This window comes from Rhinopithecus bieti, unplaced genomic scaffold, assembly GCF_001698545.2.
Source record: "Rhinopithecus bieti isolate Rb0 unplaced genomic scaffold, ASM169854v2 scaffold_33374, whole genome shotgun sequence".
Taxonomy (NCBI): Eukaryota; Metazoa; Chordata; class Mammalia; order Primates; family Cercopithecidae; genus Rhinopithecus; species Rhinopithecus bieti.
In genome coordinates this window covers 776227-920405 of record NW_016814428.1, presented here as the reverse complement: position 1 = coordinate 920405, position 144179 = coordinate 776227, and the positions used below count along the sequence as shown (strand labels likewise).

Below are 144179 nucleotides of genomic sequence, written 5' to 3'. Positions count from 1 at the left end.
ACCAAAAGGCGAAGCAAGAGTCCCATTAAACTTTAAGCTACTGGGCTGTACGAAGGCATTTCAGGTTTCTCATGCCAAGAGACAAGAAAGCAAAGCGGGTTGTCCCCATCCTGGGAGGAGTGCTGGATTCTGATCCTCAAGAGGCAGTAAGGCTGCACAGTGGGAAGAAGGAAGAGTATGTTCAGCACCCAGGTGACCCACTAGAGTGTCTCTTCACACTTCCTTGCTCGATTTTGACAGCAAATGGATACATGCAGCAGCCACAGCCTGAGAAGGGCATATTGAGCAGTGTTCAGACCCCTCGGGGTTGAGAGTCTGGATCATTTACTAAGCGAACCACCTAAACCAGCAGAAGAGACAGCTGAGGGTGAGATACACCTAGCATGGGCAGATCAGGTGCTGCTTCAAGACCACCTATAGTGATGAAGCCTGTCATTCATCCCATTCACCTTTTTCTTGTAAGTTTTCTCAGAGAAAAAGATCAACCAGAATTCTGAGGGAGTTGTTCCCACAACTTGTTATATGAAAAAAATCGGATCCCAGCAGCATAGGGGGTGGACTGGAGAGCATGTTTTAATGAAGCACCCAGTTCCTCCCTCTCAGGGTAGCCACCCATTCACTAATTGGAGTGGTGGAAGCTGAAGACTTTCAGTTCAGTTGCCCTCCAGAAATTATCCTATGTTAAGTAGAGCAACCCCACACCAGGGAATGCTGTCTTCTCACTTGCAGTGCATGTCCAATGACTACTTCATCCTAGGAGGGTATAAAGAACCAGTTCCTCTAAGCTGGGCGAGGTTGCTCATGCCTGTAATCCTAGCACTTTAGAAGGCCAAGGCAGGCAGATAACTAAGGCCAGGAGTTTGAAACTAGTCTGGCCAACGTGGTGAAACCCCGTATCTACTAAAAGTGCAAAAATTACCTGGGTGTGATGGTGATTGCCTGTAATCCCAGCCACTCCGGAGGCTGAGGCATGAGAATCACTTGAACTCAGGAGGTAGAGGTTGCAGTGAGCCAAGATTGCACCACTGCACTCCTGCGGGCAGTATCAAAAAGAAACAAAACAACAAGACAAACAGCCCCTTTGCCTCAAGACGTGACAACTCTGAAAGGCCATCCCAGTTTCTGAGCTCCCCATGGAATGGGACAAAGCCTTTGTGACTGTACCACAGTCCAACTCCTCCCTCTGATCAACCCTGCTTTCGTCACTCCCCTGTGAGTATTGATATTGGCCACACTCCCCAAAGAACTTTTTACACACTAATCTCTTAGAGTCTGTTTCCTAGGGAACCTAAGACTGGAGTTTTAATATTGGAAGATGCTACAATATAGTGCTCAGGGGCATTGATTTTGAAGTCTCATAGAGCTAGTTCAAATCCCAGCTTTCTGTTGTTTTAAGCTACCAAGTTTGTGGTAATTTTTATGACACTTTTCCATAAACTACAAATCTGTGAACGCTTAAGCTTAAAGAATGCTTTATTTTCTAAGCTTCTGTTTCTGCATCTATAAAATGACAATAATGTGGGTCTCAAAGGGCTATTGTTAATGAGCAAATTAGATACAATGAATTTCTTAGCACAATGCTTGGCCATAATACTCCAGAAATGGAAGCACATATATTTAAGTGCATCTCCTGTGGCGTTCCCTCTGGAGCATACCCTGTGCCAAGTATTGAGTGCAGGTAGTTTATTGCAGAGGTGATCTCAGGAACCATCCATAGTGGAGAAGGGAAGTGAGATGCAGAAAGAAAGGAAGCCAAGACTGAGTACATTAATGTGAAAGTTACTGCTGTGGGCAGTTAAAGCTCGGTCCCACTAGGGACCTCTGAAAGACTGAATAGAACTTGCTTTTCTCAAGTGGAACCACCAAAGTAAGAATCTAAGGTATTGGCCCCCAACTTCTATTCTACATCTTTTCCCCGTGGCATTAACACTTTGATATTTTTAGTCGAAGTCACCTGCCCCCAGGCCAAACACAATGCAGCAAGCAGAGAAAGCCCTTAAGCAGACAGCGAAAAGTGCATACAGGTAGAAGCCATTGGTGTGCATGAGAGTGGTGAGTGCTGAGGGTATATGGATAGGATGATGACAGCATTTGCTGTGACATGTGTCTGCACATATTATATAATACCAGAAACCTCGTAGCTTTCACTGTATTTATTAACTTTCTTCTTCTCTTGGTTCCTTCACTGTCTTATATTTTGGGGGTGTAGTGAGTTGGATGATGTCTCCCCCAAAAGATATGTTCATGTCCTAACCCCTGGAACCTGTGAATGTGAACTTATTTGGAGAGAGGGTCTTTGCAGATGTCATTAACTTAAGGATCCTGAGATAAAATCATCCAGGTGGACCCTAAATCCAATAACAAATGTCCTTATTAAAAGAGAGAGGCAGTGGGAGTTTTGAGACAGAAGAGGAGACACAGTGTGACCACAGAGGCAGAGTTTGGAGTGATGTGGCCAAAAGCCAAGGAAGTCTTGGAGCTACCGGAAGCTGCAGGGGAGAATATTCTGCTGGAGCCTTCAGAGAGGACCTGCCAAGTCAGACGTCTCACTTCCAGAACTGGGAGAGAATGGATTTCTGTTGTTTTAAGCTACCCAATTTGTGGTAATTTTTATGACAGTCCTGGAAAACTAATACAGGGAGTTTCCGGGAATTTGTTTCTGACCCTTCTTCAGAGTGCCAGCAGCCTTTATAGCAATTGAGCTTTCAGGGAGTGGCTTGCACACAGACTGTCTCTCCAGTCATAACCAAGTTTTTTGCTTGGGGGACCTGCACCAACTGTATTTCCCAGAAGTACTTTAGGAATTGAGATCCAGGAGGTTCTAGACTCTGGGCCCCGGGCTCCGGGCTATAGGCGTAGCCCTTCTGTGAAGTTCACTGGACATTTCAGAGAAGCCAGAGGACACAAGGTATCTTCTATACTAAGAAAGCTTGAAAAAAATGAGTTAAATTAAAGCTAATCAATGAAGCTGATTATTCAAAAACACTCAAAATTTTCTTCAAAATGATGCACAAATTGGATACTTATTCTACAAACACTTATCCGCTTCTGCAGAATGCCAAGACTTCTGCTGGGTGCTAATATCTCACAGGCAGGAATCCCCAAGGAAAAGTAATCATGAGTTTATTAAATACACAGGTACTGAGGCTCATATTTCTACTCCAGGCAAAGGCTATGCCTGTGGTACGTCAGGGTGGAGAAGGTCTACTGTGGCTCTCTTCAGAGCGTTCCAGCTGTCTGGCCCTTTACTTGGTGTTCCTGATGTTCCTGAAATCCATCTGGTTCTGGTTGGGCTGTCTGAGATGTACTGGGAAAGCACTGTCTCCAGGCGACATTGGATGCAGAGGCCACAATGCCCCCAGAGCCCCACTCACATTTTAGAGGATGGCATCTCCATACTTGAAATAGAAGAAAAATATGACCCTTCTCACCTGTCCTTCCTGGACCGTCTAGTACAGCCTCCTCCAAAATGCTTCCCAGACTTTTTGGACCCAGTTAATCCATCCACCTGTGGTACTCTGAGCTGGACTATCAATGCTGAACATTTAGATTGTTGCCTAACTGCTTTGTTAACTGTTATCCGCCCAAGACAGTTGATGAGCACCTGGAAAGCAAGAACATTGTCCTAGCTCACTTGAATACTAATAGTTATCCAATAATTTGTTTGAATGAGTATTGAATGAAATTCACTCAACAGTTGAAAAAAAATGAATGAATCTTGACACTTCTCTGCTCTAAGCCTCCCACTGTTTCCCTTCACACCCACAGGAAAAGCCAAGGTCAAGGTCATTACAGCTGCCCACAGGGCCCGCTGTGACCCAGCCACCCGCTCCCGTCAGGACCTCACCTCCTATCAGTCTTCCCCTTGCTCATTCTCTGGCCTTCTTGCTGTTCCTTGAACACACCAAGCACACCCTTTCCTGAAGACCTGGTGAGGGTTGCTAGATACAGCAAACCAAAATACAGCACTCCTGGTTCAAGCAGAATTTTAGATAAACTGACTTAATGTATATCTTATGCAACATTTGTGATATACTTACACTAAAAAATACTTGCTTTTTATTTGAGATTCAACTTGAACCAGCATCTTGCATTTTATCTGGCAGCCCTATTTTCTGGTTCCTCTGCAGGGAACGCTCTTTTACTAGATGACCACGTGGCTCAGTCCCTAACTTCCTTCTGATACCACCTTAGTGCAGAGACCCACCCTTTGCAGCATGTCTAAAAGGGCACACCACCATCACCAGTTCTATCCCTCTTCATCCCTGTTTCCAGACTTAGTCTTCTTAGCACTATGAAAACTGGACAGTATATTTCTATAGGCTCTTGTCTGTTTTGCTTCACTCTCAAGTCAACCCCATATGAGCAGGGACATGTGTCATTTACTGATGTATTCAGTAAACACCTGGGACAGTCTGGTACAGTGAGCCCTTAGTGACTACCTGTTGAATGGCTTTAAATTTGAATGGCTTTTAATTTTCTTTAAAAAGTTAATTCCTTGGTTATTAAAAAGTCAGATAGTGGCAAGGTGGCAGAGAAAAGAAAACTTATTTCATTTTATTTTACTTTAAGTTCCAAGATACTTGTGCAGGATGTGCAGGTTTGTTACATAGGTAAACATGTGCCATGGTGGTTTGCTGCACCTATCAACCCATCACCTAGGTATTAAGCCCAGCATGCATTAGTTATTTGTCCTGATCCCCTCCCTCCCCACGCCCAACAGGCCCCAGTGTGTGTCATTCCCCTCCCTGTGTCCTTGTGTTCTCATTGTTCAGCTCCCACTTATGAGTGAGAACATGTGGTGTTTGGTTTTCTCTTCCTGCATTAGTTTGGTGAGGATGATGGCTTCCAGTTTCATCCATGTTCCTGCAAAGGACATGATCTCATTTCTTGAGAAAAGGAAATATTTATGCACTGCCAGTGGGAGTGTATATTAGTTTAGTCATTGTGGGAAGCAGTGTGGTGATTCTTCAAAGAACTTAAAACGGAATTACCATTCAACCCAGCAATGCCATTATTGGGTATACACCCAAAGGAATAGAAATCATTCTACCACAAGGACACATGAATGCAATTGTTCACTGAAGCACTGTTCACAATAGCAAAGACATGGAATCAACCTAAATGCCCATCGACAGTTGACTGGATAAAGAAAATGTGGGACATTTACACCATGGAATTTTATGCAGCCATAAAAATGAATGAGATCAGGTCCTTTGAAGCAACATGGATGGAGCTGGAGGCCATTATCCTTAGCAAACTAACACAGGAACAGAAAACCAAATACTTCATATTCTCATTTATAAGTGGGAGCTAAACAACAAGAACACATAGACATTAAGAGGGGAACAGCACACACTGGGTCCTACTTGAGGGTGGAGCAGGGAGGAGAGAGAGGATCAGAGAAAATATCTATTGGGTACTATGCTTATTATTTGAGTGATGAAATAACCTGTACAACGAACCCCTGCGACACACAATTTACCTATATAACAAACCTACGCATGTACCCTCAAACCTAAAATAAAAGTTAAAAACTAAAAAATAAACCAAAAACATGTTAATTCTTATAGAGACTTTTGGCAGGTAAATTTCCAAGTTTAAAATGTTAGTATGATTCCCCCTTTTGGAGAATGGTTCCCTCTCAGTCTCCCCTTCATCCAGCCTGACAGACCTTCTCAATAAGAAAACATCTCAAGTGAAAATGGAATGGGCCTTGCCTCTTGGGCTTCTTCTGTGCAGTCTTTTCCCTCCTTTGTTCTATGCTGAACTCCAGCTTGGAAACATAGATATTGCTTATTTAGAAGTCACAGGAAAACATTTAAGTTCTCATCCTTTAGTTGGCAGAAAAGTCCACCAATACTTAAATCAGAAGACGTGTTGGACCTTGAGTTTTCCCTGCGATGTTGTGTGAGCCAATCTATCTGTAATTGACCATCTGAAGAAGGCAATGATGAACATTAGTGATTGAGGGGATGACCGTGCTATTCCATCCCCCATGTCCCACTTTTCTACTTGGCCCTTGCCCACAGATACGAAGAGAAACTCTTCTCTGTTTCATTATAGAGTTCAGCTTTAAAGGAAATTTTAGCTATTATAACAAGCTGCCAGATGAGGCACACTATTCTCATTTCTGTCTCTTAAACATTTGAAGGATGAGGCATTGCTTGTAAGCATCTAACAGGCAATACTCTGGCTTTGGAGAAGTTGACAATAAGGAGAGGCAATCTCAGCTCACCCTGCCAGTATCCAACAGAGGACCTTTTGCCTTCTGAATCTTTGCCCAAAGCATATGCATGAGCCAGAATTGTGTTGGCTCAATCTGGACAAAATGGGCTTAGAACCTACAGCTCTCTGATACTCTAATAGTAAAGTCTTTGAGATTTTCTTCTGCCCCTACCACCACCACCACCACCACCACCACCACTACCTCCATATTAGGCCAGGTTTCATCACCATATGCTTGACATCCTGCCAATCCACACATGATTCCAGGCTCTGAAACTAATCATGATTGATCTGACTTGTTCAACAATTGTTAGTTTGTGGTACTCTAGGTTTCCGCCCCATCGGGAGTCTTCTGCCTGGCTTTCAAACCCGCCATCATCTACCTTCTACTTACCTGATCAGCCCCTACCCCCATCTCTCTAATTTTTGAGTTTCTTTTCTAGTCTATATTCACCTCCAGGTATCTTTCAGAGTGTTTCTTTTGCCACCTTTATACACTGAAAACCTGTCTAGCTTTCAGGATGTACTTCAGCCTTTACTTATCTCTCCTTGCCCTAAAACTCCACATTTATCATTTGAGTAGATACTTGCTGCATTTTAATGTTTTCTGTTCCTTTTCTCCCCAGCTAAATTGTAAGTGTTTTAAGATCTGGAATAAAGATATGAAAAAATGAAAACTATATCTGATTATTGATTAATTTCCAAATGGCCCCAATGGCACAGTTAGCACCACACCTAAGTTGATAGCTATGCCTTTGGTTCTCTCCTACAAACAATAAGTAAAGGAAATGTCATTGTGGGTTCAATGGCTTCCTGACACGGGACTTTAAACAAGCTTACGTGAACATTTGGAGAATCCGAAGCAACTTGACCCCAGCACAATAAAAGCTGGTCTATAGCCTCTTTTGAGGAGTCTAAACATTTATGTGATCGACACTGATTATACATCATCCTAAATTCTTGTAATAATCTTGAATTGTTAACAAAAGGATTGTTATTTCACTCTAAGGTTAAAAACAAGCTTAGACAGGTCAGAAAATGTGTCCAAGTTCACATAGTTGGTCAAGGGTGAAGTGTGGATTTGAAGACATGGTGGGCTAACTTTCGAGCCCTTAAGCTGTGGCTTCCAAGGCACCTTCCATTCATACCACAGGTATTCTAGATTTCAAGCACCGACATCATCAGGGTAGAAATGAGTAAACAGAAGTGTGGACTCAGAGCAGCTATCTGCCAAATGCTGAAACACACTGGCAGCATTGTACGCCTAAGAGCTAGTCAACAACATTATTTCTTTACATTTCCATGGATGTTTGAAAAATCTAAATTCACAAAGCCTTCAGAGAACACTGGATTTCCTCAAAATTTTGACATGCTGAACTTGACAGTGCTCAGGAAATATTAAACATCTAAATATGATTGATTGTTCTCCTGAGGAAGGAAAAAAATCAATGTTTTACTTTTCCTCTAGTTTGGTAGAGTTTTCTTTTTTCAAGGCCTTCCTTTAGATGTCTAAATGCTTAATACAAATAAGTCCTAGAAACCTATATAACTCTCTCACAGTTGTGTTAAAAAAAATAGGTGGTTCAGGCCAAGTGCGGTAGCTCGTACCTGTAATCCTAGCACTTTGGGAGGCCAAGGCAGGTGGATCACTTGAGGTCAGGAGTTCGAAACTAGCCTGGCCAACAGGGTGAAACTCTGTCTCTACTAAAAATACAAAAAAGTTAGCTGGGTGAGGTGGTGTGTGCCTGTAGTCCCAGCTACTCGGGAGGCTGAGGCAGGAGAACCTGTAGGCAGAGGTTGCAGCGAGCCGAGATCACGCCACTGCACTCCAGCCTGGTCAACAGAGCAAGAATCTGTCTCAAATATATGTGTATATGTGATTCGGTAGTCAAAAAGTAACTTAATGGAAATTCTACTCTTTGCTTGCATGTCTCAGAGAATATCAGCGGGGATCAAATTGCTAAACCACGGCCTCTCATCCCCATTTCTTCTCTATACTGAAGTTGCACCAAAGCCTCTCATTTGCCACATCCCCAAAATTCTTTCTGATGTTCAACCCACAGCAATTCTCTCTGTTCCAGTTCTCTCCTCTCTAGTTGAGTATCCCTCTCCACCCATTCCTCTAGTCTGGCTTCACAAAACAACAACAATCAAAACCAGACTAGCGGAGTTGTTATATTCCCACCTACGGGAAATTAATAATGGCATCCATTTTGCATGCCTCTGTCTATCCACACCATTTGCAATGTGATTTTGTAGTGCCTCCTGACAAGGGGTGGAAATGACTCCGTGCTTGCTCTGAGCTCAGACTTCAGGAGGCCTTGCATACTTCCTCTTCCTTTCTCTCTCTCTTCTGCCCTTCCTCTTTCTCTCCCCTTCTCTTTCTCCGTCTCCCTAATAACCCTGACATCGCTATCGAAGATGAGTAGAGGACAGCCTACTTGTCCCAGCTGAAAACATCCCAGACCAACAACCAACCAACCAACCCAAACACACGAGAGTGTGCCATTTGTCAGCTGGTCCACTAGTTCATCACAGATGCATGACAGGTCCAGCCAAGAACAGAAGCAGCACCAGGCCAATCCACAGTTTCATGAGCTAATTAATGTTTAAGCTGGTTTAAGCCATTCCTTTATGGAGTGGTTTGTTATGCCGCACTAGAAAACTGATATATTTGTAAAAGAGGAGACAAATCAGAGCTAGGAGAGAGGGGAAATAGGGAATACTTGCCTGTGAATAAATTGTGTTTGCATTGAGTGGAAGCTGATATTTATCAGTGAGAGTTTCTAACAGCAACACTAGGGTTCAGTGTTATGTTTTCTTCTTTTAGTGTCACCTACCAAACTAATTCTGGTAGAACTAATGTAAATGTAAAAACTATCCATAGACTTCCTATTGCAAATGTGGAATTTTTTCTAGCCCTTAGTTGACCATAATAATTTAATCTGCAATCTTCTCTATAATCCAAAGCAAAGGTCTTTTTCCACCACTCATGTGGCTTTTGGTCAGACTCCATTGCTTAAGGATTTTGCTGAAAGCAATGCCTACTCTATCAAAGAAGCATTTATCACAATCTGTGAAAGGTTTATGTGTAAGCAACAGCAATGTGTATGTCACTGGGTCCTGACAGAGCTGTAATAAAATCTACATATTGGCTGTGTCCACTTAGGATATAGTTCCCTTCTGAGAATATTTGTTTGCTTTCAGATATTTTGGACATAAATTGTTTTGAAGTTAGGGAATATACTTTTGAGGCATTGCCAAACAAGCTGCTTTCATTACATCCAAATTCTATCCGCATAAAAAAAGTCTATAGCTAAGTTTTTAAAAAGTAGAGCTACAACATAATGATGATGATAAAACATTTTCTCAAGATTTAACAAACACACAAACTTCAAGATAAATTGGATTAGGAAATTCTATGTAATGTCACCATCTGGTTACTCCTGCAAAATGTTACAACTATCTCGATGCCAATGATCAACATTTTATTAATGCCTTAAAGCAAGAAAAGATCATTTTTTTAAAGGACCTAAGAGAATTGTTTTTGCAGTCTTTGATAGTCTCATGAAGGACAACATATTGAAGTATCTTTGGGGATGCTTTGCTTCCAACACAGAAATCAACTGTAACTAAATTAAGAAAAGAAAACTTATTGAAAGGATACAGGCTCTCATAATCAGAAAAGGAAAATTTGAAACACACACACACACACACACACACACACACACACACACACACACACACACAAACAAGCAGATTTCAGAAAGGGTAAGGAACAGAGCAGCTCCAGGTACGAAAGCGTCAGAAACTATTTAATGTGTCACCTCAGATTGCGATTGTCATGATGAACAATCTCCAGCTGTTTTCCATCTTCTTGTGTCATATTGCTTAAGATTCCAATTGCATGACGAGAGTATCTACTTAGCCTAACTTGTGTCAGTTACTCAACCTTGCCCAAGGGAGGGCTGGGTCACCTTGATTGGCAGTCCCCCCAGGACTGCTTCCAATGGAATCAAGTGTCTGGGAGAGAAGGAGGTAGTTCCCTAAGGCAACATCAAGGTTCTGTAACTCGAAGAATGAAAAATGAGCACAGGAAAATGAAGCAATAGAAGCCTACCACAGAAGCCCATGCTCAAAAGACTGGCAAATGGAATAAAACTTGAAGTCAAGACTCCATCTCCCATTCCTCTACCGTCTTCCACTCTATGTGGAGACTTGTAAATAGCCTTCAAAAATACTCCATGGACAGTGCCTGGGGTGGAAGTGGGGGATAAAATATTTTAATGGCAATTTAAAAGAAAAGAGGGTATTAATTTTCGACTTAATTGGACAGTAACTCTCATTATCATCACAGAAGCAGAGTGAAAAAGAAAATAGAGATTATGGTGAAGTGAAAGTGAACACAATGCAAGGCAAAGAAGAAAGAAAGAAAGTCGTTATCAGAAAAAAAAAAAAAAACATGATAATTATAACTTCCCTATGAAACTACACAGAGTAGATAGACTCAGAATGGGTGTTTGCCAGTGTTAATGTCACTGCATTCTATGCCTTAAATGTACTTTCAAGGATCCCTAGGACAATCCCAATTTTTGTTTCTTTTGGGCTGGGTCTATTTGGACTATCTCTATACTCTCTTCTTTGTATCTAACCTGAGTCTTTCCTCTTATAACTTATTTAATTTATTCTTGTGCTGTTATTGGAAATGGTGGAGAATAACATGTCACAAAACTTCCTATAAATATCTTCTCATATGCTTATAGTTCCTAATCCTGTTCTCAATCCTGCTATGAACCAAGCAGCATGATTCAACAACCTTCTGCCATCAGTCCTATGTACTGAGCCTTTAACAAGGTTTTCAGAAAAAAGAGGTGTCCATTTCACTGTGTTCCCAGAAGAGACAGGGGTCTGTTTGCTCTCCATTCAGAGTGGAAATAATAAAAAGAGGAAGAATCTCAGTGAACTGACTTGGGCGTTGATCACCAACCCTCCCTAAAAAATGTGTACATGTGAATGTCCTTTCACACAAATGCAATCACAGAATTTCCCTGGAGCACATTAGACCTGGAGATATGTTAGACTCTCAGCATCCCAGATTGGTGGGAAAAAGGCTAAAGTCATAACAAAAAGGAGCCAGGGCAAGGCCAGGGACAGTTCCTATCCCAGTTAACCAATTATGAAGCATACCAATATGAGAAAATAGTTAGATGTGCTGGACCTTACGCCAAGTGTTATGTATGAATGATCTCATCTAATTCTCTTATCCACTTTTGCTTTAGAGTTATTTTTCTTACCTACAGATGAAGAAACTAGAGCTCATAAGGTGAAGAAATGCATTCAGGGTTACACTTGTAGGAAGTATCAGAGCCAGAATTGCCACCAGGTCATCTGGTTCCAAGGCTTAGGCTGGAAAAAGCACCATATTCTCAAGAGCCATGATACTCAATGCTGGACTGGATGAGGGAGTGCCAGTCTGGTAGGGGATCTGGAGAAGGTGGAGGCCACGTCCCAATGGGCTGGAGTGGGAGGAGGGAGTGCCCAGTTTCCTAGGGGATCTGGAGGAAGGTGGAAGGCCAGTACTCCAGGAGGGGATGGGGGGTTCCAGTTTAGTCTGTCAGGGCTTGGGCCGGCCTCACATCTCAGCAGGAAACTATATGCCAAGCAGTGTCAGAGCCTGACTGCCTTAGGCATGCCCATTGTAAAGACTGGAGACCAGTTACCCACTGGGCCAATTCAGGCAGAGTTTGCCAGCCAATGAGAGGCAAGCCTGGCAACACATCCACAGCTCCCAAACCCTAAGGCCCTGCTCAGTATCTGGCCCAGAGCCTAGATTAAAAAAAAAAAAAAAATTACCAAAGAGTCCCTGAGCCTGCTGTGTACTTCCTACACGAGCTACAGTGCCACTCACAACCAACACTACGTCCCAATCACTACATCCAGCCAGGTTCCTAATGAGTCCTCCATTTCCTGCTGGACCAAAACCCTAAAAATATCCCCAGCATCTTCCTACCCGTTTCCCTCTCCAGTGAGCTGAATCCTGGCCCTCAACCCAGCAGTCATTTGTCAGTAATACTGGTTCATTCCAAATGCACCTTCCCTGGATTCAAAATAGTACTTTCCACTGATGCTGGCTGCCATGACCACTCAGAGATCTTATTACCCTTAGCCATCAAACTGGACCACTTGGTTCCTATTATCAGCCCAGATTAAATCCCATCTCACTCGGTGATTAAGGTGACTGGCTACCTCCCCTGGGCAGGCTCCCTGAAAAAGTCACTCCCAATTCTATCAGTCCCAGTGACCCCAGTCCAATCTGACTCAGTTTACTCCCCCTCTCTACCAGTCCATTGGTTTGGGAGTTTCCAAATGCCTGAAGGCCAAGCTCAAACATGTCATCATAACACAGGAAACAAAGCAGTGTGCAGTTTTATTGACTGGCTCTACATAGGATGGGGCAGGCTATCGTGAGCAGCCACACAGGTTCACAGTAGTTACCTGCATGACTGGTCATTGGCAGACAGGCTGGCATGAGCTGCAAGAGAAGGCCACCTGACTCTTGCTAGCAGAGCTAAGGATCACGAGAACTAACGTGCCTCACTCCCTATTGCACACCCTCCCACTTCTCAGCGTCTATACTGGATGTTTGCTTATGGAGGACCTGCCTCCCCTTGCCTCTGCCCCAGGTGATACGGTTTGACTGTGCCCCCACCCAAGTCTCACCTTGAATTGTAGCTCCCATAATTCCCATGTGTTGTGGGAGGGACCCAGTGGGAGGTAATTGAATCATGGGGGTGGGTCTTTCCCATGCAATTCTTGTGATAGTGAATAAGCCTCACAAGATCTGATGGTTTTATAAAGGGGAGTTTCCCTGCACAAGTTCTCTTCTCTTGTGTGCCGCTATGTGAGACTTGCCTTTCACCTTCCACCATGATTGTGAGACCTCCCCAGCCACGTGGAACTGTGAATCCATTAAACCTCTTTCTTTTGTAAATTGTCCAGTCTCAGATATGTCTTTATCAGCAGCATGAAAATACATGAGGTTTCCCCTGAATATCCACTAGCTTTTCCCATTTTGAAGCTGCATCTCTTCTCTGCTCTTGTTTTTGGAAAATACAGTTATAAAAGCCTTTTTTGTGGCTGTCCCCATGGACCATCTCTGTGTGGGTGGCACTGCTCCATTCAAGCATTCTGGGCAACAGGCTGTTAAAACTAATGGCTTCACTCATTCTGGGCAACACTGGACTACTCCAGGCAACCCTCACAGTCTCAACCTGGCTGCTGCCCAGTAGCTCTCAGAAACGTGAAAGAGAGGTCTATCGTTCATTATTCCAGAGGTCTATGATGATTTCTCTAGAGTCAAGGCTACGAACCTCAGGACTGAAAAAGGGCTTCAGGAGTCTATAGACAAGAGTCACCTGTACTAGTAAAATAATTTTTGGATGTGCATTTTTCTATAAAGAGGCTGCATAGCTATGAGGATATTTTCTCTCTCACCCGCTCTTCCTAAGTCCTAGCAGTATTATTCCCTGGGATATTTTGCCACTGGCATTCCTCCATCATCATTCTTATCCAAACTCTGAGAACTGCTACCACAGCTTCCCAGTGGCCTTCTAACCTATGTTCTTGCCTGCCCCCTACAATCAGACTCAGACACTACAGGCAGAAGGCAAATAAAAACGCAAACTTGATTGGGAAGGCCTGTTAACTTGAGTGTGTTCTTGTCTTCCACATCCATCCATCCACTAAAATATTTTGCTTTTGCTGCCTAATTTCCTCCCCTTTGCTCTGCCCTCTAATGCAGTTCTGCTTTTCCGGCCCAGTTCCTGTGATTGTTGTGATACTGAATCAAGATGAATGTACGGAGAGGTGGTACAGAGAGATGTGAGGAAAAGGGGAGGCAATGGTAGAGCAGTGGCCATTCAGTCTGAAAGCTGGGAAAATACTAAAGGTGAAAGAGGGACAGGGGAATGAAGTGAGAGTCATACAGCTGCCATGGGGTTCTGAGAGGAGAAAAATGGTGTTTTTAAAGCAGCACTGCTATGTGTTATAAATCTGGGGTACCCAACCCTTGGGCTGCAGGCTGGTACTGGTCCGTGGCCTGTTAGGAACTGAGATGCACAGCAGGAAGAGAGTGGTGAGTGAACCAGCATGACCACCTGAGCTCTACCTCCTGTCAGATCAGCAGCGGCATTCAGTTCTCACAGAAGCAAGAACACTATTGTGAAATGTGCATGCGAGGGATCTAGGCTGTGAGCTCTTTATGAGAACCTGAGCTCTAAGATCACCATGCCTGATGACCTGAGGTGGAAATTTCATCCTAAGACCATTCCCCTCCTCCTCCACTCCATGGAAAAATTTATTCCACAAAACAGGTCCCTGATGCCAAAAAGGTTGGGGACTGCTGTTATATCCTGTATTAGTCATTGTAGCAGGTAGAATAGTGTCCCCTCTGGAATGCATGTCCACCTAGAACTTCAGAATGTGATCATTTGGAAATAGAGTCTTTGCAGATCCAATTACTTAAGTGAAAATAAAGTCATACTGGATCAGGGTGGGCCCTTAATCCAATTGCTATGGTTTGGGTATTTGTCCCCTCCAAAACTCATGTTGAAATTTGATCCCCAGTGTTGGAGATGGAGCCTAATGGGAGGTGTTTGGGTCATGGGCATGGATTTTCCTCATGAATAGATTAGTGTCCTCCCTAGGGGATGAGTGAGTTCTCACTCTACTAGTTCCTGAGGGGACTGGTTATTAAAGAATAACTTGGCACCTCACTCCTCTCTCTCTTGCTTCCTCTTTCACCAGATGATCTCTGCACATGTTGGGTCTTTTTCTGCCTTTGGCCATGAGTGGAAACAGCCTGAGGCCCTCACCAGATGTAGATGCCCAATCTTGAACTTTTCAGCCATCAGAATCATGAACCAAATAAACTTTTTTTTCTTTATAAAGTACCCAGCCTCAGGTATTCCTTTATAGCAACACAAAGTGGACTAAGACACCAATACTAGTGTCCTTATAAGGCCATCTGAGCACACAGACATACACAGAGAAGGCTTTGTAAAGATGGATGCAAAATTGAAGTAAACAAGCTACAAGTTAAGGAACACCAAGGATTGCCAATAACTGCTAGAAGCTTGGAAGAAGGAGGGAAGGATTCTTCCTTCCACCCTTCAGAGGGATCATGGCCCCAGTGATACCTTGATTTCAGACTCCTAACCTCCAGAACTGTGAGAGAACACAGTTATGGACAGTATAATGACTTTTAGGTCAAAAACAGACCACACATATGACAGAAATCCTGTAAGATTAAAATGGAACTGAAAAAATCCTATCACCTAGTGATGTCATAGCCATCATACATCATAGCCTAATCATTTTATTTTTAAGTAAATTTTGTGTAGCCTAAGTGTATAGCAGGTCCTCAAATAACATCATTTTGTTCAAAGTCATTTTGTTATAACATTGATGAGAAAAAAATAAAGTCTACTCCCAGTTCAGGCCAGTGTCTGTGCGGAGTTCCCACATTCTCCCCAGGTCTGCATGGGTTTTCTCCGGGTACCCCAGTTTCTTCTCACATCCCAAAGATATGCATGTTTGGTGAAGTGGTGTGTCTAAATGGTTCCAATAAAGCCTACAGTCATGTAGAGTTGTGTCTTAAAAGCCATCGTATTCATTTGCCACTTACTTAGTGACTCACCCAAAGCAACTTCCAGTCCTGCAAGCTCCATTTGTGGTAAGTGCCCTATATAGGTGCGCCATTTTTTAATCTTTTATACCATATGTTAGTGTGCTTTTTCTATGTTTAGATATAGTTAGATACACAAATACTTACAATTGTGTTACAACTGTCTACAGTATTCAGTGCAGTGATATGCTGTACAGGTTCATATCCTAGGAGTAACAGGCTATGCCACATAGCCTAGGTGCATAATAAGCTATACCATCCAGGTTTGTGTAAGTACACTCCATGATGTTTGCACAATGAAATCGCCTAATGATGCGTTTTTCAGAATATATTCTCATTGTTAAGTGATGCATGACTGTAAATTTCTGTTGCCACCCAGTTTGTGGTAAATTGTTACAGCAGCCCTGGGAAGCTAGTATAGTCACGTTACACTGCAGTGACAAACGTGGTGAAAACTCAGGACCTTAAAAGGGGTATTTTCTTGGGCATGTGGGGAATAACCCTTCTCCAGCTTCCAGTGTGAACTGAGAAAGGGAAAGAAACGCTTCCTGTGGAGAAGCTGGGATCTTCCCAGCACCAGAAACTTCCGCAGGCCCCTGACTGACTCACGGCTAACCTTTGGGTGGGACTGGAGTTTCCTGAACAGGGAACAAGGGAGCCTTCCGCAGACCTCTGACAGGCAGGCCTCTGAGGGCCTGTGCTGTGTGCTGTTAGGATAGCTTGGTGTTATCTATACCCCATTATTAAGTTCTGTCTTAGTGTGTCCTCGCTGTTCATTGTCTAATTTGGTAACATTTATTTTGGTCCTGACCCCTTCTGCTGCTGCTGGGTTTGAGCTTCAGTGCAGGTGGAATGACATTCAAATAAAGAAACACTTTCTATCAAAAAGAAAAAAGGGAGGGGATTTTATTTCTGATTCACTGAAGTCTGCTGCACATCACCAGCCATCTTACACCTTGAAGAGATGCCACTTGGAAAGATGGCCTCCAACATCACTGTGGCAGATGAAGCAAGGGCCACAGCATCATACAGAATATTTTTAAGAAAGAGACCTGGAAATGGTTTACATCATTGCCACCAGAACCCAGTCCCATGATCCCAACAAAACTGCAAGGAAGGCTGGAAAACGTAGAGAGGCACGTAGATATTGGGTGAGCTCTGATATGGTTTGGCTGTGTCCCTACCCAAATCTCATCTTGAATTGTAGCTCCCATAATTCCCAAGTGTTGTGGGAGGGACTAGGTGGAACATAACTGAATCATGGGGACGACTTCCCCCATACTGTTCTCATGGCACTGAATAAGCCTCAGAAAATCTGATGATTTCATAAGGGGTTTCCCCTTTCACTTGGCTCTCATTCTCTCTTGTCTGCCGCCATGATTGTGAGGCCTCTTCAGCCACATGGAATTGTGCATCCATTAAACTTCTTTTTCTGTATAAATTACCCAGTCTCGTGTATGTCTTTACCAGCAGTGTGAAAACAGACTAATGCAAGTTTTAATATTCTCTGCCCTTTAAAAGGCACAAATAATAAGAACTACCTTTGATTGCATTTCTCAATCCAATGAGAGTGTTTTGCATTTGAATACAATATTATGGCAAGACTGAGTCTTACGGTACTCAGAGGGTACCTTAGAATATATTAGATCATATAATCCTATCTTTCTCAGATTAGAGCACTTCATTGTATTTCCTTTTTCTTCTAGGACAGAGAGAACAAGCCTTACTATGGTCTCCAAGGTCTATCCTATGTCATCTGAACCTTGCCAACCTCTTCAGTGTTAGATGTGCTACTCCTCTCTCTGTCTTTCTCCTCCTGTCCCATAGATCTTCTTCAGGTTCCTCCAGGGCACCACGCTACTTCCCACATGGAAGCTTTGCACACGCTGCTGCCCCACACTATTGCAAGGACACTTTCCTCCTTCTCCCTTCACTTTCTGATGTCAGTTCATTCATTGCTTACTAAGTGAAGTCTTACCTTAACAGGGCCTCTTCCCAAGCTAAATTCTATCCTTCAGTTGTTCTCATAACGTTTCTTATATTTTTTGTTCTTCTTACCGATCATACTTTGTCATATGTACGTGTGATTATTTGATCAATGTCTCTATCTTTTACTCCCATATTTGAGTAAATATTTGTTTAAAATCAATGAATGAATGAATTCTAGAAAGGGCCTAGGATCTAAAAATATTTGGTGACTGCCTTAAAATATTTTAAAGTAGTGTGTGTTCATTAAGATGCTTTTGGCTGCAAGTAAGGGAAATAATAACTAAAAATTGCCAAGACAACAGGAATATTTATCTTATCTAACAAGGGGGACCTTGGTAGGAGGCCACCTGGGTTGGTTAATTCAGCAGCTCAGTGACACCATCAAAGACCCAGAATCTTTCTATCTTTTGTCTCTTCCACCCTTAGTATGTTGCCTTAATTCCTCTCATGGTCACAAGATGGCTGCTGTGGGTCTGGGCATCAAGTTGAAGAATGGATCTCCTTTTTGCTTGAATTTTTTTTTAAATCCTCAACACAACCTTTCTCAGAAGCTCTCCCACCAATTGACCATCATATACATAATTGGCTAAAATTAGGTCACATTTCCACCCCTAAGCCAAACATTTGGCAAAGAGAATGAAATGATCATGATTGGTCAAGATTAACCAGGATTTTCTTTTAAGGCAATTAGCAGATGGATAGATGGATAAATGCCTCAACAAAATCCAGATTCTGCAAGCAGAAAATGGGATGGTATTTACAGATAAACAACCCTATCTCCTACACACTACTATAATCAGTGTTATGGAATAAAATAAACCTTCCATGAATGTATTGCCAGGTTTTTATCCGAGTATATAATTTATTATGTGGATACCCATCTTGATGTGTTAAAAGGTATCAGCTAGAATGCTATATTGAGCTAATTGTCTTGATGTGGTCTGGCACTTTTTCATGACTAAGAGGCAGGAAGCATAAAATATTACCAAGCTATATGTACTGACACACATAAAAACCTCTTCACATGAGTAAATCAGAGTAAGCATTCAGAACAATGGAGACACAGGGATAAAGAGGGACCAAGTGGATTATTTCATACCTATGCTCATGACGTGTGCACCAAAACCTTGACATTCAGAAGTGTGCCTCAGTGGCAGCAAACACACATAGGACCCAGATCTTGGTTTCTAAATTACTTTTCTCCAATAAAAGTAGCCCGGGCTCCTTGGAGAAATGTCTGATTCTAGGGCTAAGGTAGAGAAAATACAAGCTAAGCCTGGAACATCTTCTAGTTCCAGAAAGCAAAAAGTGGTCAAAACACAAAAGAATATTCTGTAAAAGTTAATGGATTCACAACATTTAACTTAAAAAAAAAAAAAAAAAAGACAAAGAATGAGGGCATATCAAAGGGACACAAGAAGGGCTCCCAGTGGCCAACGCTGGAAAAATTTGAGCAATAAATGAATAGCGTGGTATTCTATTACAGCTCATAACATAGAATAAACATAAATGAGCCCACATTTATATAAAAATATAATTCAATTAAATAAATGAATAGGGGAGAGGATACAAGTCTTTCCTACAAAAGAATTCCATCTAATATAAGTAGACGGTAGCTATTCCCACCTCCAGAAGGCAGAACGAAACCTCCCTGTGTGTGAGCTGGACTTAGTGAAATGCAACCAAAGAACAGAATATGGAAAGGGGCAAAATAGTAACTTTACAGTAGAGAAACATGGCAAACACTACCTCAACCAAATTGATCAAGGTTAACTCCACCGCTGATGAGTCGTATTGATATCATGTGCCCTTGATTTGATGTGATGAGGACACTTCACCTGGCTGGTAGCCTTCCCCAGGACTCATAACCCCAATCAAATCATGAGAAAACATCAAACAAACATGTATTAAGGGATATTGTGCAGAACACTTGACCAGTACACCTCAGAGCTGTCAAGGCCATGAAAAACTAGAATGAGAAACTGTCACAGACCAGAAGAGACTAAGGAGACCTGACGACTAAATGCAATGAGTATTCTTCATGGAATTCTGGAACAGAAGAGGACATTGGGGGAAAAACTGTTGAAGTCCAAATAAAAGCTGGAGTTTACCTAGTGATAAGGTGCCAGTGTTAATTTCCAAGCTGTGAGAAGTATAAGAGAGATTCTCCATATTATCTTTACAACGTTTATGTTCATGTAAAATTACCTCAAAGTAAAAAGATTTACTTTTTTTTAAGATTAGTTTTTTTAAAAAATAGGTTGACAACCACTGCTCTAAAAAATCTGTCCTCGGATTAGGCAACCACATCAATGTGGTTGGTTGCCTAGGTGCATGAAATAAATGATATTGCTACTCTGCCTCCACTCTCTCCATTACAGCATTTTCTGATTGTGCTTTGGTATAATGTAATGCCATCATTAGAGACAAATCTGCAACCCACCTCCAGGAGTTTCAGGACTTCAGACACAAACCTGTGTACCATCCTCATTCCTAGCTTCATGTCACTATCTTCTCTTTGTTCAGATTTCCATATATATCCCTATAGTCAAAGGAGGAATAAAAGATAAATCCATATACAGGAATTGGGTCATTCATCTCTGGGCCCATAGTACACAGCTCAGCTTTAGGCTCACAGTAGCAACAACTCAGACACCACTTATTCTGAGCCAGGCACTCTTCACTCACCAAATATGCATGCCTTTCCACTTTATAACAACATGATAAAGTAGCTACTGTTCTCAACCCAATTTTACAAGGAAGGAAACTAAGGCCCAGGGAGGTTAAGCAACTTGTCCACATAACAGAGAAAGTAAATGACAGAGTGTGGATTTGAACCCAGGAAGTCTGACTCCAAAGTCTGTGTTCTTAACCTTATAATGTCAAATGGTTTGCAAAATGAGAGAGAGGGAGAGAAAAAGGAAAAGAAGGTAGGGAGAGGAATAGATAGAGTGTGGGTCTCTAGAGACCATTTTGATGGAAGATGGTGCTGGCTGCTGCTCGCAGTCACAGGATTTGAGGAGTGCTAAAAGATTCCCATTGTCACTCCACTCAGATACATCTGTACCATGGAATGATACATTACTTACTCTTTGGGGGTCTGAGATAAGAAAAGTTGTCACTGAAATGCAAATATTTTAACCAAGGAGGTGAAAGAGCTCTACAATGAAAACAAATGAAAAAACACTGATGAAGGAAATTGAATAAAGCAGAAAAAAAAAAATGGAAAGACATCTCATGATCATGGATTAGAAGAATTAATATTGTTGAAATGATCAGACTGCCCACAGTGACAGCGATCTACAGATTCAATGCAATTCCTATCTTAATACTAACGACATTCTTTATAGAGATAGAGAAAACAATCCTCAAATGTGCATGGAACCACAAAAAACCACAAAGAGTCAAAGCAACCCTGAGCAGAATGAACAAAACTGAAGACATCACATTACCTGACTTCAAATTATACTAGAAAATTAGTTAGACTATTAACCAAAACAGCATTGTATCAGTATTAGAAACAGACACGTAGACCCGTAGAACAGAATAGAGAACCCAGAAACAAATCCATGTCTTTACAACTAACTGATTTTTTTTTTCACAAAGTCTCCAAGAACATACATTGGGGAAGGATAGTCTCTTCAATAAGTGATGCTGGGAAAACTGGATATCCATATGCAGAAGAATGAAAGTAGTCCCCTATCACTCACCATATGTGTATAAAGATCAATTCAAAATGGATTAAGGACTGACATGTAAGCCCCAAAACTAACTACTAAAAGAAAACAGACAGAAAATGCTTCAGGGCATTGGTCTAGACAAAGATTTTATGGCTAAGACTTCAAAGCCACATGCAACAAAAATAAAAATAGACAAATAGGACTAAATCAAACTAAAAAGCTTCTACATAGCAAAGGAAACAATCAATAAAGTGAAGAGACAATTTGTAGAATGGTAGAAAACATTTGCAAACTATACATCTGACAAGGAACTAATATCCAGAATATACAAAGAACTCAAATAACTCAACAGCAAAATACCAAATCCGATTAGAAAATGGGAAAAGGATCTGATGGATATTTCTTAAAAAAACAAAAACAAAAAAACAAACATCCAATATGAAAAATGCTCAACATCACTAACCATTGGGGAAATGCAAATCAAGATCACAGTGAGATATCATCTCACCCTAGTTAGAATGGCCGTGGTCAAAATGACACAAAAAATAAACACTGGTAACAAGGTGGAGAAAAGAGAACTTTTATACACCGTTGGTGGGAACACAAATTAATACAACCATTATAGAAAATAGTATGGAGATTTCTCAAAAAACTAAAAATACAACTACCATATAATCCAGCAATCCCACTACTGGGTATTTATTTAAAGGGAAGAAAATCAGTATATGGAAGAGATATCTGCATGTTTAAATGTATTGCGGTACTATTTACAATAGCTGAGATAGAATCGTTCTAAATGTCCATCAACAGATGAATGGATAAAGAAAATGTGGTGCACATACACAACGGAATACAACTCGGCCATAAAAAAGAATGAAAGCCTGTCATTAGTGGCAATAAGGATGAGTCTGGAGGACAATTAAGTTATGTGAAATAAGTTAGGCACAGAAAGGTGTGTACATGCAAGTTCTCATTTGTCTATGGGAGCTGAAACATTGAACTCATGGAAGGAGAGAGTAGAATAGTTGTTACTAGAGGCAGGGAGGGGGAGGAGAGGGTGGCTAGGGAGAGGTTGGTTAATGGATACAAAATTACAGCCAGACAGGAGAAATGAGTTCTAGTGCTCTACAGTGCTGTAAGATGAACATAGTTAATGATAATTTATTGCATATTTTCAGTAAGGGGCAAGAGAGGATTTTGAATGTTCCAAACACAAAGAAATAATCAATCTTTGAGATGATGGATGTGCTAATTACCTTGATTTCATTATTACACATTAATACATGTATCAAAATATCACATTGCACCCCATAAATAAGTACAATTATTACAAGTCACCTACGAATAAAAGAAAAAAAATACTCTGTCACAGAAAAATGCAAATATTATTCGAAAGGAAGTAAAGCCAGTGTTAAAATTAATTAACTAGCCAGTCCTGTAAAATGAGGCAAGGGGCAGGTAACTTTTTTTTTTTTTTTGAGACAGGATCTCACTCTGTTGCACAGGCTCAGTGGCACAAACACAGCTCACTATAGCCTTCACCTCCTCAGTGCAAGTGATCCTCCTGCCTCAGCCTCCACCTGTGTTGCTGGGACCGCAGGTGCATGCCAGCACACCTGGCTAATTTTTTGTTTTTTTGAAAAGATAGGAGTCTCACTATATTGCCAAGGCTGGTCTCAAACTCCTGGGCTCAAACTATCCTCCTGTGCTGGCCTCCCAAAGTGCTGAGATTACGAGTGTGAGGCACAGGTGACTCTTGATATGTGGAAGAAAGGCCCAGAATTTGTGGGGCTTCCCAGGAGACAGGAAGAGGTAGAGTCCCACTTTGGAAGGCTGTGAGAAGCCTGCATGAGAACACTGAGGGGGCAAAGGGAGGCAAGCACTCAGAGGTGAGAGGAAAGAGGGTGGGGAGAAGCCCCAGAAAGCTGTGGCGGAAAGTGTGGGCAAAAGCCTCACCCACCTGGACATTCCTCCCGTGGTTGGTTGGTTCTGCAGGTCTTCATGGACAAACCAAGCGAGAAAGAGTCAGGCAAGCAAATATCTGCAATCTCACAGCCGTACAGTTTTCTGTTCACTTTCCTCTGGAAGCCCCTCTTCCTTGTCCTCATTCTTACAAACCATAAAATCTAAATTAGATATAACACTAGTCTCAGAAAGACCAAATGTATCTAAGTACACTATTTCCCATTTCTTCTATGCTACATGGGATGCTTATGAAGCAGCACAGAATGTGGACATCTAAGTTAGAATAATGATTCTAACCGCTGATTATTGAGAGTTCTCTAGGTGCTTTCTACCTACTTTTCATTTTAACTTCTCAATGAGCCTCTGAAGCAGCATTGCTACTCCTTTAATAGAAAGTAACTTGAGCCCTAGAGGTATTCAGGGAATTACCAAGATTTTAGGCTGGCAAAGATGACAGCCTGGATTCTTGAACTGGCCTGTATAATTCTAAGCACAGGCTCTTACCCAGTGTTTCACGGGCTCCTCATTTACCTATGCAACCTTGGGCAAGTCATTCGGGTTCTTAGACCCCAGCTGCCTTGTACATTAGATAAGCAAGTTAACGCAGTTTTTAAAACTTTCACGTTCATATGACTTCACTGGGGATCTTATTAAAAGCTGCCAGGCTGGGCATGGTGGCTCACACCTGTAATCCCAATACTTTGAGAGACTGAGGCAGGAAGATCGCTTGATCCCAGGAGTTCAAGACCAACCTGGGCAACATATAATGAGCCAAACACTATAGGAAGTGTCTCAGTTTGCTTGGGCTGCTATAACAAAATACCTTAGATGAAGTGGCTTACAAATAACACAAATGTATTTCTCACAGTTCTGGAAGCTGGGAAGTTCAACATCCAGGCACCAGCAGATCCAGTGTCTGGTGAGGGTCTGTTTCCTACTTTCAAGAGATCAATCTTCTTGCTGTGTCCTCACATGGCAGGGGGGTAAGGATCATTCTTGGGTGTCTTTTATAAGGGCCTTAATCCCAATTATGAGGACCCTGTCCTCATGACTTAATCATCCCCCAATGCCACCCATGGATGATTAAGTTTCAACACAGGAATGTTGAGGGGACACAAACATTTAGACCACAGCAGTTTGCATAAGGCAGAACCAGCAAGGAACTAAATTGGACCAATGAAGATCAAATGTGTGCTTCAGAATTAATAATAGCAGTAATCTGTGAAGGTTTTTAGACTTTACAAAGTACTTCACCTATCTTATATTCTCTCAATAGCCCTATAGTAGATATTCAATTATCTCTTTATTTATTTATTTATTTGACAGACATGAGGAAACTGAGCCTCAGAGAACTCAAATGACTTGCCCAAGATCACAATTAAGAGGCGGTAGAAACTGGATAAAAACCCGGGTTTTCCAGCTCCCAGTGTTCCGTTTTCTGAGTTCTTCCCATCATGCAATGCTCTAAGAGTTGGAAGAGGTAGGGAATGTGGGACGCATAAGGAGGAACAGAAGCTTGCAAACTGCCCAGGCACCAATTAGAATCGTAAAATTAATTGCATTTTTTGTTCATTCCACAAATATTTATTATGGACTTCTCTGTGCAAGGCACTGTATGAAAACATGAAAATATACAAGACATGGCCCATTGCCCTGAGGTTGGAACCTAAACCAAATGCTTACATCCAAGGCCGGATGTGGTTTTGTGGAATATTTAGCCCACACTCAGAACCACAAGAGCATGGAGTAAGGGGAAATCGACAGTGGCTAGGCTGAGAGGGGAAAACCGTGAAGAATGAAAATGATTTCAGTGGCAAAGAGTGGTGGCAGATTATGTCCAAAAATGGCCAAAGTAATCCCACTCCTCTCGCATGCCTTTTTGAAATGTGATTTCACCGCTCCTCTTATTATGAACTAAATTGTGCCCCACCAAATTCATATGTTGACGCCCCAAACCCCTAATGTGACTGTATTTGAAGGTAGGGTCTTTAAGGAAGTAATTAAGGTTAAATGAGATCATAAGGGTGGGGTCCTAATCCAATAAGACTGGTGTCCTTTTAAGAAGGGAAAGAGACAGCAGAGGCTGAGCTCCATGGTTCACACCTGGAATCCCAGCACTTTAGGAGGGCAAGGTGGGTGGATCACGAGGTCAGGAGTTCGAGACCAGCCTGGCCAACATGGTGAAACCCCATTTCTACTAAAAATAAAAAAATTAGCTGGGTGTGGTGGCATAAGCCTATAGTCCCAGCTACTCAGGAGGCTGAGGCAGGAGAATCACTTGAGCCCGGGTGGTGGAGGTTGCAGTGAGCCGAGATCGCGCCACTGCACTCCAGCCTGGAGTGAGTGAGAAGAGTGAGACTCCATTTCAAAAAAAAAAAAAGAAAGAGAGACAGCAGCAGAGATCTCTCTATATATATGAAAAAAAAAAAAAAAAGTGAAGCCACAGTGAGAAGGTAGCCATCTGCAAGCCAGGAAGAGAGGCCTCACCGGAAACCAACTCTTCTGGCACTTTGATCTCCAGCCTACAAAACTGTGAGAAAATAAACATCTATTGTTTAAGTTACCCAGCCTGCAGTATCTACTTACGACAGCCCGAGCTGTCTAATACACCTCTCATCAAGAGGTAGAGTCTACTTCTTGAATCTGAGATAGCCCTGTGACCTGCTCTGAATTGTGACAGCAGAGTGATATTGTACCAAATCCAAGGCTAGTCCTTAATAGAACTTGAGGTTTCTGTTTTCCCCACCTTGGAGTCCTGAGCCATCCTATAAAGCCTGACTACTGCTGGAAAAACCATGTAGGAAAGCCTTAGAGCTTGAAATCCAACAAGGTGAAAAAGGCCCGTGAAGATGAAAAACTAGAGAGAAGACTGAGGGTTCCAGTCCTTCTCTCTGAGAGTCCACATGTATGAGTGTGGCCATCTTGAGTCCTGCAGCTGCACGAATGAGGTCAGACAACAGGAGGTGGAGCAGAGATGAACCATCCCAGCCAAACCATGCCCATTCAACCCAATCAATCACAAACAAATAAAATGCTTGTTATTTTAAGCCATTAAAATTTGTGATAGTTAGGGCCAGGCACAGTGGCTCCTGTCTATAATCCCAGCACTTTTGGAGGTGGAGGCAGGCAGATCACCTGAGGTCAGGAGTTTCAGACCAGCCTGGCCAACACGGCAAAACCAAGTCTCTACTAAAAATACAAAAATTAGCTGGGTGTGGTGGCATGCGCCTGTAATCCCAGCTACTCAGGAGGCTGAGGCAGGAGAATCACTTGAACCTGGGGTGTGGAGGTTGCAGTGAGCTGAGATTGCGCCATTGCACTCCAGCCTGGGTAACAAGAGTGAAACTCTGTCTCAAAAAAAAAAAAGAAAAAAAGATAGTTTGTAATGCAACACTAGATAACTGATACAGGTGGAGTAAGAAAAGGGTATTCAGGTTGGAGAGAATGGTTTAAACAATGGCATGATGATGGAAAAACACAATCTTGATATAGGTGAGTAATTCTGATTGGGAAAGCCTTTAAAAACAGAGAAAATGAAAAGATAATGCAAGAAAGGTGGGTTGGGGTTAAATTGTAGAGAGCTTTCATTGTAGTAAATTTTTATTAAGCATTTACTGTGTGTCAAATACTCAGTTCTTTTTATGAATTAACTACACAATCCTCACATAGCCCTATGAGTGGGTTATTCTATTATTATTCCCCATTTTACAAAATGGACACTGAGGCTCACAGGTTAAATTATTTGAAAAAAAAATTACATAGTGGTGAAACTGGGATTTGAACACAGGCAATCTAACTTCAGAGCCTATGCTCATAACCTCTACAGAAGACTGACAAAACCAAGGAATCGGAACCTTTGTGATAAACGGTGGAATTATTTTAAGCTGGGGAATGGCATGACCGAAACAGCACTTTAGAAAGACTAAGCTGGCAGTTACAGATACAATCTGGAAGCTGAGAGAATAGTTAGGGTGCTTTTGGAGTGGTAAAAGTTTGAACTGACTTGCCAAAATGGAAAAGGGGTGACTCAGAGGGACTTGGGGGAAAAAATTTAAAAACTACTAACAGCACCCAAGGAATGGCTAGAAATGGGAGGAATAAAAAGAAGAAAAGGGGCTGAGTGTGGTGGCTCACACCTGTAATCCCAGCACTTTGGGAGGCTGAGGCAGGTGGATTGCCTGAGGTCAGGAGTTTGAGACCAGTCTGGCCAACATGGTGAAACCCCCTCTCTACCAAAAATACAAAAAATTAGCCAGGCATGGTGGCGCACGCCTGTAATCCCAGTTACTTGGGAGGGTGAGACAGGAGAATCACTTGAACCCAGGAGGCGTAGGTTGCCGTGAGCTGAGACCATGCCACTGCACTCCAGCCTGGGTGACAAGAGTGACACTCTGTCTCAAAAAAAAGAAAGAAAGGAAGGCAGGAAAGAAAGAAAAAGAGAGAGAGAGAGGGAGGGAGGGGAGCGAGAGAGAGAGAGAGAGAGAGAGAGAAAGAAAGAAAGAAAGAAAGAAAGAAAGAAAGAGAAAGAAAGAAAGAAAGAAAGAAACGAAAGAAGGAAGGAAGGAAGGGAAAGAAAGAAAAAGAAAAGAAAGAAAGAAAGAAAGAAAGAAAGAAAGAAAGAAAGAAAGAAAGAAAGAAAGAAAGAAAGAAAGAAAGAAAGAAAGAGAGAAAGAAAGAAAGAAAGAAAGAAAGAGGGAAAGAAAGAGTCACAATTCCCATCTTTGTGCTTTGGTGACTGAGATGGAAGTCATGTCTGTAAAACACAAGGAACACAGGAGGAAGAACTGGTTTGGGGATGAAGATAATAAGTGGGTTTGACTTGTTAGGTGGGAGGTGATGGTGGGATATTAAGTGGAGGTGTCTGCCAGGCACTTGGAGATAGATGAGTGGTACCTTGGGATGGTGGCCAAGGCCATCTGTAGATACAGGCTTAGAATTCATCCAGAACTAAGAAAAGTTACATACATTTAAGATATGTCAGTTAGGCGTCCCAGGTTGCTAGCAACAGAAACTGAATCTGGCTAACAAGTAGAAAACTCTCACAGAAACAGAGTTCACTGTGGACCTCTGCTCAGACGGGACAGGGTCTAGGGCAGCTCTGAGGTCCAGATAGGAAGAACTCACAAATTCATCATTCATCAAGCTGAAATGAGTCAGCGGCAACTACTTTTTCATTCTTTTCAAGATTCAAAGAACTGGGAGGGAATCCAGTGAGCTTGGTCATACACCCATCCCCTGGCTAGTGAAAGTAAGGATACCTTGATTTCCTTCCCAATAAGATGCTGCATAAAATAGCAGAGGTGTTTCCACTATCAAAAGGCAAGGAGGGGAACAGGTGTTGGTGGCCACAGATAAATCAATGTTCATTCCATTAGGAGAGAGTGTGGAGAAAAGAGGAGGGAGCTGAGGACAGTCAACTGCATGGTGCCCACCTGTTGGAAGATCTGATGAAAAAAGGAAAAAGGCAAGTTAAGGCATCGGAAGAAAGAAAATAGGCAAAGGAGTTTCCAAAAAATGGGCACACACATGAGGGTGAAATCCTGCCAAGGACTCAAAGGTGATAAAGAATGTTGAAAAACTACTGGGTTTGCCATTGGAAGCTATTGGTAACCTTTGGGAGAGAAGGAGGGCCTGAGGAAGTGAGGGAGAAAAGGAGGGGAGCCCGATGACAGGGTAAGAAGATACACGGAAGAGACCCATGGAAATAAGGATACTGTTTGGTGGTAAAAGGAAAGAGAGGAGCGGGGTTGTTGTTTGAAGGGGTCAATATCACAATGACTCTCAGAACCTGGCTGTTACATCCTATTTGGTCACATATTACTAGAAAATAATACCCAGCCCAGGGCCAGGCGTGGTGGCTCACGCCTGTAATCCCAGCACTTTGGGAGGCCAAGGCGGGCAGATCATGAGGTCAGGAGATCAAGACCATCCTTGCTAACACGGTGAAACCCCGTCTCTACTAAAAATACAAAAAATTAGCCAGGCGTGCTGGCAGGTGCCTGTAGTACCAGCCACAGGCTGAGGCAGGAGGACGGCGTGAACCTGGGAGACGGAGCTTGCAGTGAGCCAAGATCGTGCCACTGCACTCCAGCCTGGGCGACACAATGAGACTCCATTAAAAAAAAAAAAAAAAAAGCAAAGAAAGGAAAGAAAAGAAAACGGCAATTAATACCCAGCCCAGCACTTAGTAATATCTTTTCTCTGAAGCTCTTGGTGAAAACTAGTGACGACAATAGCAAAGTGCAAATTGATGCTCTGGTTTAATCTGTTTCAGAAGTTACAGAAAGAGGAAATTGAATTTATTAGAAAGCCAACTTTAAAGGGAAATAAAAAGACAAATGCCTTTTCTAAGCTAAAAAAAAACAAAAAAACAAAAAACCAAAGCAATGCAACAGTTTCAGAAACGAATTGTATAAGTGTACTGTTATTACCAGTCTCTTTTCCCCTGGTTGAAACAATCTTCCATAACAACATTTGCAACTATAATATTGTGTAACAAGCACTGTTACGGTGTAATGTCTTTTAAATAGGGCTTAACTAGGAGAGAAGTGAGTATCCATTATCTTATTATCATAACATCCCTCAGTCTTCCAGACAAAACACCATCATCCCACTGGGAGCTAAGGACAGTTTTTACTTAAACACAAGGTCATACTGTTTGGGTGCATGGGACAGCAGTGGAGGTGGGGTGGGGGATTTTCATTTATTCCAAGGCACTCAACACTGGACTTCTTCCAAGAGAGGAAACAAGACTAAATAGATCATTTGTTTTATTCTATTTGGGCATTTCTTGCGTTTCTCCCAACTGTGGCTTATGGACACAAAGCCAAACTCAGAGCCTGGCTGGAGCTGGCTAAACTCCAGGTCAAAGGAATAAACAATCTCAAGCTCTATTTGCAGATGAAGGCAAGCCACACAATTGCAGGACAAAATGAAATTCCGCTGTGAATGTGAAATCGCAAAGAAACAGCCAGGTAGAAGTGTTCAATGATTTGGATTTCTCAAACAAAACTGAAGTAGAGGTAGGAAGGAAATGTCGATTGGAAGTACACATCTATGAGAAACGCATCTCAAAAAGGGTCAAATATTGGAGAATACTGGAGGAGGAACCTGCTGCTTGTGGGAACCAACTGAGGTAGGAACACAACATCTTTGGAACAGCCCCTCATGGTGAGTGTCAAAGAGCCTGGCCATTTGAGTGTAATGGAAAGTGTAGTTTGGGTTATTACTTCCGTTTCCTCTTGCTGGCATCAGGAAGGTCGGCCAATACCAGTCATGCACACTCAGTAACAAGTATAGTTGGTATTCCCAGCATATCCCACTGGCAGAATGGGTCTTTGTCTTGAATCACTTTCCTTTGGGAGACCTCATGGTCGGCCTCATCGCATGTCTAGAGAGAGAGAAAGGAACATTAGTGGCTAGGCTTAGTTTAGCATATTAGTTAGCACTGCATCCTGTCTGATTTCGGAATTGACAAGTCATGTACAGTATTGCTCAAAATGTTCCTTCGACAGTACAGGAAAGAAAAGGAAGTGAATGTCAGTCATTAAAATGTAACCCAAAGAGGTAAGTCCCAAGGACTTCCAATCTCTTTCATAGATGAAGAATTTGGACCCTATTTATACTCTAATTGGAAAAACAAAAAAGTTTTTTTTTTTCTTGAAAAACATTTGCTCCTTCAAGACAAGAGACTGAAACTCTTCAAAATAGCTATTTTGTGCATTTCTCTCACTGATTTAACTTTTGAGTAACTTTACTAAAAATTTAAAGTTACACATAATTAACCAAAGTGTGTGAGATAGGAATCAATGTATCAATGTTAATATCCTGATTGTGATATTATACAATGGTTTTGCAAAATGTTACCATTGAGGAAGACTTGGCAAAGTGTAAAAGAGACCTCTCTGAATCATTTCTTAACAACTGCCTGCCAGCCTACAATTATCTATATTACAAATTTTAATTTAGAAACGTGATTGAGACAGAAATGGATGCAGGGATTCTGGCACATTTTCATAATAATCTGGCTTCACCCACATTTCCCAGTTATTTCTCCAGTAGTTTCTTGAATGACTCCCTTCCATTTGGAAGAGGATACTCCCAGCTTTTCAACCACACTGAGCAAGTTCATTCACACCTGTGGGCTTTTCCCCTCCTTTGAATTGTTCCCAGCTCCAGCCCACCCACCCTAACGGGACCAAGCACAATACTGTCACTGGAACCGTTCTCAGCATGTCTAAAAGTCACTTGGCTAGTAGTTTATCCACTCGTCAACAAAATTTACTGAGTAACTGCTATAAGTGTGGTATGGCTCTAGGCAATTGGAAACAATATTGAGATTAGTTTCTCTTCCCTGGTCTCTGGGAGTATATTCCAATGAAAGAGAGTAGAAGAAAACTAGCAAGAAACCAGGTAAAAAAAAAAATCAATTCATGATGAGGGCCATGAAGGAAGTCATAGGTTAGAGGGGATGAAGCGACTTTATCTCAAGTGGCTAGGGAAGGCTTCCTAGGGGAGAGGACATTTGAGTTGTGATCTAAAGTGTAAGGATGCAGACAGACATAGAAGATTCTGGGACAAAAAGCATTTCAGGCACAGAGAACAAGAAAGGAGGTATACCGTGCCCTGTAACTGAATATAAATATTTGGTATGACTGTAAAATAATTAAACATGCTCATTTTGTAGACTGTTTGCTCCTTATTTTAGGACCAAGCCTCCCATAACCTGTTTCCCTCTATGAGAGACTGAGAACACTGTTAGGCTGGTCCAGATTTTACACTTAAAGAGCAACCCCTTCCCCAACACACAAGTGCACACTCTAGAACGGCCATCTACATGCCAAGGCGTGACTGCAGGCTGATCTTCCAAGTGACTCTCATCAGTAACTGTACCCTTAATTAAGGGCTGTGTATAGGGAGATTTACATTTCTTCCTCGCTGTTGGGGCCATCTGCCAGCTAGCGAGGATTCTACACTAACGGCAACATAAATTATTGTCATTAAAGTTGGGTCCCTGGGTCCCCAGAAACCTAACTAGACGCAAAGGAGGAACCAACTAAGAGAGATCCAGGTAACAGAGCCCGGAGCGGGACGGTCATTTGTTGCAGGCCCCTGGGGTATGCGCCTTTCTACCGCGCACCGGGTCCCAGCAGCCGTGGTTACTGGCTGAGAAGGGCTGAGTTCCCAGGACGCTGCGGGTACCTCATACTGTCACCATAGCCAGGAATCCAGTTTTCTGGATCTCTTCGTCTGTATTTGCCTAAGGCGACCTGCCGCCGCTCCTCTGTCCCCTAGGCAGGGAGAAGTCAGCTCTAGGACACCCTGCAAAACGACTCGAGGGGTTATCTGCCCCTTCCCGGCCGCGTCCTGGCACCGTTTTCCCCATCACCCGGAGGAGTGAGCACTGTCTCAGGGCGCCCTCTGTCTCTTCCAGGGGGCAGCCAAGACGACATGCCCTGGGTCTCAGGGACGCGGTACGAGCCCCGGTATCCCCCCCGCCACCTCACACACCCCCATCCGGGAGACCCACGTGCAGCCGGGCCCGGGCTGGCGCGGCACCTCGGGGTCTGTGCGTCTCCCCGGCGCGTTCCGGGCGCAGCCCCGCGACAGGGACCCCTGGGGGAGCGGCATCCGAGAGGTCGCGGGCGGAGAGGGGGCGTCCCGGAGGCCGGGCGCGGGGACGCTGAGGCCCGCGGCCACACAAAGGAGAGCGGCGGGAAGGCGGGGCGAGGCGGGCGGGGGCGTGGGGCGGCAGGAAGGGGCGGGGGCCGCACGCGCCGCCGATAAAGCCCCCGCCCGCCGCGGCAGCCCAAGCTCGCGCTGTGGGGCTGCCCGGGCTCGCGGCTCCTGCAGGCGCCACCGCTGCCTCTTTTCCGGCTGTGTACCCTCCTCGCCGCCGCTTCTGCCTCCGTCTCTGACCCTGCGCCGCCGAGACCAAGCTCCCGCTTCCGGTTGCGCCGCCCTGCCTCCGCGGCCGCCCCTGGGGATTCCAGCAGCGCGTGAGTACAGGGCTGCGCCGTGACTCCCCGGCCGTTGCCGGCGCTGCCCTCTGGCGGGGACGCTCCCCGGGTCCGCCGCCGCCGTGCCCCCGCCCCGACCTTGCCACCGTGCCGGGAAGCTGCCTGGGCCTGCGGGGTCCAGCGGCACCCGGGGTGCCCGAACGTCGAAGGAGGGTGAACTTTCTCAGTCCTCCCGCGGGCTGCCTTGGCCGGGGCTGGGTGCGCGCCGGGCATCCCGGTCCCGCCCGCGGGGAGCCCCGAGCGGGACCCGGGCAGGGCAAGGCGGGGCCGCCCCGGAGTGGCGTCCAGAGGTACCCGCAGTGGGGAGCCCCGGGGCCGGCGTGGCTCCTGCCCGCCCATCCAAGCCGGCCCTGACCCTGAACCTGAGGTTTCCAGCTGCTTGCCGGCGTCCCCCTACCCCGGACTTAGGCTGCGCGCCGCCGGATGGGGAGAGACTGGCGCACTCTTACTTGTTACCTCTGCCTGTGCAGGGGGAGGTGACGCGTGGTGTGGGGAAAGCCTTTAACTTGGCCTCTGGCAGCCGGTTTAACCCGAGCGAGCAGGTCTTTGCTATTTTCATCATCTGTAGAAACGGGAGTTGCGAGGCGGATGAGTGACTGCAGGTAAAGTGAAAGTACGGTACTCAGAAATTCTGGAAGGAATTAGGCATTTAATGTGTCCACAAACTGAGCGGCGAAGGCAGGCTTCTATTACATAAGACAGCACTCCACCTTCAGGTATTATGGAAGATGCTATTGAAGGTTTTAGTGTTTTAATGAACGAAACACATTCTTTGTGTGTGTGTGTGTGTGTGTGTATGTGTGTGTGTGTGTGTGTCTGGAGAAATCTCGAATTCTGCTGTCTTGCTTTGACTACTTTGCAGGAGACGTTCTTATATTTAGCATCAGCATAAAAAGGTGTTCGAAGGTGTGAGATTTCCTCTTTCAAGCCAAGAAGCCGTTTCCTTGCCTGAACTGTTGTGGAACAATATATGTGATAATTGTGTACTTTGAAGATTTTATATCAGAACTTGAGCACAGATAACTGGAAGAAATGTCTACATTGCTAATTTATATATTCTAAACCACACTTCAAAAATTGAAGGCAGTTTCAACACTATCTGAAGGTCTAAATCAGTAACTGTTTGCTATTTGCAGTATTTCAATAGAAAAAATTTTGGCTATGCAAAAGAAGGTACTAACCTAAGTAAGCTAAGGTTTCTTTTAACCCCCAAATTTTGATTCTTTGTTAAAGTAATGTTTGAAAATATTGTACCATGCAGGGCAATTACTGAAGGTCATGAAAATGTCATCGTGTTTTATTCTAAAACAAAAATGAATCTATGCAGAAAATTTCTGTGTCCCATGAACTTCATATTAGTTTAATTTTAAAATTACTGTCTCCAAAAGAAACTAATTTTCACTTCCACACAAGGGTGATTAAATACCAGTGAGAGATTGTTTGAGGTGATAGAGTTGGAAATGAGGTGGTGACCTGGCCACATCTCTGGGTGCATCTCCGCCTTGCTGTCCTCTTCCAGCCAGTTCCTTTCCCATTGCATGGGGACTTTGGCTCTTGGACTATTTCTCCACCTCTAGACCTAAAGTCCATGCGGGGGACGCTCTAGATGTGCACTTCCTTGACTGACTCAAATCCAGTGTCTTCCATGTACTCCAGCTACTAAGTCCTCTAAGTACCTCCGAGTCTTGCCCTCTCTGAGATGCTCAACTTCTGAAAACTCTTAGTGCCTCCATCCCGCAAGCTCTTTCCTTCTGGGTTGCAAACCGGACTCCCACTGTAATCTTCCATGCATCGATCTCCAATCCTTTTCCTCCTGCGGGTTTGGCAGATGACTTTGTAGCCCATTCTACCAAGAAAATAGAGGTCATAAGGGTCTCCTCACGTCCTCCCCCATCTCCCCTGTACAGACTTTTCTATGTTTACCCAGTCATCCAATAAATCTTCTTAAGCTTCTACTGTGTCTCGGTACTTTGCTGGATACTCATAGGTGGTAAATAGAGCAGATCCTTGCTCGCTTGAAACTGTCATTCTTGTGGGAGAAAACCAACTAAAAGCAAACACAACATATTGTAAATGTATGATAAATGAATAGGGTAGAATTACAAAGAAAAATCAAGTTAGACTGAGAACTTAGAGAAATTTAGAGAGATGACATCCTTGGGGCAGTGACTAACGTCTCCAGCTGTGTCCTGAATCCCAACTCCCAATGCCTCTCTCTCCTTGTGAATGTTACTGCCTTTCCTTACTTTTATCTTCAGTCTCTCCCTATGAGCTTTTTTCTTTTTTAGTAGTATTTTAAGAATGCCTTAACCTCCCTTGTCCCTGCATCCTCAGCTCACCTGTAATGACCACCACGTCTCTCTAGGCTTCTTAAACTGGTCTCCCCTTCCCATCCAGCAATTTGCAAGCCGGCCAGAGTCTCCTCACAGTTCAAGGCCCATGACTTCCTGAACAAGCAATCTTTTTTTTATTTTTATTTTTATTATTATACTTTAAGCTCTGGGGTATATGTGCAGAACGTGCAGGTTTGTTACATAGGTATACATGTGCCATGGTGGTTTGCTGCACCCATCAACCTGTCACGTTAGGTATTTCTTCTAATGTTATCCCTGCCCAACACCCCCCTGCCCCGGCCATAGGCCCTGGTGTGTGATATTTCTCTCTCTGTGTCCATGTGTTCTCGTCTGAACAAGCAATCTTATGGATACCCACTAGGCTTCTCCGTGGCATTTGATGAGGTTCTTCCATTCCTTTCCGATGGTTTTTTTTTTTTCCACCCCTGGTTGCCACCTTCTGGTTTTCCTTCTTCCTCCCTGGCATCTCTGCTACCTCTTGAGGTTACCCAGGGTTCGCTGTCATCCCTCTTGTGCCCTGTGTATTTGGGTGAACCATGTTCCCACAGCTTCAACTGTTACCAATATGAAGTGAGTCCTAGATTGGCATGTAAGCTAGCTTGAGCATGCTCCTGTGTTCCAATCAGTTACCTGCAGTCTGGTGCACTTACCCATGCCCTTTAGACCAAAAAAACACCCCACAGTAAATCCAAAATTGATTTTAGTTTTCACCACCCACCCCATATTTGTTTCATCATTAGCCAAGATTTGTCCGTTTTTTTTTTTGGCAGTGGCGCCACCATTCATGGAGGTGTTGGAGCAGGAGCCTCACAGTGATGCCGGGTTCCTGCACTGCCCACATCCAGGCCGTCACCAGATCCTGTTGCTTCTCTATGCTGTGAAATTCCACAAAGGTCTGCTCTAGTCACGCTGGCCTTGCCTTGCTTTGGAGTCCAAAAGTGGCAAAATGGTGGCCGGTGTGCCACCTCTAGCAGTAGGCAGTGGTGTTGTTGGCTTGAACAAAGTATGTAAAACTTGAGTTAATATTTAGACATCTGGAGATGCCACTTGGATGTATAGCTTCTCTTAAAAGCTAGAAGACCTGGAATAGGCAGAGCGCAGTGGTTCACACCTGTAATCCCAGCGCTGTGGGAGGCTGAAGCAAGCAGATCACTTGAGGTCAGGAGTTCAAGACCAGCCTGGTCAACATGGTGAAACCGCGTCTCTACTAAAAATACAAAAATTAGCCGGGCGTGGTGGTGTGCGCCTGTAATTCCAACTACTTGGGAGGCTGAGGCAGGAGAATTGCTTGAACCCAGGAGGCAGAGGTTGCAGTGAGCTGAGATGGCGCCACTGTACTCCAGCCTGGGTGACAGAGTGAGACTCTGTCTCCAAAAAAAAAAAAAAAAAAAAAACCTGGAATAGGATGCTTACATTTCCATGTGGCAACACTCAGCTGCTGCTGGCTTTCCAGTGCCTGTCTACACTGGAGGTCACTTGCTTTCTGGTTCCCCTGGACCTGTGACCCTTGCTTATAGTAGTGTTCTGACTCCCATGGGCTTCAGAGCTAGAGACCCTAGGCTGAGGTGACCATCGACGGCCTGGGAATGTCTAGTGCTTACTGCACAGTGTCGTGCACCTCTTGTTGCATCCCTTCTAACTCTCTTCCGTGTTGTTGCTGGTGTGACTTTCCTCCTGCTGCCCCAAATCCAAGTCTTCTTGGGTCCCTCCTAATAAAATTCGATGGCTCTCTCTTGCCTGAGCTTAAACCCCTGACTCTAAGGAAGTGGCCGTGTCATATCACAAGTTGGGTATCTCAGATTAAAAGATGAGCTCTCCGCTATCTTGATACAGTGACCCGTACCTGAGTTTCTGAAGATGCTTTTGAGCTTCTGTAGGGTAATTAATACAGAGTTCTAGTGTTGATGGCAGTCCCTACTGTTTAGAAACCATTTCTACAAACCTTACTACGGCCCCACTTCCTTGCAGCCCCCCTGGGTGGAGATAGGACAGCGTCAATTCTACATCCCAAACAGCAGTGGGGAGTCTGTAAATATGGAGGCACAGGCCATCCCAGGGAGTCCCCAACCCTTAGAACATGGGGAACCTTGTTTTACGTGTGGTACCCAGAGTAATACAGTGTGTTCCCAAGGTCATTTAGATGCCTTAGAGTAGAGTCCTGACCCAGAACTCAGTTCCTGTCAGCATGCAGCCAGGGAACTTTCCACAGTGCTCCATGGGCTCACCAGGCTGCTGGCCATTTGTAATGACCCAACAGAGTGAAAGCTTTCTTCACTCCCTTCCCATCTCCCTGCCTTGCCCTCTGCCTGAAACATTCTTTTCTTGCAAAACTGCACCTCCTGTAAACTCCACTGGTACTGCCCAATGCTTTTCTGCCTTTGTTCCTTCTGTACCTCTGCCTGGAATTCTCTTTCTCCTCTGTTCATTGTCTGGCTGATTTCTCCTTTTCAAGACTCAGGTTCAAAAAGGCCTTGCTGGCAGTCACCACCCCAACCCTCTGTGGCACATGAGCGTGTACACCCCTCCCCGGGCGTACCTCAATGATGGCAGTTTTGTGTTGTAGCAACATGCCCTATCCAGGAGACTCTCAGCTCCAGAAAGACGTGCTTGTGTTTTAGTTTTATTTGCACCAGCAGCGGTGTGTGGCCCAAAGGCAATTACCAGATGTCTGAACTAAACCATATTCATATTTTTTGTAAGTTTACTGCATGCTTTATGGAAGAGTGTTTGTATTCCAGACTCAAAGGGGAGCTCTCCCTGCCAGACCACCAGCCCTCATTTTCGTACTCGCAAATTTAATATACATCCTCAGACATTTTAAATTTTTGATTAACCTTGTCTTTTGAGATAAAACATTACTAAGAGAAAAGCGGAAGTCTAATACAGAAGCGCTTCTCTGCCTGTGTTCACTTCAGTTATCCTCATCTGAACCTTCCTTTGGCATGGTTCTGCCCTCCTTGAGGTCTGTTGGCTGGGTTGCACTCTGCATTTCATGGTTTTACAGGGTAGGAGGATGTATTTTGGTTTATTTCTATTAACCTTGGTGATGGTGATAAATGACCTCTTGGTGACTTTTTTTTTTTTTGGCTGATATCTTCAATCAAATTAGGTAGAAAGAGCAGGCTGGGAGAGGATATGGGCCGCGCCACCAATAGAGTATGTAGGTTACCATCTAGAACTCAATTTCTTTGTCTATATATTGGGTATGTTGAAATAAATGATCTCAAAGGCGTCTTATTTTTAAAACCTATAAATTATTGGCTCCCTTTCCTTTTGATGTGGCTTTCTCATAAATGTCAAGTCTAGATAAAATTTTTTCACAAAAGCATTATCCTGTGCTTATATACCTTAAAGTTCTTGTCTCTCACTTTGTTAAGCCTATAAAATCATTCAGCATTAGTATTCAGAAAGAGCATCATGGGCCAAAGTGAAGATTTAGTTTGTATTCCTTAGAGCATTTATAAAGTTTTAAATAAATTAGGTCCCGTATACTTGAATCTTGTCAACCTGTTCTCCACACATAAATGTGCCCATCTTCTCTTTTCAAACCATCTTTCCTCATGAGTAGATTGCATGCCTAATCTGAAAACCAATGTTGGGTTTTTTAAAAATACCCTTAGGTACAGAATGGAGTCAAATGCAATAAACTACCTTTTTAGGTTACCTCTTGTCTCCAAGTTCCCAATTTAAGAATACTGAACGATTAGTACGATTTTATTTCTCTTTTGAGAAATACCACCTCCCATCCAACAGGCCAAGTCTATTTCTACAGTCAGTGAGTCTTGTCTTTATTCTGTTGTTAGATTTCTAGGTCTGGATGTAAGCCCAGCCCAGGAAAGTCGGCATCCCTTCTGGGATGCTTTCTGTGCATGAGGATGGCCACTGAGCCCAAGCAATCCTCTATTTGTAATTCCACTCATATGTTTTGACAAACATGTCCTGGGATTCCTCCAAAGGTTGGGGTGGGCACCCTAGTTCAAGATTAGATCAGGAACACCCAGGCTTTTGCCACAGTTTGACCTAAGACATTATCCTTTGCTTCAGAAGATCGTTTGAGAATTGGAATTTACATCCGTTGTGCCTTTCCATTTTTCTTATTTAATTCTTTGAAGAATAATACGAGGAGACTTTAATATAAAAGAAAAAAATCCCTTCAAGAGTCAGGATTTCCTGTTAGGGCTGCAAATCTTGGTAAACGCACTTTGTTTTTGTAAACCGTGCCCTACCCCCAACCCCTAGTGAGAACTCTGGTAACCTGGGGAATTTCTCTTGAGAGCATACCAAAATTAGCATAAGTGCTTTCTCTTACCCCTACCCCAACTTTCGCCCTCCATGTAGTGCCAGCAAATATAGCTATAGAAAAAATAACCACTTGTTTTTATCCTAAGTTTTTATGGGCCAAATCTTGAAGGTGGATGTGGGTATGTGAAAGAGTTTAATGCCAAATACAAAGCCCACTCGGAAATGAATAAGGTGACTACAAATGAAAACGGATGTTTCTTTCTTCCTTTCGTGAAAGTGCTATGTAAATAAAGGCAGTGTTTGCTTCCTCTACTAAAATTTATTTCTTCAGTTTTTAAATAAGAAATTCACTCAAGAAGTTATTCTTACTGAGGATTTGGTCACTGTTAAGATTATAGAAACTATTAACTACTGCATTATCTTTTGCTTACAAGAGCACAAACCCAAATCAAAATAACTTGGAAACAAGGTGGAGCTGTTGGCTGACAGTGCCCACTCTCAAGCATGGGAGAGGTGGTTCTGGCCCTGAAGTTGGCTGGAACCAAAGACTGAGGACTTGGAGGCTTTCTTCTCTCTCTCCTTGCCTCTCATCTCTGCTTCTGTCTGCTGATTGTGGTTGTCCTCTCCGGGACCATGACTGTAGGTAGCTCCAGGCTTACCTCCCTACAGCCTCTTGAAACAGGAAGAAAGAGGGGCTTTTCTGCCAGTTCCAGCCGCTGGGGAGTGGAGGAGGTGGGGGCAGAATCCTAGGGAGGAATTCTGATTGGTTCAGTTTCAGTCACATGCCCTTCTCTGTACCAATGACTGGGCAGCGGAATGAGGTCCTATGATGGGCTGATGCTAAGTCACATGGTCAAATGCTCTTTCCTGTACCAATGGCAGTGGGAAAAGTGAGGTCCTATGATTGGCTGATGCTAAGTCACATGGTCAAATGCTCTTCCCTGTACCAATGGCTGTGGACAGAGGAGTGAGGTCCTGTGATTGGCTGATGCTAAGTCACAGGGTCACACAGGGTCACATGCCCTTCCCTGTACCAATGGCTGTGGGAAGAGAAGTGAGTCCTATGATTGACTGATGCTAAGTCACATGGTCAAATGCTCTTACCTGTACCGATGGCTGTGGACAGAGAAGTGAGGTCCTATGAATGGCTGGTGCTAAGTCACATGGTCACATGCCCTTCCCTGTACCAATGGCTGTGGGCAGAGGAGTGAGGTCCTATGATTGGCTGAATTCCGAGTAGCATGGTCGATCTTTGGTTAGGAGGAAAGGGAGTGTGGAGAGGACCGTGCTGGCTGGCGTTCCCCAGCTGCCTTTCCTTAGGTTTCCCACCCAGCAGAGGCTCTGTGTGGTCTCCTAGAGCCTCGTGCCTTCCTCTCGGCTAGATGCTGATACCATTCCCACTCATGTAGTTGGGAAGGAAGGGTGTGGCAGAGATAAAGGGTCCACAGTCACACAGTGTGTGGGGATCACACAGCCTGTATGCCAGGGTCGCGCAGCCTTTATGTGTCAGTGCCGGAGCCTGGACCCAGGTCTGTAGATGTGTGAACTGTGAGCTGATACCATGGATTTTCAAAGATTTACATCCCATCAATGTTTATACCTTCTTGAAAAGAAATTCGTGTCAAAGCACACTCCTCCTTTCAAGACTACCTGCTCGCCGTGCTGCGTAATATGCCTAGAATCACAACCAAAACACATGAGACAGAAAGAGGCTGGTATCTCTGTGGTACGTTTGAATCATGGTTTTATGCCTTTGGCCCCCTAGTTCCTTCCTTAGACACTTGTTTTTTTCTGGGACTGAAATCTAAAATTAGTACTGACCTTTGGATTGAGAAGGTAGAGAGATTTACACAGAGTCCAAGCGGATAACTGAAGCTGAGCTGGATGAAACTCAGCAGAACCACAGAACAAGTGTGCCATGACTTTTCAAAGATGCCTAATTGAATTCCGTTTGGGATTTAACTTCTTTTTCCAAGGTGTATAGTTACCTTTATTTCAAAATTTGTCATTTTAAAATACCTTTTTCCTCCTCTTCCTCCACAGTATAGTAATTAAGAGTGTGGAGGATTTGGAGGCCAGCGGGCTTTGGTTTGAATCTAGAGGCTAGATCTTGGAGGCCATGAGCCAAAGCCAAATGTCTAAACATCTCCAAGCCCATCCGTGAGTTGGGTTAGTGAGGTGTTTAGGCTTAAGGGCCACCCCTTAAGTGTTGTGAGGATGAAGTGAAGAGTATATCTTAGGCGCTAAGCACAGTGGCAGGAATGGAGCTGACTTTCGGGACACAAGGTGGCTGTGGTTGTGACACTGGGTAACACTGGGTAATATTTGTCACACAAGTACAGGTGAGCACTTCTCCGAGACTCATGTCTTCCTTGTGTGTTTGACCTGATGAATGAGAGACTTGCTCTGTGTCTTTGCATGCTTCGTTTCCAGACCCCTTTCCTGCAGCACTCTCAGTGGGCAGTACTCCCCAATGGTCACCTGGTCATCTGTCCTGCCTGCAGTCTTCAGGCTCTTGTGCGTTAGCTATGAGGCAAAGGAAGGCTGTTGCATGAAATAACCTCCTTCTGACTCCACCCTTGCATTTGTGAGATGTAAACAGCCGTGTTACCAAGAGATCTTCCAGGGAGTACGTTGCAGGTAGCCCTGTCATGCTGGCTGCTTTTTTCCATTAGGTTAGTTGTGAATAACGAATAAATGTCTATGCAGGGCCAGGCATGCTGGCTCACGCCTGTAATCTCAGCAGTTTGGGAGGCTGAGGTGGGCAGATCACTTGAGACCGGGAATTCAAAAACAGCCTGAACATAGTGAAACCCTGTCTGTACTAAAAATACAAAAAATTAGCTGAGCATGGTGATACACGCCTGTAATCCCAGCTACTTGGGAGGCTGAGGCATGAGAATCACTTGAACCCCGGAGGCAGAAGTTGGAGTAAGCGGAATTGTGCCACTGCACTCCAGCCTGGGTAACAGAGGGAGGCTCTGTCTCAAAATAAAACAAAACAAAAAATGTCTATGCAGTAGGAAAAATAATCTATTTGGTTTAATATTTAGGTCTCTGCAAGGGTAGCATCCAGAGGCTTCTCTTTTCATTCTTGTTTTTCTGACTGTGAACAAATCATTCTGCTGTGTCCAGTGATGTCCAGATACCAAGAAATAACTTATTTTAAACATGTGGTGAATATTTTTAAAGCACATGATGATGGTCATTTAATTGTGATTTGATTCCATCAATATGCAAAAGAGTTCTAAGAATGTTGGATTAACCTTAGCAAGCATTCCCAGATAAGAAATGTGTTTTCTGCTTCCATTGATAGGATTTTTTTAAGGATTTTTCTGGCAGTTAACCACTTTGGACTTCATACAGCAGTCTGAGTATATGCCAGCACCTGAATTGTTGCTCTAACAGTGAGATTGGGGGATGCCAGGAAGAGTCTGTGTGATGACTTAATTGTAAGGGAGAGCTTTCTGTCTAAAGGTGTGGATTTTTCTCTTTGAAATTTATATACTGAAAGACTCCTATTATCTTATGCCAAACCTGTGCTAATTTCTTAATGGCATGTTAAAATAACAATTTGGAGGATTGGTTAAGGATGCCACAGTATTCCTAATAAACCTGTTCTTGTGCAGCAAGGTGGTAAATCATGAATATCAAAGTGCTGATCATACTAATTTGAATTAATGTAGCATAGTGGAAAGTATGAAGACATAGTTTTTCCAATGCGTATGTCACTTTTTAGCCTAAAATTTCAATGAGTGGGATAAGTACATTTTTTACATGTACAGTGGCAAAATTATGCTTATGTACTACTCTCTACCTTGTGTTCTGTTTCTGCATGTGTTTTCTCTGCCATGTTAGGAACCTCCAAGTGGGGTATCTTATCCTTTTGGGCTCCTTCCACCAAACCTGGCGTAGAGGAGCCCAAAAAGTGCTTCAAAGGGGAGAGGAAAGTGGAAAATTATGCATCATGAGTGTGTCAAGTACTATTAGGTATATTTTATACATGATCTTGTTGAGTCCTAACAACTCTTGTAAGGTAGAAATCATTCCTAGTTTATAGGCGAAAAAAATGAGATTCAGATGTGTAGAACACCCTGCTCCGATTCCCACTGATGGGTTATAGACTCCAGGTCTGTGTCTCTCTGGGGTGGAGACTTTGGATCCTGAAACACTATCTTTAGTAATGATTGAGGCTAAGCCATGTGGCTGAGCAATGATACACGGCCCCACAGATTGAAGGTCAGAGCATTGCTGGGCAGAGGATGAGTTGATAGAGGTCAAATAAACTTGGTTTCAAACCCCAGGTCCACACTTAGCAGTGTGTGTCGTTAGGCAAAATACTTCCCTCTCTGTGCTTTATTTCCATGGCTAGAGAATAGAGAATGATGAGGATATTACCCTCCTTGCAGAAAAAGATCATAGTGTCCCCAATTAACAAGCAGGGAAGTAGGAAATACAGTGACTCAAGTCACTTGGCAAAGTCAGGGCTGTGGCAGGTTGAGAATTCACGTCTCTGACTCCTGTCACCTGTTACCTCTCCAGATGTCAAGTCTGGGTACGGTTTGATGACAGAACTGCCATCACCTGCCACTCACCCTTGATTAGCTCTTAGCAGCCCCCATAACTTGGTGGCTCTTACAACCCAATCCTAGAGCCCCATGGCTGATTCATGCTCTTTTTCTCTATTGTGTCTTTTCTGTATTCACTCCTATGTTCTCGAGGAAGATTCATTCCAGAGGGTAAAAGAGATTCCCCAAGACTTGTTCTTAATGTGTACACCCCACACAGGACATGAAGGAAGTTGAAGGCAGCATGCTGTTGTATTTGGGTGGTGTGCAGCTGAAGAGCTAGTTTTTGAGCACTTACTCTGTAATAGGTGCTTAGAGGGACACAGAATTATCTGCAAAACAGGCCAATCTTTGAGGGATTTATCTATTTAGGTAGAAAGGGCACATCTATGATACCTAATAACAATTCGAGATCATCTAGAACAGTGGCATATGGCGTGAGGGAGGGGGAGGCAATCAGGGTGCATTGTCTATGGAAGATCTGAAAGCAATAATGAAATTACCTCAGATGATTTGCTTTTTATTATCATCATGCACCATGGTGATAAAATATTCCTCCACCAGAGCCAGCCACTTCTACCACTCCCACCTTCTCCCTAAGTCCTGCACTGGATCAATAATCAGCTGCCAAAATGAGTTGATACTAGTGACATGTTTGGGAGGTCAAGCTGGCAGTGGTCAGTGTGGACTGAACTGTTGGGGAAGGCTGCATGGAAGTCCCCTCCCCTCCCTCTCAGTTAGGACAGGACATCAGGAGAGCAGTCTGTGACCCTGAAGACTGGAGCAGTCCCTGATGCCTGTGCGAGCCATAGGTCAGGAAAGTGCTCTCTGTGCATTGCCTTACTGTGTGAGAGGCTGGTAGCCCAAGATGGTTCTGTGGCTGAGGAATCTGGGTGAGTGGTAGGTGTCCTCCTATGTGAGATTAGGGGAGTAATGCCCAGCTTTCAGACAGCCAACAGGGGGGCTCAGTAGTGCTCATGCCAAGCCCTTCATGCAGAGAAGTATCTTAAGTGTCAGACACTACTTTGTGCCAGAGGTAAATCTCTCTGCAGAGGGAAATGTTGGCACATAGCTGATAAACACCAGTGTCTAGATAGCCCTCCTGGGCACAACAGTCCTCGTTTTTTCTTTTACTTGACTCTCCACAAAATCCTTTTTGCCTGAAACTTTGTAGAATTGGTATTTATTGATTTCTATCAGCTGAGAGTTGGCTGTTTAGTCTCTCACATGCTCTTTATGGCCAAAGAAAAACAGGTAACTCCTTCACAGAGGAGAGATTAATTCCCTTAAAAGGAAGATAGAAGTTTTAATGGACAACTTTGGAAAGGTATGAAACATTAAATATGACAGCAAGACACGGGAATACACAAGCCTGCGTTAAGACCTGATCCCTTCTGGGCCAGGCACATAAGCTGAAAATGGTACCTGAGCAATTTCTGAGTGCATCATGAAAAGGCACTGAAATACAGAATTTTCTCTATGAAAATGAGTGTCCCGGCTTGTGTGCCTGAACATGAAGCAAAAAATTTGCTCAAAATTGTTCTGCAAAAAGGGAGTTGCTATCTAGTAGGGTCCTTACGAAATCATTAGAGTTCACACACAAAAAAAGCTAGATAGATGAGATCCATGACAGAATGACTGAGAACAGATGGGGAAGGCACATTCCCCTGAAATTCTCTCAATCAATGCATATAATGAATGCTTATCAAGATTGCTTCATGAAAAGGGGTTAAGTTTTAAAAAGAGAAGCAGAGAAATTGAATGCAGATTTAGTACTTGTTCCTGAGGTTATAACTTCAGAGTTGCCAGATATTGAACATTGTATTAGTTAATATAGTGCTAGTTGTTACAACAAATAAACCCATATATGTACCGTGACTCAAACATGAGGGAAGATTATTTTCCACTTGTATAAAGCCCAAAGCGGGCATGTTTATGTGAAACCTGGTGATTTGGCAACCCAGCCTCTTCCGGTCTGTGGTTCCACTTTATTTAACAGACACTTGCTAAGGTCACTGTGCTGGTCAGCATTGAGCTGGTGGAAGCAGAAAGATCACCGAGGACTTCATATGGGAGCTTTTGATAGGGCAGGCCTGGGAGTGGAATGTGTCACTTCTACTCCTATTTCATGAAGTACAGTTCAGCCTTATGGTCACACCCACCTACCTTGGAGGCTAGGAAATGTAGCCCAGCTCTGTGGTTGGCAAGAAGAGGAAATGGGTTTCCTGAGGAGCTAGCTGCCCTCTGTCATTTGAAATTTTGTTAAGACCATTAAAGGTCACTTTAAAAGTAACACCATCACTCATATGCTGTGCGGATCATGAATGTGTTTTTACCTCTGAGGGCAACTTTCCTGATGCACTCTGAAGGGCTTCTGATGGCCTAGGGTGGGTGTTGCAGTGGCAGTGTCGCACATCGTTTTGAAAAGTGCTGTATCATAGGCAACTTGGAAGGTAAGGAGGTGCTGTGCTTAGAAGAATGGTTAGACAACTCAAAAATTGAGGACAGGCGTATGGACACTACCTGGGAAGACTGTGAGCTAAATTGCTTCATGGAAGGTGGACATAGAATGAAAAGTACTATTTCTGACTCATAGTGTGTATGATTTCATGTGTGAGTCATAAAGTTTATTCAGGCAGATTGACCAAAACTTGTAGAGAGTAGGGATTTTCTCATTGGGAAAAGAAGAGGTCTGTCTTATCTGGGGGATGCCCTATATCCTAACACACATGGGAATTAGAAGCTGATCAAAGGAATAAAGAATTAATGCTGGAGGAGGGAAGCCTCACTCTTACAACGTGGGAGAAATTGGTCAGATGTGCTGGAAACATACTTCTGCATCTGGGAGGAAAAGAGAGGTAAAAGCTGGGGAATGGGGTTAGTGCCAATCCTGCAGTCTAAGGTAATGAAAAGAGACCCAGGGGATTGGGCAGAGGGAAGGCAGGTGACCTGTCCCTGGGATAAGCCCCTGGCAATGCCAGTCTCTTGGTGGTGGGCACCCCTGTGTGCTCTTTTTTTCTACGTGATGTGGGCAGGTTTCCCAACCTCTCTGCATCTCTGTGTGTAAGAGTCTGTGAGATGATGTGTTCACAGAGCTGTGCACATAGTAGGGCTTCATGAAAGTTTCCTCTCCCATCTTCTGTGCAGCTACTCACCAGCCCCATTGTTGGGGATCGTTGTCTCCATAATTGGCTATGAGTAACTGGGGAGATGTTCTCCCCTATAAAATGCAACTTCATGACAAAAAGAAGCTCAGCCCCCTTCGTCCCTAAAGATTCATTGGTGCAGTTTCTTATACTAGAGGTTAGATAAAACTGAGAAAGAGAACTTCCGTTGTCATTGACTTTTAATTCTAGAAGTTCTTGTTCTCCTACCTTAGCTTTGGATGTTGGGCAGTGGGGCAGCAGGCTGGTCTTGTGAAGAAAAGTTCTGTGGTACCTAAGAGTTATTGACTTGTTCTTCAGCATCGCATTTCATGAGATCCTCATAGCAGCTCTCTGAAGTTCAGGGTGGGGAAGGCTGCTTGTCACTGGTCTTATAGATGAGGAAACTGAGTCACAGATCAGGTACATGACTTACCCATTGCAGGCAGGCCCAGGACTAGACAACAGGCCTGTTCCACAGTAGTGTTAAATGGGCATAGGTTTATTCTGGGAAATAGCTAATGTCCCCTGGCCCTTAAATCCCTTCACAAGGAGTTAGCATCAGCTGTAGCAAAGGAAATGGAGTCAGGTTATAGGAAGAAATTCAGTAGCTGAGTGACTAAAGCCCAGGTTCGGAACCGTGTTTCCCATCACTTAACATGGTTTCTGAGCTTTGAAGAACTTTTTTCGTTTGATAGGTGCTTGCTTGGCAGGAAGAGGGGGACAGTGATCACCTTTTAAAAAAAATTTTGAGAGTTTCTTTGCAAACTCTTTGTACTGAAGGAAGAAAGCAAAAGGAGCAAAGAGTTGGAGATAAAAGCACAGGAACCTTTCTTAAAGTGGAAGTTGTCTTCTCATATCTTCCCCATCCCTCATTCCCTTTTCCTGCTTTAGAAGTATTTCTACATCCTGTGCCTATAGATACATATATTTTTATTTACTTACTATATTTTGGAAAATGGCTCATATAATTTTTCCCCAGAAGTCAAAATGTGGGAATCAGGGACCACCCACCTCTTGTACCCAGTTCGGACTCTTTCTGGGTCACTGTTTTTCATGTAATTCATGCCAAAAAGTTACACTGAAGGATATGGATGGACCAAAGCTGTATGGGTTTCTTACAACAGGCCTGGGTAGAGAGGCTTGGTATAAGAAACCCACCTTGATTACAAGAGCCAGAATGGAAAACTGAAAAAGGAAAGAATGTCTGCCCAGTGTCACAGGATTACTTTTGTGGGTGCCAAAACATATCTCAAAGTAGCCCTTTAGTCACCTAATTAAAGATGGACAATATTTATTCCACGTGTACTGCTGGAATCCATGTATTTTAATATGACACCTTTGATATATTTGGAGGGAGGGTAGGAAAGATGTTCTCTGTTTTATTTCTATTGAACCTTTTTAAAGGTTTCTGAACTGCTTAAATCAACCTACCTGTAGACTAAGTTTGTAAGGAAGCTGATTTAGCTACATTGAGCTCTTCCTCTCCCTTACTTCCTCCTCAGGTTCTAGAATACAAGCTCAGTACTTTCCTGCCTTCCCTCTATTGCCCTGGGAAAGATAGTAAGTAAATAGTGTCTGTTGCCAAAGGGATAAGAATAAACATAGGCTGGATCACCAAATGGTGCTGCATTTTATTTGTATGGTGTCAGAGACACTGGCTGCTTAGATGGCATCGCTGAGGGAGATCCCCAGCATGAAGCAGAGAAGACAACTTGGAGTTTGTCGGGATACCCAGGGTCATTGCAGGTCAGAGAGACTGACTAACAATTACCAGACAGATAAATAACAAGAGGGTCTTCTGACCAATAAGGACTTTCCCCACCTTAACAAAATCTTCATGGGAAGCCCACATGTTATAGGAGGCTTGATTGGTGTATTAGTCTGTTCTCACCTTTCTATAAGGAAATACCTGAGACTGGATCATTTATTAAGGAAAGAGGTTTAATTGACTCGTAGTTCTGCAGGGCTGGGGAGGGGGGTGGGGCTCAGGAAACTTACAATCATGGTGGAAGGCAAAGGAGAAGCAGGCACCTTCTTCACAGGGTGACAGGACAGAGTGAGTGCCAGCAGGGGAAATGCTAGACACTTATAAAATGATCAGATCTCATGAGATTCACTCATTATCAGGAGAACAGCATGGGGGAAACCGCCCCCATGATCCAGTCACCTCCCACCAGGTCCCGCTCTTGGCACCTGGGGATTATGGAGATTATAATTCAAGACAAGGTTTTGAGTGGGGACACAGCCAAGCCATATCAGTTGGTAAGTACCATGTGAAAGCAAGTTAATGGCCCATGTCAGAGAGCTAAAACCATTTGTTTTAGTTCTGTGTGGCCTGTAGGGAATTTCCTAGTCAGTCAGCACAAGAGATTTAGTGGTTCAGCAAAGTTCCACATACCAGGGCCCTTCATTGCCAGATACTGGGAGTGTCTAAAGGACAAATTTTGTAATGTCAGATAATGTAAGAGAATAGCCTCTGGTGACAGGTGATTGAAATAGATAATTTCTGAGTCCTTTCATTATTTCCTATCTGTTTCTTAATTTGTGAAATAAAAGTCAAGGGTTATCTAAGGAAGAACACTAAGTTATGACTAGTACTTTCATTTGTTGAATAAATACATGTCTGGTGTTCATTATGTCATTTAACTTTAATTTTTTTTTTTTTTTTTTAAATAGGGTCTCACTCTGTCACCCAGGTTGGAGCACAGTGGTGTGATCTCAGCTCACTGCAACCTCTGCCTCCCGGGTTCAAGTGATCCTCCCACCTCAGCCTCCTGAGTAGCTGGTACTACAGATGTCAGCCGCCACACCCGGCTAATTTTTGTATTTTTAGTAGAGACTGGGTTTTGCCATGTTGGCCAGGCTGGCCTCGAACTCCTGACCTCAAGTGATCCACCTGCCTTGGCCTCTTAAAGTTGGGATTACAGGTGTGAGTCACTGCACCCAGCATTAACCTTAAATGTGGATACTTTTAATTCTTTGGTTATGGTTTGTTAGGTGCTGCTACTGTGGGTCACTGTCTTATCCTTCCCAGTAGGGAGAGAGAGGTATGGCTGCTCTTCTGATTTTCACCTCCTCTTACTAATTTACCCTGTGGTGGGACACACATAAACTGATAGTGTTGTTTCATGTTAAGTAAAAGCAAATAGCCAACTTCCTCGTTTGACTGAAACTCAACGTGTCACTTTCTACCTCTTTTCTTAGTCCTTAAGGACTTCTGTTATCTGTTAGTCTGCAGGCTCTTAAGGTTGGACTCTGTCTTCCCTTCATCTTTGAAGCTTCTACTCTTGTGCTTCCCTCTTGACGTAGGCCCTGAATCACTGTTTCGTTGACTAGGAGAGCATATGAACTGTTTGTGCAACCTCTCAAGCTCTGTTAGAAATGGAAGATGATCATACATCTTGTGGCACCCCTTTTTCCCAGATCCCAAGCTTCTGGGCACCCTTTCTTTCTTCACCTCCACAGATGAATGAATGTCGAGGGCATTTCTAACGCCAGGGCAACAGCTACGAGCACTTACGAGACCATGGGTTTGACTCCTGAACGAAGGATGTCCTTATCCATGGTCTCTCTTTCCTGGCAGGCATCTTATTGCTATTTTGGAAATTTTTCTCAGCCATAGAGGTTTGAACCAGTCATGTCTAGGAGTGTTTGTTTTCTCAGGAAAAGCAGCCCTGTTAAAGCCATTGGTTTAAAAAGTCACTTGGAGCATTAAAAACCTTCGAACATCCATTCATCGTGCTAAAATTTAGGAGTGGTTGGGGCTTCAGGCAGGCAATATTGACTTAAATGTGTGGAGCACTTTAAGACAGCATTTGATTGTACATTTAAAATAGGGAATGCAAATCAAAATTCCTCCTGGGTGCTTTAAATCATACATTATATGTGCAGTATTTTCAATTAGCTGCAGAAAAAATTATGTTCGGCGTGGCTCTATTTTTACAGCTGGGAATTGCTCAGAGAACACAATTGACTATTTCATACATGTGAGATTTATTTAAATGACTCGTGGGGCATTTGCAGTTTAGCCAATAATTGAAAATATTGTTGCAGTGTGGCAGGTAAAACTAGGAAATCGTTTTGCATTCCTGAAGAGGTGTTCCAAGTTCAGCAACATATTATATTAATTGAAGAGAGGCAAACAGGGAGTGAGATCAGTGTTGAGTCTTAGTCTTTCACGTTTCATTCCTGGGTTTTGCCCCACCATGGAAATATATGGGATGGTGCTTTCCAGAAGGACGCAAAACACGAAGGTGTTATCTTGTTTCTATTCTGTTTTTATATGCCAAACACAAATGAATGGTCAGACCAGATATGAAAAGACTCATCCATCCCCCAACTCTCTTCTGACTCCTATACCTTTCCCTCCATTCTTCGTACCATTTCACTTCAGATGTCACCTAGAATACTGATGCAGAAGGCTAAGCTGAGACTCTCAGGATAGACAATTCAACCTTTCCATGGTGGTTCATAAATATCACTAGGGATTTGGAATGCATGCTCCCACTAAAATGATGTTGTAAATGGCAGTTAGGTGATACCATATTAAAATGGATCATTACTTGTGTGATTCAGACAAAGTATGGGTTAACTAGGCATTTTGAAGGCAGAATTAAAATGCTAACCACCAGTTACTAACCTTCCTCTGTAATAGTGGTTCCCAACCAGGGATGATCCTTCCTGTCTCCCTCAAGGACATTTGTCAGTGTCTCCAGACATTTGGTTGGCACATCTGGGTGGGGTGCTATTAGCATGTCTTGGGTAAAGGCCAGGAATACTGCTAAACATTCTGCAATACACAGGACAGCCCCCTACAATGAATAATTATCTAGACCCACATGTCAGGAGTGACAAGGTCGTGCAACTTTGCTCTAGAAATAAGTATGCATTCTTTTTTTTTTTTTTTTTTTTAAAAAAGACTTCCCCAAATATTTTAGACCGTACCTGCTTATAAGATGGTGGCTACTGTAATTGACCTTAATACGTGATGGCAATCAACAGATCATTGAAAGCTTTCCTTTTCCTCAATATCTCCATTATATATCGAGCACTTCAATGTCCATGTGCCATGCTGGAGGCTGGGGTGCCATAGTGAACAGGACGGACAAGGTCCCCAGTGGGCTCACAGGCACAGAGACAAGGGAAGATGACAGTGATCCAGTCAGAGGGAACATAGGCATGAAGGCCTGAGGCTGGGAAGAACCAGGCATGTTCTGTGATCTGCAAGGACGACAGAGCACTGTAGTCCCCACCTTATTGGTGGCCTAAGTTACCTGCAGTCTGAAAATTGGTACATGCAGTACAGTAAGATGTTTTCAGAGAGAGATCACATTCCAATAACTTTTATTACAGCATATTATCCATATGTATAATATATATATAACAGTATGTTTTTATTATTATACTATTTTATTGTTGTTCATCTCTTATTATGCCTAATTTATAAATTCAGCTTTATCATAGGTACTTATGAACAGGAAAAAACACAGTGTATATAGGGTTCCACATATTCCATGGTTTTGGGCATCCACTGAGGGTCTTAGAACGTATTTCCTGCGGTTGAGGGGGGCCTGCTGTCTGTGGAAAAGGAAGCCAAATCCAGACCAGGCAGGCCGACTCAGAGGCTATGGAGAGAGGGTGCTGAATTTTCTTCAAGAGCGTAGAGAAGTCATCGGAGGGATTGACTCAGGTTTTGGAGTCACTGGGGCAGTGCAGGCAGAGAGTTGGGTCTAGGAGACCAGTGTCCTCCTCCAGAGATATTGGTGGCTTGGGCTGGGGATAGAGGAACTGGAGAGGGGTGGATCATTCAAACGATAGAGAGCTTTTTGCTTGTTGATGGCTCTGTGGGATAAGGGAAAGGATGAAGGACAGTTTCCAGACTTTGGCTTAGGTTCTTGGATGGATGGTTGGTGGTGTCACTTAGGAAGATGTGGAGCCTGGGAGAACAGCAGGGTTGAGGTGAGGAGTACTTTTTCCTCTCATCGTAGTTTTCTATGATAAAGGGACTTATATATATCTTTCTACCCTTTTTTGGAGAAGCACAGTGTTTTAGAGTCTGCTTGCAAAAATGGAAGATTTTCCTCCTGGATTACCTCACCTTCCAGTTACCACTGTAATAGGCTTTCCAACGGAGCTCGGATCTATTTCTAAATGATCTCTTTGAGCAATGATCAAGCATTTTCTATATGAGGTATTTCATTCATCTAAACAAAACTGTGATGAGAGTTGGCCTAAACTCTAGACTTCTATCATGGAGTCTGTTGACCACTGAGGCAGGGCTGGTCTGGCTTTGACACACTAAAACTTCTTTAAAAATTATGTTAATGTAATTCCACCCTATTTCAGTTTCAGACTGGTAGGAAAACACTTCCTTATTCATGAGGTTGGCAGCCTTGGAAAGAACACAAGGAAAATCGCCAGAGCCTGACGCCCATTTCCTCAGTCGTCAGTGACCATCAATCATTTCTTGAGCCCATCACCAGGGTTGTCGATGGAGTGACAGGGCTGAGCTGCTTCCCCCGGGGAGGGCAAGGCCTCTCAAGTCACCTTCCCTGAGGACCTGTGACCAGATGTGAAAGTCTGATAAAGTCATATACTAGAGATCCTTGACTCCCTCTAATAGCAAAGAAATAAAGGAAATTGAAAAAAGACCAAAAGTCTTAAAGACAGCTTTAAACATTCGTTTTGATTTTTAGAAATTATAATATTTGAACATTTTGCACTTGAGGAAATGTTAGGCTAGACTGTAGCATAGACCTTCAGAGGCTGAAGAGAGGACCCCAGGCCTTCATGATGATGGTGGTAAATGGGGTAACAGCAGAGGCCAGCTTTGAGTGGGGCCTCAAGAATGTCCTAAGAACCTGAGATGTAGTACTTTTTAAAATCGTCATAACCACTCTTAAAGTAAGAACTACTATTACACCAATTTTCAGATGGAGGAGCTGAGGCACATTGAAGGCAAGCACTTGTCAAAAGTCATACAGTTAATTGGCAGTGGAGGTGACATCTGAACTTGGGTAGTTTGTCTTAGGAACCTGCAGGGGCCATGTATAGTGTCCTAAATCCTTTTGTTAATTTTTTATAGAATAAGAATTAATACTGTTACAAGTCAAATAATTATGAAAATTACAGTTATGCAAGCACACTAAAACTGTAGCTATTCTTTTTAAAAGGACCAAAATATTACATTTTGCATAATTGTACATTTGCAGTACAGGGAAAAGTAAGAAATAAAAAGATCTGTCCTAAGGTACATTGGCATTTGTTTGCTGACTAAAATTTTACAGTAGGGGTTTTTTTGTTGTTATTTTGAAATAGTTATATATATTCACATGCAGTTATAAAAAAAAATAGTAATTCAGAGAGCTCCCATATACCCTTTACCTGGTTTCCTGCAAAGGCATTGTCTTGCATAACTGTAGTACAGTACCACAACCAGGAAACTGACATCACACAATCCACCCACCCTATTCAGATTTCCAGGTTTACATGTACTCACTGGGGTGTATGTATTCACTTCTATGCAGTTTTATCACATGTGTGGACTTGTATGGGCACCACCACAGGCAAGATACAGAACAGTTCCACCACAGGGACCCCTCGTGCCTCCCTTTTACCGCCACACCCACCCCTTCCCTCTCTTGTTCTCTAACTTCTGGTGACTACTGATCTGTTCTCCATCTCTGCACCTTTGTTATTTCAACAGTGGTATATACATGGAATTACACAGTATGCATCCGTTTGAAGCTTTTCCATTCAGCATAATTCTTTGAAATCCAGCCAAGTTGTTCAGTGTATCAGTAGTTTATTTCTCTTTATTACTGAGCAGTAGTCTGTGGTATGAATGTACCGCAGTTTGTTTAACCATTCACCCACTGAAGAACATCTGGGCTGTTTCCACTTTGGGGCTATTGGAAAATAAAGTTGCTGCGAACATTGGTATACAGGTTTTTATGTGGAATGATTTTCATTTCTCTCTAATAAATACCCAGGGTTGCTGGATTATATAGTTAAGTGCATGTTTAGTTTTGTAAGAAATGGCCAAACTTACATTAAAAAGAAATGAATAAATAATAAACAGAAACTACCAAACCAATTTTTTTTTTTTTTTTTTTTTTTGAGATGGAGTTTCACTCTTGTCACTCAGGCTGGAGTGCAATAGCGCAACCTTGGCTCACTGCAACCTCCATCTCCTGGGTTCAAGCGATTCTCCTGAGTAGCTGGATTATAGACATCTGCCACCGCACCTGGCTAATTTTTATATTTTTAGTAGAGACAGGATTTCACCATGTTGGTGAGGCTGGTCTTGAACTCCTGACCTCGGGCTCAGGTGATCCACCCGTCTTGGCCTCCCAAAGTGCTGGGATTACAGGCGTGAGCCACCTGACCTACCACCTGACCTACCAAACTGTTTTCTAGAGTGGCTGTGCCATTTTATATTCCCACCAGCAATGTGTGAGTGATCCAGTTTCTCTGCATCCTCACCAGCAGCTGGTGTCGTCACTAGTGTTAGCCATTCTTCTGGACATGTAGTGACATATCATTGTGGTTTTAATTTGCATTTCCCCAATGGCTAATGATGTTGAACATCTTTTCATGGACGTATTTGCCATCTATACATCCTCTTTAATGGACTATCTGTCCATGTCTTTTATTTCCTAATATGATTTTTTTATAGTTGGGGTTTAAGAGTTTTCCATGTAATCTAGATACTAGTCCCTTGACAGATACGTGATTGGAGAATATTTTCTCTTAGTCTCTTCATCATCTTTGCAGGATCTTTTGCAGAGTAAAACTTTTCATTTTGATGAGGTTCAATTGATCAGTTTTATAGTTTATCAGCTTTTCCTTTTATGAAACTCAGGCTTTTGATGTCAACTCTAAGAAAAATTAGAGTTTTGCTTCCTGCCTGTTGTCATGCACAGTGCTGGATGTTGAGAAAGAGAGCCATGGAACAAGATAGACACTGGAGTGTGAATGATTTTTCCAACTTCTGTCCGGTTGGGTTCTGTGGTATGTCTTGATGAGCTGCGTATTTGTTGGGGTCATGGACACAGGGTCGCCCTTGTCTTGCAAAGGCTGTAAGGTGATGATGGTATGAAAAGAAAAATATTTCCAGAATAATCCATGGTACCTCCCAACACAAGGTTTGTTTGCACTTGAGAGCGTCTATCTGAAACACTCTTCCCTGCCCCCATCTCTCCACCCCTTTGTCCAGTCACATCCAGCCCATCCTCCAATGTCTGCCCACGTGGTCCTTCCTGGGAGCGCTTCCCTGGCCACTGCCTCTCACCCTGGCCCACGTGTGCCTCTGCTTCCATTCTTACACACTCTCCTCAAGTTTAGAGCATTTGTAAAGTAAATATGTGAAAATGAAAGTAAATATCAATTAAGTAGTAAGATGATTTGATTAAGGTCTGTTTCCCCTCTATACCAGGCTTCCCCAACCTTGGCACTACTGACATTTCGCTGGGTAATTTTTTGTTGCAGGCGGCTGCCCTGTGCATTGTGGGTGCTGCTTGGTCCCTGGCCTTCTCCCCTCCAAATGCCATGGCACCACCCTCCCTGGCCCCCACCTACCAGATACCATAGCACCACCCTCCCTGGCCCCCACCCAGTGGTGAAAACCAAAAAAAGTCTTCAGATATTGACAAATGCTCCCTGAGGGACAGAGTCACCCAGGTGGAGAACTATGCCTTGAGACTCTGAGAGGTGGGAGGGCAGGTGCCAAGTGCCTTTTCATGCCTGTTCTCTCCCTAGCATCCCAGCACTGGGCCTGGCACCGTGATGCTTCATTAATATTTGTAGGATAAATGAAGGGATAAACCAACTTAATAGGGTACACTTGTTTACACGGCAACCTTGGAAATACTACCCTGACTTCAAAGGAACAAAGTGGGTTTTTTTGGACACTTGGGCCCCAGGAATCTTGAGTCTTCTGTATGCTGTTGGGTGTGGGTTTCCTTGCCCTTCTGCCTGGCTCACTGAAATAGGAACGCAGGAGCTGCTGAGTTCCTGCCTGATAAAACCCGACATCCTCCATGAACCCTGCCAAAGCGGGGTTCTCACAGCCCAGAAAAGGCGTCTCTGTTTATCCAAAAGGCATGGACTCGCCTTGTGAGAAAAAGACGGCCGCCCAGCGGACAGAACAGGCCCTCCTTCGGGTGGCCTTTCTGGGGTGATTTGCACAGGGTGGTTTGGAGACCTAATGCAGCGTTCACTTGCTGATTCTCCTTTCCCTCTAGCTGGGCCTTACTCCCTTTTCACAAGGGACTGGAGGGAAGTAGGGGTTTGGGCTCCGTTTTGCCTAGCTAAGCGGGTAACTGGGTAGAACCGGTTTAGAAAGCTCCCAGGGAGTAAGAACAGTGGTTGTAAGAATAATTTAGGTTATATGTGAATGTTTTAGATTTTTCTCTCAGTGCCTGGCTGTTCTGTTTCCTGAACCTGAGTGATAGAGCTGGCTTTGTCTTAATAAGAAAAAGGCAGCCTGTAAGGAGTGACCAGGCGGTGGGTGGGGAGGACTGATAATGCCATCCACGGTTCCCTACTGCTGCTTTGTAGGTTTCAGGAGGTGCACTGCGTCAGGAGGCTGGGGCTCCTCTATTCCTGCAGTGGAACAGCTGCCCAGTTACTCAACCTGGGGTTCACACCTTCCCCAGTGCTTCTTGCAGGAGGCTCAATGTGCTATGTGCATGTCCACCTCTAGCTGCCAAACTTCTCAACAGGCTGTAGATGAACCTGGGTTGACAAATTGGATAAGGTGGACTGGCAGGCCAAAGCTTCAGTTACTGGTACCACATCCTTTCCCTTTTAAGATGCACAAAAGTAACTGCCTTCATTCCTTCCTCTCCCAAATAGAGAAGGCTTGACTTGAAAATTCCAGGGAGTGGCCACGTCAGGTGACTCACCCCTGTAATCCTAGTACTTTGGGAAGCCAAGGTGGGTGGATCACTTGAGGTCAGGAGTTCAAGACCAGCCTGGCCAATATGGTGAAACCCCATCTCCACTAAAAATACAAAAATTAGCCGGGCATGGTGGCACCCACCTGTTATCCCACTACTCGAGAGGCTGAGGCAGGAGAATCACTAGAACCGAGGAGGCGGAGGTTGAAGTGAGCCAAGATCATACCACTGCACTCCAGCCTGGGCAACAGATCAAGACACTGTCTCAAAAAAAAAAAAAAAAAAGAAGAAAATTCCATGGAGAACCACTGTGTAAATTGGTACCAACGCAGTCATTGATTTAATGAGAAACAGTCTAGGACTTCAGACGGAGACTTTGGTTTTAAACTAAGGAAAATCAGAGGTATCAGTGTGTGACACCTGAGGGGAGAGTGGGAATGTGTGTTCTCTTGTGCCCTGGAGCAGGCTTTCTTTATCTTGGCACTACTGACATAACTCTTTAGTGTGGGGGCTGTCTTGGGTACTGGAGAAAGTTTAGCAGCATCCCTGACCTCCATCCACTAGATGCCAGTAGCACCTCCTTCCCAGGTGTGCAATCAAAAACGTCTCCAGACATTGCCACATCTACTCTGGGGGCAGAGGGGCAACGTCACCCACCACCACCAGTTGAGAACCACTAGAGTAACAAACATTATGTTCAATTCTAGTGCCTTGTAAAACTGGTCACTTGTTTACTTTGAGTTCTCGATGATTTAAGCAAAGGACAGAGAGGTAGAAGGAAGACAGTGTTTCTTCACCTTTTTTTCAGTTGACCCTTTAAACTCTGTCACAGGGATGCAGTGTGGCATGCAGAGCACTGGCTTTTAGGCATCAGGTCTTTTTACCATGTACCATTTATACAGTCTTGCCGGAGTCTTTAATTTTTCTGGGCCCTGGTTTTATTATCTATAAAATATAAATACTAATGCCTACTTCTTAAGTTGAGGGTTAAACTGGATGTTGAAAAGGAAGCTCCAGGTACAGTGTCTGTCATATAGTAGGTGTCTTATTCTGTTTTAGTCTGTAACAGAATACCACAGACCAGGGAGTCTATAAAAAACCAATTTATTTCTCACTGTTCTGGAGGCTGGGAAGTCTAAGATCAAGGCAGCAGCAGGTTCAGTGTTTGGTGAGAGGCTGCTTTCTGGTTCGTAGATGTTACCTTCCCACTGTGTCCTCACACGGTGGGCGGGACTAGCTAGCCTTCTGAGACCTCTGTTATAAGGGCACTAATTCCATTCATGAGGCTTCACCCTCATGATCTAATTACCTCCAAAACACCCAGCTTCTAATACCATGGGTTAGGATTTCAACAAATGAATTTTGGAAGGACACAGTTATTCATACCACAGCAGCAGGCATTCAATAAATGATGGCTATTATTCTTAGAGGGCGTAAGAAGGTATTCCACAAATTCTAAGCAAACTGGAATTTTTTAAAAGTTAGCAATAAGAGTTGCTGCTGATACCTAAAATAGTAATGAAACAGTTACTTTCCATGGAATTACAATTTATTTCATAAACCTATATTGAGTTACTACCATAGACTAGGTACTATGCTAAACACAGAGAATAAAAAAATTAAGTCATAATCCCTACCATTAAATATCTAATATGTAGATTTGGCCACATAAATAGGTCAAATCATGTTCACCAAAATAGCACCATGATTTACTGAAACAACTCAACATGAAATGGTCTGTGGGTTGTAACATTCATCTTAGTGTATATAAAAAGATTCCACTCTATTATTTTTCAACTATTTCTCCTTTTCCAATAAATACTATTTTTATTAAAGTTTTATGATCCTTTGATTTAGCCACTGTTGTGCTCCATAACCTCCTCTCCTCCCGTTTAGAACACATTTCAGCTATTCCAGAGTATAAGTTCCTGATAAAAGGAAAAGGGATCCTTGTTGTATGTGACAATTTCATTACAGAAATTTTGAAGGATACATAACAGTATACAGAATAATAAATAATATTCATATTCCCACCACCAGAAATAACTATATAGATATTTTAATATCTGTCCTGTTAGTCTTTTTTGTGCCTGTGTATAATTTTTACGTAGTTAATTATACCGTAGATTTTTTCCAATTAAGATACATCCAGAATATATTACCATGTCTTTAAGTTTTCTTCAGAGATAGGTTCTTAACAGCCAAAGAATATTGTGTTGGATGGATGTCATTAAGTGTTCATTATTGTTGGACATTTTAGGTTATGTTCTTCCAGAAGCAATCCCTGAGCCAAGGGATTCATTAAGGAAATGCTCCCAGGTGAAACAGTAAGGGAAGGGGAAAAGTGGGAATTAGAAAGGGAAGAAACCAAGCAAGAAGTATCAGGCAGAGTCCCACGTTCAGAGCTCACGGGGAGCTCTGGAGAGTCAGTGAACAACCAGACCAGTAGTCAATGGCTGTTAGTCCTCAAGAAGGGAATGGTGTTTGTGAATTCTCAACCACTTAAGGCCAACTAAGAAAGTGGCCTTCAACTCCCTCTAGTAATTGTCTGAGGTAACAGGTATAAACCGTTAGCAACAAAGCACATAGAAACTAGGGGATAAGTGCACAAAGCTGGCAAAAGGTCACCCACAGTGTCCCCTCCATGGGAGATTTAATTTGCAATTATAATTGCTGTTGCTGTTATTTATTGCAAAGAATATTGCAATGCTTTTGCTACTGAAAATAATAGTAAACATTTTTGGACCGGAATCTTTTTTATTATTACATTAGGATTGATTGATAGAAGGGGTATTAGTGTTCCAATAGGTAGATACATTATTAAGATGATTTATGCATACTAGGGATTGCCTTTAAGAAAGATTTTTAAAAAATCAATTTACACTTCTAGCACTTGATACTCATTTTTTTATTGGCAAGAATCCAGAGAGTGTTAGTTTCTCGTCTCTGAATTGAGGGCCCATAGGCATATGAGAGTTATTCTAAAGGATCAGAGAAATCATGTTCATGGCCCAGTTTTGAGTATAGATTGATAAATAATATCTCAAAATATGATTTTTTAAAATGTATCTAGATACTGATAAAAAGAATTTGCATTTTATTAACATGTTTAAGAATTCATGGTTGTATTTTATTATGTATTTTACAAATACTAAAAACATACATGTGTAATATTTTTTATGTCTAAAAAAGGTACTTCCGTGTCTCTTATTGAAGAGAGAAATTAAAAAGGTACTTCCTTGTTTCTAAAGATTGAGAACCATTGGTCAATATCACTGTAATGTCTTGGGTCACCTCTTGGTTGTTGGATTAGGAAATCAGCCATTTGGACCATTACATCTTAATGACATGTCAAAAAGAAAAGTCTGTAGGACTTGATACGTAAGTAAACCAGATTTAATGATCTGTCAGCAGACTGAAAAACATATCTCAGCACTATTATAGGTTTTCTGGGACACACTTACCTGCCTTCATTCCCACAGTAATGTACCCCTCAGTTCTCTTACAGAGACAGCAAAATGCACTAGCATTTTCTTAATCTATTTCTGAGTCTTAAATAGTCTAAGGAAGTAAAGATACAGACAGGGCTTCATCAAGGTAGCAGTGTTTGACTGTTTTCTTAGCTTGATTCTTGAGACTTTCTAAATAGTTGCTGAAATACAAATCAGAGTATTTCAGGTCTTGAACATTGAAGAAGACTAGAAGAAGAGAGCCAGCATTTACTGAACACTTGCTCTGAGCCAGGTATTAGGCTGGTTACTGTGTCTTTCTGTTTGCACCTATTGAATTCCCATGGCCACCCTTGAGATACGATTTCTGATATGGCAGAGGACAAAGCTAAGATGGATAAAGATTGTGACTTGCCTTGGATCTCTTGGTTAATGGGTAGTAGGATTGGAGTTTGAACCTTAGGTGTATTTTCCCGGAAACTTAGAGGAAAATAGAATAAATATCCTATAATCTTGAATTTTAAAAGACAGACTGCTAGCAAAACTCTAATCCCCTCCTTCCCTCTAGCCTTTTCCCATCAACCCAAGGAGATTTCAGAACGTATAATATGTGGATAAAAGGTACTTGACATCAGAGTGTACTTCACAATAAAATATGTGTCTTTTTGTTGTAGGAACCATTTGGATGTTGCTGCCATACTTTTCAGTGGCTGAAAAGTTATTTCCTAAACATTTTAGGTTCCTTTTGGCCAAATTATTTCGCGTCATAGAACGAGCATACACTTTGAAGGCAGACAAAAATTTAAGAAAAAATTCAGATGTCTCTTTCTCCAGTAACCTGAAAGAACACATTTTAAAACTATCAAGCTGCTGTCTCCTTGATACGTTGGCATTTCCCGTTTGTTCTCTACATTTTAAAGACGCTGAGTCATTTTGATAATAGTACACTTCCCAAGGATAACCAAGATGCACTTTAGTTTGCTTGTTCACCTGACTTGGTATCATAAGAAAATGTGGTAGGGCGCGGTGGCTCAAGCCTGTAATCCCAGCACTTTGGGAGGCCGAGACGGGCGGATCACGAGGTCAGGAGATCGAGACCATCCTGGCTAACATGGTGACACCCCGTCTCTACTAAAAAATACAAAAAACTAGCCGGGCGAGGTGGCGGGCGCCTGTAGTCCCAACTACTCGGGAGGCTGAGGCAGGAGAATGGCGTAAACCCGGGAGGCGGAGCTTGCAGTGAGCTGAGATCCAGCCACTGCACTCCAGCCTGGGTGACAGAGCAAGACTCCGTCTCAAAAAAAAAAAAAAAAATGTGGCAGATGTTTGGAAAATGGACATTATTTCAGTATTGCTTATACAGGTTTGAGAGACAGAGACCGTATGTGAGGCTTAACCCCGATTACTTGTACATTAACAATTACTGTCAACTTACAGAGACAGCCTTCATCTCCAAGGGTCACCTCCTGAAGAGTCTCTAGAATGCCTCTTGCCAAACACCCTTAAAAGTGTTGGCAAAGTACTGTTGAGAAACATTTGGTCCAAATGCTGGACAGCACGATTCTACTTAAGGCCATTCAGAAGTCTCAGTTTGGCAGCCCCAAACCTTTCCTGTACATTTTTATTTATTCATTTATTTATTTTTGAGACAGAGTCTCACTCTGTCCCCTGGGCCAGAGTGCAGTGGCACCATCTCAGCTCACTGCAGCCTCTGCCTCCCGGGTTCAAGAGATTCACATGCCTCAGCCTCCCAAATAGCTGGCATTACAGGCATGTGCTGCCACACCCGGCTGATTTTTGTATTTCTAGTAGAGACAGGGTTATGCCATGTTAGCCAGGCTGGTTTCAAACTCCTGGCCTCAAGCACGCTGCTCACCTCGGCCTTCCAAAGTGCTGGGATTACAGACGTGAGCCACTGTGCCCGGCCTGTACATTTATTTCTCCGGGAAGCTGTGACAGGAAAAGCTGTTGAGGGATGTCATGATTCGGACACAACATACCTGCTGTTTTTCTCTACCTGCTCTAGCCCATGTAGATTAGTAAGCGGTCTTAGGTTCCAAGAACCAGGATCCTAGCAACAGGAGGCTAGAAGGATAGCAAGACTTTCCCAGGGCCTGAGAAGGTGTCAGCTGTCACTGAGGGGCAGGGAGGGGAGAGGCTGAGATAAATGCGGGGACTCTCCTTGCTGGGCTGTGTGTCAGTTGTTTATCGCTGGCATCTGCACTGTTAGGATTCCATTTTTAGGCTGGGCTTGATTCAGGAGACTCTCTGCTGTCACACGAGGGCAATCCACTTTGATTCTGCCAGCCCAGCTTTTAATGCTCAGCAGACTCCTTTTTCTCGTCATGATCCAGCGAGCCTCCCTCCATCTAGATGGCCATGGGAGGCAAACCGATTCAGTGTCAGCAGCTGGTCTTTCATAATTTGATTTTCCAGTGATGTGTGAGCCGTCAGTGTAAAACAGTGTCAGCAGTCTGGCTTTCATAATTTGAATTTCAGTATTTGGATATAGTCCAGAGAGTGGTGCAAATGGACTTTGGATTTTCCTTATCACTGTTGCTCAGCATTTCCACAGTTAATTTAGAGTTTATTAGATAAGGGTGCTCAGTGCTACTGTTTCTCACTAAAAGGAACCAGAGCTCCCTAGAGAAGTGGCTGATTCCATCTGGAACAGAAGATACATAAAATGAGCCTAAACCTCTAGTCAAACTGGAAAGCAAGGAGGCTAACAAGACTTTAGGGTTGTATCAGAAGGTTTAAGAACCAGTGGGAAGAGGCTCGTTTTGAGCATCAATAAGAATAATATTTGCAGTGGATCAAGACCCTTAAAGTCTATTGAAAAACATGAGTTTATGTGATACAGAAAACAAAACAAAACCCTCTGGTCAATCAACCTATTTTGAATTATTTTGAAAACTGTTAGATATGGGAAATGAATGAAGAATTTATCCTGCCCTTGTAACACAAAATAAACCTCAGGGCAACCAAGTAGTTGATTATGGAAAACTTCTTTTTATATAAATATTCTAATTAATAAGTAAGGAAGGAAAGTTAGAATTGTAACAGCATCCACGTTTGGTAACTTTTAATAAAACAGTGCACTTAGGTGGTCATCATGAGCAGCTGCTAACACCATAAAAAGAGACAGTCAGCTACTGTCTACTGATTTCACCACCCTCGACAGCACCTCTACAAAATATGCTTGCAAAAAGAGAAAATTGACTTGAATCTGATCAGTCCCTGCGGTTGGGGTCAGCAGGCTTTTCACGTAGAGGGCCACATGATAACTGTTTTTGGCTTTGCAGGCTATACCGTCTCTGTTGCAGCCAGGCACCTCTGCTCAGCTCCCTGTCATAGCACAAATGCACCCATAGACAAAACAAAAAGTGTGGCCAGATCTGGCCCATGGGCCGTAGCTTGCAGACCCCTGCTCTAGCTCTAACGGTTTACAGGAGGGACAGAAGACAAAGGAACTTGTTGAACAGCATCACATTAATGCAGTTAGTAAAATCTACCCTGGGGAAACTCTACAGGGCAAATAACCTGGTTTCTTCAACACAAAAATTCCAAGGGAAAAAAAAAATGAAGCAACTAGGAGATGAAAAACAAAACAAAACAAAGGCAGGAGATGTAACCAGTTGCAATGTACGGAGCTCACTTAGATCCTAATTCAAATATACTATAAGAAAAAGAAGACGGCCGGGCGCGGTGGCTCAAGCCTGTAATCCCAGCACTTTGGGAGGCCGAGGCGGGCGGATCACGAGGTCAGGAGATCGAGACCATTCTGGCTAACACGGTGAAACCCCGTCTCTACTAAAAAAATACAAAAAACTAGCCGGGCGAGGTGGCGGGCGCCTGTAGTCCCAGCTACTCGGGAGGCTGAGGCAGGAGAATGGCGTAAACCCGGGAGGCAGAGTTTGCAGTGAGCTGAGATCCGGCCACTGCACTCCAGCCTGGGCGACAGAGCGAGACTCCTTCTCAAAAAAAAAAAGAAGACAATTAGAAAAAACATGAACCTGGACTAGATATTTAACGTGTTAAGGAGTTATTTTGTGGTGTGATAATGATGTTATGGATATATGGATATATATGTTATATATATTTGAAATCCTTAGGCTTAGACTATATGTTGAAATTATTTTGAATTATATGATGCCTACAGTTAACTTCAAAATCATCTTTGATTTGAGTAGAAATAAACCAAGGCATGAGTTGATAATTCCTTTTTCTGTATGTTGAATATGGGCGGAGTATTAAATATTTGCATGTATTTGATAACTCCCATGATATAATGTTTTTAAAAATACACATTTTATAAAACATGATCACTTTAAACCTTTTATAGACAGTGAGAGGGGATGGAGAACTTTTCCTTCATTAGACGCTTCTGTGTCCTCCCAAAATAGGTGTGCACCCTCCAGCTATGAATGGACCCAGAAGAGTCTTTCCAGTGGTTTTTCCTACCAAACTGTCTGCCTACAACTTATTTATTTTGCTACATAGAGCAGACTAGTGTTACATTATTTATCGTTTGTTCATGTACTATATGTAAACTATTTTAGTTCATAAAAAGGAGAATTTGTTAGGTCGAAAATGAGCTTCATGTTTTGTGACTGTCTATCCTGGTCTCCACTGTTCAGTTGTTCAGCACCGGTTCCAGGCTAAGGGGTCTGGTCACAGGTGCTCAAGCAGCCTGGAGAGGTGATGGCAGTGGCGGCTGTGGTGGGGTGTGAAGCAGCAGGGAGCAGCGGGAGCGAGGCACGCTGGGAAGTGGGTGCCCAGCCCATAAGGGGTAGCGGCTGTGCAGAACATTTGCAGTAGGGGGTGAGGGCCCAGTAGTACCAGAACTTTCATTCCTTTTCATTTTTCCTGAGAATAACCCTAATCTAGACTTGTGACGTTTTTGACTTTTAGTTGCTAAAATTATTTTTAGAACACTCTGTATTGCACAGCAAACACTTCTGGATTAGTCCCACAGCTCAACCTCTGATTTTGTGTCTACCAATGAATGGTAAGGCCCTAAGCTGACCCTGTGGGCACCAGGATTCTAAAGTCCCTGCTTTCCGTGAGTTTCCAGTCTACTTGGGAGGAAAGAAAACACACTTGGAAAACAACCAAAATGAGGCATGCAAATGGGAAATGCTATAGGAATTCAAAGAAGGGAATAAAGAACCCCATCTTTAACAATCAGGAAAAGTATCACACACACCGTGGAAGGAGTTGGGTAGAAGTGTGACGGTTGCTAGGTGGGGGCTAAGGGAGAGAAGCAGAGGTGCAGGCTTGGGTAAGCAAGCTCTATCAACAGAAACTATGACTCTTGAAAAAGAGAAGATTTGGTAGATTTTTGGAGACTAGTACCCCTCCCCACCAGTGGATAATTTTTCTGAACAATGAATTGAAAACAGGTAGTGAACTGTTGAAAAGTACAGCACTGAAATTCAGCAGAGAGTTTGAGGATTTGAGCTGCATATTTGAGCATCACCTGTGTAGAAGAGAGGGTGGACGCCATTGGGTCTATAGAGAGTGGGTTCCTCTAATGTCTGCAATTGGCACGTGGTCTGTTTATAAATGTTAGGGATATATTTTGAGTCTGGCATTTGCAAAACTACCATCCTATTATTTACTACATTAAATCACGGTTAAAGCTCAAAGCAGTACCCAACTGTTTCATAAACATTCCCCATACTGGAAAGGAGAAAGGTTTGAAGTAAGAGAAACTAGAAGAACATAGGGAAGGAGATACCTGACATTTGGAAGGATATGCCTGTGGCGATGGCTCTATTGGTGGGCTTATGATCTTCCCTCCAATGATGGCCTAGAGACTTACTTTTACTGTTGTGAAAACAATATTCAAGCAAACGATAATCTTCCATTTTGTTGCTATGCAGTACATTTGGGCAGCACTCATTTCTCTCTGATTTGAAAGTTTAAAAGTGTAATTTCTCTTAAAAAGGAAAATAAACAGGAGGTTTCTATGTACTTTCCATTATGGCATCTGCTTGTTCCAGAGATCAAGCATTTCAAAGCTTGAGAACTCCAACTTACTTCATGTAAGCGACTGTCTATTTGGACATGAGTGTGTTTCATTGTTAGGAATTATGCAGGCCTAAAGTAATTTATAGATCAGCACCCCCTCTCCCGGCTACTGAACTTTGGAGAAAAATGAAAGCTTGTTCTTAGACACGTATATAAGCCAGGTGAGTTTAGACGAGTGAGCATTTGGCCGAGGAGAAGTTGTGCTCAGCACATCAATCAAAAATAGCTCTGATTCCAAGTTCTGCATAGCTCTAACACTGTCCCAGTGCACTTTTATGAAATTGTACATAGACAGCTCTCAAAAACTTCCGAAGTCCAAGAAACCCAGAAAAACACCCATAACAGCTTTCTTCCATGTCATAGTAAAACTGTTCTTTTAGCAAAAATTTATAACCAAGCAGAAGTCTTCTAAATAAGTTAGCTATTTATTTGGGAGACTGTCCTTGAGACTTTAAGACATTGGAGCTGTTAGATTTCTCATTGTCACTGATCCTTTCACCCTGTTTTTACAATGTTCTCTCTCGATAGATAGATAGATAGATAGATAGATAGATAGATAGATAGATATGTGTATATATATAGGAAATATATATCTGTAGTATTTGAGATATATATATATAGTAAATGTATATCTATATATATAGAACAGATATATATATATGTGTGTATATATATCTATAGTATTTGAGTCTATCAACTTTAAGCTACCAGAGGCAAAACCAGTTTAATGTTCATGTCTTGTGAATCCAAATTCTGATATTTATTCAAATATTCACTAATCTAGGAGGATTTCTTTGGGGAGGCTTCAGGAATACAGATTATAGCGGGCTGAATGTAGACACCAGAATAGACTATAATGCAAGAGTCAACAATTGAGATGGATGAAGTTGGTCACTGGATTTGGCCATTTGTAACAAAGATTATACACAATGTTTTATACTTGTGATGACTTTGTGCTATATTAAATTTTAAAGGGGATATTTATTGCCCAAAAGAAAGAAAAGGCAAGAGGGAAGAAGGAAGGGGAGAACACAATTTCTAGTTTTTAGATGAAATGAATAAAACTTCCGTGGTCATGATTTGGATGCTCTCCAAAGTCCAATAGGCTCCAGGAAACTCAAGGGATTGTCGTGGCATTAGAGCCAGTCCTAGGTGCCAAAGTCAAAATAGGCCACGCCGGCCAGTTGAGCCCAAGTGGGAGCAGCGTATGTAGGTCACTTACATGTTTTGAATTTAGACAGGCTGAGTTTTTACAATTGTTGTACAATTAAGCTCTGGAGAAACACGGCACATTCTAAATCTTTAGAAAAGCGCTTGTTTCACAACACATAGGAAACTTGCAACTTCAAGTGGAATGATGGCCTCAGTGGTTCACGGTGGGGCCGTCTGTGTCGGGGAGCCGGGCAGGGAGTTCTATGTGAACCCACAGTCCTTCCTCAACGTAGTCATGGCTCTTCCCTCAGAGAGTGTCTTGAGCTGACCGTGAGGATTAGAATTAAACACAAGCATTTTCTTAGCCACACTCCATAAACACTATTTTGATGCAGTGAGAAATTAATTAATAAAAATAGAAAGTATTTACGAGCCATCAGATCAATCTCACAAGAGTTTATTGAACATCTCCTACTCCCTAGGGTGGGATGCACAGAAAGTGCATGGAAAGGAAGGCAAGGAGACACCAAATACGGGGCCAGTTCTGCCTAACACTGTGGTTGTGCCCGTGCCTTCCCCCAGAGCACACAGAGACACGATTTCCCCCTCCCTCCAGGTCACCTGTCTCTTAGAAGGCTCCCCGCTGTTTTATTCTCTGCAGTCACCCCCAACCTCCCACACGTAACAACAGAGAGGGACACATTGACTCCACGGGAGACTTGTGCTCAGCAGGAGCTCGGGCCTCTCAGGGAAGAACTGAATTAGCAACATCACGAATGCTGCTTTTGTTTTACCAACTGCCACTGTTAAGTTCTTACTTAATGAAAGTATTTGCTTTTCCATAAATACATGTAAATTTCCTACCTCTTACTTGTCATAGCCAGAGAAAGCTTTGTGAGTGGTAATTAAGGAGTGAAGCTTCTTTAAAACAAATGACTGTAGTTGAAAACATCCATGTAAGCAACACCATCCTCAAAATTGATGAACTTACCAATTGTCCTACCCTATTGTAACTTTAAAGCAGTCGCTTAAGTTTATTTTAATTAATCATTCTTTAATTTTAAAAGCAGTGTGCTTATGGTAAAAGAATCAAGCACATGTGGTTATAAGATAATCATAGCAAGCCGAGGGATTCACTCCCGTGTTTGAAATCTTCCAGGGGTTTCTTGTGATCCTTGGAATGAAATCCCAGTGCCTTTCCAGGCTCTACAGGACCTTCCCAGATCTGAACTCTCCTTCAGCTTCACCCACCTGTCTCCCTTCTTTACTCCACGACCTTGACTTCACATCCACACTGGCCTCTAATACACCAAGTTTATTCCCATTTCAGGGCCTCAGCCCTGCTCTCCCTCTGCCCAGCGTACTGTTTACCCATCAGAGTGTGGCTGGCTCCTTCCCCCATTCAGGTCTCATCACCCACGTTCCTGCCATAGAGGTGGCGTCCTGACCACCCTATCTAATGACCACCTCCCGACCCCTCCAGCCCTTCATCCACTCACGTCCCTGTATTTTATATTGTGCTTTTTATCCTTTTCTGAAAATGCAAATGCTTTATTGCTTGCTGGCTTATTTTCTGTCTCCCTTCTAGACTGTAAGCTCGTGAGGGTGGGAGTCTTGTCCATTTAGTTACGTCATATGCCTAGCACTTAGAAAAGGGCCCAACACACAGTGGACCCTCAGTAAATATTGGTTTAATTGGATGAAGGGCACTTACGAGAATTAAATAATGATTAGACCAAGCATGGTGGCTCACTCCTTTAATCCCAGCACTGTGGGAGGCCGGATCACTTGAGGCAAGATATTCGAGACCAGCCTGGCAAACATGGTGAAACCTCGTCTCTACTAAAAAAAAAAAAAAAAAAAAAAAAAATTGCCAGGCGAGTTGGCGCACACTTGTAATCCCAGATACTCAGGAAGCTGAGACGTGAGAATCACTTGAACCCTGGAGGCGGAGGTTGCAGTGAGCCAAGACTGCACCACTGCACTCCAGCCCGGGCAACAGAGTGAGACTGTCTCAAAAAAAATAAAAATAAAATAACCAAGAATTAAATACTGATTAGTATAGGACCAAGAGATGGAAGTTTGCTTCCTTTCCCTCTCCACCTCCCCAGGGTGTGTTTTGAAAACTGATTTAATTACACTGTTCTGTCTTAAATGTATTCACGTGGCATTCAATTATGCTGAGTACAGTCAAGCATACCTAGGTGAGTACAAAATGGTCTCCTAGGCCAAGTACAGTGGCTCATGCCTGTAATCCCAGCACTTTGAGAGGCTGAGGCAGGCAGATCACTTGAGGTCAGGAGTTTGAGACCAGCCTGGCCAGCATGGTGAAATCTCATCTGTACTAAAAATACAAAAATTAGCCAGTCATGGTGGTTCACGCCTGTAATTCCAGCTACTCAGGGGGCTGAGGCACGAGAATTGCTTGAACCCGGGAGGCGGAGGTTGCAGTGAGCCGAGATGGCACTGCTGCACTCCAGCCTGGGCAAAAGAACGAGTCTCCATCTGGAAAAAAAAGAAAAAAAAAAAAAAAAAGAAACAAAAAAGTAGTAAAGTACCCATTTAAATATAATTTAAATTTTTTTTAACTTACTTTTTCAGGTCGTCCTTGGCGGAAGGAACCATGAACTGGCATCTCCCCCTCTTCCTCTTGGCCTCTGTGACGCTGCCCTCCATCTGCTCCCACTTCAACCCTCTGTCTCTCGAGGAACTAGGCTCCAACACGGGGATCCAGGTTTTCAATCAGATTGTCAAGTCGAGGCCTCATGACAACATCGTGATCTCTCCCCATGGGATTGCATCAGTCCTGGGGATGCTTCAGCTGGGGGCAGACGGCAGGACCAAGAAGCAGCTTGCCATGGTGATGAGATACAGCGTAAATGGTGCGTGTGCACGATTGCTCACTGGCGGGGCCTTTGCCTGAGTCTTGTGACCAGATGGTTTATGGCTTGGTTTTTGCTCACAGCCCCAAGAAGCAGAGCAGCCAGAAGAGGTTTTGCTGGTGCCACTTAGGGCTTGGGGTCAGTCTTTTCTAAAGAACTAATAGTGTGGTGCTGGCAGTTAGGAGAACTAGACTCTGGTCCCTTTTCTGTACTTTTGGAGCTTGGGGTCTGTCACTAGGTCTCCCTTTCCAAGGCTCCAGTCCTCATCGCTGCAGGGGACACTTCCTGGCTCACCACCTCCATGGTGCCCAGGGCTGAGTTGCACTGTGGTTGTAGGTGTGCTTGTAAAGCATGTGAGAGGAGCTGGGAAGGGGTGGCTGTGGGGGGCCCAGGGGTCTTGTGGTGGTGGAGCCATCCTGGGTCCTGATTGTGGCGGTGGCCACACAAATCTACACAGACCCCCCTCCCCAAGCCTACAACAGGAGTATATGGAAAATGAGTGAAGTCTGAATGCACCCTGTGGACTGACCTGATGGAAATTTCCTGATGCAACGACAGTACCATTGGGAAGACTGGGTGAAAGGCACGTGGGACTTCCCTGCATATTGTTTTGCCATTTCCTATAAATCTATAATTATTTCAAAATATAAAGCTAAGCAAAGACTTGGAACCAACCCACCTGCCCGTCAATGATAGATGGGATAAAGAAAATATGGCACATATACACTGTGGAATACTATGCAGCCATAAAAAAGAGTGAGTTCATGTCCTTTGCAGGGACATGGATGAAGGTGGAAACCATCATTCTCAGCAAAGTAACACAAGAACAGAAAACCAAACACCACATGTTCTCATTCATAAGTGGGAGTTGACCAATGAGAACACATGAACACAGGGAGGGGAACATCACGCACCGGGGCCTGTCGAGGGATGGGGGGCAAGGGGAGGGAAAGCATTAGAACAAAAACCTAATGCATGCGGGGCTTAAAACCTAGATGACAGGTTGATGGGTGCAGCAGAGCACCATGGCACATGTATACCTGTGTAACAAACCTGCACATTCTGCACATGTATGCCAGAGCTTAAAGAAAAAAGATAGATAGATAGATAGATAGATAGATAGATAGATAGATAGATAGATAGATAGATATGTAGCGAGAGAGAGAGCTAAAAAATTGTTTTAAAGTAAGGCCCAATGAAAAAGGTTTAGTTTGATTTAACGAAAAACCTTTCTTAAATGACCCGTTTAACTGCACGAGCTTCATCCTCTGGCACTGTTTGCTTCAGCTGAGGGGTCTTGCCCAGAGGCGTGTCCTGCCTGCTGTCTCCCTGACAGCAGCACACAGTGGAGCAGGACTGGCTCCCCCGCTCTTCCGGGCCACCAACACCCTCTGCGACCTTGCAAAAGTCACATTCACATCTAGGTCTGCTTACTTCATTGGAAACAAGGGAGTCTTCCTACCCGTGTTCTTCCACCCAGGCTGGCCCGAAAGTTCTGAGAATCTTGACTGCACTGGCATCGTCAGCTGGAGAGTAAGATCAGGGAGGTGGCGATTTGTGTCCTTCAGTGCCTCCCTCTGCACACACCTCCGACTCTGCTCAGCATGGCCTCCAGGGCTGCCAGCACCAAATGCCTAATCTCACCACTCTTGATGCACTTCACACTTCTGCATGAGTTTGCAGTTTGTTCACCTGTTGGAAGCATAGAAGGACTAAATACTTGGAACACACTGTTCTGCCCCTTGCTTGGAAGTTCAGAAAACTCTTGATGATTTATAACTTTGTGGCGAATCGCTGCTAAAATTTATGGCCTTTCCTAGTGTGATCCAGGCCGTGTCAGCCGAGACAATTCCAAAATAGCAACTGGACTTTTGTTGTTTGTTTTAATGCTGAGCCACACGATGTTAAGCCATTATTTCTGAAGTTCTAACAATATTGGCCTGTTGGCCATCCACCAGTGCCTCACCCCTACTCCAAAAGGGCCAGGAGCTGGCAGTTGGCCTTGGAAGTGTCTTTCAGCCTCTAAAGCCTGCCATTTTCTTACTTGTAGAATGGGCCTGCACCGTAGAACAATTGTAAGGTGTTGGTCATGAGCGTCTAAGAGAGGGCCATGCGCTTTGTAAAGCCCTACACGTGCCCCTCTTTGTGGGCCCTGAGAAGACTGCCCCACCCTGTGTAAAGGGTCTGAAGAGCATGTACATTCAGAGTGACAAATCGGCTCTTTAGGGGACCATCAAGGTGACTCTGGCAGGATGTTTTAGGACAGTGTCATTTTGAAGAGACCCCAAGCGATGAAGAAGGATCTGTAATTTGAGCTCTCTGTAGAAACACATTGCATCCTTATAACTTATTGGCCTCTTTTTCACCCTCTCAAACTAAATGGAGCATGTATGAATGGCTCATGTAAAATAAAGCTTATATTGCCATAAAATTAATCTCCTTACTCTTTGAGCTTGATACCGAGTAAAAACCACATTGTTCTGGATGGTGGCACATGGTAATTTTTTATAGTCTTTCTAACGCTTATTTTACTCATTTTTTTTTCCAAAATAGAAAAAACGAAATTACATTGTTAAATCTTTGGCAAGAAAGGAAGTAGCGCTTAATAATGTTAGACAAGAAAGAGAGAAAGAATTAGGAAGTTCGCTTTGATTTATTCCCCCTTGGCTATAGAACTGAGGACTGTACCAGCGTTCACACTGATCTGGTGCCCAGAAAGGCTACCATGAGAATGAGATCTGCATTGGGAAGGTGGCGAGAACACCTGGAATATCCCTGTTTTGATGCAGAAGCACAATTGATTTTTGAGAGCTTCAGTGGTTAGACTTTAACCCCATTCTCTCCTTTTCTTAAGAAATAGGCCCCTGAGAGGACAGAGACTTAGTTTCTTGCTACTCATAGCTATCCTGTTTGTACTGTTCTTTTATTTTTATTTTTGAGACAAGGTCTTACTTAGTCACCCAGGGTGCATGCAGGGGCGCGATCATGGCTTACTGCAGCCTTGACTTCCTGGGCTCCAGTGATCTTTCCACCTCAGCCTCCTCAAGTAGTTGGTATCACAGGTGTGCTACCATGTCCAGTTAATTTTGTATTTTTGGTAGAGACAGGGTTTTGTTATATTACCCAGGTTGGTCTTAAACTCCTGAGCTCAAGCAATCCATCCACCTCAGCCTCTTAAATTGCTGGGATTACAGGTGTGAGCCACTGCATCTGGCCTGTACTGTTCTTACTTGCTGCAATATAAAAGATTTTTAAAACTTTTCTAGATTCTTATGGAAATACTGCTGTATTTTCTGGTTTCTCTTTTAGGAGTTGGTAAAATATTAAAGAAGATCAACAAGGCCATCGTCTCCAAGAAGAATAAAGACATTGTGACGGTGGCTAACGCCGTGTTTGTTAAGAATGCTTCTGAAATCGAAGTGCCTTTTATTACAAGGAACAAAGATGTGTTCCAGTGTGAGGTCCGGAATGTGAACTTTGAGGATCCAGCCTCTGCCTGTGATTCCATCAATGCATGGGTTAAAAACGAAACCAGGGGTGAGTGGCCACCACATGTCATATGATTGCATAGTTTGTGAATGAAAGCATGAGTTAGACTCCAGGGTTCAAAGTGGTGTCTGCAAGTCCAATCCAATGGCCTGTCGGTTGAGAAACTCCTGACCCAGGGAAGCTCTGTTCGGTCTCCCACCTTCCCCTTCAATCTGCCATCGCTCACTGTGCTCCTGGGAGGTTTTTCTCCTGTAGTTTGGGCAACAGAACAGAATCCAGCCCCTCCACTGTCTCCTCTCCTTGCCATGTCTGGTCTCCAGCGTCCTTGCCCACAGGCTCTTGTCAATTTGGAAGGTTTTCTTGCTCATTCATTCCTTCCTGTTTTTGCATCTGCCTCTCCCTTTTCCTGGAATGTCCTCCTCATCCTTCCAGATTGATTGATCCCTTTGCCTTCCAGGCCTCTTGCTTCTGCCATTGCCAAAGACATGGCTACCCTGTTGTCCGTTAATGATTGGCACACGATTACAACTTTTACACACCCCTTCATTACAGCCCTTTCCACGTCTCAAAATGATTACGCATTTGTAGGTGTCTCTTCTCCCATTAAATAAAGTACAGTCTAATGTTGGTGTTTTAAAACTTAATTTGTAGGCCAGGCACAGTGGCTTATGCCAGTAATCCCAGCACTTTGTGAGGCCGAGGTGGGTGGATCACCTGAGGTCAGGAGTTCGAGACCAGCCCGGCCAACATGGTTTATCCCATTTCTACTAAAAATACAACAATAAGCCAGACGTGGTAGCGGGCACCTGTAATCCCAGCTACTTGGGAGGCTGAGGCAGGAGAATCACTTGAACCGAGGAGGCAGAGATTGCAATGAGCTGAGATTGCACCCCTGCACTCCAGCCTAGGCGACAGAATGAGACTCTGTCTAAAACAACAACAACAAAAACAAACAAACAAAAACCTTAATTTGTAACCTGGAGGTCCAGATGGAGACATGCAGGAGGAGCTGTAGGTCTGAAACAACAGGAGAATGTAAAGCCTGGGAGTACAGACTTGGGACCCTTTTTCCATTTTTTTTTTTTTTTTTTGGAGACAGGGTCTCGCTCTATCTCTTATGCCAGAGCGCAATGATGCAATCATAGCTCACTGCAGCCTCAACCTCCTGGGCTCAAGTAATCCTCCCACCTCAGCCTTTCCCGTAGCTGTAACTACAGGTGTGCACCACCATGCCTGGCTAATTTTTTTTTATTTTTTGAAGAGATAGGGTGTCACTGTGTTGCCCATGCTGGTCTCGAACTCTTGGGTTCAAGCAGTCCTCTAGCCTCAGCCTCCCAGAGTGCTGGGATTACAGGCATGAGCCCCCGTGCCCGGCCACAGAGCCTTTTTTCATAGAAGAGAGAGAGTCTATAGGGAGAAGAAGCCCAAAGACGAAACCTAGGGAAACTGTGGCCTTTCAGGGTGTGTTTCTTAAAGTGTGGTTACTGGTGTCCCTGCAGCAGAATTAGCTGGGCTGTGTGTTGAGAAGGCAGATCCCTGGAGCCCAGCCCACTGCATTGGAATCTCCGAGGGAGTGGCTGGCAACTCCCAGGCTGCCTCTGCCTCCCATCACCATTCTTACACACCCAAATGTTGGAGACCCATTAGCTGAACTAGTGAAGGGGTGGACAAAGAAGGCTCAGGGAGGGTGGAGGAGACCTGGGTAAATTCGTGGCATCCCTTCTTAATGGGGCCTGGACCATGCAATCGAGGTGCCCTTCCTAAAACCATAAACCATCAGGAGGCCAGCTCATATGAGGGTGTTCAGTGGAGTTTCCAGGTGTCTGGCATCTGTAGGCTTGTGAAGAGTGGTCGGAAGCAGACACCCTCAGGACTGGTTCTTGGTCCCGACTCTGTGGCTGGAGCTGTGTGACTGTGACATGTCATTTTGTCCTCTTAGCCACTGCCTGATCTGTAGAATGGTAACATTAAGCCACATTAGTTAGACCATGTGACAGTCTTCAGAGCACCTGGAGAAAACCCCCACATGTGCTGGGAAGAAGCATGGAGACTCCTGCAGTGCTTTGCAGCCCTGTCAGCCCTAACTCCCCTGTTTGTAACAAATATTTTTAATTCTCTCTTTACTATTCTGAAATGAAATTCATACATCATATTACCCTATGCACACACACACATTTTTAAAAATTTGAGACAGTGCCAAACTGTAATACAAAGGAAAGCAAAAGAAATGTATAGATGTAGTTCAATAGGTAAACCCTTGGGTACAACTACACTCAAATACAAAATAAAGTAGTCAGAGTCTCAGAATAATTGTGAATTGACAGCTATAAAAGCAGACAGAGACAGGCATGTTGTACTGGTGACTCATAAACATGAACTTTGTTGCTATTGCTGATGCAGTTTTTTCTGTAACGGTGCAAGACTCTTGATAAATTTCCGAACAAAACAAAGCACAAGCTCTGCTTGATTTGCATGGGAGTCACATTCCTGGCAAATTCAGCATACATGAAAAGGATGCAAAAAAAAAAAAAACAACCACCCTGTGTTTACACACGAAAAAGAACAAGGTTCTGGGCTCGGATAATTATAAGTAGGTGTCCTACCAATGCAGAGATCCGGTGGGGTATTTAAAAGCCATGGGAGAAGCAGCACAATTCTTCACTGAATGGGACTCTTTTGAACATTGCAGGACAGATAGCATTTCTGGCCACTGGCCACTGTCCACTCAATTAAAAACATCCCTGCCGATTTCCAAACTGCCTTTACCTGGGAGTGAACTGCCCCCACTGAAAGGTACATGACCACATGGTAGAGCTCGGAAGCGACTTGGAGCTCAACTGTCTGTGTCCAGAAGATTGCTGGGTCTGTCTCATGGAAATGATAGTTCCTTCCCTACAGAGAGTGGGAGAGCGCAACACACAGGCCTTTTGCAGTACATTAGGGATGGGTCTGGCCTGTTGGCCTCTGCAGCCTCAGCGTCTCATCCTTGTACTCTATGTTGCAGCCACACATGCCTCTTCCCAGTCCCCTTACTCACCATCCTGTCTCCTGTTGGAGAACCCCACACATACAGTCCTGCTGCCTACAGTGCTTTCTCTCCCTCTTCCCTGGTTAAGGTTGACTCGTTTCTCTACCATCCCACGAGTGGCAGGCATGAACATTTAAAGCACACATTCTGAATTTGAATCTCAGTTCTGCCACATACTACCTGTATAACCTTGGGCAAGTTATTTAACCTTCCTGTGCATCAGCATTCTCATCTGTAAAATGGAGAGATGTAATAGTGATACCTATTAGAATAATTCTAACAATATTAAGGCTGCTGTGATGACATGAATAATACATATAAAGCATTTAGCAAAGGGCCCTGCACTTAGTAAATGTTCAACCAGTGTGAGCTATTTTTATAGCCGTTATCTGAAGTCCCATCCATCTCAGACCTCGCCGACTAGGTCAGGTCACCCTCTTCTTATCCCTCCATAGCCTTGAGTAATTCCACTTTAAGGTATGTATTAAAATTGCAGCTGCATACTTTTCCAAGTTATTTTATGTCAGCCTGCACCTCTCTCCAATTCATAGCTTTTGAGGCCAGATTTTCTTCTCGGTTTCTTATTTAAGAGAGTACCAGGCACGTGGTAGGTAGGTAGGTATCCAAGGACAGACAGATGGATGGATGGATGGATGGATGGATGGATGGATGAATGGATGGATGGATGATAGATGTCTATCTGTGGCAGTTACTGATGGCAGGTTTCCATGTGCCTCTTTGCCTCCAAACTATGCATTTTCTTTTTATTTCTTCATGTCCCCATATTGTATCTTAGTCCTCCCAGGGGCAATTGGAGGCATTATTTGTCTCTGTAAAAAGGGGCTAAGAACATTTCTTCAGACACTTTTGAGCACTGCCTGTATGCTCAGTGTAGTGCTAGGAGTAAGCAAAAAGTGAACGGCAGAGTCTCGTTCAGGTCTCAGTGTAGTTGGGGGAGACAGACACATTAAAATTGGCTAGAATAAAATGCTGCAGGTGTCATGGTGGGGCCAGGCACTGGGCTTTACAGAAATCGAGAGCAGAGGCATCTCTTAGGAGGTGACGAGGATGATCAGACAAGATTTAGAAGTCCAGGGGACCATTGAGCTATGTGTTAAGGGCAAGTAGGAATTGAACTTGGTAATGTTCCCAGCAGAGGCAAGAAACAACATTCACTATTGGGAAGTCAATTACGAGCTTGCTAGTGGGATGTCATAAAGTTCTAACTTCGTTCCCACAGGACAGAGTGTGTTTGCAGCCAGCCTTGTGCTGAGTTGAATGATGGCTGTTTATGGCTTAGGTATTTTCCTTCCTTGTCCTGACTTAAGGCAGCATTGGTGCCCCCTTGTGGAAGTAGTGAGTGGTAATGAAACTGTCTTAGCAGCACACTGTGGGAAACGTCAGTGTTTATTTACCATGACTTATGTAAACACTTGTTTATTGTACATCAGAATCCTCTTGAGTTTCATTTAAAAGGACTTAATGCTCTCACCCCTGAATTAGATATTCTCGCTTCTTCAAAAGCTGTTGGTTTTACTCTCACCATGTAAAGTAATATAACTTGCATTTATAGTATGCATTTATACACATACACACACACACATATATATTTGAGCTAATAATGCAGTGAACTAAGTTTTAATAGCTTTGGGCATTAGTGATCCCTATTTAAAAACACACACACATACAGACCCATACTTACACAACTGAACCTTCAAAGACCTCAGAATAATTGTGAAGCTACCTGTATAATAACTGTACAATAAAAGGAAGCTAACTGGAAGAGTAAACCTTCAGCCACAGGTAGCATTTTGGAAGACTCTTTCAGCCACGGGTAGCATTTTGGAAGCATCCTGAAATGATAAGAGTTGTGTTCACTCCTTCACTTCTGATACAAGTAAAATGGACCATTCCCAACGTCTTGTAAAGAGCATTTTCCTTTAAAAGTAGGAGTTCTAGGACAGGCCTTATTTTTTCCTATCTTTTTAAAGATATACTTTATTTTATTTTGTGTTTTTTTAGAGACAGGGTCTCATTCTGTCACCCAGGCTGGAGTACAGTGGTGCAATCATAACTCAACACAGCCTCGAACTCCTGGGCTCAGGCAACCCTCCCACCTCAGCCTCACAAGTAGCTGGGATTACAGGTGCATGCCACCATACCCAGCTGGCTAATATGTTTTTAATTTTTATTTTTTGTAGAGATGGGATCTAGTTCTGTTTCCCAGGCTGGTCTCAAACTCCTAACCTCAAGTGATCCTCCCTCCTTGGCCTCCCAAAGTGCTGGGATTATAGGCATAAACCACTGTGCCTGGGCTTTATTTTATTTTTCATTGACCTGTAACAATTGTACATATATGGTGTACAGTGGTAATGCTTTGATACATGTATACAATGTGTAATGATGAAATTAGAGTAATTAACATTTCAATTACCTCAAACATTTCTCATTTCTTTCTGGTGAGAACATTCAAAATCCTCTCTTCTATTGCCTGTAATATTAGCACCTTGCTTCATGTCTGATCCATAAACAAAGACACTGATTTTTTGTTGCCATTCTTCTTTAAGCAGTTATGAGGCCTTGTAATATCCAGAGATTCCAAAATAATGTTTGATGTTTCTAAAATCTTAAGAGAAATGAAGCATTCACCCTTAATAACATACAGGCTGAAGTGTTTATTTTTGACTGGGATTGAATTAAACCAAGTGGAGCAAAACAGAACAAAGTTGCTTATCTTGTACTGACCAGAAACCCTTACTACCATTTATTGGCCAAAAAAAGAAACAATTCATTATTAAATATAGCTTATTTGTATGAGTAAGATTTTTTTAAAAGGATGGACTTGCAGGGAATTGATAATAAAAGAATTCCTTGATGAAAAGTTTCATAACCCCTAGCTAGGGATTTCTAAAGTCTTTTCTGTTTCTCTTTTAACTTCTTTTAACTTTAATATTTAGTGGGGAGGAGGAACCTAGAAAGTACAAAAGGGTAGTTTTAGAAGATTCTCTTTAACATTCCTTAAAATCCTTTGATTTTCGTTCTACTTGATGACAGCTGCCATTTGCCCTCAAGCTGGCCACCAGTCCTGAGGTTATTTTTCCCTTGTTTGTTCTTTGACTTCACAGATATGATTGACAATCTGCTGTCCCCAGATCTTATTGATGGTGTGCTCACCAGACTGGTCCTCGTCAATGCAGTGTATTTCAAGGGTCTGTGGAAATCACGGTTCCAACCTGAAAACACAAAGAAACGCACTTTCGTGGCAGCCGACGGGAAATCCTATCAAGTGCCAATGCTGGCCCAGCTCTCTGTGTTCCGGTGTGGTGAGTTCATGCTCGGCGAGGCCTGTTCTAGGATACGCTGGCGGCAGAAAGGCCCTTGAGTGCTTTAACTTAATTCAAGAGCAAATCTAACTTTTCATCTTTTAAAAAAGTGGGAAACAGAGCAGGGTGCTGAGAGGCAGGATTTTTATAAAGCTCACGTAAATCTGTGTTATGTACAAAGGTTACTATGCATAGCATAATATGTATAATGTATGCATATGTTATATACAAAAAGTATTAATGCGTGGCATGTGTAGGCTTTTTGGTTGAAAACTTAAAAGGACAATTCATGAAATAAGTATAAGTGAGCGGTAAACATATGAAGGCATCAGCAACTCATTAGCAGTCTTACATTACCAAATTAAAAATTGGATTTCTTTTTTACTTAGCAGATTGGCAAAAATTAGAAAGATTGATAATCCCTTGGTGGCTTTGGTGGGGAGGAAGCAGGACCCTTGGGCACTGTTTGTGGCAGGGATCTGTGGTCTGAGGACTTCCTCGGGGTCCTGGCTCCGGCAGTCCCACTCCAGGGAATCTATACTCTGAACATAAGCACACATTGACAAATAAATATAAGCCAAATACAAATATACAGTGGAACATATATGTGATCATGAGACTTAGATTTATATAAGTGGAAGGATTATGCAATATATGGTTGATTTCAGAAAACGAGATATAGAACAGCAGATGTCAATCTCACTTATGTAAAATTCTTTCTTTATATTCACATATCTATAGAGATAGGTCTCAGAGGATGTTCAGTAAAAAATGTTAATGGTAGGATTTCAGAAAAATTGTTTCTGAATTTGAAAAAAAAAGTTGTTTGAGATAGAGTCTCACTGTGTCACCCAGCTAGACTATGGTGGCACAAACATGGCTCACCGCAGCCTTGACCTCTTGGACTCAAGCAGTCCTCCCACCTGAGCCTCTCATGTAGCTGGCACCACAGGCATGCACCACCACGGCCAGCTACTTTGTTTACTTTTTGTACAAATGGGGTTTTGCCGTGTTGCCCGGGCTAGTCTTGAACTCCTGGGCCTAAGTGATCCACCTGCCTTTGCCTCTCAAACTGCTGGGATTACAGGCATGAGCCACCGCGCCAGGCTCAAATGAACTTCTAAAATCACTTTGCTTGGCATATGAGCAGGTGGCCATGCTAGCGTTTCAATGAAGTGATTTTATTTTAGGTCAATCTTTTGTACACACTTTACAGTCCATAAAAAAATAAAAAAAAAGTGAGGGGGCCCTCATTTACTGTATGTTTCTCTTGCTGGAAAAAAAAAACAAGTTAATAGTTCAAGATTAAAATGCAAGGATTCCATTAACATTCCTATGGAAGATTTCAAAATGTTTGTTTTTACAGAAATGTAACATGCATTTCTTGAGTAGACAGGCTATTCCCAGAGAGTTACATGTCACGGTAGCTCTTCGTTTGGAAGCTGATTTGCCTAGGATACATGTGTGTTTTATAGAAAATAATGCACAAATACTCTTATTGTCAAAGATTTAAACCCTACAGAACCCCCACAGTGTGTTGGTATCTTCCCTCCACTTTCCCTGATTCATGCCTCGCTTCTTCACCCGCTTCCACCCTGCCCTGGGCCCCCTTGCTCTCTGGCCTCTTGCTGAGTTGGCTGGTGGGAGCCGGCAGGCGATAGGAAGGACAGAGGAGAAAGGAGTCAGGGTATTTACTTCCCAGGCCTCTGCTTACGGAGTCATGGGCCAGCTGCATTCCTCTACCAAAGGTTTCAGCTTCTGCCAGGGGATGTGCCCAAGAGCTGTTTCTCATTGGGTCACCTCCCCCTCTTCCTTCCTCCCAGCCCAAGGCTAACCATGGTGCCCACCGTTTCTTGTCCAGGGTGCTGTCCATCATGTTTCTCTGTATCCTGTCTATGCTTTACAAGTGGTCCTTCATCACATGCTGCCTAAATGGCCCAATTTGATGTCTTATCTGTTTACTCTCTGCCCTGACTGATCTGTACCTAATTTGGAACAGAATAAGAAAGTCCCCTGCTCACTCCTGTTCTCATTCCCTCACAAGTAAACACGGTAAATGGCTTAGCTCACCCTTCTCAACCTCCTTTCCATGCCTGTCATCGGGTTTCACTGAGGAACCTGGAACTGGACGCGACTCTGTTCTGGGCCATGCAGCAGAGCGTGAGAGTGTCGTAAGTTCCCTGTTTTCTTGCTTTGGCCAAAACCCAGCTTATCATGATAAGACAGGGAAGGATTGTCTTGATAGGGCTGTGAAGGAAGTACTACCATTTACGGTGGCCCCAGGTGCTGTTCGTTTCCATTTCCACAGACCGTCCATCATTTTCTGCCTGTTTCCTCACTCTGACCTTCAGGAGTGGCCTGGCTCGAACTGCTCTGTCCAAACTCACAGGGCCCAGGGTGCTACCTGTCGGATGCTTCCTGGGCCTCAGCATGCCTCACTATTCTGGGTCACTTTGCCAAAACATTGTCATTCAATTTATCTGCCTTCTTGACTGTTTTCCCCAAGATATCATCAAGGGCTCTGAGAATATTTGCTTGATCACAAAGGAGAGTGAAAACTAAGAAGAAGAAAACCTTTCTGATTTATGTTCCATAAAGTAGAAGCACTTCAAGGGTAGAAACTTTTCTATTAAAAAAAAAAAAAAGAAGCCTTAAAATCATTTTAGTAGAATTCTATTTCGTGCTCATTGCAAAATCCTCAGTATACCTCAATATATAATATATGTGGCAGAAAGTAAAAGTTCCCCTAAAATCCTGTTTCCTTGGATAAAAATTCCTATTAAGTATCAAGTATATCATTTGAGAACCTTTCTAGGGATATGTAAAATATGTCTATGAAACTTTTTGCATACATAGGATTGTACTGTAATTTCTATTCTATAATAGGCTTTCATTAGACAGTGGACAACTTTTTGTGCCAATTCATAAGAATTTACTTGATTCCTTTATCAGCCACGTAATATTCCATAATATAAATGTATCATAATATCCTATGGAAGGCCATTTGCTTTTTTTCTATAATAGCACTGCAGTGAGTATTCTTGTACTTGCATTAGTCAATTTCTACAGGTAATTTCCTGGAATAGGAATGAATGACATAGGAATCTCCATGTCAGTTGTTACAAATGTTTTATGGTTATGAATTTAGACATTTGATACTTTATTTTGGAAAAAAGCCCACAGAGAATAACATTTATATTTCCATCTTCTTTTCTCCTGAGTTTCCAGCTCATACCTGTCTGTTCACATTACGTCTTAACTTGCTTGCCTACTGAATTCTAGTTGCATAGATGAAACTCATTTATGCCAGGCACCGTGGCACACACCTGTAATTCCAGCACTTTGGGAAGCTGAGGCAGGAGGATCACTTGAACCCGGGAGTTCAAGATGAGCCTCGGCAACAGAGTGAGACCTTGTCTCTACAAAAAAATGTTTAAAAATTAGCCAGGCGTGGTGGTGCTCACCTGTGGTCCCAGCTGCTCAGGAGTGTGAGGTGGGGGGATCACTTGAGCCCAGAATGTTGAGGTGGCAGTGAGCCCTGATCACATCACTGCTTTCCAGCCTGGGGAACAGAGCAAGACCCTGTCTCAATAAATAAATATACGTATTGCCCTTGCCCATTTAGTTCTCAACCCACAGTTCCTTAGCAGCAAATGGCACCAATACTCACCCAGTTGCTTACGCCACCCCTCCTTCCCCAGCTACACTCCCCGAACTCCCTTTGGACTCCAGCCTAGAATGTAGAGTGCTACACATGGCAGGGCATTTTGCTGTTGTTTTTCCAAAATGTCCATTTCAATTTCTACTAAAGTACAGTCTAAAAAGTTTCTTAAGTTCTCAGGAAATCCATATTTACTTGTAGTAGAAGGTAATTAGAGGGACTTTCATCTATGAAGGTTTTCTGATATTAAATATTTAAGATACCCTCCCTGATTTTACAGGCTGAGTTCCTAACATTTCAGTGAGCCTAGTTACGTCTTCCCTAGTAGCACTTAAAGTGGAAATTGGATTACTTCAGGGGCTTTCTGGAAAAACTGGGTCACCCAAAACACCACTTAGAGAAAGTTCTAAATCTCCTCCACATTTTTAATACTTGATTCTTCACTTATTATCTCCCACCATTCATCTAAGAGAAAACCCTTATTTTCTCTTTTTAATCTCTGCTCCTTTTCAGAGTTAATCAACATATTATACTTACGTTTTTATACACTGCAGAAATGATCCTTGTTAAAGAATACTCAGTCTGCCTTCCAGAGGTTAAAGAATAGAGAGCATCGGGTAGGGGATTTTAAAGGGAAAAACTCTGGGACGACGAGAGGCTCCATGCTCCGACACAAGGCTCCCAAGTCCCCTTCCTTACTTGATTCATTCTGCTTGGGAGTTATGCTTTTATCAGCTACGTAATATTCCACGTGGTTTACCTGGGTGGGCCAATTTTGTGTTTAGACTGTGAGCAGGGACCTCGCATTGCAAGAAGCGAGGTATTTTACACAGCTTCTTACATCAATAGATGGCAGTTTTTGCTGTGGCCCAGCTTATGCTGAGTTCTTTGTATGTGTTGTCTCATTGAATGTTCCCAGCTCTGTAAAGTAGGTGCCATTATTACAGCTTTTTACAGATAAAGAAACTAAGACTTGGAGTCAAGGAACTTGCCAAAGTCTCAGAGCTAGTGTGCTGCAGGTGCAGGATTTGAATACAGGTCTTATAACCCCAGATCTCATGGCTTTGGCACGTGCCCTCTATAAAAGGATGCAGTACTTGAGTGACCAGGTAGACAGAAAAGGTGTTATTTTATCTACCAGCTCCTCAAGGCATCAAATAAAGGTAAGCCTGGATATGTCTGATGCACCCTGGCTACCACTGGTCATCAGCTTCTGTGGTCAGAAGCAGAAGGAGTAGGGGGAACTCAGTCATCAAGCAGAGGTGACTGGATGCAGAATGGTTCATGGTTATTAGTGTTACTCGTCAGTTAATGATGGATCCAGCCAAGGATGGATTAACTGGTGAAGCTAGATGATATCTCTCCTCCCTCAAACACATTCCAGCTCATAAAAAATAATGAAAAGTTTTCATTATTCATTACTTCGATCCTTCTTAACAGAATAGTTAACATTTCTAGAAGCAGTTAACACCTCCAGGTCCTTATTTCATGCCCTGGAGCAATCACTTATTAACCACTTCCCAAATTTCACAGTTTCAGAAAATTAGCTCTGCCAGAATAGGGACTTAATGTTTTCTTCAAGGATTAAAGAGCTCATTAGGAAGTGATTTTTTTCTCACTTTCCCATTGATTTTTCTGTTTCTGCTGAGACCATTTTGTTATGCAGGCTGAGAGCAAAGACGAAGAATCCTCTCTTTCATTCTTAGGTTGCTGCAAGACAGAAGCCAGGCTCGGGTGAGAGTTCGAAGCACATGGGAGCTGAGGCGGGCCGCACCTGGGTTACTGAACAGCCCTGCAGGAAATGCAGTGTGCTAGGACCAGGAGAGCCCCAGTTCCTCTGCCAGTTGTCTATGTTGTTTCTTCCTTAGGGAAAAACTGTAGTGTCATCCTGTAGTGCCATATATGCTAATAACCTCACTATTTTTATCATATTTCAGTGTTCATCAAGTTCACTCTCTTTCCCTCCCTTGGTGTCTTTCTCTTCATCTCTCCCTCTGTCCATCCCTCCCAACCCTGTTCTGTGGAGAACTGGCATATTGAAGTTCCCTGTCTTAAAATGCAGTGATTGGCACATGTCGTCTCCAAAGAAAGGATCAGTGAAAATCATGCAGGAAACTTGCTTTCTCTCTTCTTGTTTGCTGAACTCCCTAGGATGTGGAATCTGTTTTGTCTGTAGAGCATCTTGTAGGTAGACTGCTCTCCAAATAACATTTGAGAAATGCTGGCTTACATTATTCTTGGGTTTTCATTATTAAGTAGAAGTACCATAAAATATCTAAAACCCCAATGGTGATTCCTGGAATGGGTGAAGAGTGAATAGAGCGGGGTGGTGAAGTAGGAGGAAGACAATCCTTGGTCTCTAAACCTCCACATGAGCATCAGCTCTTTATGGTACTGAAGGGACTTTTTGATATATGTCATTGTATTTAAAAGACTGAAAATACATCTGTGTCATCGTAGTATGGATGAAAGTACAGTGACGTTTAATAGAACTCGATGTGCTTTCGTAAGGAGCTTCATTTTAGTTATTTATTTATTTAGCTAGAAGTTCATGAAGACCAAGGCAGCCAGTTTTTCTGTTATACCCTAAGAGTTAGACTCTCCTGGCTCCTCACTTCTTAGCCATGCATCCTTTGGAGGTTACTTCACTTCTCTAAAGGTGGCTTCCTCAATTGCAAAATAGCGCTTCTTATGCCTACCCCACAAGGTGCTGTAGATCCTCAGCCTGTTGCAGGGTTGAGATGGGCCTGGCACAGAGTGGGCCCTGTGGATGCTGTGTATCCCTCTCTCTCTTCACATGCACATGTAGGCTTATCCAAAATGAGGACTATAGAAAATAAAATTGCACCATGTTGGGATTCCTGCTCAATGAGTAAATTTTAGCTGGTCTTGTCCCCAAAACAGCAAAATGGGTAATTACGTGAGATAATGGATATGTTAATTTGCTTTACCATAGTAACTATTTTACTATCTATACGTATCCCATAACGTCATATTGTGTACCTTAATATACACAATACAGTTTATTTAAAAAAAAAACAAAAAACTAAAACAAAAGGAATGATTCTAAGGCAGCTTGAATGTATTCTTTTATTCATGTAAGGGTCAACTTCTTGCAAAGCACTGAATTTTAAGCACTTTATGATTTAGTTAAATTCTCCTCAACAGAATTAAAGTGATTTCAGTGATACCCAAAGGCATTCTGTCTAGACCGAAGAAAGGAGAATTCTTCACCGGGAAAGGAAGAAATAATTGTCCTTATCTTTATCCTTCTAAGGAAGCTATTTGTGGAAAAGGAAAGTTCTCCAACTGAGTTGCTCTCTGAAGCTATCCCGGTGACCAGCAAGCACTCATGCCGCTTCTAGAAGTCAACAAGGATACATTGAACCTGCTTCTGATTTCTTTAGGGTCGACAAGTGCCCCCAATGATTTATGGTACAACTTCATTGAACTGCCCTACCACGGGGAAAGCATCAGCATGCTGATTGCACTGCCGACCGAGAGCTCCACTCCGCTGTCTGCCATCATCCCACACATCAGCACCAAGACCATAGACAGCTGGATGAGCATCATGGTGCCCAAGAGGGTGCAGGTGATACTGCCCAAGTAAGTGGCCCCTTCCCCTCAAAGAAAACAGTGGCATTGTTCAATCAGCAGCTGTTATGTCGGACATCAGACAACATGAGGTGAAAATATGGCACATCATGAAGCCTTTTCTGTTCTGCAGAAATTTCATGGTGAGATTACGAGGCCGTGCTTTTCTGAATGCCTTTATTCAATGCCTGTGCTTCCTGTATGGTAAGATGTGGATCATAAGAAAGGAGAGAGGGCAATCTTGGTCTCTGAACCTCCACATGAGCATAAGCTCTTCAGGGTACTGCAGGGGCTTTTTGACATATCTCATTGTATTTAAAAGACTGAAAATATGTGTGTCATCATAGTATGGATGAAAGTTCAGTGAAGTTTAATAGAACTCCATGTGCTTTCATAAGGAGCTTCATTTTAGTTATTTATTTAGCTAGAAGTTCATGAAGACCACGGCAGCCAGTTTTTCTATTATACCCTAAGAGTAAGACAGAGATGGAATTTGAGCTGTTATGACTTGAAGCCATAGGAAAAGTAACCCCAAATCCTGTATGAATCTTCATGTTCTAATAGGTCAGAGAATGTTTTGTCCACAACTGTGAAGAAGCAGTGAACGTTGTTCCGTTTCTATGAACTTTTCAACATTGCTGCCTTCCCACCATCCAGAGCTTTTAACAACCCAGGTCTTGGTGGTAGTGGAGAGTTCTAATAGCTTTCGATTCTTTGGTCACCGAGTTAAGTAATCAGAGTAACACATTCACAATAAGTGTTACTAATCCTCTCAAGATTTTTATTTTTATTTTTTTGGCAAAATAAGCCTTCAGATAGGCAATGCTTGATATAAATAAATAAATAAGATGGTGGCATCATAGGTCTCAATGGGTGAAGAACAGGTTCTTAACCATTATAGCCCATCTGTGGTGAGAATCTGCCCACCTCTCCTTGGTCCTCTTCCACAGGATGAGATCAAATCTGATAAAGCATCCTCTGATGATAGTAACTGACATTTACACATCTATATCCATATATCCCCAAGGCCAGGTAGTTCACAAATATTCAGGAAACCTATGTTATACCCAAATATAATACCATGTCACCTATGCCTAATCTTTGCTCCTGTTTTAATAGTAAAATACTTTCAGAATCTCAAAAGGGGCTGGGCACGGTGGCTCACGCCTGTAATCCCAACACTTTGGGAGGCTGAGGCAGGCGAATCACGAGGTCAGGAGTTCGAGACTAGCCTGGCCAACGTGGAAAAACCCTGTCTCTACTAAAAATACAAAAAATTAGCTAGGCATGGTGGTGGGTGCCTGTAATCCAAGCTACTTGGGAGGCTAAGGCAGGAGAATTGCTTGAACCCAGGAGGCAGAGGTTGTAGTGGGCCAAGATCGCACCATTGCCCTCCAGCCTGGGCGACAGAGCAAGACTCTGTCTCAAAAAAAAGAATCCCAAAATGAACTACCAGGAATGTTTCTCCTCTCTTTTGACCATCTCCAATCCCAATAAGGATGACAGGTCTTAGAGCAGCCAAGATGAATATGGAGAAACTTTAGCTGGAAATGGGGAAGAATGATAGATCTTCCAGAGTACTAGGAACTTGTTAACACTCAGCCTCCACGTCAGTATAAAAGAAGTATGTTTATGTTTGTAGATCTTCCTAAGTATTGGAACAGGGGGCCCATTACACCTGAGGGTGGGAGTGCCCATTCTTGCCGTTAGCATATACAACTCATTTTGCCAACTAAGTGTTTGAGAGATGAGGTGTCCTTTACTTATCTGGTATTTAAATTTGGAATTCAAATTTAAGATGCAATTCAGATCGGTATTCAGATATTACTTCAAAAGAATCAGTTTGTAAACATGCACCGACTCTATCATGTTGCAGCATTTATAGCCTCGTGACTTTTTTCTCCATTTCTGCTTTCATGCTAGGTTCACAGCTGTAGCACAAACAGATTTGAAGGAGCCGCTGAAAGTCCTTGGCATTACCGACATGTTTGATTCATCAAAGGCAAATTTTGCAAAAATAACAAGTATGTTCAATTTGAAATGTATTTGTATACTTGAAGAAAGTGTTACAAACTGAGACTGATTTGTTCAGAGAAAAAAGGATCAGAATTAGGAATGTGTTGCCCTAAAACTGTACAAGGTTTCATTTGATATATTGCCAAATGATGCTATTGACCTTCGTTTATTTATTGACCTTCGTTTATTTATTTTTTTCTTTTATCTTTTTATTTCAATAGTTTTTGGGGTACAAGTGGTTTTGGTTACATGGATCAATTATATAGTGATGAAGTCTGAGATTTTAGTGCACCCCTCCCCCAAGTAGTGCACATTGTACCCAATATTTATTAGTAGATTTTTAGCTCCTCACCAACCCACCCTCCTCCTTCTGAGTCTCTATAGTCCATTATACCACTCTCTATGCCTTTGCATACCCATAGCTTGTCTCCCATTTATAAGCGACAACATACGGTATTTGGTTTTCCATTCTTGAGTTACTTCATTTAGAATAATGGCCTCCAGCTCCATTCAAGTTGCTGCAAAAGACATTATTTCATTCTTTTTATGACTGAGTAGTATTCCATGGTATATACATACCTCATTTTCTTTATGGGGTCATTGCTCTCGACCTTCATTTAAGTCATCGTCCTTACATTTTGCACGTACGTTTCATGGGAAGCCCCAGTGACTACATAAAGGAGTATTTCATGTATTGCTTTTATTAATATTGGCTCTGACTTAGATATTGTCGCTCTGTTTCCAGATGCCAACTTTTTCCTTTTGCTTGAAAAAAATCAAGACTGCAGGCATACACTATACCCAGATATATATTTTGGCATTTCATGCTCATTAATCTGAAACAATATAAATTCAAATGAATCTGATGAAAACTTTTCTTTGCCAAAGCAATTAAGGCATACTTTTCATTTGCCAGCAGTGTATGTACCTTTCTCTAGAGTTATGTTTGAACGGTCAGTCCTTTGTTCTTTAAATTTAGAACATAGCAATCTTTCCAAGGAAAAGTCATGGCTTGAACATGATTTGCACTCCAGTTTGCAAATAACCTTGAATGGTAAGAAATTAGCTCATGACCAGCTTCAGTTGCGTACTAGTAAACACCTAGCACCTGTTCTGGGGACAAACATGACTGCCCTGGTGAACCTGCAGCTCCATGGATATTCTCATAGCCGTTAATCCCTCATGACTCAAACTCAGGCCTCCAGCCCAGCAGCATTAGCATCACCCGGGAGCTGGTTTGAAATGCACAGTCTTGGGTGTAACCCAGACCCACTGAACCAGAATCCATTTTAACACAGTCCCTCAGCCCACCAAAGACTGAGAAGCACCATTTTCATCTGCACGTTCCCCTTCGAGGTTATTCATAGCAGCTGAAATGCTAAATAGGGGGTATTCACAGGAAGAACCAGGTGCCCCAGATTCTCCTGGAGAGTCCTCTTTAACACTGCATGTAACTTGGGCCCTATAAATGTGCATCTCAGTCACAATTTGGTCATATTAGAGCTGGGCATTGGTGCAGATAGTTCAGAAGCAGATGACACAAAAAGCACATTTTCCCTTTGCATCCAGACCTGTGTCCCATCCAGACTAATGTCAACTTCAGTTTGCATTCTCTGTGAAAGCTATACCCAGTGGGTGCTGCTGGAATGGTCAGAATTTGCTGAGAAGTAAAGTGAGTTCACCAGAAGGTCCCTGAGACACAACTGCATTTATGCCTCGGCCCTTCCAGGAGAATCTAAACTCTTCTCTTGTTCGACACTCTTCTCTCACTCGCATGCCCGTGAGATGAGTGGCTGTTGTGAAGAGCCCGGACTGACTCTGCCACTAACTAGCCCTGTGATTGCAGGGAAGATTACTTAACATTCTAGGGCTCAGTTTCCCCATCTGTCAGTGCTGTCTGAAATCCCTTTTGCATCTGCATTCTGTAACTGAAAAATAATCTTGTTGCCTTGCTGCTTCCAGAAAACTGGGCTTCCTTTTCATAGCTCTGCTCTTTTCATTTTTAAAATACAATTCTAGTGATCAGAATTGAACTGATAGAGGCACTAAATCATTTAAGAGCCTGGTCCCCTCTCCAGAAGTGAGTATCACAGTTCACTTAGCAGGGACTGAAATTCACAAGTAACAGCTGTCTGCAGCCTTCAACACCAGGACTGTCAGAGGTCATGTCTTCTGACACTTTAAAAATTGGAATTTGCCATGGCTTTGAGCTTTGAGGTTACTTCCCCAACCAACCAATGGCCTGCCGATCAAACAAATGCTGATACTGTTTTATTTTCTGGATACAGGGTCAGAAAACCTCCATGTTTCTCATATCTTGCAAAAAGCAAAAATTGAAGTCAGTGAAGATGGAACCAAAGCCTCAGCAGCAACAAGTAAGTACTGGGTCACGTGGCAGGCCTTCCTCTAGCAGGGGAGCAGACACACTCCTGTATACTCATTGGTCGAGCAAGTATGTAATAGACCCTCTTTCCAGCCAGGCACTGTGTGTGGGTTGACCCTCGGGAGACAGCAGTGAGTACAGACAGATTGAAGACCTGTAACCACAAAGCTCAGAATCTGTTTCATTAAAGAAAAGCATTTCAGTGAGAGAAATTCCTCTGGGACAGGAGTCAGCAAACTTCTATAAAGAGCCAGGAAGTATGTATTTCAGATTTGTGTGTCATACCGTCTCCATCACAGCTTCTTAGCTCTGCCATTGTAGCATGAAAACAGCCAACAACAATACAAGTAAACAGATGTGGCTGTGTTCCAATAAAACTTTATTTATAAAAACAGGATTTGGCCTGGTAGACTTGCCTTGAGGACAGTGGTTTGCTGACCCCTGCTCTCGGAGGATAAAACATGGTCTGGCTTCTTACTGGCAAAAAAAGACCAATCTTCAGATTTAAACATAAAATAAACAACAAATACTTAAAGGAAAATAGGCAATCAGGTCTATCCAGGATAAACTGAAGAATTCGCCACCATCTGTTGAATTGCGGCAGGATTGCTTTACAGCCTTCCTTGATAATTAGAACATCCACATCTGCTTCCTCCTCAGTGGTTTACATAATGAAGGAGAAAACAGAACAATCTTAAGTCAGTTTTTTCACCCCTCGTTATCTGTAGGAAATTAGATGAATAGATTTGGCCAACTCTGTGAGCCCATAAAGTGAAAATCTTAGTTATGCTTGCAGCTGGGTCAAAGATCTCTGGTTATTGAAACATACCAGTTATACTCAACAATGGATGTGTTATTACCTTTCTCGAATAAACATTTTAAAAATTCCTTTGAAGTAGCATTTAAAACAAAGACCCTGGAATAAGAGGGTTGGAAATTTTAAGATGCTTTTTGTCTTTTCTAGGTAATTTTAAGTAGTAACATCTAAAAGTCATTGACCAATTTTGCCGAGTGTAACTATCAGGACCAGCTACATAGTTTGTGGGGTGTCCTGTGCAAAATGAAAATATGGAGCCCCTTGTTCAAAATGTATTAAGAGTTTCAAGATAGCAACAGCAGAGTATTAAACCCAGTGCAAGGCCCCATGTAACTGCCCAGGTCCTCCTGTCTTAGTCTGCCTGGGCTGCCATGACAAAATACCATTGACTGGGTGGTTTAAACAACAGAACTCGCACTTCTGGAGACTGGGAGTTCAAGATCAAGGTGTTGGTGTTGGCAGGTTGGTTTCTCCTGAGATCTCTGGATCTCCAGAGGTTGCCCCCTCCCTGTGTCCTCACATGGTCTTTTCTCCATGTGACACATCCCTGGTGTCTCTCCCGCTTCAAATAAGGACAACAGTCCTATTAGAATAGAACCCTACTTAACCTTCATTGTCTCCTCAAAGGCATTATCTCCAAATACAAATACAGTCACATTAGGGGTTTGGGGCTTCAGCATATGAATTTGTAGGGAGACACAGTTCAGTCCATAACACCTGCTATTTAATACTTGTTTTTAATAACCCTAGGTAAAAGGCCTTGCTCCAGCATAACTGCAGGTGTTTCCTTTATAACTTCAAGCCCAAGTGTTCAACACTTTATGGGGTTTGAGCAAGAGGACTGGGCCATTGCAACAGGCATGTGGTAGTAATGCCACACGCCTACCCTTCCTTGAGGCCCTGGCTCAGGCTTATTAAGTGGAAGCAAGCCTGGCAGACAAGGAATGGCCAAGACCCATGAGCCTAAAGAAGTTTGCTTTCCTAGTCAGATGCCTATACCTAGGGAGTTGAATAGCAGAGGTAGTTGGTCCTGGATGAGTGGTCTACATTCCAGTGCAAAGGAAACCTAAATAGTGTGCCAAAGGAGAAGGCACAGACACAAAAGCTAAGAATTGGGCTGGGCCTTTATATACAGAAAAGATTTAGAGAAGCTAAACAGGACCAGGGGCCAGGCGCGGTGGCTCATGCCTGTAATCGCAGCACTTTGGGAGGCTGAGGCGGGTGGATTACTTGAGGTCAGGAGTTCGAAACCAGCGTAACCAACATAGTGAAACCCCGTCTCTACTAAAAATACAAAAATTAGCCAGGCGTGGTGGCGCATGCCTGTAGTCCCAGCTACTCAGGAGGCTGAGGCAGGAGAATCGCTTGAACCCGGGAGGTGAAGGTTGCAGTGCGCCGAGATCGTACCACTGCACTCCAGCCTGGGTGACAGAGTGAGACTCCATCTCAAAAAAAAAAAAGGACCAGGGTCTTTATCAGCAAAGCAGATGGTGTGAATAAAAAAATAGCTAATAATAACAATGAATATGCATTAGGTGTGTTTAGTGGCAAACACTGTTCCAAGAGCTATAATATATCTTATGTCATTTAATTCTCATCAAAACTCTATGAGGAGTAAGTACGTTTATCAGAGATGGTGCTTATGTAGAAGAGATGAGACAGTAATGTAAAGGGCCTGGCCCAAGGTAGGCTTAGTAAATGGTGACCATTGAGCCTGTTGTAACATGGTCAGCCTATGGGACAAACATTAAGTGTGTCTTCAGACACCAGCCTCTGAGGGTCCTTGAAGCTAGCTAACTTGCTGGCCTTATGCTTACATGGCCTCATGTAATGTGCACAACATATTTTCCTTTTCTTCCCATAGCTGCAATTCTAATTGCAAGATCATCGCCTCCCTGGTTTATAGTAGACAGACCTTTTCTGTTTTTCATCCGACATAATCCTACAGGTAAGTGACTCTCCTCTTCCATCATTCCCTCTTTGTTAGAATTTCAAAAGGTATCTTGCACTCTTCATTATATCCAACAGTGGTGCCCATAATCCATTTCCCTAATGTCAGTAGTTGCAAACACTTTGAATATAACCACCCATGTTAAAGAGATAGGAAAACAAAGGCTGTGTTTACAGGTGTGATGGAATCTTTTACACACTGACAAGATTCTAGGTTTTGCAGATTGTTGTTTTTAACAGAGAGGCTTAGCATCCCTTAGGAACACTTTTGACATCTATTGACTTTTCCATATTTATATAAATGTGGTCGTTCAATTTTGCTAGAAGCTGTGTAACTTCAGCTTTTGTGTATTAGCCTGTTCTCACGCTGTTATGAAGAAATACCCCAGAGTGGGTAATTTATAAGGAAAAGAGGTTTAATTGACTCACAGTTCCACATGGCTAGGGAAGCCTCAGGAAACTTACAATTATGGTGAAAGGCACCGCTTCACAGGGCGGCAGGAGAGAAAATGAGAGCCGAGCAAAGTGGGAAACCCCTTATGAAACCATCAGATCTCATGAGAACTCACTCACTATCACGAGAACAGTATGGGGGAAACCGCTCCTATGATTCAGTTATCTCCACCTGGTCCTGCCCCTGATAAATGGGGATTATTACAATTCAAGGCAAGATTTGGGTGGGGACACATAGCCAAACCATATCACTTTGTAAGCCCACTCTATTGAAATACCTTGGGACCTGTTAATACAGTTGATTTTTGCTCTGGGAGTCATGCATGGTTCAAACTAGGCTCTGGCCTTAAGCCTGATTTTTAAAATGAAGACAACAGTAGTGCTGACTGCTTATTACAATTATGAAGTATAAGTTTATCTTTGTAGAGAGGTTGGCTTCTTGTTGGTACGAGAGTAGGCACTAATATATATATTTTAGCTTTTACTATTTCATGTAATCAGTAATACAAGATAGTTCCTTATCTTCTTATCTCACTGCATCTGTGATGTTCTAATTGGCATGCTCCAGAACTGAGCCAGCCAATGAGTGAGCTTCTGGCCGCATGTGGCTACTTAACATTAACTTTAAAAATTCAATTTCTGGCCAGGTGCGGTGGCTCATGCCTGTAATCCCAGCACTTTGGGAGGCCAAGGCGGGTAGATCACCTGAGGTCAGGAGTTCGAGACCAGCCTGGCCAACATGGCAAAACCCCATCTCTGTTAAAAATACAAAATATTGGCTGGCCATGGTGGTGGGTGCCTGTAATCCCAGCTTGTTGGGAGGCTGAGGCAGGAGAATTGTTTGAACCTGGGAGGCGGAAATTGCAGTGAGCCAAGATTGCGCTATTGCACTCCAGCCTGGGTGAGAGAGCAAGACTCTGTCTCAGGAAATAAAAAATAAAATTAAAATTAAATTTCTTAGTCACACTAGCCACATTTTAAGCACTCTCTGGCCACATGTGACTAGTGGCTACCATGCTGGACAACAAAGATATAGACCATCTCTACCACTGCAGAAAGTTCTGCTGGGCAACACTATTGAGCAAGAGGTCAAACATGATTGTTTCCCTTCCCTTGTTTCTTATTTTAAGGATTATTAATTTACAGAGTCATGGATTGTTTTCTTTTAATTCTGTAGGTGCTGTGTTATTCATGGGGCAGATAAACAAACCCTGAAGAGTACACAAAAGAAACCATGCAAAGCAACGACTACTTTGCTACAAAGAAAGACTCCTTTCCTGCATCTTTCATAGTTCTGTTAAATATTTTTGTACATCGCTTCTTTTTCAAAACTAGTTCTTAGGAACAGACTCAATGATGCAAGCGTTTCTGTTCTGGGAGGTATTAGAGGGAAAAAAACAAGCAGGATGGCTGGAACACTGTACTGAGGAATGACTAGAAAGGCTTCGAAATGTCTAAAAGATTCTTTAAACTACTGAACTGTTACCTAGGTTAACAACCCTCTTGAGTATTTGCTGTTTGTCCAGTTCAGGAATTTTTGTTTTGTTTTGTCTATATGTGCAGCTTTTCAGAAGAAATTTAATCAGTGTGACAGAAAAAAAAAATGTTTTATGGTAGCTTTTACTTTTTATGAAAAAAATATTATTTGCCTTTTAAATTCTTTTCCCCCATCCCCCCCAAAGTCTTGATAGCAAGCATTATTTTGGGGGTAGAAACGGTGAAATCTCTAGCCTCTTTGTGTTTTTGTTGTTGTTGTTGTTGTTGTTTTATATAATGCATGTATTCACTAAAATAAAGTTTAAAAAACTCATGTCTTGCTAGACAAGGTTGCTGTTGTGCAGTGTGCCTGTCACTACTGGTCTGTACTCCTTGGATTTGCATTTTTGTATTTTGTACAAAGTAAAAATAAACTGTTATGAGTAGTAAAAATAAAGCTATTTCTCTGCTATTTGAAAATACAATAGAAGAAACTGAGCCTTTTAAACATACGTCAGCGTCTTCTAATAAACCTTTGTACTTATGTAAACATCAGGAAGTTCAAAGCCCGGAAACTTTTCCTATCCTTTTCCTCTAGACCTGACAATCAAACATTTTTACCTGCTTCAACACGCCTCATTTTATAGATCACTGCAACAGAGTAACTACTACAGTAATCCTAGTTCTAATCTTAGCTACATTCACTCCAGCAATGGCTAAGAATTCTCAGCAAAGAAACGGATTTTGTAGCAAGTGCAGAATGAAGTTGCTGGGTACCATGTATTTTGGAAATCTCGGGGAACAGGGACTGTTTCGTTTTTGGTGATTGGTGATAGGCAGGAGTTTTTTGAAATGACGGGTTTTTTGTTTGTTTGTTTGTTTGAGGTAACTTTCCAAGTTGAACTCAAACATCAAAATCTTTTTTTTCCTTTTCTTTTATAGAGATGTACCTTGCCGTCTTGCCCAGGCTAGTCTGAAACTCCTGACCCCAAGTGATCCACCTACCTCAGCCCCACAAAGTGCTGGGATTACAGGCATGAGCCACACTGCGTTCAACCTACAAACGTCATAATTCTGATGTTACCATTTGCCTGCTTTTTAAAAAACTAGTTTTTTACAGATGTATGCAGTCTAACCTAAATCAGAATTTAAGTTTAAAATATTTATCAAAACTTAAAAACATCTTTTCTTTGTAGCCCTTGTGTCCTACTTGCCTTTATACATGAACACCTCACGTTCGGCACTCCGTCAGTTTGCCATTTGGAATTATTTGTCAAGTGGGCTGAGCTTTGCTGTTCACAACTATGTATGTGTACTTTGTTTTTTTCTGTTTTTCTTTTTTGAGACGGAGTCTTGCTCTGTCACCCAGGCTAGAATGCAGTGGCGTGATTCTCGACTGGCTGCAACCTCCACTTCCCGGGTTCAAGCAGTTCTCCTGCCTCAGCCTCCCCAGTAGCTGGGAGTACAGGCATGCACCACTGCGCCTGGCTAATTTTGTATTTTTAGTAGAGACAGGGTTTCACCGTGTTGGCCAGAGTGGTCTCAAACTCCTGACCTCAGGTATCTGCCTGCCTCAGCCTCCCAAAGTGCTGGGATAACAGGCGTGAGCCACCGCGCCCGGCTTACATTTTGATATCTTTAAGTCAATGGTCTGTAGGCCTTGTCTTACTTCAAAATGATCAAATTTATGGAAACTCCTTTCCCTGAGGGAAACTGAAATAAATTTAGACTTGGAGACTGCCACAAAAGTACAGGCCTGTGATAGGTTATTTTGCTGTGTAGACGTGGTTTTTTTTTTTTCTTAAAACTTTTCTGGGCATTTTAAAATTCCATTTCCATGTTGCTATCTAATAATTGTTTTTGTTTAGAGATAGGGTCTCAGTATGTTGCTTATGTTACCCAGGCTGGTCTCAAACCCTTGGGCCTCCCAAAGTATTGGGATTACAGGAGTGAGTCACTGCACCAGGCCCCTAATAATGTTATCTGCAAACATTAACAGTGTACTTGGTGTGATGAAGAACAGTGATTTCTCATTTTGCAAAGTTCTCGTTTACACCATCACTCCAAGATTTCTTAGTTGCCCAGGCTGTAATGCTGTGGTGTGATCATGGCTCACTGCAGCCTTGAACTCCTGTGCTCAAGCAGCCCTTCTGCCTCAGCCTCCCGAAAAGCTAGGACTTACAGGCATGCATTGCCACACCTGGTAATTTTTTTAAAAAATTTTTTTGTAGAGATGGGGGTCTTTGCTGTGTTGCCCAGGCTGCTCTCAAATTTCCTGGCCTCAAGCAGTCCTCCAGCCTCAGTATGTAGACATGTTTGAGCAAATAATTTATCATATAGATTAGATGTCACACTGAGTTTGAACAAGAGACAGGCTAGAGTTTTCCTAAAGTAACAAAATGATAGACCTTTGTTAAAACTGAGACAAACCATCAGTGTAGTCATTCTTTTGACAGGTCATGAGATGGGTACTTCTGATTCTGCCTTGGACACCGTGGAGGAAGAGAGTAGGTACTGACACAAATACACTGAAAGCTCCGACTTTACTAGCCTTTGACGCTGTCCTAAAAAGGAGATATGACAGAAAATTTTGAAGCAAAAGAAAATCCCAATCATAACAGAAGTTTACAAAGAGGCCCAAGGGAATGGCCTTTGTACCGGGAGTGCTGTTTTCTGAAAATGAAAAACTGAATAATACATGAGCTTCACATGCAGAGGGAGTAAGAAAGAGCAGGAATGCAGGCGTTTCCCCTGGGCCAGCAGATGAGCAATTGCCCACTTCCTAAGAGTGATCAGTGGTGACAGCTGGGAGAGAGGTGAGAGCTGGGTAAGCTGGGAGGTGACTTCTATGTCCTCGACCTCCTGTGAACATTGAAAGACACTGTCATTTGCCTACTGAGAGTCTGCTTTGGGAGGCCAGAGTGGAAGACACTACTAGCTTTAGAGCCCCATTTCTCTGGGGATTCCCAAACTGTGCCTTTGACTATCTCTTAAATCTTGAAGAAAAAGAGACAGAGATGTGATTTAAATGAGAAATTTGCAAAATGAGAAACAGCTGTTCTTCATCACGCCAAATGCATCGTTAGTGTTTTCAGATAAAAGTATGGTTAGGTAGCAAAATGGAAGTGAGATTTTTAATTTCTTAGTGCCATACCTCCTTCACCTAAGTTTATGATCCCATCTTGACCCTCTCTTGAATCTTGAAGATAAAAATAGAGATGGTGTGATTTAAATGAGAAATCTGCAAAATCAGAAATCACCGTTCTTCATCACACCAAGTACATTGTTAATGTTTGCAGATAAAATTATTATTAGGGGCCTGGTGCAGTGGCTCACTCCTATAATCTCAATACTTTGGGAGGCCCAAGGGTTTGAGACCAGCCTGGGCAACCTACTGAGACCCCATCTCTAAAACAAACAAAAAAAAATTACTACGTGGCAAAATGAAAATGAAATTTTAAATTTCTTAGTGCTATACCCCCTTCATCTGAAGTTTATAATCTCTTGCCAAAGGTCAAGAGAAGCGTGGCAGGCCTCCATGGGTATCCTTCCTAGACCAAAAAAAGTAAAAAATCCCAGGACCAAGAACGGAGTCCTGGTGGTGGACGGCCAGGAACCCCACGAACATCACTGTCAAGTCAGTTCATCTGAAGATGGTCAGCTGATGTTTTAAAATTAGATTTGTCTTATTAACTGTGTAAGTCTATTGCTAAATGTCTCCTGGCCCTTACTGATATGTCTTCGTGTGAAAATGCTGACATCAATAGTTGATGCACAGGAAGCATCGTCAGAAAGTCAAACTCTTCCCCTCTCGGAAATATTCTTCCAATGACCTCTTGACTCACGTCTTCTGCAAAAAAGAGGATCAGAATAGAGCAAACTGAGTTCATTTGAAATTTTAAAATTTTAAAAATAAAATAAGGACAGGGTCTTGCTATGCTGCACAGCTGGTCTCACTCCTGAGCTCAAGCAATCCTCTTACCTTGGCCTCCCAAAGTGCTGAGGTTACCTGCAAATGAGCCTCTGTGCCAGGCCTTCGTTTGCGATTTTAATATGCAACAGCTCAGATGAAAAGATACTCTGAATAATCAAATAATGTAGTTAGTTCTTCCTCAATTGAAGAAGGAATAAGTTAATGTTTTTAATTTTCCCAATTGTTTTTGTCCCAGAAAGTTTTCTTAAACCATTAGTCTTCTGTAGTTAGCAAACACTCATAGGCAGGCAGATAAATGAACAAGTAAGTATTCATGGAAAGCACAAACACCACCAACGCCAAAACATCTTTCTTTTTTCAGGAGCATGTGTGATTTGTGATTTTTGACTGCATAAGTTCCAGGAAAAATTGTGATTAGTGTGCATGATGGGATTAGATCTAGCAATCATTCTTGGTATTATACAGAGAGAAACATGGCTTTCAAGTAAGTGCTCTGATACCCAACCAAAGTTAAGAGCCTCTAGGTCCCAGAGGAAATGATTGAGGAACTTTGCAAACTAAGGCTGGGGGAGATGGAACAGGGATGAACTGAAGGGAAAGAAAACAAAGTGGGCTTAGGATGGAGAACTTGGGCAGCATGCCAGCAGCTGAGCATCCTCAGTGCATACCCCTCTGCTGAGGGATGCTGTGAGCTGGCCGCCCTGATGGGAAGACTGTCTATGTCTGGCTTCAGGAACTGTCCCGATGGACGCAGGATTCCCTTGCCTCCGCAGTGCATCTTCTCCTATCAACAAAAGGAAGTAGGAAGAAAGAAACAGCAGGAAGAGACCTGCAAAAAAGTCTTTTAAAAGTTTTCTTTACAAATCAAAGAAAAAAATAAAATAAAATGAAAGTTTTATGTATGGCAGCCCTGCAGTCTTCCTTCTTTTCAGTGAATAGAAAAGAGCTCAAAAATCCATACCTTCACATCAGAGGTGCATTGTTCATACATCAAATTCTTGTAACATCCAAAGGCGAGAGAAGAACAAGGTGAGCTGGCTCCTGAAGAAGTATTCATGGAACATTAGAGCCGAAAGGGGCGTTGAAAAGTCATATTTCATGGTAATCCCGTGCCATATAGACATAATCTTTCCTGTATCGGTAGAAAATAGATTCTCCATAATGGCCCAAGTCACATACTGAATTGTGCAATAGGATTACAGCACCATCTTGTGGCCAAAATCAGTACAGCGCTGAACACAAAAAGCTCCCATTTGTTCCATTCTTTCTTGGAGTTTAGTATTAGTTTCTAGTTTCCTGTGACCACATACAACATTTTGAGAAAAATATTCCTCATTATACATATGCATACAATAAAGAGTATGAATTTAAAAGAATAGGGGTTATGTAATTAAGTTTGTAGACATTAATGTTGCATTTTTGGCTAGGGGATTTTTTTGGTACAATTATACTTTGGGCACAGGGAACTAGAGAGTGGGAAAAGGTGGAAAAAGTCAGAATTTCAAAGTAAATGACTAATGTCTTTCTCTGGTGTGAACCTAAATTCAAATGTCAGTGCTTCCTTCCAGTCTTATGACTGTCTTCTCAACATGGACGAGGCATTAGTCAAAAAGCTAGTCCTTCACATGGTCACTGAATGCTCTTGGTCACATGCACCATTTGATGACACCCTTGTACTCATATGTTCCTTCTGCCCACATATCATATTTATGCAGTTAGGCTCATAGGACAAATAGCTACTCAGAGACTGGTTCCAAATTTCAAGCTATATTTGATACACAATTGAAAATGTATGTCAATTTTTCTAAATTTCCTACATTTCTACCCTATTTTAGTGGGTGCTTTTAAAAAGTACAACTTAAGTTCAAAGAAGCCTTTACTTAGAAATATGTTGAAATTACATTCTACATGAGGCATATGGATCTCTACTTGCAAAGTAGTTTTATCAACTAGAGCTAGACTTGTCTCACGTGTAAATTTGGAAGCATTCAAGGTTTAAAAGCTTGAAAACCTAAAAGGATAGTTCCCCTCCAAGAGTGTAGGTTAAGGTCCTGCAAACTCCCCTGAGCAGGCGAAATTTGGGAATGCACAATCAGCACTATTTAGCTGGGGTGAAAAAGGATTACTGGGTTTGCAAATGAATTCTCTAGACTTTCTTAATGTTTACCGTAAAAAAAATTAGAATCATACTACAGCTAGATTCTGTCATCTCACAGACGCTGAATAAGTGGTCATAAGACGTCTTTTGCTTTCCAGAAAAGTTGGTCATATAATCTCCTTTCTCCTACAGTACCAATGAGATGCTTATCGAATCATGGTTACTTGTAACACACATAAATGGCATTTTACCACTGGTTTTGGCCCTCTATCCTTGTGTTTCATTACTAGGATTTGAAGTTAACTCTGAAAAAAGGGTAAAATATAGTTGACCCTTGAACAATGCAGGGATTAGGGATATTGACCCCTCATGTAGCAGTAAATCTGTATATAACTTTTGACTTCCCAAAAACTTAACTCCTAATAGCCTATGGCTAACTGAAAGCCTTACTGATGATATATTAATAAACAATCAACACATTTTGTTATACGTATTATAAACTTTATTCTTACAACAAAGTAAGCTAAAAAATATTAAGGAAATCAAAGGAAGAGAAAATATATTTACGACTCATTAAGTGGACATGGATGATCAAAAAGCTCTTCATCTTTGTCTTCACGTTGAGTAGGCTGAAGAGGAGGAGGAAAAGAGGATGGTCTTGCTGTCTCAGGGTGGCAAAAACAGAAGAAAATCCGCGTATACATAGTGATCTGCAATATTTAAACCCACGTTGTTCAAGGGTCAACTTTAACTTACTTTTAACCTACCAATTCAGTCAACTAGTTATTTTTCAAATGTTCCCCTCCAAAAACAGTCTCTGCTTTACCTTTGGGAGCTATAAACCCTGTAATATAACTCAAGTTCCACTTTCCTAGCCAGTCTCAGGAAAGGCGCTTCAAAGTTCCTTTATCTTTCTTTATTAAAAAATGTCAGGCCGGGCGCAGTGGCTCATGCCTGTAATCCCAGCACTTTGGGAGGCCGAGGTGGGCGGATCACGAGGTCAAGAGATTGAGACCATCCTGGCCAACATGGTGAAACCCCGTCTCTACTAAAACACAAAAAATTAGCTGGGCGTGGTAGCATGCACCTGTAGTCCCAGCTACTCGGGTGGCTGAGGCAGGGGAATCCCTTGAACTCAGGAGGCGGAGGTTGCAGTGAGCTAAGATCTCACCACTGCACTCCAGCTTGGGCAACAGAGCGAGACTCCGTCTAAAAAATAAATTAATTAATTCATGGTAAAATTGCTGTTGGTTTTAACATTTTACCTCTTTTCTATTTTCAACTCGTAGGTCCTGCTATTCTTGTTAACCCCTGGGAGTGACTACTGGAAGACTCAAACTAAAAATAACGGTTGCCGAAAAGTTTTTAAAAAATGATAAATCAAAAGGAATTTGCAGTTAGGGGATTACTGAACTGACCACAAAGGATTAGAATACCAAAACCTCTCTACTGAATTAAATGTGTTCCAATACTTAGAAGAGTGCTTGGTACATACTATTATTGTGACTAGAATACTAAATTGAACTGAAATATATGCTTTATTTTCCCTTCACCATTAACATTTTAAGCTGTTTTTGAGTTTCAACTTCTTAGAAAAGGCAATTTCTGAGAAACATAACATTTGCCTTTTCCTGCTATTTATAATAGAAACTGAATGAGAAACATACTAGAAGTATACAGAATTTTAAACTTAGAATTTAGGGATCATGTAAATAGCTGCCTACTTATAATCTATACTATGCATTTCCCAAAGAGTTTTAACATTACTATTTCAGTTAAAATTGTATTACAGAAGCAAAGTTCATCAACCTCCTGCCATTACTGGGTATATCAAATTAAAATGCAATGTAACGTGGAGAAAAAAGTTACTGGTATTACAGCAAAAAATTCATATAAGATACATAAATTATGATACCTCAAAGCTAGAGGCAAATAAAATACACCTAATTATACAAATTCTATACAATTAAATCAAGAACTTTAGGAAAATTTCTTGTAAAAATGTCAAGAAAAGATTTGATCTGGTTGGGCACAGTAGCTCATGCCTGTAATCCCAGCACTTTGGGAGGCCAAGGAGGCGGATCACCTGAGGTCAGGAGTTCAAGACCAGCCTAACCAACATGGAGAAACCCCATCTCTACCAAAAATACAAAAATTAGCCGGGTATGGTGGCATATGCCTGTAATCCCAGCTACTAGGGAGGCTGAGGCACAAGAATCGCTTAAACCTGTGAGGTGGAGGTTGCAGTGAGCCAAGATCGCACCACTACAGTCCAGCCTGGGTGACAGAGTAAGGATCTCAAGGAAAAAAAAAAAAAAAGATTTGATCAAACCAAGATTTTAGAAAACAAAATCAAAACACTGTGACTTGATTAACATTTATTTAATTTTGGAAACACAGTAGAAAAGAAAAACAAACCAAAAAAAACCACCTATTTCTTCACAATTTTGAAAATATCTGGCTTGAAACACCTTTGACATTTATCTCACTTTCAGTCTCAAGTTTCAGGCTGCCACATTCATGGCTGGCTAGCTGGCAGTGATGCTCTTTTCTGCTCTCAAGGTTTCTTTGGGCTTGGAATAGTTCCAAGGCCGTCTATTCTCTGTGAATCCATAAAGTTTTCTAAGTGCCACTCGAGCAGCCTCTTCTTCTGCAACCAATACTGTTTCCCCAGGTCCTTCTGCAATCAATTTTTTATCACTAGAAAAAGAACAAATAGTAGTCTTAAATTACATGGAATATTATAAGACAGTACACAAAGTAGTTATAAAGCAATTATGCCTTCTACATGTTATTTCAATAACACACATTAGAAGTAACACAATAGCTTTGATAGATCATCTTTTGGATTTTAACTAGATTTGTTGCAAGTTCATTACATATGGTAATTAGACAAAGATACACTCATGTTTCATTAGAAATATATACAACTCTATCAAGTCAAAAAAGCAAGTAGTATCTATGTTTTCAATTGTTGATGACAGAATTGGAAGAATATGTAAATAAATATCTCCTTACAAAACCCTGAAACTAGTAAAACTATTATCAGGAATTATGACTATTTTATTTTAATATGTGATATAACTTGGGAAAAGATTCTGTTGAAAAAATTATGCCTTTTGAGTTTGTTATCTAAACTTTAACACAAATGAGAAACCAGTTCTATATTTCAAATTAAGAACTTTAGGCTGGGCGTGATGGCTCACACTTTTTTTTTTTTTTTTTGAGAAAGAGTCTTGCTCTGTTGCCCAGGCTGGAGTGCAGTGGTGCGATCTCAGCTCATTGCAAGCTCTGCCTCCCAGGTTCATGCCATTCTTCCACCTTAGCCTCCCAAGTAGCTGGGACTACAGGTGCCCGCCACCACACCAGGCTAGCTTTTTGTATTTTTAGTAGAGACGGGCGTTTCACTGCGTTAGCCAGGATGGTCTCCATCTCCTGACTTTGTGATCCGCCCGCCTTGGCCACCCCATGGCTCACACCTTTAACACCAACACTTTGGGAGACCAAAGCAGGTGGATTGCTTGAGCCCAGGAGTTCGAGATCAGACTGCACAAGATAGTGAGACCTCCAAAAAAAAAAAAATAGTAAATGAAAAAAAAAAAGTTAGAGCTTCAAAACAGGCTCCGATTTTAAAATTATTTCATATATGTCTAATCCACTCTAATTTATTTCCAAGTGAGGTAACACTCAATGTTGGCTATGAGTATTCTATTGATAAATCTAAGGTAGGTATTCCTTTGCTTTTATTGGTATTTCTGTATCATAACGATTTATCTTCTTAAAAAATGTGAAATGTTCCTTCAAGGGAGCAAAGAATAGAGAATGTGCACATCAAATAACTATAATCTTTTTTGTTTTGCTACTTCTGAAATATATTTAACTACTTCCTGGAAATTTTCTGACCTAAAATTTCATCTGTGCAATTAAAAGAAGCATCTCCAGAAAGTTTCATGCACAGCAACTGCATTTACTAAATCAGATTCAATATAAGCTGATTTGAAAGTGAAGACTGAAGCCAAATTAAAGAAAAACTAGTGAAGCTACACAAATAAAAGAACAACAATATGGAATAAATTTGCTAAAAACATCTGTTATGACAATAATTGGAAATGAAACAAAGGTTATATAAGTTAAACTTTATAATAATAAACACAAATGTGCACAAATCTTGAGAAACAGAAAAAGTCATCTTAAAGTGAGTAACAAGCATAGAATTTTGTTTTAGTCTAATGTTGCTGGTTTTATCATTGATCATGTTTTAAAAACTCAATATGTAAAATCTACAAAAACACTACTACCCAACAGTAATCACTGTGGTGATACGGCAAATGACTTCTTACGTTTTTTTTTAGATAAAAGATCATTCTCTAAAATGTCCCAATCTCATTAAAAATTCTTTTAAAATGTTGCCTGTAATAGCTGTACTACATATTACATCATGTACATGTATCATTTCCCTCTTGTGGAATATCAAATTTATTTCTAATTGCTTTTCAGTTCAACAACTATTTACTGACCACCACATCCCAGCAACTGTTCAATGTATGGAGCATAAAGAGGTAAACAACAAATGTCTTTGTTCACAAAATTTGTCTGCAAATTTAAGGCAAACAACCAAAAGTTGAAATACCAAAATCAAAAAACACAAAAAATTTTAAGATGCTTGGCATTTCGTCAAAATTATTCACAGAAATATGGTACATTTTTTTCCTATCAGCAGTGTATAAACTGATAAAAGATATGTTTGAAAGGTTTGCCAATCAGATAAGTAACAAAGAGTAGCTCACTGTTTTGCATTTCAATAAATAAAACTTTTACAACACTATCCATTTTCCCCATATGGTAACTTCTATTTCTTTTATACTTATAAAATCTTTCGTGATACAAGGATTAGAAAAATATTTACCCAAATCTTAATCTAGCTAGTTTAAATATTCAGTATTTACATTTAACACTTTAATCTTAACATCTGAGATTAATTTGGGGCAGGTCAACTTTTTACTACCAAAACTAAAAAGCTCTCAACATGGGTTGATTTATACATTTTGATGGACAACTAAGGCCCTTCCTTTTCCAGATCTAGGCTCAGTTGAAGCTACTCACAAGAATGGATTAAGGTTCAATCTGTAACATGAACAAGTCAACATTTGTACTTTTACACAGAAAAATGTAAGATAACATACTGAAAGTCTATAGCAAATATTGTTGGCTGACAAAAGCCACCATTAGCAAAATTCAGATTCTTCCCCTAAGCATAACTAGCGGGAAGGGAAGTAGTAAATAATAACACGGGGAAGAGATTTTTTTAAAAATCTTTTAATGCAATTAGAAGTTACGTTAAGGAATTTGAAGAGGTTATGTTAACATTCCTCATGGAATGTGAAGAGTCTGTTTTATTTATTTTTTTTTTTGAGACGGAGTCTCGCTCTGTCACCCAGGCTGGAGTGCAGTGGCCGGATCTCAGCTCACTGCAAGCTCCGCCTCCCGGGTTTACGCCATTCTCCTGCCTCAGCCTCCCGAGTACCTGGGACTACAGGTGCCCGCCACCTCACCCGGCTAGTTTTGGTATTTTTTAGTAGAGACGGGGTTTCACCGTGTTAGCCAGGATGGTCTCGATCTCCTGACCTCGTGATCCACCCGTCTCGGCCTCCCAAAGTGCTGGGATTACAGGCTTGAGCCACCGCGCCCGACCAAGAGTCTGTTTTTAAGGCTTTGTGAGGAGTCTGTTTTCAGGATTTCCTCAAAGTTATAAAGTTATGATTAAAATTTCACTAACCAGTATAAGCCAACAAAATACAAAGGCAAAGCTGTGGTGCCACCAGACTGCCTTGTAAGTCTTGATTCAGGGGCTGAAATATTCCTTTTCTTCAGTTCTTCTACCAATAGCCCCATGGGATCTATTATCTTCCACATCTCAAAGAGCTCTTTTCCAGTCATTTGAGTAATTAAGAAGTCCTACATATAAAAATACAATTTACACATTTTAATTAGTAGAAAGAATATTAGGACCACAATTCAAAATATATTCTTTACACTTTTAAATTAGAGAAGCCACAGAGTACATTTTAACAGAAATTTAAAACTTAATGGGAAACGAAAACAAAATGTACTATTCTTTTCATTCCCCAGTTTTACACATATTTTATTACAAAAATCATAGTTGGATTAAAAAAACTTGAAAGCCCAAGAAACCTATTTCAAGCACTACGATCTACCAAAGTTCCACAGAAGGTAGAATCCTGTAATTTTTCTTTTCTTTTTTGAGACAGGGCTTCACTCTGTTGCCTAGGCTAGAGTGCAGAGGTGTGATCACAAGTACACTGAAACCTCGGCCTCCTGGGCTCAAGCAATCCTCCCAGCTCGGCCTCTGCAGCAGCTGAGACTACAGGTGCACACCACCATACCCGGCTAGTTTTTAAATTTTTTGTAGAGACGAGGTCTCCATAAGTTGCCCAGGCTGGTCTCAACTCCTGGGCTGAAAGGATCCTCCTGCCTTGGCTTCTCAAAGTACTGGAATTACAGGCATTAGTCACCACACCCTGCCCTATCTTATAATTCAGAATTATATTCCTACCAGTAAGAAAAAAATATTTAAAGAATTGAGTTAACAAAAAGTAGTAACTTCTCATAGAAATTCATGTAAAATGGCACTCAGAGCCTCTAGATAACAATACTTCCTCCATTAATAATATTTTTAAAAACTTGGCCGGGCAAGATGGCTCACACCTGTAATCCCAGGACTTTGGGGGACCGAGGCAGGCGGATCATTGAGGCCAGGAGCTTGAGACTAGCCTGGCCAACATGATGAAACCGTGTCACTACTAAAAATACAAAAATTAGCCAGGCGTGATGGTGCACGCCTGTAAACCCAGCTAGAAGGGAGACTGAGGTGCAAGAATCACTTGAACCTGGGAGGTGGAGGTTGCAGTCAGCCAAGATCATGCTACCACGGCACTCCAGCCTGGGCAACATGGCAAGACTCTGTCTCAAAAATTAATAATAAATAATTTTTTTTAAATCGCTTAATAATTTCACATAAACTTTTAAAACTGTAACATACTAGTAATTATTTATATGACTAAGATAACTGAGAAATTATGAACATTCAAAGCAGAATTGATTTTGCCAGTAAAAAGCATTATGCTGTATACAAACTATGGAAGCAAACATTAATTTACAGCAATTTACATATTTAAATTAACTTGTATTAACAAACATTAGTAATACGATAACAGGATGGATGGATGGAGGCAGGAGGGAAGAAATTTAAAAAGACCCCTTAGTTCATGAAATGAAGTCAATTCATTACACCACTCCTCCAAGCACCAGAACACTTTCAACTTCATTAATAAAAAATATTAGGCCGGGCATGGTGGCTGATACCTATAATCCCAGCACTTTGGGAGGCTGAAGTGGGAGGATCAATCACTTGAGATCAGGAGTTCAAGACCAGCCTGAACACCATAATGAGACTGCGTTTCTACAAAAAAAAAATTTAGCTGGACGTAGTGGCGCATGCCTATGGTTCCAGCTACTAGGCACGCTGACATAGGAGGATGGCTTGAGCCCAGGAAGTCGAGGCTGCAGTGCGCTGTGATTGTGCCACTACACTGCAGCCTGGACAACAGAGTGAGACGCTGTCTCAAAAAAAAAATTTATAAATCCATTCTCAGTAGGGGATTTTGAAATGTTTTAATGTACAGAAGTAGATATGCCTTATGGGATATGTATGTATACGCACATACATAAAAATCACTGAACTGCTATCTATCATATAGAATAACCAAGTGTAAGGTAAGGAAACACAACTCTTTACCACCATCGAAGATATTAGTAGGAATACAGAAAGAAAGCTCAATTTTTCTTAAATGATTACCTTCTATTTTTTGCTATTTGCTCCTGGTCTTACTAATTTATTATTAGAACTTTCTAGTAGGGTGTGAGTTGAATACTCCAATTTCATCTCCCCAGAATAGGGAAGGGGTATGAAGAAATGATGTTTCTAAAATGCACATTTGATCATTAAAAACCTCCCACTTAGAACAACTCCAGCTGTCACTATACAAGATCATCAAAATACATACTCTGTAGCATGGCTAAGAGTGCTGTTCTAATTTCCAGATGCAGAGATATCACCTGGAGAGCTACTTAAAATACAGATTCCGGTTGGGCGCGGTGGCTCACGCCTGTAATCCCAGGACTTTGGGAGGCCGAGGCAGGTGGATCACGAGGTCAGGAGATCAAGACCATCCTGGCAAACACAGTGAAACCCCATCTCTACTAAAAATAGAAAAAATTAGCCAGGCGTGGTGGCGGGCGCCTGTAGTCCCAGCTATTCCGGAGGCTGAGGCAGGAGAATGGTGTGAACCCGGGAGGCGGAGCTTGCAGTGAGCTGAGATCGCACCACTGCACCACTTGCAGTGAGCTGAGATTGCACCACCACTGTTGCCTGTGCAACAGAGCAGACTCTGTCTCAAAAAATAAAAAAATACAGATTCCTAAGTCCTACTCCCAGAGATTATGTACTCTGAGGGGGTGCCTGAGAATCTGCATTTCTATCAAGTTCTCCAGTGATGCTGATACTGATGCCCAAACCACTTTCTGAGTAACACTGTTGGCTCTTCTGTACACTGGCTCTCAAAGGTCCAGACTCAGCTCTGATCACTTCTCCAAATGCAATATGATCCAGTCACAAAAAATTAACTGTTGTTCCCAAGCACAAGCTCATCCTTGACATTGTCTTCCGAAAACATCTTTTTTAGGGGCACAAATCGCTTCTATAAAACCTTTCCTAGCCTTACTAAAGTTGGTTGTTGCCTCCTCTGAATTCACTCTGCGTCTTAACACCTCTAGGAAAGCACTTCCACATTGCATTCCATCTAACTAATGAGCTGTGAGTAGGATCAAATCCTATTTAGATTGTGGCTCCAGAGCTCAGCAGAGTGCCTGGCCCATAGTAAGGCACTCAACATTAAGTGGATGAACAAATGAAACAGGACAATCCAAACCTGTCAATTCTACTATGAGAGACATCAAAGCTCAACTTATAAATAGATATTTGAATTATCTATGTTTCGTAAGATCTTTACTTGGAACTGCTAAGAGGCATTAAAATATGGTAAATATTTCCAACATAGTTTTATGACTACCTTGTATACTTTCAAAATGGTGACCAAAAATTATTTAAACTCCAGAGGTTATAGTGAAGAGAATGGAAATCAAAGAGGACTTTGTCAGAATTTCTATAGAAAAAAACTAATTGGGGGAAGAAAGATAGGTCTTACCTATGAACAAAGTCTGAAGTGTCAGTAAATAAAGATATTCTCTAACAAAATTATCAAACTTGGCATCAAAACTAAATGAACAGATTCCAATAGCATGTGATGCTGGTTTAAAGACTGAATGTCAGTCAGATAGATGCTTGAATCAAAACTGTCTTTATGACTTAAAGGTATTATGTGGACTCTCTATTATCAAAAAGTGAACAAAATCTCATGTTTTCATCCAATGGCAGAGGATAAAACTTCTCCCAGTTAATAAATTACAAAAGGATAGTGGGAGTCAAGTTGTACCAATTAAGAAACCGAATTAGCTAAGTCAGTAGCTAACAAAGAGTTAGGCATTAGAGGGACCTGAAATCCAAGATTTCATCACTTGGAAGAGCAGACAGCAGCTGGTACTGAAGCACAGGCCCCTGCATAGTGTCCTTTGACTTCATTCATTCACCAAACACCTACTGAGTATCTCTCATGCAGGCAGTATCCTTGGCCCTAAGGATGTATACTTAAAGATGACATGGCTTGTGGTCCTTCAGAAATCACAACCCACAATTTATTATTCACTTTTTATGATATCCACAGTAAGAGACAACTGGAATAGTGACAGCCCTTCCATAAAAAAGCTTGAGGTTTTCTCAGTTTTCTTGGGACAAAATTCACTTCCAAGGTGATGTATCAAAGAAGTGAATGACAGAAGAAAATCTTCCCTTCTGTCTTTCTCAAGCATGTCCAATTAATAATTACATACCCTGATAAAAAGTGCAGTCCTCTCGGGTCCACTGCTCTGTAACAGGGCTCCAATAACTGCAAAGAAAGTTTGCTGTAATACAGTCGGGGGCACTGGGAATTCCTCACTCAGTGTTAACTGCTCCACAGCCAAGTTTCTAGCCACGTGACACACGACTTCCTCACCAGTGAGAAAGTCAACAAGATTTCTGATGCCTTCAGTGGGCAAGTCTGGGAACTCGTCTTCAAGAAACTGTGTGAGGCAAGTCTGTGAAAAAGATGTCCCTTGTTCAGATAGTTCTTGATTACTTTTAAGATTCAGAAGCACAGCTTCTTTCTCTATCCCAAGTTGCTGGCGCTTGGCCTCCTCACTTTTAATATAGCAGCTATTAACAAATGCAGTTTTGAGAAGATCTAAGGAAAAGTTTTCCTGTAACCGATGTCCAAAAGCCTGTATTTCTGCATGGTAATCCCAGTTCGGCTTCTCGGAACTGAAAATGTAAAGACAGTAAGAGATGGTAAAGAGAACAACCTGTTACTGTGATATAAAAATTTTTCACTGTGTTGTAATGTTATTAATTATATAAAGGAAATGAAAGAAGGTTATACTTCTTTTTAATGCCAGGCTGATATTCTAAATGTTAAGACTGAAGTCAGATAAATATTGGAAGTCCTTTGCTATATTCTACATATATGATTGGATTAATTTTCCCTTTGATCCAATTGTCACATGAAATTGGTTCTTCAATATAAAAGACTAAGCCATTAGCCTAACTTTTAGGTTCCTTATTTCTGCTCTAACCATGAAACTATGTTTTACACCTAAGTATGAAACATAAATGATAATTTCACAGATTCAAGCCATAAACACTAGGTATGTTATATTTACGGTCATCCCTCAATATCTGTAGGGGATTGGTTCCAAGGACTCTCCTGAATACTGAAATTCATGGATGCTCAAGTCTCCTATATAAATGGTGTAGTACAGGCACACTTCATTTCATTGTACTTTGGTCTATTGTGCTTCACAGATTTATTGCATTTTATTTTTACAAATTGAAGGTTTGTAGCAATTCTGCATGTGCTCACTTTGTGTCTCTGTGTTAGCATTTTTTAGCAATAAAGTATTTTAAATTAAGGTACATACATTGCTTTTTAGACAATACTACTGCACACTTAATAAACTACAGAACAGTATAAACATAACTTAGGTATGCACTGGGAAATTTAAAAAGTCATGTGACTCGTTTTACTGCCATGGTCTAGAACCAACCCTACAATATGTATGAGGTATACCTGTATTTGCATATAACCTATGCACATCCTCCTGTATACTTTAAGTCGTCTCTGGATTACTTACACATAACACAATATAAAAGCCCTTTAAGAAACAAAGGGAAGCAAAGTATAAAAAGCTGGATTGAAAGTCATAAGATATACATATAATGTATACACCTATATAATCTATACAACCCATAAAGTTTCTTCCAACTTTGAGAGCCTAAAATACTTAACCTTATAATAAACAAGGGAATGGGAATTAAGAAGAGATTTTATTTTTTGCCATAATCTTATCTGTTAGAAGACCGTTCCTACGGGTAGGAGTACAAAGTGGATCAACATTTTTGGAGGGCAATGTTAAAGTACTAATAGCATTCAAAATTACATACTACATATGCATCCCCAAAGGCGAAATAAAGATACACGCTGTTACACAGGTTTCAATGGCAATAATATGGAGCTCATAGGTCCATAAACAGAGCCATAAAAAACAGTGAGGTACATCTCTTTGTAATGCCATGACAACATGTCAAAGACACATTATTAAAGAGAAAAAGGAAGATGAAGGAATTTAAATTATGTAAAGTATGATCTGATTTGAAGCCATAAAAACCTGTCTCTCTGCCAAACCTGTTACCAGAACAACATTAATTAGGGCAAAAATCTAAAGCTAACTTTTTTTCCTTTTTCTCTAGACAGCAGACTTCAGGTTGTAGATTAATTTTTTTTTCTCCTTAATTTACGATGCTGTGGACCGCTTTCTTCTCGCTTATTGGAATTCTCAGGTATTACAAATGGGGGCCACAACACCCAAGTTCACATAAGGAAGACCCTCCGGCCAGCCCCATTTCTCCCAATTTCCAGGAGACAAAATCCTAAATGGTAGTTTCAAAACGTCAGGAGCAGCCTGAAGCTCTACTACCCGCGGCACAAATCCATTTTCTTTGCCTCAGGCCACGCGCCCACAGCTCACGAGTGTCTCTATCGCAAACTTCCTAAAGCTTAATCCAGGGGCGCATCAGCCGCAGGCACAACGCCGCGGGAGGAAGACCCAGTGTCTGCGACCGCCACCCTGACACCCCTTCCCGAGGTGTCTCCTACCGGCGCACGGGCGGCGGCGGGCACCGCAGAAGGCGCAGCCGCTCTAACTCCTTCTGGAAGCGGAAGGCGGCGCGGAATCCCTTCTTCACTCCCCGAACCGGAGGGACCAGCTTGGGGACGACTGGAGCAAGGAGGCAGCGAGGCCCCTGCTGCAGCAATCTTACCAGCCCGGTAGCCATTGCACGGGAGAAAGCGATGGAGGACGGAACGAAAGTAGTCGGGCCAGTGTCCCCGTAACACACTTCCCCCGGAACCCGGGACGCGGAGAGAGGACAGGGACGGAGACAGCCCCCGGGGCGGGGCGACTGAGAGAGGGCGGGGACGGATACAGCCCCGGGGCGGGGTGACGGCAGCCGCCTCGGTGCTGCGCGTGCGCTGGTTCTCGCCTCCGTTGGAGTTACTTTCCAATGATCCCGGCTTGAGGGCGTTTGCGTCCAAAAGTTTCTGGGAGAGGTTGCTTCACCCAGTCAGTTAGTTACTCTCTTGTTCCTTCTTCTCTCATTACAGCAAAACAAACAAAAATCTGTTTCACTTTCAAGTTAAGGAAACATTTAAATCTTCAAAAAAGAAAACATTTTAAATTTATATTTAGTGTTCCACGCCATCAGTACAGCCACTATTGAGCAAGTATTTACCGAGCTTCTATTTTTGACCCAGCACGTCTCCAAAAGCCTTAGTTTTGGAAACCCTAGACTCAGAAATGTTGGCTTATCCAAAATTAAAATTTTTCTTTAAAAGCAATCTAATAGTACATATTTTTAAACATCCAGAAAATGACTGGAAAAAAGAATCATAAAACGGTAACAGTGGAATTAGTTTCTTCCTTCTTTAACACTCTGTAACAGTGTAAGTCTATTGCTTTCCTATCAAACTGTTAATACAGTACAATTTTTAAAAGAACATATTAAGTCACAAAGGGAGGCTTGTTTGAATTCCCCGTTTTGAGTTGCCTGCTGAACATCTAGACTCTCAAAGGGGCAATGCTTTCTGAGATCTAGTTTTCAAAGGCATCTGTGTCTCCAGCAGTCACCCAGATTGAACTCCTGTGTCTTTGTTCTTTCCACAAACCTCCTCTTCGGTCCAGTTACCACCAAGTGGTTTTTCAATTTATTTCCACTGCAGGTACCTGGTGGCTCTCCTCGCCTCTTTCCGTGGTTACTGTAATTGGCCTGGTACCAGCTCCCTTCCCCAGATACAGCTCACCTACATTCATCTCTCTGAAACACAGACCACAAAGCATGTTATGACTTAGCTGGAGAATCTTCAGTGCCAGGATCATACAACTCAGTTTGGGTTTCTCAGCTTGACCATTTCCAAAGGGAGAATCTAAATGGTTCATCTCAGCTTATAAAAGGGTTCCCTTTGGGAAGAGAGAGAGCAAAAGAGGGACTGAGCACACACGGTTGAAGGAAATTCTCCAAGAAGGGGTGAAAGGAGGTTACAGTTGACCTTGTTATAATGTATGAAAAGTATTGAAAATTCATGGAACATCAATCCAATAAATGGATTAGGAGAAAAGGCAGGGAACTGTCATTTCTGTAGAATTTCATTTATTAGGAAAAATAATCTAAAGCCAGTTGTAGCACAATCATGTTAAGTTAAAATGAGGTGTCTCTGTGTTGAGAGTTTCTCAGTCAAACAACAATGAAAGCATCATTTGCAGATTAAAAAAATGTAGGTTCTCAAAAGGTTTCTCCTACCAATGCCCTTCATGGAGCTCAGGAATTAACCAGTTTTTAAAAATTTGCTCATACATTTGTTAATTTATTCAATAAACACATAATAGGAGGAGCACTTGGTTCCAGGACCCAGGCTCAGAAAACTTTAAGGAAGAAAAAGGCCAATGTGTTTTTTGGCCCTCAAAACCTGATTTTCCTTTAACCTGCTGGTAGCCCTAATTTGATCAAAGCTCACAGATGTCAACAACTTTCAGGTTTTCACTGGGTTAGGGTCAGGTGCAAGGGTGGGAAAAAGTCGCACTTAGGAAGAGGAGGTAAGGTGATTGAGGGTTCACTTTGACCCTTGGGGAACACTTCAACCTTTTGTGTTTTGATGCCAGGGATATTGCTTATCTATTCCTTCAGCGATGGTGAGGGCAGCTGGAATACAGGGCACAGAAAGATGGATAACAAAGTGAGTGAATTCTGCTATAGGACCTTCCTGGACGGTGAACCAATTCTGAACCCCTGAGATTACTTGCCACTACTTCATAGATTAGCTAAGGAATAACTACCAAATAGTGGCCTTTAATCCAACTCATAAGGAAAATTACAGACAGAAATAATTACCATAGGATGAAAATTACTATAGTTAAAACTGTTCAAAATACAAAATTGGAGTTACTGATAAATATCGATATAGAATCAGTCTTCACCAAAGTTACATCTGTTCAACCTACCTTTGGAAAATTTGACTTGATGGAAATTTTGACTTGATAGATCTAAAAGCCACAACAGAAAACTCACGATAGTAAAACTGATTAGCAAAAAAGCCCTAGTAAACCTGAGCAACGAATAACATCTTAGGAAACAAATGTGGAAAAAAATTCAAGAAAATACATTAAGTAAGCAATATAAATATGAAAATACAATTAGAAATAGGATACTTGAGCTGTATAGAAAATTGATCAAGACATTTAATTGGTTTCATGGAACTTATTCCAGAAAACATTTTCTCAAAAAAAATGCATCAATGTTAATATAACTCTGTTAATTCAGAATTATGGAAGCAAAAACTTTTTTGGTGTGTTAGCAGCCAGCAAGATGGCTCTCAACAAGCCCCACCTCCTGGTACTTACACCCTTGTATATTCCCCTCTCACACTGTGCTGGGATTCGTCTGTGTAACCAATAGACCATGGATGTTTTTATCAGTTTTAGGGTTAGGTAATAAAATACATCATGGCTTCCGTTTTGGTCAGATACCTTGTATTTCTTGGATTAGTCTCCTATCGGGAAGTCAGCTGCTATGTTATGATGTTGCCTAAGAAACTATGTGGAAAAGCTTATGTGATGAGTAGCTGAGGCCTCTCACTAACAGCCATGTGAATGAATGAGCCGTCTTAGAAATGGATCCTCCACTCCCAGTCACACTTTCAGATGACTGCCTACTGGCCAATGTCTTGACTGCATCCTCATGAGAGACCCTCTGCCAGAATCACCCAGTTAAGCTGCTCCCAAACTCCTGGCCCTCAGGAAATAAATAAACATTTGTTGCTTTATGCCACTAAGTTCTGAAGTAATTTGTTACATAGCAACAGATAATTAACACACTTAGGGTCAAATCAACTGGATGAAAATGGCAAAATAAAAAATACTGTATATTCATGAGACTTAGGGGATGGCCTCAGAGTGCTGGGTCTAGATGGAAGTGTGGATTTTGCTGGATGCAGAAGAGATGGAAAGGAGGAACGACATTCCATAACATGCACAAAGTCATCAGGAATGATGATGACTTAGTAAATTCCCCTCCAAAAAGTGAAAGCTGCCTGACCCTTTAACCCCTGTAGGTACAGATCCTCTTTCCTGTCATTAGGGATAATTTTGAGAAACAAGTTCAGGAAATACCAGGGAAGATGTCACAGTGTTTCCACTTTACCCATGTTCCTTAATGTTTCTGCTAAACTGAGCAATGTTTGGATCTGAGAGAGGGATGCCTATTACAGGAAAAAGGAATATTTTAAAGGGTTATAAAATAAGTAAAACTGGTAATGAGGGGAAAGTAGAGATATTAGACCACTATGACTATAATATTGAAACTTTACACTTTTGTTTCGCTTTTTAAATAAAACATTGTAAAAGTGGTTTGAGATTTTTGCAATGTGATCATTATGCTGGTCTGCAGTGTAAACCTTGGGTAAAATCCAGAGGATGGGTTAAAAGAACTCCTGGCAAAACGACTGAACAGAATTATCAAGTCTTTTTTCCTCTCTGGGGTGAAATTGTGTCTCCAAATCTTTTGTCAAGGCCCAAGGAGACGAAGCATGTCCAAAAGCAATAAATCACTGTAGACTTCATTTTCAGTCTATTCCACAGATTTAACATGTATTGAATAGATAAACATTGATTAAGTATACGTTATAACAACTGTTGAAAGGCACTGATAAGTTTTTGAAGAATTTCCTCCTGATTGGAGTTAACCAAATTATAGCCATTACAAGTTATAAATTTAAGAATCTGGGCCGGGCGCGGTGGCTCATGCCTGTAATCCTAGCACTTTGGGAGGCCGAGACAGGTGGATCATGAGGTCAGGAGTTCAAGACCAGCCTGGCCAACATGGTTAAACTCTGTCTCTACTAAAAATACAAAAATGATCTGGACATGGTGTCTTGTGCCTGTAGTCCCAGCTATTCAAGAGGCTGAGACAGGAGAACTGCTTGAATCTGGGAGGCGGAGGTTGCAGTGAGCGGAGATAGCAGCACTGCACTCCAGCCTGGGTGACAGAGCAAGACGCTGTCTTGGGAAAAAAAAAGAATCTGGATAATCTGGATACTGCATACGAATAAGTTATTATTTATGAGACTATCATATCATTACATGGTTTATATCTTTTTTGAAAATACTCAATTAGTGAAATATTGCCTTATAATTTACATATGTAATGTCATATTCTCAGTGAGTTATGTCCTACAATCCTCATGATGGCGTTAAAAGAAAAACTTTAGACCAATTAAATTTAAGAGTTTAATTGAACAAGGAACGATGAATCAGGTAGCCCCCAGAACCAGAACACATTCAGAAAGACTCCAGGACTGTCACATGGTCAGATAACATTTATGGACAGTAAAAGGAAAAAGTATGTACAGAAAATGCAAATGAGGTATGGAAACAGCTGGTGTCTGCTTTATTTGAATAGGGCTGCCTGTGGTTGGGTGAGACTCAGCTACTTTTACAAGAGCAAGTGACAGTCTTTTACACATCAAGTTAGGTTACAGTTCACTGTGTACTGAGAAACCTTTAGGCCAAAATTAAAATATGTACAGTGGAAGCTTTAGTCCAAACTTAATTTAACAGTACTATAAGTTAAGTAACAGTATCACCATAATTGTATCAGTCAGGGTCTTAACAAGAGAACAAAGGCACACCAGATGGTTCCAGGAAGGAAATTTAATACAAGGAACTAGTTACAAAGGTGTTAGAAGAACTGAAAGGCTTAAGAGATTAGGGACAGCAAGACTGGAGAGACAAAGGGAACAGATGGTACCAGAGCACAGGAGTTAGGTGAGCCCAATGGGACCAAGAACCCCAGCAGAGACTGCCTGTTGAGGGCTGGGACAAAAGAGGGAAGCTATAGCCAGTGGGGACTGGAGCCACAGAGAAGGCACACTCCCTAAGCAGGAACAGTGGAGGAGAAATACCCTCGTTTCTTCTTTCCTCCTACCTTCCAATGTTCCACCACTGCCTCCATCATACAAACGTATCAGGAAGCAAGTCTGGGATATGTCGTTTGCAGAAGTCAACCCCCTGCAATATAGACCAAGCGAGGCACACATAGAGTGGATCTGATAGCAACAGGCAAATGGCTAGCCTGTGATTACACTCAAAGTATCTGAAATGTAAAGAGTAGAAAGTCCAGGCCACATTAGAGTGCTGACCCATGAAGTTAACATACCTTAGTTCATCCAAATGTTGAAGGTAGGAACTTTTTTTTTTTTTTTTTTTTTGCATAAAGGAATATAAAACTAGTAACCACTGTTCACCAGTATCTACAATAAAGTAAACAATATACAGTTGGATAACACTCTGATTACTACAAAATTGTTCTTCCTGGCTTTTGTTGAACCAGTAAAGCAAATAACTGAAAATTGAGCCTACATGTAAGGAACGAGTTGGGGGTAAAGAAAAATCATGCAGGTCAATAGATTACAAAAGGTTGTTCACAGATTTGTGGCAGCAGGTCCTAGACTGCCAACATCTCTAACTATCTGATTAGGTTTATATGAGCCAAGTCTTACATATTCCATTCATCATGACCTTTTAGTCAATGTAGCAACAGGGATTTCGACATTTTGTTAAGGAATGGCCACTAGAGAAAGTTTTAAATGTTCATTTAAGTTAGTTTTGTTTAGCTAGTTAAAATTCACTAGCATTTGTCCTTATCTGGATGAGGAAACCTGCTGTGATGGCAGTGATAAAATTTTTTCTTTGAGGAATTTTGCAAATAAACCACTGCAATTATAGATACTTCAAAATTATCCAATTTAAAGTATCCTATTTAGAATTACTTATTTTACTTGAAATGTATGGCTTCAGGAAAATAGGAACTTCTTATTACAAGAAATAATATTGGCATTTATTATTATCATCATTATCATTCTTACAGTACAACTATAAAATACTCCCTCAAGGAAGTCGAGCATGATACAGGTATTTAGAGTCAGAGGAGGTGATGGCAGGACAGACATTTCGAGATCAAGGTCCAAGGTAAGGGCTAGACACGGTGGCTCAAGCCTGTAATCCTAGCACTTTGGGAAGCCGAGGCGGGTGGATCACTTGAGGTCAGGAGTTTGAGACCAGCCTGGCCAACATGGTGAAACCCCGTCTCTACTAAAAATACAACAGTTAGCCTGGCATGGTGGCATGGACCTGTAATCCCAGCTATTCTGGAGGCTGAGGCAGGAGACTCATTTGAACCAGGGAGGCAGAGGTTGCAGTGAGCCGAGAAGGTGCCACTGTACTCCAGCCTGGGCCACAGAGCGAGACTCCGTCTTAAAAAAAACAAAAAACAAAAAACAAAGTCCAAGGTAAGAAGCACGAGTTAACAATAAATACCACACGTTATCTCTGCAACACCACTAAAAGGTAACATTATTATTCTTACTTTAGAAATGCACAATTGATAAAGACACTAGTTTGCCAAAGATTTCACTGCTAATTAACAGCAAAGTTCTCTGACTATAAAGACCATGCTGTTTCTATTGTTAGGGTAAAGTGACTTGTCCAAGATCACATAGCTGTCAGTGGATGGTCACTGGATGGAACTTTATTCATAGATTCTGCCTTCTAACTCAGCAGGGCAGCTCAGAAATCAATTATCTCTGTGTCTGGGAGCTAAGCTATGATGACGCAAAGACGTAAGAATAATACCATAGACTTGGGGGGAAGGTGAGGGGCGGTTAGGGGTTTAGGGATAAAAGAGTACACACTGGGCTGGGTATGGTGGCTCATGCTTATAATCCCAGCACTTTGGGAGGCTGAGGCTGGCGGATCACAAAGTCACGAGTTCGAGACCAGCCTGGCCAATATGGTGAAACCCCCCCCCCCGTCTCTACTAAAAATACAGAAATTAGCTGGGTGTGGTGGGGGGTGCCTGTAGTCCCAGCTACTCGGGAGGCTGGGGCAAGAGAATCACTTGAACTTGGGAGGTGGAGGTTGCAATGTATCACGTGACTACACTCCAGCCTGGGCAACAGAGCGAGACTCTGTCTCAAAAAAAAAAAAGACTACACACTGTGTACAGTATACACTGCTCAGGTGACGGGTGCACCAAAATCTCAGAAATCACCACTAAATAACTTATCCATGTAGCCAAACACCACCTGTTCCCCAAAAGCCATTGATATAAAAAAAAATTCTCTTTGTGTACCTAGAGTCTTTCAGTTCCAAGAGGCTGTGCTAAGGCTCTTCCATCACCACTTGAACCCACTCCAATCAGGTTTTACCCCTGCCATTCATGGAAACTTCCATTCATTTCATTTCATTTCATTTGGTTGATCTGCAGCATTTGACACAGTCGATCACTTCCTCCTCCTTAGAACACCTTCTTCCTTTGTCTTCAGGACAACACACACAATATCCATTTTCCTCCTACCTCATGGAGTCATGGGGAAGGGGAGCAGGAGGAGGCTGGCTCCTCTCCAGTCTTTTTTTCTGGTTCCTCCTTCTCTTCCAGACCTGTTGATGTTTCCAAGGCTTCTGTCCTCGTACCTCTTTGTTATTTACACACATACTCCTTCTTGGATTTCATGTACTCTTACAAGTGTAAATGCTATACGCATACTTGATAAAATCATTTTGTGTTTAAGCATTGATTTTGCAAAATGTATAAAGGTGAATTAAATTTAGAGCTTAATTTGTTTATGTAAATTGTCTTCAAAATATGTTATAGCTGAGATGTTTTCCATGTGTTTTGTAAGAAATCACACAGAGTAACTGCTTTTTCAATAAACTGGATCCGTGTTACATCTTTGGGTCAGTTCACTGTCATTGTGCAAGATGAGAGTTATGTGGGCCTTACCTTATTGTTCACATTGAACCATTCTGGGTGATGATTTTTCTTATTTGTAAGACAATTCAATACATAAGGCCTATTATAAAGGTAAATTAGGCCAGGTGCAGTGGCTCTCACCTGTACCAGCACTTTGGGAGGCTGAGACATTTGGATCACTTGAACTCAGGAGTTCAACACCAGCCTGGGCAATATGATGAACCATGTCTCCACTAAAAATACAAAAATTAGCCAGGCATGGTGGTGCACGCCTCCTCCCAGCTACTCCAGTGGCTGAGGCAGGAGAATTGCTTGAACCCAGGAGGCAGAGAGGCCGCAGTGAGCTGAGATTGTGCCACTGCCCCCCAGCCTGAGCGACAAAGTGAGATCCTGCCTCAAAAAAAAAATAAAAAATAAAAAGAGGGCTGGGCACAGTGGCTCACGCCTGTAATTCTCACAGTTCAGGATGCTGAAGCTGATGGATCACTTAAGGCCAGGAGTTCGAGACCAGCCTGGCCAACATGGTAAAACCCCATCTCTACTAAAAATACAACAATTACCAGGGCATGATGGGCACATGCCTGTAGTTCCAGCTACTCAGAAGGCTGAGGCACAAGAATCGTTTGAACACGGGAGGCAGAGGTTGCAGTGAGCTTAGATCCCAGCAGTGCACTGAAGCCTGGGTGACAGAGTAATACTCTGTCTCAAAAAAAAAAAAAAAAAAAAAGTAAACCAAGGCACAATAATATTTTAAAGGGCTTATTTGTGCAAACAGCAATTCATGACTTGGGCTGCTCTAAACCGGAAGTGTTTCCAGGGCTCTGTTGGAGAAGCTTGGAAGAGTGAATACAGAAATAATGCAAAGAAAATAATTGATTGCAGTTATAAAGTGGCTTTATTTGGTCTATCCTGTGGGAAAATCCCGAGTCATTTAATTATAAGTCTGTTGACTGCATCTGAATGGTTGAGCTGAAGTTTTGTTTTTCTTTAATACAGGCATTTAGAAGCAATAGCTTAAGTGAAGTTTCACTTACGTTTGCAAATCAAGCAAGGTTGAGATCACTTAGGAGGACTGACTGACTTTGTCTCTTCAGGAATTCTTCAGCCCTGGTTTCCATTTTAATTTAGTTTAACAGGCAAAGCCCTCATTAAAATTTTTGAACAATTATTTGTAGAGAGCCTTTCTCTCACTTAATTTTGACCATCCTGCTGCCTTAAGAGCAAGCATGAACTTGGCTCCTGTACTCTGCTACCACCCAGTGAGCATCTGCTAATCCTGCAGAGGGTGGCCCAGCATATTCCATCCCTGTGCATTTAACTCCCAAAATAATGGCTGCAGTCTAGACCTCTCTACTATTCAGTAGCATATACAAAACTCCTATATTCAGGCTGGGCACGGTGGCTCACATCTCTAATCCCAGCACCTTGGGGGGCTGAGGCAGGTGGATCACCTGAGGTCAGGAGTTCGAAACCAGCCTGGCCAACATGGCAAAATCCCGTCTCTACTAAAAATACAAAAATTATTTGGGCATGGTGGCACACGCCTGTAATCCTGGCTGCTGGGGAGGCTGAGACAGGAGAATTGCTTGAACCAAGGAGGTGGAAGTGCAGTGAGCCAAGATCGCACCAACACACTCCAGCCTGGGCAACAGGGCAAGACTCCATCTCAAACAAACAAACAAAGAAACAAACACCTCCTGTATCCAGCTGCCTACTCAGGCCCTTCACTTGGAGACGTAATACTCATCTCAAGCTTCCTATGTACAAAAGTGAATTCCCCTTCTTCCCTTCCAAACCTGCTCCTCCTACATCTTCCACAGATCAGTAAATGGCAGCTCCACTTTTCCAGTTGCTGAACCCACAAATCTTGGTGTCATTCTTAACTTCTTCATATTCCATATTCAACAAATCTCACTGGCACCACCTTCTAGATAAGTCTAGAATCTGATGTCCTCTCACCAGCAGCACCCTTAGAAAGCCACATCATTTCTCAATTACCCTGTTAATTTCTCAATTAACTTATTGACTGACACCTTGTTTCTACTCTTGCCTTTTAAAATTGAAGGCAGATTAGCCCAGGCGCAGTGGCTCATGCCTGTAATCCCAGCACTTTGGGAGGCCAAAGTGGGCAGATCACCTGGGGTTGGGAGTTCGAAACCAGCTTGGCCAACATGGTGAAACTCTGTCTCTACTAAAAGTACAAAAATTAGCTGGGTGTGGTGGCGGGTGCCTGTAATCCCAGCTACTTGAGAGGCTGAGGCACGAGAATCACTTGAATCCAGGAGGTGGAGGTTGTAGTGAGCCAAGATCGCACCACTCCACTCCAGCCTGGGTGACAGAGTGAGGCTTGGTCTCGAAAAATAAATGAATAAAAATTTTTAAAATTGAAGGCAGATTAAACCAGTCTTCTGTTCAAAACTCTCCAACGGCTTCCCATCTAATTTAAAGTAAAAACCAAAGCCCTTATCAATGCTCTCTGGGCTCAACATGGTCTGTCTGGTGACCTGTCTGTACTGCCTTTCTCTGAGCACTCCCTCACTCTGCTCCAGCCTCATGGGGTGCCTGGCTGTCTCTACAAAACCCCTGGCATGTGCTCACCTCAAGGCCTTAACACATGCTCTTTTCTTTTCCAGAACAGTACTTGGCCTGCATTTCCACATGGCTTACTCCCTCCTCTCCTTCTTGGCTCAAAATGTAACTTTACAGTGAGGCTTTAACTGGCCACCTGTCTCAGGTTGCATTCTCCAGCAGCAGATATAATAGAGGTTGGCTCAGAGCGTATTTATTAGGAATCAATGCCTGTGAAGGGAGGGGGAGGTAACAGGATTAGGCAGGAGAAGTCAGCTGCAGTACACGCCTTACAAAGCCTTGTCCCATCTAGGAGGGAGTTCTAGATCAAGTGTTGCCCGTCGGTCTGTCTTGATGGTCAGGCTTTTATCTTCCTATCTTGTTCAGTTACTGAATGTGGGCTTCCCTGTGAAGGAAGCAACTGAGACCCAATGGTTCTCAGCATCTGGGGCAGTCCCTGAAGGAGTTGAAGGCTAGAGGCTCTCTGCTGACCACTCTTCTTCCCTGAAAGCAGATCTGTGCAGTGTATTCCTGAATCTATCACACCATCCTATTTAAAATCACAACATCACCTAGAGTCCCTATCACCCTTCCCTGCTTTATTTTCTCCATTGCATTTAATAGCATTTAACATCTTCTAATATATTATATAATTTATTTTGTCTACTATCTGTTTCCTTCACAGGGATGTAAGTTCCAACAGCAGAGGTATTTTTGTCTCTCTTGAGCACTGCTGCATTTAGAATGGCACCTGGCTCACATCAGGCACTTGGGAAATGTTGGTTGATTAAACAAAGTTGTTCAGTAGCCTGTCTAGTCATTATACTGTACAGCCTCACAAGAACCATGCCTTATTAATCTCATCAGCATACAGCATATAGTAAATGTGCAATATATGTCTATTGAGTATATGAATAAATAAATTCGTGAATGTTTGTTAATAACTTCATCATGAGAAAGTATTAGTACAATGGTGGCTCATGCCTGTAATCCCAGCACTTTGGGAGGCTGAGGTGGGCAGATTATTTGAGGTCAGAAGTTTGAGACCAGCCCGGCCAACATGGTGAAACCCTGTCTCTAGTAAAAATACAAAATTAGCCAGGCATGGTGGTAGGTGCTTGTAATCCCAGCTACTCGGGAGGCAGAGACAGGAGAATCCCTTTAACCTGGGAGGCAGAGGTTGCAGTCAGCTGAGATCGCACCACTGCACTCCAGCCTGGGTGACAGAGCGAGTCTGTCTCAAAAAACCAAAACCAAAACAAAACAAAACAAAAACAAAAGTTCTAGTACATCACTGTACATAGAAGTACCATGTGATTCACATCTGTAATTTAAAGTTTTTATTAGCTACCTTAAAAAAATAAGATCACATTAATTTTAATAGTATCTAACTCAATATATCCAAAATAGTATCATCTCAACATGTAATCATTGTAACAATTATTGATGAACTATATTACATCTTTTTTGCTTTGTGCTAAGTCTCTAAAATCCAGTAGTATTTTGCACTTGTACTACATCTCAATTTGGACAAGCCACATTTCAGGTGCTCTATAGTCATGTGGATAGTACAGTTCTAATGCAATTCTGCAATTCAGGTGTCAGAATAATATAGTGGGGTCAGAGGTTTGGAGTCATTGACTTCCTGAGTCCAAATCTTGGCTCTTGAACTTACTAGTTGTCAATGACCTCTAGCCAAAAACCACCAGGAACAAATGGGGTTGATTGCTGGTTGGAGGGAGAAGACACACCATTGGGAATGGTGAGGTGTCTGGGTAAAGTACAGTTTTATTAAAGGATTTGTGTTGGTGTTAGGTGACCTGGGAGGGCTTAAGGAAGAGAGGTTCTCCTCTGGACTGGATGTTGTCAGGAAATGGGTATAATTCTAAGGTTGCATATCTTAATAAATCTTATCTAAATGGAGGAAGACTAGATAGCGGTTAACATTATAATTAATAAAGAAATACGAGTCACTCATATGGGCCAGGGTAGGGGGATGTTTGGTAATTTTTGTGGCCTGTACATTGCTCATATTTTGGCCGTGTTTAGATGTGATTATGGAGTGGCTTCGTCTGATGTTTATGTTCCACAGGAAGTAAACACCTCCTAGCAACACCAAAGCTCGGCTGATAGTACCAGGCAGCTCCTGGAGATCAAGGGTTGCTTTTCTTCCTCTCATAGCTATGCAATCTTAAGGTAGTGATCAAACTTACCTGGTTGTTTTCTCATCTGTAAAATGGGAATACAAGAGCATCTATTTCTTCCTCTCTTAAGATTATCAGTATTAAATGAGATCCAAAGACACTGAGTTAATGCCTGGTATATGGTTACCACTCAATGAATGCCATCTATTGTAGTTCAAAGATTCTAAGATGCACTACATTTTTTCACATTTTAACATTTCTGAAAGTGTGTGTCTTTCAAACAATGGCTTCTTCGAATGGATGAAATGTAGTATTGTTATTTCTGAAATCTCTGGTTTGGCGGACAATTCCTTGTCCCCGCCAGGTGCTCAATTTATTCCTGGGTAAATGGCTTTACTTTTAAACCTTCCTTACTTTCCCCGTTTCTCCGCAGGCGCCCTCTGGGGTCCTCTCCCAGCCACAGACTTTTGGTTTGCGCGGCATCCCCAGGCAATACGGGCGGTGCGGCGGCAGCACTCGGGGGCTTACGGCGGCGCGGCGCCCACGAGGCCCCAGCAGCAGAAGGGAAACCGGAGCGTCCGCTCCCGCCCAGTCGTCAGCTGATGGGCGGCCTGCCGAGTAGGCAGCCGCAGTCGCCGCGCGAACATGGCGGCCGAGATCCACTCCAGGCCGCAGAGCAGCCGCCCGGTGCTGCTGAGCAAGATCGAGGGGCACCAGGACGCCGTCACGGCCGCGCTGCTCATCCCCAAGGAGGACGGCGTGATCACGGCCAGCGAGGACAGGTAGGCCCCGGGAGCAGCCGGGGCGGCCCGAACTCCGCGGCGGCGGGGTGTGGGGGCGGTGGGGTCCACGGCCCGGGTCCTTCCTGCGTGAGGGGGTTCCCCCCGGCAGCGCGGTCCCACACCCACTCTGTGCCTCTTAGCTCCGCCGGGTTCCTAGTTCCCTCCCGCCGGTCCTCCAGTCTCGACTTGCACCTTTCCAGCCTGGGACCCCAGTCCCGCCGCGCCCCTCCAGCCCGGGAACTGCGCTCCTCCAGGCCGGGAACTCTGTCTCACCGCGCCACCCAAGCCCGGGACCCCTGTTCCAATGCGTCTTTTCAGCCCAGGACCCCTGTTCCAGTGCGCGCTACCGCGCCCCTCCCAGCCCACCTCGCACCTCCAGCCCAGGACCCCTGTTCCAGTGCGCCCCAACGCGCCCCTCCAGTCCGGGACCCTTGTCCCACTGCTCCCCTCCAGCCCGGGATCTCTGTCCCACCGCGCCCCTGTAGCCTGGATCCCCTGTCCCACTGCACCCCTCCAGCCCAGGAACTCTGTCCCACCGCGCCGCTCAAGCCCGGGACCCCTGTTCCAGTGCGCCTCAACGCACCCCTCCAGCCCGTCCCCCGTCTCACCGCGCCCCTCCAGCCCGAGAACTCTGTCTCACCGCGCTGCTCAAGCCCGGGACCCCTGTTCTAGTGCGCACCAACGCGCCCCTCCCAGCCCACCGCGCCCCTACAGCCCGGGACCCCTGTCCCACCGTGCTCCTCCAACCAGGGAACCCCGACGCGCGGTGTCGCAGTAGCCTGGGACCTTCGTCCCGGTCTCTCTCCCTTGCGGGGTTTAGCCTGGTACTCGGAAGGTGTTTCTTGGCCCTCCCGGGTCGGTTCCAAATCGTCTCCTCTGGAAGCCTGGAGGACCGGCCGCTGGTCGCCGCGGGCACTGATGCCCGGGTTTGCTTCTTTGCAAGGAACCTCCAACCGCCTTCGCTCTCTTCCTTCTCCTGTACTCAGGGATTTCACGCCACGCCAGGCCTCTAGATCAGTTATTTTTGCCATGGCTGCTAGAATACCTGAACTCTTATTTACTAAATAGGTTTTTGTGAAAGTGACTCATTTTTAAAAAGATTTAGATGCATTTATTTTAAAAGGAAATTTTATTTATATCATTAGGAAAACTAACATTACTCACCAGAGTAAACTAATAACTAAAACATGTTAATTGGCGTGCACACAGAGTCCTCTCTTGTACTGTGACATTGGGCACTGGATGCCCACCGCGCTTTGGGAAACACTGATTGGGTCCAGTTTTCTCATTTCTCCTAAGAGGACACCGAGGCTGGTGGAGGTGTAGCTTGTCGCTAAGTCACAGAGATACTGGTGAAGCCAGAAATGCAGTCCAGGACTCCCACCAGCTCTGGGCCTGAGTGATTGGATTGGAGCAATATTTATGATTCGACTTTAAACTTTAGCGTCTTTCAAATCCTAAAGGTTTACAATGTCAGTAGCTTTCCGGTGGGAATTTGAAGGAAATGACTGATGTTTATTGAATGAAACTGTGTTTCCTTGATGCAATGAGCCGTCTTAAATAGGGATAGTCCACAAGTCCAAAGGCTTTCTGGAGGATGGAAGGTACTGCTGTTCTCTTAAAGCTGAAGGCATAGTCTCTAGTCTTGTGTAATTATACCTTTTGAAGTAACTTGGACCCTGTCCTGAATGGGAAGAGAAAGCATGAAGCCCCCAACTCCTGTTGGTGCTTTGGATTTTGCTTTTGAGGGAGCTTGTGCCTTTTTCCTCAATTAGATAACAAGCTGGTTATGAGCAGGCAGTGGCCTCTCCTTGCTGGTTCACTTGTAGCTGACTTCAAACAAGGAGGGGAGTGATTGGTAGGACCTGGGTGTGGGTGTGTAAAGCAGAAATGAGTGAGAGAGATCGAGTGCATGAGACATGGGGAGAAGATGGGGACCTGAAAAAGGCAAGGGCAGAATAATGACTTTTTTTTTTTTTTTTTTTTTGAGATGTTGGCTTGCTCTGTCACCAAGGCTAGAGTGCAGTGGTGTGATCTCGGCTCACTGCAACCTCCGCCTCCCAGGTTCAAGCGATTCTCCTGCCTCAGCCTCCTGAGTAGCTGGGACTACAGGCGCCCACCACCACGCCCAGCTAATTTTTCTATTTTTGGTAGAGACAGGGTTTCTCCATGTTGGTCAGGCTGGTCTCAAACTCCTGACCTCAGGTGATCCACACGCCTCCGTCTCCCAAAGTGCTGGTATTACAGGCATGAACCACTGGCGCCCGGCCAGAATAATGACTCTTGCATGATGTGAATGTAGATGCAAAAGACAGTCTTTAAAAGTTAGCAGCCTTTATTTAGTCCAATATTTTATTCATGACTCATGCGTGTTGGGTAAGTTGCTGAATATTTGAGATTGCTGGTCAGGAGCAGTGCTGATAAATGTTTTTGGAAAGTGATTACTGAGCTGCTCTGGGACTGAAACGTTCTAGGGGAGCTTGCATCTGCTCACTTTTTCACTCATGCACCGCTGTTATTGCAGAGCCCAGGTAGATGACTGGACCAGGAGGGGGTTGGCGTTTGAGGTTTCTGTTGTGTTCAGGCTCTTGCAACTTCCTTGAAGGGAGAACAACCTTTTTAGTAGGTGCTACACTTCATGAGATGTAGGGAAAGCACATGGGCGTGGGTTTTTTCTTGGTGTTGGCCATGGTGGTTTGTTTTCACATTGTCATAAATACGTGTCATGCTCTTCACTCATTTACTCATTCATTTAGAAAAAGTTTTTTGAGTGTCAGGCCCTGAGGATACAACAGGGGTCAAAAGCCACAGTACCTTGGCCAGGCAAGGCGGCTCACACCTGTAATCCCAGCACATGTGTGGGGCCCATGCTAGACCTGTCGGGGAGAGAGACAGCTGACAGCTAAGTTGCTCTTTCCCAAGGGCTGAACAGTCTAGTGAAGAGATGGCACCTAAGTAGTCAGCATCCGGTGCTGGGAAGACATAGGAAGGGGAGGCTCTTTGGGCTGGGGCCAGGTTATGGGGACAGCCTCCTAGAGAAGGTCTTTGAGCTGGTCTCCATGGATAGAGGAGTGGCATCTAGAAAAAAAGGAGGGATGCACCCCCATCCCAGGCAGAGGAAGGAGGAAAGGATGGGAGGGAATTGTAAGAGAAAGAACCATAGCTATTTCTAGGTGACCAGAGCAAAAGGTGTACAGTGACAATCACTTGAACCCGGCAGGCGGAGGTTGCAGTGAGCTGAGATCACGCCGCCGCACGCCAGCCTGGGCAACAAGAACAAAACTTTGAAAAAGTTTTTGTTTTTTAGAGACAGGTATTGCTCTGTTGTCTAGGCTGAGTGCAGTGGTGCGATCGTAGCTCCCTGCAGCCCGAACCCCTGGACTCAGCATCCAGTGCTGGGAAGACATAGGAAGAGGAGGCTGCTTCAGCCCCTCAAAATGCTGAGATTACAGGTGTCAGCCACCATGCCTGGCGAGCATCCAGTTTTGGAAAGGTCTTCCTGTGTGACACTCTTAGGAATTTGGACCTTATTTTTCAGGCAGTGCAGAGCCATCAAAGAGTTCAAAACAAGCAAATGACATGATTGGAATTTGTAATTTAGAAATAACAATAGCTAACCTGTTGAAAGTCCCTTTATGAGTACAAATTGGACCTTATGTGTTACTGGATTCAATCCTCACACTCCCTCCCTATAAGGTATATATAGTCCCCTTCTCTTATCAGCAGTTCCAAAATTTAGTGCATTCAAAACGTCAGAAGTGTGTATGTGTGTGTGTGTAAATTGGACCTGAAAACTCATTTGGTGCTAAAATTTGGCCTGAACAAATGAGACTATTTGTAATCTTTATGTACTTAATGCATCACAGTGATGTGATCTCGGCTCACTGCAACCTCCGCCTCCCAGGTTCAAGCGATTCTCCTGCTTCAGCCTCCTGAGTAACTGGGATTACAGGCACTCGCCACCACAGCCGGCTAACTTTTGTCTTTTTAGTAAATACAGGGTTTCACTGTCTTGGTCAGGCTGGTCTTGAACTCCTAACGTCGTGATCCACCCACCTCGGCCTCCCAAAGTGCTGAGATTACAGGCACAAGCCAGTAGCTTTTTACATTTAAAGTAGGGTCCAGCTGAAGTGAATTCATTTTACAAACACTGAAAGCAGTGAGAACTAGCTGAGAGCATTTTGAGAGGAAAAGTGAAAGGTATGAAGGTCTTCCTGAAGTTAGTGTCTGCTTTCGTAAAATCTAGGCCAGTGGTTCTGGGCCAGGGGTGGTTTTTACCCTCAGGGGACATTTGGAAATATCTGGAGACATTTTTAGTTGTCATGACGTCAGGGAGGTGATATGGTTTGGCTGTGTCCCCACCCAAATCTTATCTTGAATTGTAGCTTCCATAATTCCCATGTGTTGTGGGAGGGACCCAGTGGGAGATAATTGAATCATGAGGGCAGTTTCCCCCATACTGTTCTCGTGGCAATGAGTCAGTCTCAGGAGATCTGATGTTTTTACAAGGGAAAACCCGTTTCACTTGGTTCCCATTTTTCTCTTGTTGGCTACCGTGTAAGACGTGCCTTCTGCCTTCCACTGTGATTGTGCGGCCTCCCTAGCCACAGGGAACTGTGAGTCCATTGAATCTCATTTTGTTTATAATTACCCAGTTTCTGGTATGTCTTTATTAGCAGTGTGAAAATGGACTAATACCATATGTGACTAATACTGGCATCTAGGTAGAGGGTAGGGATGCCTCTCAGTATCCTTTTATACCCCACACCAAAGGATTATTGAGCCCCAAATGTCAATAGTGCTGATACTGAGAAACCCCAGTCCAGGCTTCACGTACTTGTTTATCTGGCCTCTCTAGAACACTGGTTCTTTAACTTGAGTGTGCATCAGAATCACCTGGAGGTCCTGTTGAACCTCAGGTTGCTGGACCCCACCCCCAGAGTTTCTAATATGGAAAGTCAGGTGGGGCCTGAGAGTTGGTATTTCTGCCAAGTTTCCGGGTAACGTTGATGCTGATGCTGCTAGTCCAGGGACTACACTTAGAACCACGTCTCTACGAGAAAGGAGGGTTATTTGTCACTGTGCTTGCCTATGTACAATCACCAAGAAAGAATACTGAATACAAAAGTTAGCCAGGCATGGTAGTGTGCACCTGTAATCCCAGCTACTTGGGAGACTGAGACGAGAGGATCACTTGAACCTAGTAGACGGAGGTTGAGGTGAGCTGAGATTGTGCCACTGCACTCCAGCCTGGGTGACAGAGCAAAACCCTGTCTCAAAAAAAAAAAAAATAAATAAAAATAAAAGAATACTGCTTACATTTTATCCCCCCCCTCTTTTTTTTTTTTTTTTTTTGTCACTTTCTGGGGTATATTTACCTGGGGTCATTCACAGATAGCCACCTAGTTCACTGTAATCAAACTACATATGACAAAGCTAGATACGATCAGCCCTCCAAAAAGTATTAAGCAAATATGGAATATCAAAGCTTAATGCCATTATACCTGGGAGTCACAGGTCATTAGTGGTTCGGGTGGTTAGCTTAGGGTTCTGCTTAGAAACCTTTGTGGATTAAGGTGTCATGGATGGTTAATAGAAAATAGTACTTCTTGTATGAAGTCATTTGTATTTTGCTAAAGTAATAATTACCTTAAGCTCTTTAAATTTCACTCTTGCTAAACCTAAATTAGTATTTTTAACTTTAGTTTAAATTTCCTGAACTTTGGAACTAAGAATTTTGTAAAGTATTATTAATTTTTTTTTTTTTAGGAGATGAGGTCTTACTGTTTTGCCCAGGCTAGATTTGAACTGCGCTCAAGTGATCCTCCTGCCTCAGCCTCCTGAGTAGCAGGAACTACATTGCTTGTGCCGCCATACCTGGCTAAAATTCTTTTTGTTGTTGTTGTCTTTTGTTTATTTTGAGGCAGGATCTCACTCTGTTGCCAAGGCTGGAGTGAAATGGCATGATCTCCACTCACAGTAGCCTCTACCTTCCAGGCACAGCTGATCCTCCCACCTCAGCCTCCCAAGTAGCTGGGACTATAGGCACATGCCACCACGCCCAGCTAATTTTTGTATTTTTAGTAGAGACAGAGTTTTTTCATGTCATCCAGGCTTGTCTCAAACTCCTGGGCTCAAGCAATGTGCCCTCCTCAGCCTCCCAAAGTGTTGGGATTACAGGCGTGAGTCACTATGCCTGGCACCAGCTAAAAAGTAGGACCGTCTTTCTATCTAGAAATTGTATTAAAAAAAAAAAAAGAAACAAAAACAAGATAACTTCAGTGGTAGGTTTAAGAATTTGAACTACAGTGATGACTTTCCTGGTAGGGGAAACAGAAAATAAGACTCCGCTTTCAGAACAGAACTAAAATGGTGAGACAGTAGGAACCAATATGTTTGCTTTTTGGACTTTTTTGCTGTGGACTGCACCAAAACTGTAGACAGTCAGTTGATTGATACAATTTTTAAAAGGTAAAAGCTTTATAAAGCCTTATAAATCAGTTAAGGCTATAGGCCTACCGTCTTCACTTTTGAGAAACAGCGTTTGTGGATGGACGTGCTTATACTGTTACATTAGGGGCTTGTAGGCCAAGATTGGTTTCTGCAGGCAACTCAGTTTTGTTTGTCCCAAGTTAAAGATAAATCTCATGTGATTTAAACTGTTTTAAGATATTGCACTTAGGCTGGGAAAGAGTAAAGATTACAGAAAACCAACTTTTAGATGTTTTTTAGCATTTTCCTTTTTTAAAAATTATACCAAATATTTAATATATTTGCTTCCACTTAGATATATCTAAGTTTATTAAGACGGTTTGGGGAAAAATTTGTGTATTTACTGATTGTTCACATAGAAACAATCTTAAATAAACAACTTGATTTTTAAGTGTTATGCCTGGGAGGAAGCCTGGCATAGCTGGAATTCAGTAGTTAATACAGAAAACCAGGATGTTAACTGCTGTATTTTCGTTGTCATGCAGAGCCTACAAGTAGGCTTTAATTTGTGTTATAAAATAAACTGAAGACCTGAGAAGGCAGGAGGCCTGGGCGGCCACACATTTACTCCTGTATTGTTAGAGTGAGCCTTCATTGTTACAATCATTTTCTTTTTATAGCATAGTTAAGAACAGAGGCTTGGGAGCCAGAATGCCTGTTTGAATCCCAGCCCTGTGAGCTTAGACAAGTTATTTAACCTCACTGTATCACAGTTTTCTCATGTACAAAATGGACGTGAGTCCATTTTGTACCTGCTTTACAGAGTTTTGTGAGGATTAGGTGAATTAAATAATGTGGAACAGTGCCTGGCCCAGAGAAAACATTATACAGTGTTAGCTGTTAATGTTTTCATTTCCATTTATTTTCCATTTAATTGCTTTAATCTTATCAAAGACTAAACTGGCACAGCTATAGAAGCGTTTTAAGCTGCTATTATTTTCATTCCCATTTATTTTGCATTTTATTACTTTAATCTTATGAAAGAGTAATGTTTCTACTTACTCCGTATGCATGTTTGTGTGTGTGTGTGTGCACGTGCATGTGTGCAAATAAAAAAAATTTCCCTGTTTGAATAGGACAATACCATTGGAGGAGTTGTTTACAATCCTAAATTCTTAGAACTGTCTTTGAGTCATGGCTTTTCTTTATTTCCATATTTGGTTGCTTGCAGGTCATGTCAGTGATTAGTTTCCCTGAGACATCTTTCCCCTGCTGTATTTGAGATCCTGAAGATCGGGTTCATTGATTCACTAGAAAGACTGACACGTTATAGTCATACACATGGCTGTGATTTATCATAGCCAAAAGACGCAAAACAAAATCAGCACATGGATGAAATCCAGAGGAAACCAGACACAAGGCTTCCAAGGGTCCTCTTCCTGTGGAGTCACAGGACATGCTAATTCAGATTGAATTAAGACAACATGGGTGAAATATTGTTTATCAGGGAAGCTCATTAGAGACTTTATTCAGTGTTAGAGGCTGGTCATGTAGGCACCCTTGGCCTAACATGTACCAAAATTGCAGACTCCCAGAAGGAAGGTAGGTGGTCAGCATAAACCACATATTTTATACAGGCATGAAGCACAGTGAGCCATTCTTAGGAGTTAGGGAATGGTGAGGCCCCCTCCGAATAAACGAGGTCCCAGACACCTGCCAAGGGCCAACCTTGCAAGCAAGCCTTTCTAAGGACAGCAGCATCAGGCCTGCTGTGGGAACTCTTTTCTGCCCACCTGCCCATAATTACCCGAGTGTTTGTCCTCATCATCTTTTAAACCTCATCTTTCAAAGCCTGTTAACTGGCTTCCTTGAGTTCCAGCATACTGTACTTGGAGCTGTCCCAGCAATCTCATATCTTTAACCAGGCTTTTATTGTGTCTTTCTCCTGCTCATGACCTTTCATTAGCTCCTTAATTAATCATGTCTATAAAAGGACTTTGGGGGCCGGGTGTGGTGGCTCATGCCTGTAATCACAGAACTTGGGGAGGCTGAGGCAGGCAGATTGCTTGAGGCCAGGAGTTTGAGACCAGCCTGGCTAACATAGTGAAACTCTATCTCTACTAAAAATACAAAAATTAGCCAGGTGTGGTGGCACATGCCTGTAATCCCAGCTTCTTGGGAGGCTGAGGCACAATAATTGCTTGAACCCAAGAGGCAGAGGTTGCAATGAGCTGAGATCGTGCTACTGCCCTCCAGCCTGGGCAATAAAGCCACAAGAATCTGTCTCAAAAAAAAAAAAAAAAAAAAAAAAAAAAGACTTTGGGAACTCCATAACTGGTCCCTGCTAAGCTTTATTTCCACCTTTTATCTCTCACTTATTACGATTCTTTTGTGTCCAGTAAAGTCAATGTGTGTTCTGCCCCACTCACATCTGGTACATTTCCCACCTGGGTGCCTTGGCCTTCCTCACCAGGAACCTCCCTTGCCCTCTCTCCTGTATTCAAACCCTCCTTTGTCTCCTAGATCCACTTCAAGTTCCACCTCCTCCGTTGAATAATTCTTCCCAGCCCGTCATTCTCTGTCCTTTCTGAGCTTCCTTCAACACGCCTAGTATATTACTGATGATGCCTAGTTAATTACAGTCAGGTATTAGTTCCTGTTGCTTTGTGTTTATTCACCTTATCTTCCCACATAGTCTGTACTCTACCAGGTACTGCATAACTAGCCACTGGTTGAATGATACAGACTTAACCATTTCTGCACAGTAGACATTTCCTCCGCTGCGTTTACCTTTAATAATCTGCTAGTTCTTTCCTAAGAAGCAGATTGTAATGTAATGAATATTTGTTTCTAGAATTTAGGTATTCATCTTCCCTCTCTACAAAGTGTGCTCTGTAAATCTTTCTGAGAGTTATGAAGATATGAGCACATATATACTGATTTCATGATGTATTTTTGTCATACTTCATGGTGAAATAATCTCTTTAACCATTCATTTTTCTTTGTCAACCACATACTACTTAGCTGAGAACACTTCTCTTCAAGGTCAAGATGAATCTACAGCAGACCACCGTCAAAGAAATTTTAAGTAAAAAGTTGACTTTCTCTTTCTTTCTCCTCCTCTTTATACTTGATTTAGATACTTTCCATCAGTAGAGTCCAGTTTCAAAGGTTAATGGGGAGATGAGGGTGCTTGTAGTGAAACCAGTATTGATGGGGGGCATTTTTGGTTTCTAGGTTATGGTTTGTAGAAAATACAGCCTAGTATGGAATTCCTGGGATACCTGCAGTATCCCAAAGAGGCTTCTTACTGCTGCGCTGCTCTCCCTCGCTGAAATCCTCTTCTCAGTTTCGTTTGCTTAACTCCCTCTCATCCATTCGAACTTCTTCTGCAATGTTTGCCAAATCCCCCAACCCACTATCCCACCATTCCCACTCCCTAACATTAATCTACCCTTTTGTAGTCCTCATAGCTCTTACCACATTGTATTATTATTGTTATTCATTTACATATTTGCCTTTACTAATTAAATGGTGACCTTTAAATTTTTTCTGGCTGGGCACAATGGCTCATGCCTGTAATCCCAGGACTTTGGGAGGCCAAGATGGGTGGATCACCTGAGGTCAGGAGTTCGAGACCAGCCTAGCCAATGTGGTGAAATCCCATCTCTACTAAAAATACAAAGATTAGCCAGGCATGGTGGTGGATGCCTGTAATCCCAGCTACCGGGGAGGTTGAGGCAGGAGAATGGCTTGAACCTGGGAGGTGGAGGTTGTAGTGGGCTGAGATCGTGTCATTGCACTCCAGCCTGGGCGACAAGAGTGAGACTGTCTCAAAAATAAAAAAAAAATAATAAAATTTTTCTAACATGTAAAACAGTGTAAAGCTTATAGTAATGTCTCAAGTGTTAGTTTGATTGAATCAGTCAACAAATCTGTTAGGAAAAAGAAGCATGGAACATAATCTAAAAATAGGCCACTGTCTGGGTGTCATGACTCATGCCTGTAATCCCAGCACTTTGGGGGGCCGAGGTGGGTGAATCACTTAAGGTCAGGAGTTTGAGACCAGGCTGGCCAATGTGGTGAGACACCTTGTCTCTACTAAAAATACAAAAATTAGCTGGATGAGATGTTGTGCGCCTGCAGTCCCAGCTACTCGGGAGGCTGAGGCAGGAGAATGGCTTGAACCTGGGAAGCAGAAGTTGCAGTGAGCTGAGATTGTGCCACTGCACTCCAGCCTGGGTGATAGTAAGATTCTCTTTCTTAAAAAAAAAAAAAGGCTACTGTTCCTTATTACAAACTGTGCTTCTTTGTGGTTCCTTTGTGTTTCAAGACTTCTAGGCTATGGATAGAGTTTGAGACTTTTTTTTTGAAATAGGGTCTCACTCTGTCTCCCAGGATGGTGTGCAGTGGCACGATCAGAGCTCACTGCAGCCTCCACCTCCTGGGCTCAAGCGATCCTCTCACCTCAGCCTCTTGAGTTTCTGAGACCACAGACATGCGCCACCATTCATGGCTAATTTTTGATTTTTTTGTAGAGATGGGGGTCTCACTATGTTGCCCAGGCTGGTCTTGAACTCCTGGGCTCAAGTGATCCTCCAGCCTCAGTCTGCCAAGTAGCTGGGATAACAGACATGTGCTACCATGCCCGGCTAATTTATTTTTATTTTTGTAGAGACAGGGTCTTGCTATGTTGCCAGGCTGGTCTCAAGCCCCTAGGCTCAAGTGATCCACCCACCTTGGCCTCCCAAAGTGCTGGGATTACAGGTCTCAGCCACTGTGCCTGGCCAGACTTTTTGTCATGTAAGAAAGTATTGCCTGGATCCTCCATGTACTCCAGCCTGGCTAGATTATTCCTGCTCTTCAGTGATCAGAGTAGTTTCTAGACTTCTTGATGGCACAAGGATCACAAAAAATTGTTTTTATGCTAACAGTGAAGAGATGACAGCAAGAATTGTTTTGAGAAAAAACCAAGCAACAACAACAACAAAAAACATCTGCAGGTTTTCAGCCATCTGGCTTCTGGAAGGGTGGTATTTGTTTAAAGGGGGTGCAAATGCTGGGGCCACCCGGTGGCTTCCTCCCTGGATAAAATCTGCCTGTGGTGACATCAGCAGTCTAATTCTTGGTCACAGACCCTTGAAGCTGTCCAGTAATTCCTCCCCTAGATTGTGGGAGGGGATGGAAATTTCTGTTTTTCTCAGCCAATCTAATTCTCCTCTACACAATGAGGCTGGTTTCTCTGCCTTTTAATTTAGAGAATAAATTCAATAACAATCTAGTGTTTTCTCTCTCCGTTACCAAAGGAGAAAGACTTCTTTTTGCAGCGAGAATGAACAGGGCAGAATTCCGGAGACTCTTTGGAAGGAAATTGCTATTTATTCGATAAAAACAGATGGCACTGATGGCTATGTTGTTGCTTCTCCCTTTCAAGCAAACGTCTTAATGTTATAGAAACCATCTAGCATGCCAGAAGTACACTTTTTTTTTTTTTCCTGTATCCCCTGGAAGGTACTGTCAGACTAGGAAAAAATATCCTTTGCTATAGGTGACAGAAATGTTCACAGATTTACCAAGATTTGAATTAGTATCAACATCCCTAAGAATGACCAGAAATTCAGATTTTCTCAGAATTACTGTTTGCCCAGAGTTTAAAAGAAATCAGGGCTTAATTTGTAACATATAGTCTGCCCTTTTTAGATGATTAATCGATCTCTTTTTATCAGTTTAGAATTTAAAGATGGTTAAATTGCTTTAATTTAGCTGTTTTTGGAGTGATTAGGGTGTGTTTTCAAGAAAGTTTAAAGAACACATTCAGTTTTAGAGATGTTGCTGTTTCAGGCCAGGTAGAACTTGGCGTGATTTTATAGAAATAATCATGTGCTAGTTGAGTCTGCTTATTAAAGCATGGACATCAATTTCAAGGCAGTCGACTGGGTGCAGTGGCTCACGCCTGTAATCCCGGTGCTTTGGGAGGCTGAGGTGGGAGGATCCCGAGGTCAGGAGATGGAGACCATCCTGGCTAACACAGTGAAACCCTCTCTCTACTAAAAATACAAAAAATTAGCTGGGCATGGTGGTGGGCGCCTGTAGTCCCAGCTACTCGGGAGGCTGAGGCAGGAGAATGGCGCAAACCAGGGAGGCGGAGCTTGCAGTAAGCCGAGATCGCGCCACTGCACTCCAGACTGGGTGACAGAACAAGACTCTGTCTCAAAAAAAAAAAAAAAAAATAGGTACTCATACTGGTAATACGTACTAGAAAATATGTATTGAACCCAAATGTATACCCTTATGGAATTACAGGTTTAAAAATATTTCCAGTGCCCTTTTGGTACGGGGAAAAAAAAAAAATATTAGGCCAGGTGCAGTGGCTCACACCTGTAATCCCAGCACTTTGGGAGGCCGAGGTGGGCGGACCATTTGAGGCTAGGAGTTCAAGACCAGCTTGGCCAACATGGTGAAACCCTATCTCTACTAAAAATACAAAAATTAGCTGGGTGTGGTAGTGCACGCCTGTAGTTCCAGCTACCTGGGAAGCTGAGGCAAGAGAATAGATTGAACCTGGGAGGCAGAGGCTGCAGTGAGCTGAGATCACGCCACTGCCTTCAGAAAAATATTAATGACTCCTGCAATATGCCTCCTGGTTTGTGAGCCAGTGGTTTTCAGAGGAAAAAATCGTACCTTGAATCGTATCTTTGCTCCTACTATATTGTGGCTTAAATAGATGAGGCTTTCGAGGCTTAATGATTCCCTTAAATGTATTTTAACCTTGTTTTAATTAGCTCTTTGATAGAGTTTAACAGTAGAAGAAATAAGAAGGAATCCTTCTACTTATTATGATCATCAGGCATATCTTTCAATAGATCAAAGATTAATCTCCCTGGAATAAACACTTTATTCTTAATCGTAACTGTGGTTATAACTCCACTTTTCATATATCTACGATAGGAAGGTAAAGCATGCAGAAGTTTTATCCTTGGTAGACAGGATGACAAACATTGTATGATATTTAAGAGTAATAACTTTATTTTGTACTTCCAGTGACTGCTTGCATTTTTAAGGATTCAAATTAGCACTTGTGCAAAATGGGAATCCTATATTTCAATTAAGAGTTGAAATGGAGTTATTTGTACTATCTACTTTGA

At 42.6% G+C, this 144179-nt stretch overlaps 3 protein-coding genes across 6 annotated transcripts in view; 2 read left to right on the top strand and 1 right to left on the bottom strand.

Moving 5' to 3' along the window:
- The first annotated feature begins 33830 nt into the window (after window positions 1-33830).
- Window positions 33831-98943, top strand: SERPINE2 (serpin family E member 2). 3 transcript variants are annotated; one of them, XM_017850269.1, is made up of 10 exons: window positions 41411-41888; window positions 42667-42802; window positions 72016-72296; window positions 75606-75833; window positions 81939-82136; window positions 89205-89403; window positions 91315-91415; window positions 93696-93782; window positions 96472-96555; window positions 98188-98943. In XM_017850269.1, the coding sequence occupies exons 3-10, from the start codon at window positions 72038-72040 to the stop codon at window positions 98223-98225; spliced, it is 1194 nt and encodes a 397-aa protein (XP_017705758.1). In that variant the 5' UTR covers window positions 41411-41888; window positions 42667-42802; window positions 72016-72037; the 3' UTR covers window positions 98226-98943. The 3 variants fall into 3 exon arrangements, with proteins under 3 accessions (XP_017705755.1, XP_017705757.1, XP_017705758.1); XM_017850266.1 differs by lacking the exons at window positions 41411-41888; window positions 42667-42802 and adding an exon at window positions 33831-34168; XM_017850268.1 differs by lacking the exons at window positions 41411-41888; window positions 42667-42802 and adding an exon at window positions 36715-36813 and having other exon boundaries at window positions 98188-98939.
- A 6064-nt stretch (window positions 98944-105007) lies between these two features.
- On the bottom strand, window positions 105008-117212 carry MRPL44 (mitochondrial ribosomal protein L44). Of its 2 annotated transcripts, XM_017850265.1 has the most exons (5): window positions 116905-117212; window positions 114545-115013; window positions 110295-110473; window positions 107008-107218; window positions 105008-105228 (listed from the first exon to the last, which is right to left on the bottom strand). In XM_017850265.1, exons 1-4 carry the CDS (start codon window positions 117081-117083, stop codon window positions 107047-107049), a joined length of 999 nt encoding a protein of 332 aa, XP_017705754.1. In that variant the 5' UTR covers window positions 117084-117212; the 3' UTR covers window positions 105008-105228; window positions 107008-107046. The 2 variants fall into 2 exon arrangements, with proteins under 2 accessions (XP_017705754.1, XP_017705753.1); XM_017850264.1 differs by lacking the exon at window positions 105008-105228 and having other exon boundaries at window positions 106371-107218; window positions 116905-117211.
- Window positions 117213-130370: 13158 nt separating this feature from the next.
- The window catches only part of WDFY1 (WD repeat and FYVE domain containing 1), a 69979-nt gene continuing 56170 nt past the window's right edge, over window positions 130371-144179 (top strand). Inside the window, exon 1 of the mRNA XM_017850276.1 lies at window positions 130371-130602. Within this exon, the coding sequence (XP_017705765.1) occupies window positions 130466-130602 (137 nt within the window). The 5' untranslated portion in view covers window positions 130371-130465. The remainder of the gene's footprint in view (window positions 130603-144179) is intronic.

Coding starts and splice junctions, on each gene's coding strand:
- SERPINE2 (XM_017850266.1), top strand. Junction 72,297..75,605: donor GATGAGATACAGCGTAAATG/GTGCGTGTGCAC, acceptor TTTCTCTTTTAG/GAGTTGGTAAAATATTAAAG. Junction 96,556..98,187: donor CATCCGACATAATCCTACAG/GTAAGTGACTCT, acceptor TTAATTCTGTAG/GTGCTGTGTTATTCATGGGG.
- MRPL44 (XM_017850265.1), bottom strand. CDS start 117,083: ATGGCTACCGGGCTGGTAAGATTGCTGCAGCAGGGGCCTCGCTGCCTC. Junction 110,474..114,544: donor GGACTGCACTTTTTATCAGG/GTATGTAATTAT, acceptor TTTTATATGTAG/GACTTCTTAATTACTCAAAT. Junction 107,219..110,294: donor TATTTTGTTGGCTTATACTG/GTTAGTGAAATT, acceptor TTCTTTTTCTAG/TGATAAAAAATTGATTGCAG.